At 37.8% G+C, this 115,719-nt stretch overlaps 19 protein-coding genes and 3 non-coding genes across 29 annotated transcripts; 11 read left to right on the forward strand and 11 right to left on the reverse strand.

Annotated features, from left to right (window-relative positions):
• Nucleotides 1-11,743: 11,743 nt before the first annotated feature.
• LOC6580485 lies at nt 11,744-12,448 on the reverse strand. The gene has a single exon (XM_002006287.4). The coding sequence runs from the start codon at nt 12,385-12,387 to the stop codon at nt 11,935-11,937; it is 453 nt and encodes a 150-aa protein (XP_002006323.1). The 5' UTR covers nt 12,388-12,448; the 3' UTR covers nt 11,744-11,934.
• A 3,400-nt stretch (nt 12,449-15,848) lies between these two features.
• Nucleotides 15,849-17,452, forward strand: LOC6580487 (saccharopine dehydrogenase-like oxidoreductase). The gene has a single exon (XM_002006289.4). It carries the CDS (start codon nt 15,990-15,992, stop codon nt 17,295-17,297), a length of 1,308 nt encoding a protein of 435 aa, XP_002006325.1. The 5' UTR covers nt 15,849-15,989; the 3' UTR covers nt 17,298-17,452.
• Nucleotides 17,453-21,985: 4,533 nt separating this feature from the next.
• On the forward strand, nt 21,986-23,853 carry LOC6580488. Its single transcript, XM_032730137.2, has 4 exons — nt 21,986-22,215; nt 22,274-22,402; nt 22,465-22,590; nt 23,481-23,853. The coding sequence occupies exons 1-4, from the start codon at nt 22,152-22,154 to the stop codon at nt 23,684-23,686; spliced, it is 525 nt and encodes a 174-aa protein (XP_032586028.2). The 5' UTR covers nt 21,986-22,151; the 3' UTR covers nt 23,687-23,853.
• An 8,263-nt stretch (nt 23,854-32,116) lies between these two features.
• On the reverse strand, nt 32,117-34,198 carry LOC6580489 (cytosol aminopeptidase). Its single transcript, XM_002006291.4, has one exon. It carries the CDS (start codon nt 34,028-34,030, stop codon nt 32,375-32,377), a length of 1,656 nt encoding a protein of 551 aa, XP_002006327.1. The 5' UTR covers nt 34,031-34,198; the 3' UTR covers nt 32,117-32,374.
• Nucleotides 34,199-34,962: 764 nt separating this feature from the next.
• LOC6580490 (pre-mRNA-splicing factor syf1 homolog) lies at nt 34,963-37,972 on the reverse strand. The gene is made up of 4 exons (XM_002006292.4): nt 37,847-37,972; nt 37,281-37,793; nt 35,701-37,218; nt 34,963-35,631 (listed from the first exon to the last, which is right to left on the reverse strand). The coding sequence occupies exons 1-4, from the start codon at nt 37,889-37,891 to the stop codon at nt 35,056-35,058; spliced, it is 2,652 nt and encodes an 883-aa protein (XP_002006328.2). The 5' UTR covers nt 37,892-37,972; the 3' UTR covers nt 34,963-35,055.
• Nucleotides 37,973-38,082: 110 nt separating this feature from the next.
• On the forward strand, nt 38,083-39,025 carry LOC6580491. The gene has a single exon (XM_002006293.4). It carries the CDS (start codon nt 38,219-38,221, stop codon nt 38,786-38,788), a length of 570 nt encoding a protein of 189 aa, XP_002006329.1. The 5' UTR covers nt 38,083-38,218; the 3' UTR covers nt 38,789-39,025.
• LOC6580492 (zinc finger protein 836) lies at nt 39,024-41,599 on the reverse strand. Of its 2 annotated transcripts, none has more exons than XM_002006294.3 (5): nt 41,489-41,599; nt 40,607-41,432; nt 40,145-40,543; nt 39,526-40,078; nt 39,024-39,137 (listed from the first exon to the last, which is right to left on the reverse strand). In XM_002006294.3, exons 1-5 carry the CDS (start codon nt 41,493-41,495, stop codon nt 39,084-39,086), a joined length of 1,839 nt encoding a protein of 612 aa, XP_002006330.1. In that variant the 5' UTR covers nt 41,496-41,599; the 3' UTR covers nt 39,024-39,083. The 2 variants fall into 2 exon arrangements, with proteins under 2 accessions (XP_002006330.1, XP_015019714.1); XM_015164228.2 differs by having other exon boundaries at nt 39,511-40,078.
• A 157-nt stretch (nt 41,600-41,756) lies between these two features.
• Nucleotides 41,757-48,454, reverse strand: LOC6580493 (bcl-2-related ovarian killer protein homolog B). The gene is made up of 3 exons (XM_002006295.4): nt 47,067-48,454; nt 42,492-42,632; nt 41,757-42,418 (listed from the first exon to the last, which is right to left on the reverse strand). Exons 1-3 carry the CDS (start codon nt 47,436-47,438, stop codon nt 41,960-41,962), a joined length of 972 nt encoding a protein of 323 aa, XP_002006331.2. The 5' UTR covers nt 47,439-48,454; the 3' UTR covers nt 41,757-41,959.
• Nucleotides 48,455-48,815: 361 nt separating this feature from the next.
• LOC6580494 (bcl-2-related ovarian killer protein) lies at nt 48,816-65,585 on the reverse strand. 5 transcript variants are annotated; one of them, XM_032730644.2, is made up of 6 exons: nt 65,479-65,577; nt 64,581-64,639; nt 50,719-51,011; nt 49,500-49,652; nt 49,083-49,391; nt 48,816-49,015 (listed from the first exon to the last, which is right to left on the reverse strand). In XM_032730644.2, exons 3-6 carry the CDS (start codon nt 50,986-50,988, stop codon nt 48,851-48,853), a joined length of 897 nt encoding a protein of 298 aa, XP_032586535.1. In that variant the 5' UTR covers nt 50,989-51,011; nt 64,581-64,639; nt 65,479-65,577; the 3' UTR covers nt 48,816-48,850. The 5 variants fall into 5 exon arrangements, with proteins under 5 accessions (XP_032586535.1, XP_015019718.1, XP_015019717.1 ...); XM_015164232.3 differs by having other exon boundaries at nt 50,719-51,037; XM_015164231.3 differs by lacking the exon at nt 64,581-64,639 and having other exon boundaries at nt 65,479-65,584.
• On the forward strand, nt 53,738-57,808 carry LOC6580495. The gene is made up of 4 exons (XM_002006297.4): nt 53,738-54,129; nt 55,107-55,709; nt 55,786-55,958; nt 57,222-57,808. Exons 1-4 carry the CDS (start codon nt 53,738-53,740, stop codon nt 57,764-57,766), a joined length of 1,713 nt encoding a protein of 570 aa, XP_002006333.1. The 3' UTR covers nt 57,767-57,808.
• Nucleotides 65,586-65,706: 121 nt separating the features above from the next.
• LOC6580496 lies at nt 65,707-67,758 on the forward strand. Its single transcript, XM_002006298.4, has 4 exons — nt 65,707-65,936; nt 66,095-66,191; nt 66,257-67,000; nt 67,059-67,758. The coding sequence occupies exons 1-4, from the start codon at nt 65,826-65,828 to the stop codon at nt 67,550-67,552; spliced, it is 1,446 nt and encodes a 481-aa protein (XP_002006334.1). The 5' UTR covers nt 65,707-65,825; the 3' UTR covers nt 67,553-67,758.
• A 1,158-nt stretch (nt 67,759-68,916) lies between these two features.
• On the reverse strand, nt 68,917-86,744 carry LOC6580497 (Na(+)/H(+) exchange regulatory cofactor NHE-RF1). The gene is made up of 2 exons (XM_002006299.4): nt 86,091-86,744; nt 68,917-70,585 (listed from the first exon to the last, which is right to left on the reverse strand). Exon 2 carries the CDS (start codon nt 70,581-70,583, stop codon nt 69,597-69,599), a length of 987 nt encoding a protein of 328 aa, XP_002006335.1. The 5' UTR covers nt 70,584-70,585; nt 86,091-86,744; the 3' UTR covers nt 68,917-69,596.
• Nucleotides 86,745-90,316: 3,572 nt separating this feature from the next.
• Trnaa-ugc lies at nt 90,317-90,388 on the reverse strand. Its single transcript has one exon. It is a non-coding gene; the product is annotated as a tRNA-Ala (tRNA).
• Nucleotides 90,389-90,753: 365 nt separating this feature from the next.
• Trnaa-ugc lies at nt 90,754-90,825 on the forward strand. Its single transcript has one exon. It is a non-coding gene; the product is annotated as a tRNA-Ala (tRNA).
• A 3,705-nt stretch (nt 90,826-94,530) lies between these two features.
• LOC26528621 lies at nt 94,531-95,052 on the reverse strand. The gene is made up of 2 exons (XM_015164233.3): nt 94,972-95,052; nt 94,531-94,904 (listed from the first exon to the last, which is right to left on the reverse strand). Exons 1-2 carry the CDS (start codon nt 95,011-95,013, stop codon nt 94,590-94,592), a joined length of 357 nt encoding a protein of 118 aa, XP_015019719.1. The 5' UTR covers nt 95,014-95,052; the 3' UTR covers nt 94,531-94,589.
• Nucleotides 95,053-95,135: 83 nt separating this feature from the next.
• LOC6580500 lies at nt 95,136-95,674 on the forward strand. The gene is made up of 2 exons (XM_002006300.3): nt 95,136-95,235; nt 95,307-95,674. Exons 1-2 carry the CDS (start codon nt 95,194-95,196, stop codon nt 95,619-95,621), a joined length of 357 nt encoding a protein of 118 aa, XP_002006336.1. The 5' UTR covers nt 95,136-95,193; the 3' UTR covers nt 95,622-95,674.
• A 426-nt stretch (nt 95,675-96,100) lies between these two features.
• On the reverse strand, nt 96,101-97,866 carry LOC26527400. Of its 3 annotated transcripts, none has more exons than XM_044011239.1 (2): nt 97,763-97,819; nt 96,101-96,468 (listed from the first exon to the last, which is right to left on the reverse strand). In XM_044011239.1, exons 1-2 carry the CDS (start codon nt 97,802-97,804, stop codon nt 96,154-96,156), a joined length of 357 nt encoding a protein of 118 aa, XP_043867174.1. In that variant the 5' UTR covers nt 97,805-97,819; the 3' UTR covers nt 96,101-96,153. The 3 variants fall into 3 exon arrangements, with proteins under 3 accessions (XP_043867174.1, XP_015019720.1, XP_032586003.1); XM_015164234.3 differs by lacking the exon at nt 97,763-97,819 and adding an exon at nt 96,538-96,592; XM_032730112.2 differs by lacking the exon at nt 96,101-96,468 and adding an exon at nt 97,345-97,702 and having other exon boundaries at nt 97,763-97,866.
• On the forward strand, nt 96,735-97,256 carry LOC6580501. Its single transcript, XM_015164235.3, has 2 exons — nt 96,735-96,793; nt 96,867-97,256. The coding sequence occupies exons 1-2, from the start codon at nt 96,752-96,754 to the stop codon at nt 97,233-97,235; spliced, it is 411 nt and encodes a 136-aa protein (XP_015019721.1). The 5' UTR covers nt 96,735-96,751; the 3' UTR covers nt 97,236-97,256.
• A 69-nt stretch (nt 97,867-97,935) lies between the features above and the next one.
• Nucleotides 97,936-98,482, forward strand: LOC26528663. The gene is made up of 2 exons (XM_015164236.3): nt 97,936-98,045; nt 98,128-98,482. The coding sequence occupies exons 1-2, from the start codon at nt 98,004-98,006 to the stop codon at nt 98,437-98,439; spliced, it is 354 nt and encodes a 117-aa protein (XP_015019722.1). The 5' UTR covers nt 97,936-98,003; the 3' UTR covers nt 98,440-98,482.
• A 218-nt stretch (nt 98,483-98,700) lies between these two features.
• Nucleotides 98,701-99,210, reverse strand: LOC6580502. The gene is made up of 2 exons (XM_002006302.3): nt 99,134-99,210; nt 98,701-99,068 (listed from the first exon to the last, which is right to left on the reverse strand). The coding sequence occupies exons 1-2, from the start codon at nt 99,173-99,175 to the stop codon at nt 98,754-98,756; spliced, it is 357 nt and encodes a 118-aa protein (XP_002006338.1). The 5' UTR covers nt 99,176-99,210; the 3' UTR covers nt 98,701-98,753.
• Nucleotides 99,211-99,335: 125 nt separating this feature from the next.
• On the forward strand, nt 99,336-99,839 carry LOC26527522. The gene is made up of 2 exons (XM_015164237.3): nt 99,336-99,408; nt 99,472-99,839. Exons 1-2 carry the CDS (start codon nt 99,367-99,369, stop codon nt 99,784-99,786), a joined length of 357 nt encoding a protein of 118 aa, XP_015019723.1. The 5' UTR covers nt 99,336-99,366; the 3' UTR covers nt 99,787-99,839.
• Nucleotides 99,840-113,350: 13,511 nt separating this feature from the next.
• Nucleotides 113,351-113,422, forward strand: Trnam-cau. Its single transcript has one exon. It is a non-coding gene; the product is annotated as a tRNA-Met (tRNA).
• The last annotated feature ends 2,297 nt before the right edge of the window (nt 113,423-115,719 follow it).

A 115,719-nucleotide genomic window follows, 5' to 3' on the forward strand; every position in this document is an offset into this window, starting at 1 on the left:
TGTCCGCCTATTGGGGGCGTGGCAAATCGGATAAAACTGTATCTCCTAAAGTTGTAAACCTAGAATGCTGAAATTTTGCACTGCAGCTAATGGTATGATTCTATAAAGTCTGAAGATAAATTATAAGTCTACGCGCATTGGGGGCGTGGCAAATCGGACCTGAAGATATAGTGATTTTTTAAATTCTCCTATATTTTGGACACTATTGATGGCAGAGACCTCAAATTTTGTATATATACTGGGACTGATCACCCAAGACCAAAAAGTTTTGTCGGATATATGTCCGCCCACAGGGGGCGTGGCAAACCGCAAAAGTTTATATCTCCTAAAGTATAATAGCTAGAAGCTTCAAATTTGGATAGTTGAGTTACTGGTAGCCTCCTCTATCGATTCCCCAAAAATAATTTGTACGCCTCTTAAGGGGCGTGGCATATCGAAAAATACCCTGTAATTTTCACATTTTTTGAGGGTAAGCATTCAAACTTTGCAGTTAGGGTACCGTTATCTCTTTCTAAAAACTGACCAAAAATGAGGTGTCTACGCCCAGTTGGGGCGTGGCAAATCGGAAAAACCTGTATATTCTACAGTATTAGAGCGAAACTTAACTACTAAATTGTTGATGGGATGTGAATGAGTATTCCGCAGTCGGTAACGCCCGACTGCAACGTTCTTTTTTTTTTTTTTTTTTTTTTTTTTTTTGTAACAGTTTTTCTTTTAAAGCTCTTTAAAGATAAATAGCATCATAATTAGCCAAAAACAAAAATGTCGCAATATTCTGCCGTGTCTTATTTAGCTAACCCACGTTACGTACATATATTATGAAAATTGTGACGTAATGAAACGTAAGAATATATAAATTTTAAATGTGACTTGCTTTTGTTATTAGAGCAATTGCTGAATTTAAATTTGATTTATTTTTCAGATATTTATTTGTTATATTTTGTTGAAAATTTAAAATGCAATAGACATGAGTAAATGTGTAATCTGGCAGCCAAATACAAAGAGTGTAACTGACATTTACTTAAACTATACTTTCATCCACTTTAAAGTTTGCATTCCCATTAAACTTTTATCAGAATCACATCGTTTTTACTTTCGCCAATTAAACATAGAATATTCAACACAATTTTTGTTTCTTCTTTTAATCAATTACTCTAAAATTCTCTAATTCAATTAAAGTCGTATGCAATTAAATTATGTATTCAAGATTTCTTACAATATTTAAAAAATGTACTATACCAAATTTAAAACTATTTTCAATTTGAATCATTTTTACTAAGTCTTAAGTTATAAGCATGACAATTAAATACATTAACTTGGCTGGCAGAAAACAGATTTGATTGACAGAATTCAATATTTAATCTGTCTCGGGTTAAGTATGCTTTGCAGTAGCAGAAATGTATACATCCTAAAGGGGTATAGATGATTAGCCGTAGTAGGCAAAAGTCCATTGTCTGCTGAAATGATATATATCTATATTATATATATTTAGACTCCTTTTGAGCTCAGAATTTAAAAAAAAAATCATATCATTAAATAAAAAATTGTTGTAAATTTTAAATCACAAAAATATTATTTTTTTTTTTTTTTAATGTCTAACTATTTATATCATACAATTACTGTATTCCCTTAAAAAAAAATTCTATGAATTATGAATGTAGAAGAAATGATAATATTATATTATTAAATATTTAACTATTTATTATATACAATACAGTTAATATCAAATACATATTACAAAATACTGTACACATTTTTTGAGTGAAGTGTTTTCAAGTAGTAAGAAAAATAAAAATGGGTACAAATCACAAATGAGTGCAATATTTCTCTTCTTTTTTTTAATGTATTTATGCAGATATACATATATTACAACTTAATTTGGAAACACACAGGGATTACCAAAGGCTAAATCCTATTTTACGCTTCAAAAATTAAAAATTAAATGATTACAAATTATGATTAGAGAACAAACACAAATCCTTATGTCAATAAAGGTAACTCGCAGTTAGGCCAAGAACTTACCACACTCATATGTGTATTACCAAATTTTTATTGCCCAACAAAATTGTTCCAAATAAATAAGACTTACTTACAAGTTAAATAACATGCCTAAGTCTCATTTGATTATGAAACTTAACATATTTCGCATCGTAATGGCACTTGAAAAGAGATTAGCTGTAGCGACACCTGTTTGTGATAGTCTCTCTCACTCTCTCCCTCACTCTCTCTCACTCTCTCCCTCACTCTCTCTCACACTCATCTTACTCATTAGAGGCTTAAATTTCTACAGTTATGCCAATAAACTTGAGTGCCTTGCGACTTTTCACAATCCAAAATTGGCCGAGTCACGCTCGCCGCCCAGAAATTATTAAAAATTGTGAAATAATTTCAGAGCACGCTTCACTGAAATGACGCAAAGTGTGCCTGCAATTACTTTGATGATGATACTCATGACGTGATGCCAGATGATGATGATGACGGCGATGATGATGATGATGCTGATGACGTGCATGCTACACACCCAATCGAGAGTTGAACTGAAATCCATGCAAATGCCACAATAGAAGCGAAAGTCAGCAGATCAACCACCGTCACCACGCGGTGGTTCAAGTATCAGGGCTTAGCATCTCACAGCGGGTGGGTGGCTCTGCTAGAGAGTGCCAACAGGCCTTTAATCAGGGCGCATTATCAATGAGCTATGATATATGGATATTTATGACACACGCATCTGGCGCTAAATTAGTTAGGAAACTAAGCCTGAGCTAAAGTTGGCCAAAAAATTTATCTATTGAAGACAGACTGAGTTTATGGAACAAGTAGTATTCTAAGGTGCTCATAAATGACTGAAATTATAATATTGTACCTTTATGAAGCTGCTATGGCTCCTTGAATAAGCAGATGAATAAAGAAACAAACTTGCTTAAGATATTCCAATCAGCAGTAAATGGATATTTGCTAAACATAATTCAAGATCCATAGACTATATATCGAGTAATTGAACATCAGATCCGGGATATACCATCAGCACTATAAAGAACTACTCGAAAATAACGAAATAATTCATATTCATATTATATATCATATAACACAGACTTAACATTAGATTAGTTTTTATTGAATTTGAAACATCCGGGAAATATCGCCAGCATTCTAAAGAACAATTTGAAAACATCGAACGAACAACTATGAAAATGGTCAAATTCAAAATGTTTGCGAGCATCAAACTCTCTCGTACTGGGCGGCACTAATGTCGTATTCTCCACCTTGGGCAATGCAGTGCCAGTGCCATGATCGAGATGGTAGGGTATAAAACGTATGGGTGCCTCCATAGGTATGGCCACATATCCCAACGGTGGCTTGCGATCACGCATAGTGCCAGCTTTTTTCTTGGTCGTCCATGGTTGGCCATGTTCGTGGGAGAAACAAATTTGCTTGTCGGCCAAGTTACTCGGAATGTAACCCTGGCAGGACCACATTTTTTTTTTTTTCAAATCAACTAAGTTTAACTTTACAATTTACATTTGCCCAGATGTCAAATACACATTTCATAAATTTTATCCCATGAACTACTAAGATTTATATGGGAAAAAAAACTATGAGGTGAGACTATATTGATTTGTGAGTTGGAGTGATGGACTTCATAAAGTTAATTCCTGAGAGTGAAAGACTTGATAAATAAATATAAATATATTTATATAATCCTTTATTATATACGAATTTTAAGAAGTATTAGTCGTGTCCCACGCAAATTTATTGAAATATTACATTAAAAAGACTTTCTCATGAATTATTTTTATTTTTGGTTTATTCGTTTTATTTTATATATAATTTAATAGCAATATTTTTTAGTTTATATGTAAAAGTATTTAATTGCAAATATTTATGTTTCTATTAGCTTTAGCGCTGGATTTAACAAAGTTTTATTGTAATAAATATTTTTTCTCATATTTTTAAGTTTCTTTTAATCCAAATTTTCAATTTAATAAACTCCTGATTTATTTCTCTTTTAGCTCTAGTGCTCAATTTAACACATTTTTAATTTATAAAACATTATAAAAATATTTCATTGGAAATTTTTAAGTTTCTTTTAGCTCTAGTGCTCAATTTATTAAGATTTTAATTTGTTCATATATTTATATTTCTACAAAAAAAAAAAAAAAAAAAAAAAAAAAAATTATTTATTTGTAAAAATTATAAAGTTTGTTATTATGAACTATAGAAGTTGATAAACAATTCTTGATAAAGTTAATTAAACGTTATATTAAAACAAAAAATATATAAAACGTGCGCATTTTATTTTATCAAAATAATTATGCCGACTAGTGTATAATCCCTAGCTAATTACTTGCTAATTTACGGGAAGATCCTATTAAGTGAAACGTTTCGTGGCTTACCCTCGCAGACATTCGGATGAGAATATCTCGGCATGGAATTCGTTTCGCTGCTGTTGCTGCCTAAACCTTTTCATCGGCGACAGAATATTACATAAGATTATGCTTGTGAGGCTAATAAAATGAGACAAAGGCATTTAAAATATTCGCTTGCCTTTTGTCGCTTGTGCCCGGAGCCCAAAAGTATGCTACAAATGGGCATTCGCTCATTTCACAGGAATCGGTGGGTTTTATGAGCATTTTTAGGCTGGGCGGCTTGCCAAATGCCCAAATGGGCTCCATGCATGCTGCTGTTGCTCCCCCCTCCCTTTTTATTGTTGTTGTTGTTGGTTTTCGAATTGTTCACAGGCAGCCAAAAATTGAGTTAATTATCTTGTCGCATAATTACAAAAGTTGGAACGACTCGGCAGGGCGTTCGGTCGTTCGGCGTTGGTCACTTTTCCACGAATCCGGGAATTTGATGCTGATGCTCGGAAGTCGAGGCAATTTCACGCTCTGTCACAAATGCGAACGCAACGAAACGCATTTCAATTTTCTTAATTTCAGTTAATAACTCAACAAATACGCCGCCAGGCAAAGAACTTATAAATGCAAATATTGATAGATACTTTGGGCGTGCCAAGGCAACAGCCATAGCTAATGACGTTTTGTTATCATAATGATGATGATGATGCTGCTGATGATGACGATGATGATGTTGGGAAACTGCACGCAGCGTTTGTGTGTGGAAACATGAAAAGCAGTTTGTTAGTCCAAAAGGGGACGGAGAATGGAATATCAGCGGATAGAGTGGGGAGTCAAGTCTTGCCGCTCGCTCAATGCGAAAGACAAACATACGAATGGGGCACCAGGGGCCACTGTGGGCGCTCGCTGGGTTGTTGCCACTGTGGGCGTGGCATTTGGCCCGGGGGCATAATGACAATTACAGCTACCGCGTGCATGCCGGCAAGCAAAAAGGAATAAGGAAACTTTTTACTGCTTCGCCTCGGCATCAACTTGGCAAATAAATCCGTTCGAAACGCTTGAGCGCCATATCAAAAGACCCGTTCGCTCAATGAGACACAAACAAACAGCAATAGCAACAGCTACAGCAACAGCAACAGCAACAGCAACAGCAACAACAACAGCAACAACAAGAGCAATACAAATGTGAAGCTGGTTTAGTGGTGCTACCCTCAAGGGTCGGCTGCCAGTGCGAGCAATTGAAAGGGGTGAAAAAGCTAAACATGACCTCGAGCAATGCACGCAACGAACTTCACTTAGAGCTCGCTGCCGTCCAGAGTGCGATTCCTGCCGTCCCCCGGCCGTCCTCCTGCCGTCTCCTGTGGCGTCCAAGGACCACGAAAATAAAAGCGTGGCAATACAAACACAAATAATACAAATATACATAGGAAAATGCGCTAGTCTAATCCAAGTTCAAGTATCCGAATGCACTATACTCTATTGCTAGCGTCAGATTTGTTTGCAAACTCACTTTGAGCTAAGACGCTCAATTACTGGCAAAAGTTTGGTAAATATTTATAATAAAATATATTGGCTGAGTGAAGACATTGAATAGGCGACTAGGGTATACCCTGTTGAAGAGTCTTATTATTATTTAATTTCATTTATGGTTATTTATTATTTATTTGCTTTTATTTTATTTTTATTTTATTTTTATTTTTTGTGTTTGTCTACTCATTTGTTTATTAATTAATTTATTTATTTATTTATTAATTTATGTATTTATTAATTAATTAATGTATTTATTTGTTTATTTTTATTTTTTTTATATTTATATATTAATTCATTAATTAATTTATTTATTTATTTATTTATTTATTCACTTATTTATTTATTACATTGTTTATTTATTTTTGTATCTCCTTATTTATTTAATTATTATATGGTAAAGTCTTGGTCTTACCATTGTAAATATTATAGTGCGTGTCTGCTCACACAAACTACCCATTCACTTCAATTCACAATCACAGGGTATAGGAAAAACAACTAATAGAAGAACAAGCAAGCATTTGGACTTAGCCTCGCAGCGGAAAAGGGAAACGCGTCATGTTTTTGAAACTGACAACGCGAAGGACTTCAGTTTGCACCACTCACCCACCCACATACACATACTCAATATATATTTTTGTATAATTTTTTTTTTTTTTTTTCAATTTTTTTTTTTTTTCCTTTTTTTTGTTGTTGGTTTATTTACAATGTTTTTGCAGCCATCAAACCACAAGTTGGCCAACACGCACAAGCAAACAATGCAAAACAATTAGAATAAAATGCGCTCTGGGGAATTGAACGATGGCCAAGGGAAGATTTTGGCCAAGGCAATGGCCAGTGGCCAGTGCGCTAGCTGCAGAAAGCAGTCAAATGCAAACAAAGCAAATGAAAGCCATTAAAATAGATAAACCTTTAAATGAATCATAATTCATGTGTCAAAAGAAACGAACATAAAGAGGGCACAAAATAATCTTGAGTGAAAGTAAATAGAAATCTAATATAACAAATAATAAATAATGTCTTATAAAAAAGATTTCTTTCGTTAAAAATGCATTAAGATAAATGAAGATTTGAATTGTTTGTTGTGTGCTTAAATTATTAATTTAAAGATTTAATTTGGGGTTTTCATAGATTTCTAAAAATATAAAATAAATAAAATGAATAAATTAAAAAAAAAAAAAAAATTCTTACGTTTAAAATGCATAAGGATAATTGAAAGATAAATATTGTATGCTCAAATTATTAATTTAAACATTTCATAGATTTCAATAAAATATAAAATAAATAATATAAATAAAATAGAAATTATTTATTAAGTTAAAAATGTATTGAAATAAATGAAAAATTAAATAAATGTTGTGTGCTTAAATTATTAATTTAAAGATTTAATTAGCTTTTTTATAGATTTCGAATAAATACATATGTAACAAATAACATATAATATTTAAAAGTTTTCTTACATTAAAAATGCATTTAGATTAATATAAAGAAGGTTTTTAAGTTTATTATTGTTTTTATTTATTTTTTTTTTCTCTGATTCTTATTTGAAATTTTGTGTTTTTTTTTTTTTTTTAAGTTTATAAAATATAATATACCTATTAAACAATTTTTAAATTTTAAGCTTCGTTAATCACTTAAAAAGAAAATCCTCCACTTGTCCAAACCAATATTAGCATAGCAGCTGTCCGAGGACAAATTCTATTTATATAACGAAATATCTTACAAAGAAACCTACACAAAAATCTGCGTAAGCTTCTGATGCGTGCAATTGATGGCAGACTAGAAAACAGTTCTGGACATAAAGAAAAAATATATATAAAAATGGAAAGGAAGAACAAAATTATGACAATTGCATTTGGAGCTGTTGCTGCTGTGGCCGCAGGCATAAATCGAATCTCTCGTTTCTCTCTGATTTCGATACCCGCGGATAATGAAATTAATCGTCTGTAATGGTTTATTGTGTGCGACGATTGCGGAATTTGTTTTCGGGCCAAACCAAATGGTGGGCGACCACAAAAAATAAAAATAAAAATAAAAATCACAATCAAGAAAATGCTGCCAGTTGAAAGTGATGAACTAGGACATGCCCTAGCAAAAATGTATGTGTAATAAAATTAAACAGTATTCCTTCCATTTCTGATATTATGAAAACTAAAAGTCTTTGTATTGATATCATTAATTATATTAATCTCCATACAAAATTTTTCTCGAAATTATCCTCCTGGCTGAATTGAAAGAATGAATAAATATATTATTAAACTGGAATTATCATATCGTACCAAATTTTTTTATTAATAATATAACAAGACATAGATACTTATAGGTACATCCATGAATGTAGATGACTGAGATTTGGGTACTCTATAAGTTAGATTGCAGGGTATATTACTTGACCGTTGGGCACTAGAAAGATAGATACCATTCAATATTCTGTTGCTGTCATTCTTTTTTTTTAACTTTCACAGAGAGCTGGGCATGTAAAATATATTGAATTGTCATTGAATGTCGCGTTTCCATAAATAAGCAAAGGCTAATGGTGCGCGGGTTGTGCAATTTTTGTGATTTAGTGCGGTTGAAAAATGAGAAACTGGCAAAGCTCTTGGGCGCAGCAGCAGCAGGAATAGCAGCCACGCAGACTGGTCATACATCAATGGATTACTTTAAAATGCCATCAAAATGGCCGCTACGAAAATTGACTGTCGACTTTCGGCTGTCACGCTCTTAACTAATAATAGAAATAATCATCATAAATCCATAAAAGAAAATCTCATTAATCCGCCATCACACGCACACACACACACAGACAGAGAGACTTACAGCTGTATGGGTGACAGTTTTTGATGTTTCCAAGACAAAAGCCAAAAAGAAGAGAAGCAAAAGGAATATCGAAAGGCAGCACATGACACACGTATAAGACTTATAAGCCGCGTACCCTGCCACACACTTCATATTCAAATTACTTCACATTATATAATATCCTTCAGGCTCTTAACACTCACACTCACACACATTCACCCGCTTCAGGCTGGCCTGGCACGTTCGACGTTCGGTGGGCGAACGTGGCATGCATGTTGGCACAATACACGACGCTCTCGGCGCCATAACGGTGGACGAAGGGGCGGAGCGGATGGAGGAACTGTGGAAAAACTCATCGACGCGTCGGCCGCATGCCTGGACTCTGACTTCATAGTTGATTAAGAAGACATCATTTTAAGTTTAAATACACATCAAATAGCATTACAAGGTGTGACAGCAGCCCATCTACAGTGGGCTACAAAAGCATGCCGCGAAATAAAATACGCCAATTCATAATAATGTCTTCATCTGAGATTTGAGTTTTTTTGTTTATTTATTTTTATTTTTATTTTTTTTTTTTTATATTAGTATTGTACTCATTAAATATAAGCTTTAACTATTCTATTGAATTGTTATTTAATATTAAGTATATGCAAATTTGGTGTCATTAAGAAATCATATTCGAACATATACGAGCCGTATATGACTTATATACAAATATACCTTTTTAGCTTTACCTATAACAAAATATAGATTGAATTGATTAAAACATAAATATGTGATTTTCTTACAATATTGAAAATAACTCTTATAAGAAGCGTATAACACTAATGAATAACTATACCCTTTCGCTTCACTTACTAAAACAGATTTTAGATTGATTTGGTTTTAAATTAAATATTCTTCGAATTCACATGCTCTTAAATTATATATATATGCTAAATCTTGCTTAGTTTTAGTGGCTAAATAGCTGATACTTATTAAAAGACTGCAAACTTTTTAAATTATAAGCTAATCAAATTTTTGTATACGTATATTATATATCATATATAATTTTTTCCTCTTCTTTTTCCAAAACTAATTTGCCAATCATTTACCTGCTATATATTTATATTTATATATTTTCTTTACTCCTAAGTAAGTTTTATACCCCTGATATATCTGATATAAAATATAAGATATTTATATATGACAAACACATTAGTTTTATTTATTTATTTAAAAAAAAAAATAATAATAATAATTGAAGTACCAAACGCATTATTCACATCCTTAAAAATTCGTTAGTATAATATATAAATCTGATCTCTGTATAACTGTCCATATAAAAATACTGCCAAAGTTATTTTTAATCTCAAGATATGCAAAAATACTTCACAATTAAAACAATTGCAAATAATTCTTCGAATTCTCTTATACAGTTTACCTAAGAGTTGTTGATTTTACATAAATTCTTACAATATTTTTTAACAAAGAAGACGAAGCTTAACTCTTATGCATTATGATAAGTCAAATTTCGTAAATATTTTGTTTTGTTTTCGTTTCGTTTCGTTTTGGTGCGTCAAAAGTTGAGAACGAACCAAACTTTCTTCTTTTTTTATGTAGTATGCCACGTAGCATAACTTGCGCACACAACTGTACTTTCACACACAATTTCAAGTTATAATCAGTGCTCATTACTATACAAGACACGTTTTCAGATTTCGCGTGATTATGCGCCGCGGCTCAGCGGCTCCGGATCCTGAAGACCCTGAAGTTCGGCTGCTGCGTTGCTGGGCTCTGTCTCAAGCAGCTGGGCGTTGGGGTGTCCGAGGCGAAAACAAAAACCCCAAACACAACAAAGTCAAAAAATTAAACTTGAAAATAACTTAAAATGTGCATGCTCTGTGTGTGTGTGTGTGTCAGTGAGTGTGTGTGTGTGTGTGTGCATCTGGGCAGATATAGTCGAAGAGCGCTAGGCTGGCTGGCTGGCTGGCTAGTCCTAGATCCTAGGTCCTAGGTCCTTGTAACTAGTCAGGCACATGCCATAATGCTTATTGTTGTCATTTACATGGCTCTGGCATGGGGGCGTGGCACGTGGTGAGTAGGCGAAAAGTTAACGCGCTGGCGAAAAATATGCAAATTATAATGAAAAACTTGACACTTTACATGCAAACGAATGGTGGGCGAGGCCTCTGGGTGGCACAGGCGGGCGGACGGGCGGACGGGCGGCTGGTTGGCTTGGACGACTGATGCGAATCTCTCTGTGGCTGGGCGATTAAGCGAGCCAAATGAAGCGCTCGCACCGACTGCGCATTTTAATTAAGCAACCAGCGAAATAAGTACGCGTCCTCGACTTTTCCATTGTTGTTGGTGCTTCTCTTATTGTTGTTGTTGTTGTTGTTGTGCCGTTTGTTGTTATTATTGTTGTTATCGCTGGCGTTGCCGCAATCGCACGGCAAAGCGCGAAATCTGGCACAAAACTTGCCGAAAACGACAATGGCAATGCAAAGTTCACGATGTTAAGCCAAAAACGCGTCTGCATTTGCATAAAACATCTGCAGCAACTGCAATGCCAGCCGAAGCTTTGCGGCTCAGCAAGAAAACAGTGAAAGTCATCGCAAATCCTAAGAAATTTCGAGCAAGACTTTCTAAACTTTCATTCATATCAACATTGGATTTGATATAACAACTTGATTGGATATTTATTTTGTTCTTCTTCTGCGAAGTGAAACTTGAACTAAGCAGAGAGTTTCTGGAGCTGCGGCAAGTTAATTAAATTAAGTATTATGCGCACAGAGGGAAAGAATGAGCATAAATAGATAAAGAGAATAGGAGTGAGAGAGACGGAGTAGCTGACTGCTGTTAGATATCAATCTAATTAGCAATTATATATAGAATTTTATGAGCTTAACATTTCTTTAAGCTAATCTATTTCATAATTAACAGATGTTGTACTTTTTTTTTAATAATCCTAAATTGACAATTTTTGCTTATTTATAATTATTTTTCTCACTTAGTTTTTCCCTTTTTCTTGTTCTTTGTAATAAATAAAAACTTTTGTTTTTGTTTTTTTGCAACAACAATAAATTTTTAATGTTTTATTGTCCATTAGTTTTTATAAAATTCTACCTAGTTAATAAATAATTCTTTCCGACTGTCACAATGTTATTTAGCTAGATTAAAATAATTGCTACACCGGAGTTTGCATATATGTACATGAGATATCATGCTCATCCGTCCGTCTGGAGTAAAACCTTAACTAGTATATAAAAGCCTAAGGTTTCTTTCCCTCGAACAAATCCGTTGCCTTTCCTGCGGCCATTTTTAGATCATAGTACGAAAAGTTATGATAGCTGAAAAACTCTGGATTCTTATACTCTTTCGACTTGCCCGCCCGCGGACCTAGCTGTTCGTCCGGCTTCATGGGCCGAAATGCTTTAGGACTTATAAATTCCGGTATTTCAAATGCTTTCGTTTCCAGGCATTTGGGCGCATAGCTTGGCGGCGGATCGCGACAACAAATTTTCTTTGGCCCCAACCGGCTGACCTTCTTCCTCCGTAGCCGGCACTCGCAGTCCGCGCTGCATTTGCAAATGCCCGTCTTCTCGCAGTCGCATTTACACTTGGCATAATGGCGCAGGATACATAATTGGATTCGATTTCGAATCTGAGCGTCCTTGCACAGTAATAGTTGACGAGAAATTGGCTTTAGTTCACATGTCGGCATTCTAAAAATTACAGGCAAATAAATTTTATTATTTTATTTTTGATTTAGTTGCAAAAAAAAAAAAAAAGGATTTTAAAAACAGGCATAGCATGCTTTGAATTTGAAAAATATGAATGAGAACAGCTTGCAATATTAAACTGGGCCTAGCTTTATTTTGCAGCTATATGCAAGATATTACATATGGTATATTCACATTCAAATAGTTATAGAGCTTCACGCGCAAGAATTTCGGTTCCATATATACCATATTATGCCAGCCATACGTGGGGAACTTGAGCTCTTCTCAGTTCCCTCTGGTTAAGCATGGGAAATCCAATAGGACTATAGCCGATTGATGTCTTTGTAGTGAGCAAAAAAAAGTTCTATATCATAACTTACTTTCCATACATGCTTGCTTTCATCTGATGTAAAACAATTTATAATCAAAATATCATATCATATAAATATTATTTCACTTTTCTTTCCGACAATTGAGCAATGCAAAGTCATTTAAATACTTTTTAACATGTTATCTTTGCCTTTCTTAACTTCAGCCATATCTTTAGTTCCACATAACTAAATGGGTATAAAACGTTGGTATGCCTATATAAGAAACGATATGCCACGAGTTAAGCCGGTTATAAAGTTAAGTTCGACCCAGTTTGAAGTCAGACATAAACAAGCTTAAGCCAAAACACTAACACACGTTGAATTATTTTGATCATTAAACTTATTTGCACTTAAAATCGTATTGTTGTTGTTATTGTTGTTGTTATTGTTGTCGTTATTGTCGGGAACCCAGTTGTACAACTTTGAGGGCGTTGAGATAAATGCTCAACACCCGAAACGTTAAACCTCGACAATCAGCCAGCTGCGCACCCGTTCCGCCCATTCTTGCCAAAATAAAGTTTTTAAAACTAACAACAACAAACATAGCAATAAAAATCCTCAGCAATAACAACAACAACAAAATAAACGTTGAAGCACCGGAAAATTGTCAGCTCACAGCTAGCCGAGACACGAGACACGAAACACGGCACAGGTTCACTTGAATGCTTTTTAATACACTCTCTCACACACACACACACACAGGCATACACACGCAGAGACAGAAATTCACACTCAAACCCAAAAAAGATGGCGCACATAACGGTACGTTGGCGGCGATGGCGGCGTCGCCATTGCGGCTTGTAAATTTATAGTTTCAGCAAGAAAATCGCGCTGGTAAACTTTTTAGTGTGTCTCTTCCTTGCTCCACTTGCTCACTCCCTCGCCCTCTCTCTTTCACTCACTCTATGTCTCTCTCACTCTTGCTCCCGCACTCTCTACGTGCTACACCCGCACAATCCGAATCAGAGCCAAACAAATGGCAACGTCGCCGATGTCATCTAATTGCTTTTGTTTTGGGTTATACTGCTGGCAGCGCAGCAAATACAAAATCCTGCCCCCTGCTCCCCGCCGCCATCCGCCCCCTCAGCAGCTCCACAATTTTCGCAGGCAAGTGTGTGCCCATGCCACATAACTGACCTGGTACAGTTGTGCCACAAAGGTTATACAGTTGCGGAAGCTCTTTCGTTAAGGTAATTTTCCGCCATAATTTGCAGAACTTTGTTGTGTGTATATGTGTATATATGTGTGTGTGTGTGTGTGTGATTTTGTAAAGAAATTGCTGAAAGTTTGCCGCAATCAGTTTGTGGGTTCCGTCGGGTTGAAGTTGCAAACGCTGCGACGAATCAAGCCTAAAGAGCTAACTAGATAGCGATTGGGATTAAATATTGGACAACTGCTTAATAGGAATAGCTTGAAATAGCAAACAGTAAATTGAAACGATCGTAAAGGCTTAAAGGTAGCAGCCTCAATTACGAATGGCGAAATCTATTACTCAACATCAAACGATCTCAGCTTAAGAACAAACTTAAGTCGATATACCAAAAACTCTATAAGAACTGCTCAATCAATTTATACTCTTACATAAATGTCAAATAAACTTGACTTCATCTGTTGTCAAATCAAATCATAGTACTCAGAATATTCAACATCGTGGTATATCAAAATTCGATTTTAAATTTGTGTAAATTTTTTTTCTTTTTAATATTTGAAATTTTAAAATTCCTAAAAACTAAGACAAAATGTTCACACACAGTGGATTAATGTCGAGCACGGTTCTACGGCAATGCACCGGCCAAACTCCGTGTCCATTATCACACGAGTCATCCAAGCCCAAGGATTCACCCACCAAGAGGACAGGCCGCAAAGGATCAAAGTCGAGAAACCAGCGCGATTCGCCCATTAGCTATGACCCCTCCTACCTTATAACGAATGCCGTCCAGGCCCTGCCGTATGTGACCAAAAGCTTTCAGGAATTACGAAAGAAAGATAAACACTGCGGCAACGATGGCAAAAGTGAGTGCTACAAGAATCCTGGCTACTACAGGTATCAGCGCTTCTCCTACTGCGAGCTAATGATGGCTATGAATGCAGCTAAGCCGTACATCAGGTGCTGCATTGAATAATCCATGTGATATTTTAAGTATGAGCCGCATATTAATTTAGTCTTTTAAATGAGTAAAAATGTTGTCCAAAAATCTAAATACGTTTAAATATAAAACAAATTTTCTTTATTTGCCGATGTTTTATTTATTCATGTTTTCTTGTTGTGAGCAATCAAGCTGAAACTGTATAAGTGTGGATTAACTAAGTTCAAGGGATGCAAAAAAAAAAAAAGTATAATTATCTACGAACTATTGCTACAAATGTGTATATATTATTTATTGTATATTCATAGATGTATGCCCACTATGTTTTATTATATTATAAATGTATTAAATGATTATTTATTATATGTATATAAATTAAGAATTCAATATAGTCGATATATGTAATTATTAGTAGAGATCTTTCTGTACTACTTTGATATCGTAATTAATATAAAAAAATCAAACAAATTCGAAATGTCTATATCCAAGATTCCTAAACTGAAAAATAATATCTTTAAATATATATTTTCCTATTCATTTGAAATGGCTATTGATAAGAGTTTTGTTATAGCAATATTTATTTTTATTTTATTGAGTTTTATTTCCTTTGAATCTTATTTTAATAATCATATAAAGATTTTGCGATAAATTAATTCTTTAACAGAGGTTAGCTATGGCTATTTTACTGAGATATTTACACTATTGGCAATAAAGGATCTTTTTTAATATGTAAAATTAAAATAACCTTAAATATATATTAGACCGGTACCCCATTGCTTTAGGCTTACCTAATCAATAAATGGAAATTGTTCTAAGATTTAATAATTTTTTTTTTTTAATTTTAGTTTTAATTTAATTATATTTTTAAATTGTTAAGCTAGTTGTACTTAGTACTAAAACCAAAGGAGATCTCGAACTTTTACGCCTATAATAAATTTATCCTTTGCGCTCTCAAAAATCTTTGAATGTAAACCGAATCAATATAGCTCTGAAATGTACTTCACTGTCAATTGTAAATTAGCCTCAAAAAAACATATAAAACAGGGTACACAACAATACAAGTCCAATCACATTTTCGTCTACAACATTGTTTAGAACACATACTACTCATATTACTCATTCACTCATAATACATTCCATTGCTCAATGGCTGAAGAAGTGCGCAGTGGACGGCTCGATGTCGTGATATTTGGTGCCAGCGGATTCACTGGCAAACACACCGTATACGAGGCGATCTCCGTGCTGGAAGGTCTGCGCTGGGGCATCGCCGGGCGCAATCGCGAGAAGCTGGAGGAGGTGCTTGACGAAATGGGCATCAAGGCCGGGCAGGACCTATCGCAGATACCCATCATCATTGCCGATGTTAGCGATGACAATTCAGTGCTGCGAATGGCCATGTCCGCTCGCATCGTTGTCAATACGGTGGGCCCGTTCCGGCTCTATGGCGAGGCGGTGATTCGTGGCTGCCTCGCGGGCGGTGCTCATCTGGTAGACGTCAGCGGGGAGCCGCAGTACATCGAGTCGATGCAGCTGAAGTACCACGACTTTGCCAAACTCTGCGATATATACGTGATAAGTGCTTGTGGCTGTAATTCCATTCCAGCGGACATGGGCGTCGTATTCGCCGAGCAGCATTTCGATGGCACGATCAATTCGGTGGAGACATTTTTCGTGCACGGCCTTAGGGGGTGCAAGGGCAACACGAATGCCGGTAGAGCTGGCCTCAACTATGGCACCTGGGTGAGCGCTGTGAACAGCTTGGCGCATTCCGATCAGCTGAAGGCTCTGCGGGAGCACAACTTCGTCGAGCCCCTGCCCCCGTTCTACCCAATTATGAGACCTCGTCCCTTAATCTTCCGCTCACCGGAGACTAATCAGGTGTGTCTACCATATATAGGCGCGGATCGTTCGGTGGTCAGGCGCTCGCAAGAATATTTCTACGACTATCAAAGGAAACGACCCGTTCAATTCTTCTCCTACATTGGTTTCCCCTCCTGGCTAATTGCCATTGCCGTTGCCCTCTTTGGCATTATTTTCATGATCCTTACCAAGTTCAAGTTGGGCAGGAAGCTGCTACTCAAGTATCCGGAATTCTTCTCGGCCGGCTACGTATCGCGCAATGGACCAACCGAAGCTTACATGGAGCGCAGCTATTTCAAGCTGATACTGAAAGCGACGGGCTGGCCCAGCGACTGCACCAATCCGGACAACGAGCTGCCCTGCAAGACCCAAATGTTTAGTGTCTCTGGCCCGAATCCTGCCTATGGCAGCACCTGTGTGGGCCTACTCGCTGCAGCGGTCACCCTACTCAGGCAAAGCCACAAAATGCCTGGCACTGGTGGCGTACTGACACCTGCCATGGCCTTCGCCAGGACAGACCTGATCAGTGAGCTCGAGAAGCACGAACATGGCATGAAATTTGAGATTCTTCATGACGAGATCAAGTTTGATTAAAATTATTGAATAATTCGGAATGTTTGCATTAGAAAAAACGGAAAAATATTTCCAGAATTCAGAATCAATTACTTAAAAAAAAAAAAAGAAAGAAAATATTTCCAGCATTGTAAGAATTGCATAGTCAATTAAAATTAAGCATTTACTAAAAAGTATTTATTATTTACTTATTTGGATTATTTAGAGATTAATATTAACTAAAACTGTTTATCAAACAAAATTTGTTTAACAAATACTCGGGCTGCCACAAAGAGCAGATTTGAGCAGCTGCCAGCCATTCGCCTTTTCTGGGTGGTTGAGTGGGGAGTCGTGCGCCAAGTGGTGCAAATAAAGTGCGACATTATTGACATACTTAAGTCCTAGGCATTATGACACTAATCGTATTAGTTGGTCGTTAGTTAGGCACTGCTGCTGCCGCTGCTGATACTGCTGCTGCTATCAGCGCCAAATGCGATTTCCGCACAATGAGCCGTTTGGCCCTTGTGCACAGCATAGCCCGGTCGACTTGGCTCGCCTCGTTTCCGGTTTACGTGCGCCATTTTTCGTACAGGTGACATAATGACCCGGCTCTGGACGTGCACCGACGACACGTAATTAGAGAGACGAGTGGCGGCGAGGCTCCACCCGCTTTACCACCCCCTCATCCCTCGCACCCGCCTCACACGACAACTTTGTCATTTAGCAAATCGGTTTAGCTGCCTCCATAGAATAGTTCCAACAGGTTCTGTCATCTATGTCGCTGGCTTTATTAAATTTGCGAACAACTAGCCGAGTACTTACTGCTCAATAAGAGACCAAAACTTACAGCAGTCAGAGTATATATCGTCAGCAGTGTTCAGGTCTTCTCTGAGCTCGTTCTAAGTAACGAAAGTCGACACAATCTAAAGCTGGCACATAATTGAAAGCCATTGACAACTGATGTGTAGGTCATGACAAGGTCTGCTCCCAGCCCAGCCCCTAGACATCAGTGTAGACCTATTACAGTGGCTGGGAGCACTATTCGTTCTCCTTCATTTATCAATCTTAATCGTATGCAAATTTTATGCAGGCTCGCCATTAGGCGGAAGACCGGCAAAAATTTGTTTCGAGCCTAGTTATGTTGCTCATATGCCAACTGGCTGTTAGTTTTGTTAACAACTTTTGCTTTGGGCCCGAACTTCTGCTAATCACATACCCAACTACCCCGCTCGCTCTGCGCCCCACCCTTTTTAGCTTGTCCCAAACTTGTGCCGCGACATTTGCATTTTGGTGACATAATTTTTGGTGTATTGTGAAGTCAAATGGGTCTCAGTAAAAGCACATGCCGAAAAAAAAGAAGAAGACGAAACATTTGCATAATTAATGAGCTGAATAGATTTTCCGTTGAAGGAATTCTGTTAGTACTATGAATCCTAAATGGAGCACTTAGAAAATATGGAGATTACGGCCGTTAAACAGAACAGATTTTATGGCCTATTGGATAAAATATCTGAAAATAGCAAAATGCGAAGAACCAATTTATGGGCAAAAGGAAGTTTCAAGACTTGATTTAATAATCGAAGGTTTTTAAAATAACTCTAGTTCTAGCTCCACCTCTACTTCTACCTCTACCTCTACCTCTACCTCTACCTCTACCTCTTCCTCTACCTCTACCTCTACCTCTACCTCCACCTCCACCTCTACCTCTACCTCTACCTCTACCTCTAGCTCTCCACCCCTACCTCTAACTCTATTTCTCCACCCCTACACCTAAATCTACCTCTATCTCTATCTCTAACTCTAAATCTACCTCTACCTCTACCTCTACCTCTCCACCCCTACACCTAAATCTACCTCTATCTCTATCTCCAACTCTAACTCTAACTCTAACTCTAACTCTAACTCTAACTCTAACTCTAACTCTAACTCTAGCTCTAGCTCTAACTCTAACTTATCTCTCCACCTCTACCTTACCTCTACCTCTAACTCTAAGACTGTGTGTGAGAGTAAATCTATATTCTATTTTGAATATTATTATATTATTATACTTTGTATATATCTTATATATTTCATATTTTAAATACATAAATTCTTCAAAATATATACACATCATGCAGGTTTTCTCAAAGTGAACTCCATTGTATAGACTTGTCACAGGTAATTTTGGCTTATTGTCGCCTTTCGCACGGTTCAATTACTTGGGATTTGGCGAGGATGACATTCCTTTGTGTTACCTTGAAATGCCTGACTAACGCTAATTTCCGTGGGTATTTCTTTGCGTATTTTCGCCTGAGGCTAATGACATTTGTGTCAATAAAAATAATCAATCATTGGACCTGAGAGAGTGGGTGGAGTAGCAGCAGATGGCTGAGCAATCTTTGAGGATGATGATGGCAACGGCTTTGAAGGTGCTTTTGATGTGATACTCCGTGATGTGTGTTGCGATTGGGGGAATGGTGAGTATAAAAAGCGATTCTGAGGCTAGCTATTTAAAAATAAAAAGTCCTTGTCAGATTCCTTGATGGATGTGTGTGTGTGTATGTGTATCTGTGTGCTGTGAAAACGTGGCTTAACGCAAATGGCATTTTAGCTAAATGCAACTAACATTGCCAGCATCAACTCGTACAAAGTTTCAAAACACGTAGCTGGTCAGCAGCTGTGGAAAAAGTTATACAGAGAGAGAACGAGAGAGAGAGAGACACAACAATTTCCAAATAAATTTTAATTGTTTTGAACAATTAAAAATTAAATTTAAAAAATAGTACGTGAAATATACGTGAAGAGCCATGGTGAAAAATTGTACTTTTATTCAATTTGCGCAACTGTTTTGAGTACGTGAGTATGCGTGAGTTTTCTCAGTAAGTTCATGTGTGTGTGTGAGTGTGTGTGTGTGTGCTGGCTGTTCAAATGCCGCTGTTGCTAAACAAATTAAATTAGACAACTTTTATTCATTCGTTTGACATTTTTATTTGTTTTCAAACTCATTTCGTGCAAGGCGAGAGAGGACTACTCTGACAACCGGACAATTAACAACAAATACAATTTGCAGACTTTAGTTTAACAATTTTTGCAACTGCTGTTATTTAATTGTTTGTCAGTCATCTCTCTCTCTCTCTCTACCCCACTCTCCCACTCTCTCACTCTCGCTCTGGTTTCGTTTGTGCAAATTTAATTAAATGCCATTTGGGCGGTGGTCTGATTTGAATGCTGCCGGGCCCCAAAAACCTCGGGGCCTCTGTGCCGCTGCTGTTGAATTGAGAGCTGTAGCAACATTTTAAAATTCATTTACAATTTTATGACACTTTCTTTTTCTATTTTCACATTGTCAGCAGCATTGATAAGCTCGCTTATCGCTCATTGATTGCCATCATCGAAAAAAAAAACGACTGAAACATGACCAAACGATACTAAAAACGTCGGCATTTTTCATTACAATAAAAGTTTTGTATCATTCGGCATGCTTCAATTGCAGATATCACGTGTAATGAAAAAAAAAGCGAGCACTCTCTGCAAAAATTGTTGAAATGTGGAATATTTACAATATATAACATAACATAACTGGAGATCGATGTAAGCATCGTCAACTATATATATTTCAAAAATAGTAACAAATTAAGTTTCAAGTTGTCAGGTACTGCCTGTATTGTATAATAAATGTGTACTTTGATTTTAAGTTATAGATTTGCTAGTTATCTTGATGAGTTTATTGCTGTATTCGCTATTTATTGTGTATACTCATTATCTAGCAACAAAGTAACTCCTCTGCTTACTCTTCCTGACTCTTAATCTAAATTTTATGTACTTAAATAGAAGTTGAGTCCTTCTAGCACTCGATAAAATTGAGCTTTGAATGAAATTTATTTGAAAATCTATTTCAATTAAATAAAAATGTACCTATAGATGAACAAGAATTTTTTTATAAAACTTTAGTTATTGTTTGGATATCTTTGACTTACTAAGTTAAAAAAAAAAAAATCATTTTAAATTCATAAAACATTATTTTAAACATTTTGTCTGATTAGAAATAATTATATGTACATATATTACATTTAATTTAATTTATGTAAATAAAAAAATCATTCTCAATTTTATTCCACAAGAGGTTTTAACGTTTCTTGTCCAAATGAAATCAAAAATATACAGTAAAAAGTTTTATAAAAAAAAAAGAAAATAATAGGTATATAAATAAATAAAAATTAAAAAAAAATATATATATATATATATATTTTTTTTTTTTCGAGGGTCTACATATAATATTGTAAATATTCGGAATTCTGAAATAAATATTTAAAAAATTTTTTTTTATTTAATTATTTAGTTTGTTTTATTTATTGCTCGGTATTTCTTAGTAGTCCTAGTCCTAATTTATTTTTGTGAATGTATAGTCTATTTATATGTATATATAAATCTGATCTATGAGGTGACTCTGAAGTCTTTATGAACACAAAATTGTCAAAATATACCAAAGAGCAGCTAATATTGTTCGTGGCGTCATAGGCAGGATTATTCTGTTTCAATATTTGAATTACATCACATCACCTATGAATCAAATCGAAAACCTAATATATTAATTTACAGCTAGCGTAATTAAACCAATTAATATATAGCTAATGGAATTATCGAAAAACCACCACTCATTAAGTAAGCTCCGCCTTTAAGGTGCAATAAAAAACTTAAAAGTACTCGACGGTAAATGATAAGATCGTCGATCGGTTGTCGATTGTGTTGAATAGCGCATTATCAGTTTGTCTGCGGCAGTGGCAACAGCAGCGCTTGTCCCAAAAATAAAATTTATATGCGAACAGACAAATTCATCTTATCTTGGAAAATCATCAAAAAAAAAAAAAAAAAAGTGTTGAAAAAAAAGAAAAGATCAAAGCAAAAACCTTATCGAAAATGCCACTGCAGCTGCTTAAATTGCTGCTACTGTTGCTGCTGTTGAGGCGCCTCAAAGCCGAGTGTTGGTGAATATGAATGTGAATTTAGATGAGTACGATTCATATATGCTCAATTCGCAGCACCACAATGTTTTCATTTCACCTGGATAGGACCCTACGACAACAAATCGAACATAGCCAAGGAAAGCTGCGACGCCAGAGTGGGTGACTTCAATGAGATACCCTGCGAAATGCCCCTCGTCGTCACTCGTATGTATCTATCAATCGAATTTCAAGTATATCAACCCATAGCCGTGCAAAACTCACTTCAGCCAACGACACTGTGCCGGATGTGAAGGCGCTGTGGAAGAACGAGACATTGAATCGCGAGCATTATCTGTGCCAGATGTCGCCCGGCTACTCCTGCGTCAAGTACTCCTATATATTCAAGGGTGGCAGTAAGTACTCTCTTATACTTGCACATACTTTTATATACGTCTCCACACCTCTGCAGCTAAATAAACAGTTCAGTGAGGGATATAATGGTGTTTTCTTAGTATGTATTGAGTGTGTTTATGCGGAATAATAAACTAATTTTATTGAGATATTTTCCTGCTGCAAGAGTAACACTTAAAGTAAAAAAAGTAAAGTAAAAAAAACGTTAGATAGATTTTTAGAATATATGAGCAGAAACTTTTTTTTAAATAATTAACAAGCACTCAATAAGTCATAAATTTTATTTCTATACTTACTTATTTATTTTTTTATTTTATTTATAGTATCTTTCAATTTGCTAGGCTTTTAGAAACGAATAGATTGGCCGAATTAATGACTAGCACTCGATAAGTTTTAACATTAGTAACATGAGTAACATTAATTTTCCGTATTTATTATTTTTCAACTTCAAATGAACATATAATATGAAATAACCAATTGAAACTAAAAAAGTGCAAATGCTCAATTATATATTGAAAAATTACTTTTCCGATATACATATACAGTAGAATCCGGTTATATCGACACTCAAGGGGCCGTCGTTATACCCGGAAGATGCTATAGCCGTTTAGGTTTGTCTGGGGACCAGAATTTTTGTCGCTATAACCGTTCAGACGCTATAAGCTGAGTCGTTATAACCGAATTTTATAATTTTTTTTTTTTTCAAATTTTTTACATTTTCTAAGAGTTTTATAAAGGAATGCATTGTCCGGAGTATTTTCTAATAAATTCCTCTTTTATTTTAAATATATATATATTTTTAATTATTTTATACATAAATTACACATTTATTTCGCTTGCGAATATTAAAAAAAAATATTCATAAATTTCTCCACTCACTTTCATTGAACAGTACAAAATATAACGTATATGTGTGCCAAGGTGAACAACAGCAATGGCTGCTACCGTGAAACCCAGGCGACGGGCATGCAGGTGGAGGCTTGTGTTTGCACCTCTAAACTGGGTCTGATACCCTGCAATTGCAGCCCTACTGCGCTCTCTCGACCAATTCTGGGCTTGGCCATAGCTCTGCTCAGCGTGTTTATTGCAGTTAAATAAACAAAACAAAAACTGAAAAGAATAAAAACAAATGTAAAAAAAAAAAAAAAAAACAAATAAACAAATAAAATATTGTCACTGATAACTCGTTGGGTACTTCAAGCGATCGGAAGTGCATTGGCAATTTGTTTAGTTAACATCACCGAGGGGTGGCTGAGGGGGGCGGACTGACATTGTGTATGTTTCGCATAGTTTGTCGTGAGACTTCGGCCTTTCCCACAATGTAATGTGACATTTCCGCGCTTTTGATTTTGACAAGTTTGCACAATTTATGGGCTCTTTTTATAGGCCATATATTATTTTTTATGGTCTGGCATTGGTAACGCGTTGGCTAAATAAACTGCCATAATTTATTTACTTGGCTATTAATCAAATGCAACGATCCCAGAGACTCCACATGCACGCCATTTATTTGACTGTATTGTCTAAAATATATTTTTTTCGAATATAAACTGTTTATTTTGAACAGAAAATCCTTTTAACAGCCTTTCAAAAACTGCTATGCACATAATTTACTTTTAAATTTTACTCAAATGGAATCAAATAATATAGAATAATTTCCGTTTTTCGTTTTTCTTTATTTTTGGGGAAATCTTTATTAAAACTGCAATTTTGTTGTGTGCATTTCGTGAAACGTGTTGCCAGCCCGGCACGGCCCGGCCAACAGAAAAATCTCAACTCAATAATAACAATAAATAAACAGTAAATCAAACAAACCGTAAAATATTGTCACAGACAGCAGCGGCATAATAATAGGCCCGGTCGGGCAGTGGCGAGGGTGGGGGAATGGGGCAGTCGCAATGGGTTGCTGAACTGGAGACCATGACCAAATGGCAAACAATGCAGGCGATAAACAGAGAGCGACTGATGCTCCAATTGCCGGCAGGGCTATGCGGCGTATGAGCAATGCACACAGTGCACAATTAAAGCACTGCACTTGCAGATGGGCATGGCCGTAGAGAGGGCGGCGAGTGGGACTAGAGCTGGCTATGCAGATTGGCAATGGCCAATATCCATTGGAAGAGTCGGGGAGGGTCATCCAATGCATTCAAATAAACTAATTTTAATTCCTCGCTCTTCGGCCGGGGCACGCAATGCAGCTCAATTGTGACGCAAATGGTTATTAAAGGTTGGCACTGGGTGTTAATGCAACTAACTGCAGGGGCAGGGGCAGGGGCAGTGTCAGGGGGGAAGCGGCGCTGACAGAGCAGTTATTCGTAGGCATGACAGACAGATTCATTTATTTAATTTATAAATTACTTTTAATGTTTTTATTTGAACAGAAGCGGCGAAAACAATGCGAAAAAAAGTTCCCGTTAAAATGACCAATTGCAAATTATGACGTTATGCGATATGAACTCTTGTTAACTTTGAAAATCTTTTATCATCGGTTTGATATTTGCATTTTCCAATGTTTCGTGTTGCATTCGCAACATGCGTGCGTGCCGAAGCGACAATATAATGCAATTAATATTTTTTTATATTTTTATAAAAAATAAACTCTTTTATTTTCTATAGTATTTACATATATTTTTTTTTTTTTTAGTATAGAATTAAGTTTTTTATGCAGTTTAATTTAGCCGTTGGCAAACTATATATTGATAATCAATGTGAAAAGAGAAAACTTATTCAGCGCGGCTTACGTATATCACTTATTTTTATGTGATATCGGATTGCAATGTAAACAAAGTTGTTCAAGAATTGCATAAGATATAAACACAAAGATCTCGGCAAATTTCAATCGAAATCAATATCTGTATCCTAAGTAAACAAATTTATTGATAGTTTGTATAAATAAACATTTTATTTCCAGTTAATTTTCAGAAGAAATGCAACACAACTCAGTAAAGTATTTGAGTTAAGTGTTATAAAAAAGTAAATAAATAAGATACAGAAATCGGATGAAGTATTGTAAATAAAAATTGTGTTGGTGAGATTGTCGTAAATTTTCACTGAGCAGTTAGATTGTGTATTATTATTTTTCATTTGAATATTTTTAAATATATATATTTTAATATATATTTTTTAATATATAATATTGCAATATTTTCATTTTATTTAATTATTGTTATATTGTGTTGTTTTAGTTAAGGTTTAGGCTTAGTTTAGGCCTATAAAAATAAATTTTATTAAATAATTTATTTTTTAAATGCTAAGAACTATTACTACTCCTGCTTGATCACCCACTTAGTTTAGTAATTAAATTCAGCTTACATCGCCTAGTGAATTCCTTTTTTAAATAAAAAAAAAAAGAAAAACCCACACACACATACGCTTTACATCAATTGTCATTTCTTTAGCGAATTCAGAGTGCTGTTATTTTCTGGAACACAATCACCTGTCGCAGCAGCCAAACTTGCAGAACAAGCGATTCTGCTGAAAGGAAAAAAAAAAAAAAAAAACAGCGACAAAAATGCAATTGAATCGTGGACGAGGCGTTGCAGACTGCTTTAATTTGCTGTTTTATTTATGCACAGCGAATACATGCATATATAAATATACAAATAAATTTGGGAATATATTCGATATGCATAGACTGAATATACTCCAATCGACTGGCCGCTGTGCTTATCTTAACGCCCGGCCATAAGCCAACATTTTCGTTGTGTGAAAAAATAAATGTAATTTGTTGTTATTGCTGTTACTTTGGTTGTTGTTGCTGCTGTTGTAGTTGTTGTGTTTGTGTGGATGGCACCTAATATTATGCCATGTTTATGCACTGAACATAACTAAGCTATTGTTGCTATTGTTATTGTTGTTGTTCCTGTTGCTGTCGATGTAGCTATTTGTTTAGCATTTGCCTAGACTGTTTTATGTATATTTAGATAGCTCGCATCGCCATGGCCCATGGCCGTCGTATGCGTTATATTATAGTCCGAATATGCATATAATTTATATGTCTGCGCCACGCTCACACACACACACACACACACATACATTTAGCCATAGCAATAATAATCGCCGATGATAAATAAATGTGATTAGTATTATCTGCAAATGCAGTGATAAAAACTGACATTAGCCACGATTAATGCGAATGCATTGCATTTACTCATTGGATTCGCTGAACTGGTGGAACGAGCAGCCGAAGGAAAGAAGTAAAAATCAAGTGAAAGCTGGAAAAACGAACGAATTTGGTGGGGGAGAGAATTATATCTATATATCTATATATCTATATATCTATATATCTATATATCTATATATCTATATATCTATGTATCTATGTATCTATGTATCTATGTATCTATGTATCTATGAATCTATATATCTATATATCTATATATCTATATATCTATATATATATATATCTATATATATATATATCTATATATCTATATATCTATATATCTATATATCTATGTATCTATGTATCTATGTATCTATGTATATATGTATATATGTATCTATGTATCTATGTATCTGTGTATCTATGAATCTGTGTATCTATGCATCTATGTATCGATAATACAATTGCTCTAATAACACCAATGATGTTTCAATTATTTAATGAACAAAAGTGAGCTATAAATTGACATTGGCGTAGCTTGAATGGCACATTCAATGAGTGCATTCATACATTCAAACACCACAAGCTCAATTATTCATTGACAGTGCTTTTTTTTTTGTGCAATTTTCAAATTGAACTAAATTTTGCACCGCTGCGCGCTCTCTATTTATTTTGGCCGAAACCCAATGGCAAGCACAACGAGGAAAACCACGAAAACCGCAACGAATTTAGCAGGACGCTTGACCGGATAAGGCGCATAGCGTGTTGTGGGGGCGTGGTTAGCTTGGGCGCCTTGACTGCATTTGAATGCAGCGCCGGACAATCCAAAACAAAATGGCGACTCGCTGGCTCAGTGAAGCGTGACAGGCAAAACAAAAACTGGCTAAGAGAATGCGCCAAAAATTAAGCATGCATCGCGTGGGCGAAAAGCCGATAGAACAAAAACAAAAAAATAGAAAATAAGAGCAAATTCAGAGAGTATTGGATCGCAATGGAAAATCGCATTATATATATAGATATAGATGTATAGATATTTGTATGTTTATGCATGTTTTTGAAGCAATGCGAAGCAAAATGCAAATGGAACCCACCGCAGTGCTGCTCTGTCATTAATTGGCAATTTATAGCAGAGCTAAACCACATCGGGCGGTCGCACCACCAACCTCCATTTTCACGTGCGCGCTCAAGTGAAAATTATCATTTCCAGCAACTGAATCTCTCATACAGCCGCAGAACAAGAGCCAATGCTATAAAAATGTACATAGAAAGCGACACTCGGCCAGCAGCAAACCAAAAACGAAAAAAGACAAAAAAAAAAATATATATATATATAAAAATTAAAATAAAAGAAGAAAAGTCGCCAAACTTTAGCCGCGAGCAAACCGTCCATGACGACCACAGAAGGCGACACCCCAAAACAGTTCCGACAAAAGCTGAAAAAATAAACATGAAAGGCCACGGTTTATGTTAATGCTTAAAACGAATAATTAATACTCTTTGATGAAAAGGACATTACATTTTGTGGCAAACAAAATATTTAAATTAATGAATAAATAATACAAAAATTTTTTTGTATTTAACTTTTTTTTTTGAAGAAAAACACTTTCCTTTTTTAAGATTTTCCAAAATTTATGAGCCAAAGGAAATAAATAAAATTAAATATTAATTGTGTCTAAAAATTCGATTAAATTTTTTAAGAAGAATATATGCAAATAAATATTTACACACTTACAAAAGTAAAAGTATATATTAAATTTTTAATTGTTTAACAATTTACTATCATTATCTTTATTATTTATATTTATTTACAAATATTATCTCTTACAAAATAAAATATTTTTCAAGAACCATTATAGTTTTTTTATTATTTAACAAATGTATACTTTTTTATTAATATTTTTATTTACTTTTATTTTTATGTTTTATTTTATCTTATTATTGTTTTTTTGTAAATTCATGAACAACTAATACTATCGCAATTCGTACTAACTAAGCGCATTCCAGTAGATATGTTAAGCAGATCGACTCGCGATAAAGAGTATAGAGACCGCCCAGTTGGCGATTTATCGCATTTTGCTGTGGTCGGCATTAGTTACGCTGAATTTTATCACAATTGCAATTCTTTCTGGACCCGGTCCCAGACCCGCCAGAAAGGGATTTTTTTTTTTTTTTTTTTTTTTTGGGCTGCAGCCAAGCCAAAGAGGTGGCTGGAAATGCGAATGATGATTAAGATGAAAATAGAAATGGAAAATGGAAATGGGAAATTCGCCGACCGCTGCCTTGGCAACTGACCGAACGTCGAGCGTCAAGCGTTGAACGTTGCTAATTTCCACGTTTCGCCTTTAAATATAATCATAATTTGGTCTGATTTTTGCTTTGTTTCCCCTGTAAATGATTAACGCCGTGGGGCTTTTGGCCATGCTGGCCGTGTGGGCGTGTGGCCCTGTGGCCGTGTGGGCGTGGAGCACGCCCGTATAACCGTTTAACTTTTGCCGCCAACGCAGCCATCAGTTTCAGCTTTTGGCTAGCTGATTCCTGCCATTCGAATGGGTTCTTTAAAGTGCTTCAAATTTCCTAAATTGAAAAAAAAGAAGAAGACGAATTTATATATATCTCTATGTATACTAAATGAATTTCATATTCTTGAAGCCTGATTGCTCATTAGCACATTCATTTGGCTGCACTCCAGCGGGAGCGCTTAGCTCTCTCATGGCAGCCTCCGCCCCATACGAACCCAGCTGATAACTCGAAAGCATTTGCAGCGCCGCGTTGAGTGCGCGTAGGGCAGGAAACGTAGCTAAACCCCAAAAAAAAGGGCAGCTAATAAATACTCTATTATGTGAAAATTATGTGAGTTGACATATATAAACTTAATGTAGAATAAAGATAGAAAATTAACTTTTGAAGGAAAGTTGGATTAAAGAAATTGAAATTAGATCAGTGTTTAAAAATTTATAAAAAAAAAAAAAAAAATTAATAAATAAATTGTATTATTATCACACCCAGAATCTGAAGCATGTTATAAATTTCTAATAGTTTTATTTCTAAAATTTAATCTTACAAAAACTCACCCATTGCTACTTGAAATTCTTCCATTCTATTAACGCCACCAAAACTTGCACCAACTTGATTAGTAATTGATAAAACTTTGTGACAATTTGAATAATTTCAGTGTATTTGCAAATTGGAAAATGCTAAAATGCTTCAAAATTATCATTTTGTTGGCCTAATGACTTGTGCAAAATGTCGCGGTGTTGAGAGATACTTGGCGAGCTGCTTAGCATGGCAGCTGCGAAATGCTGAATGTGGATGTGGATGTGGATGCGAGATGCTGGATTCTGGATGCTGTATGGTGTAAGCAGCATGCTGGATGCTCCACTGAAGAACCTCTACCAGTTGCCAAGTTGGCTGGGGCTAAGAGCGTTAAATGTTTGCTTAATTGTCAAAATTTGTGTTGCTGCTGCAGGGGAAACTATCCAAAGACCACAAAGTCGCTTAGGGAGACAGCTAGGATGGGGCATCATGGCTCATGATGAGGGATGAGCATTAACCCAGTTAACCCATTAAAGCCGTGTCATAAATTCAAAGCCCACAGCACAACAACAGAGTCAGCAGCAGCAACAACAACAACAACAACAACAACAACAACAACAACAACAACAGCAGCAGCAGCAGCTACGTTGGCGCTTGCTTTGTGGCTTTTTGTGGCCAGGCTTGGCACCGTTTTTCGACTCATTAAAGCCAACTTTACGCAATTAGCCTAATAAGCCGCCCCGAAGTAGGCTACAACAAAAACAAAAACAAAAAAAACAGCAACAACAACAAGCAGCAGCGAGACGCAAAAGTAAAAACAGAAACAGTAGCAGACACAGGCGCCACCTCGCCAATTTTACAACACTTTTGGGCGCATTTCGCATTTTCGCTCAATTAAATTAATTAAATGACAGCTCAAATATGCAGCGAGTCCGAAATGTGGAGATGACCCCACTGATGACTACACTAAATAAGGGACCCACGGTGCGGCTAAAGTAACTAAATTGGGATAAGGCTAATAGCTGCAAAATAATGATGAGAGCCAAGCAGCAAATAAATGATCAGCGCAGAGATACCCTACAGACATTTTTATATAATATATGTATATAATATACATATGTATATAATATATATATAATATATGTATATAATTATATAAGAAAAAAAAACATTAAAAAAAAAACCTGTGAACTTTGTCTTCAGTTCGTAATTATTAAAACAAAGATTTCAGAATTGGATAAGAAATTTTTGATATTGAGTTTATAGAAATTATGAATGTGAATGAACATTTGTTCTATTAAAACATTGCTATGAGATTTCAGGTATGTTAAATGCTGGTCTAAGGATGTATGCCTTATGTTGTTCTAATGTGCAGCCATGGCAAATTCAGTATGAAGGACTAATTTAATGGAGGCAAACTTGAATATTCTATGCCCTAAGCAGTAATTAGTCATATTAAAGTATAAGTTATATGAACTACCAGTCAATTACTTCTATTTGATCCGTAAGAGCAGCAGTTGAAATGCGTACCCACCGTACACCTTCAGCTGCATATGCCAGAGTCACATATATCACAACAGCTGCGTTCGGCCAGCTTCGGTTTCCTCAGCATCGTAAGGTCAGCGAGGGATTGCAGGGAGACGAGAGCAAATAAGAATGAGTACAGAGAGATGCGGGGTGAGCGAGCTCATTTGAATTTGATCAGTAAGAGCAGCATTTGAAGTGGATGTAAAGAGACTAATTGAAATGCTATTCTGATAGATCAAAAGGCAAATGCTGCTCTCTCTCTCTTTCTCTCATCGTGCTGAAACCCCGATCGTCGTATTTTCGCTCACTATGAGTCACTGTCAAATGGAAATTCAAGGTGGCTGAACGCTAATGGTATATTTGTTATTATTAATATTTTATTTTTATTTTTTCAATTTTTCTATATCAGAAAAAGGAAATTGCTTTTTCATTCTAGTTCTAAAATACTTTAATTTAAAAAAAAAAAAAGAAAAAAAAATTAATAATAATTTATATGTATATATATCCGTATCCTTCTGACAGATTTTTAAATATTATTTATTTTATTTTATTTTTTTTTTATTTTTTATTTTTTTTTTTTTTTTTAGCAAACAAAATTAATTCTAGCCAGAAGATAGCTGCTGCTTATTGTCCATGCGAACATATTGTGTAAATAAATAAATAAATATGTATTTAAGGTGTAAAGTAGATTAAACTATTTGTATTATTTTCTAATATAATGAATAATATTTCGACTAGAAAGTGTTCAGTACAGAAACAAATAACGACGCATCATTATGCTGATGGCTTTCAATTTAGGCTTGGCTTAGCCATTGCTCTGCAGATGATGAAAAGTCAGTCAATTGTTTAAACCAATCAATAGATACATGCAGCAGTAAATTTTATTTATATACACTCAGAATTCTGACGAAAACATTTACACATTTTCCCAACACTCTTGACATGTGGACAATACAATTTTGAGCTAAGTGCCCCTCTCTCTGAACCCGCCACTTTAACAGGTCAATTCATAACGAATAATTTGGAAATAAATAAATAAATAACGAGACAGGCAAAATAATAATAATTAAAAAAATGAAATTAAATGAAATCCATGTCTCCAAGTAGGCCCACCGGGCCAACTACTTGTTGTCTGGACAGGCCATCTGGTAGAGGAACTGGATGATGGTGCGAGTGGGACGACCCGTCATGCGGTCGCGCAGCAAATAGGGTAGCGGCGCATATTGAGTTATCATGCCCACGTTGCGGATGTCGAGGTGGGCCCAGTCGACGCACGGCACCAGCTCGTGGAGTATGGCGGCAGCAATGCAGCTGGAGGCGGGTCCACGGCCGCGATTATTGATGTCGTAGGTGAGATTGGGCGAGATGAGGCGCTTAAAGTAATTCCATAGAGGCAGACGCCAAAGACGATCGCCGGTGAGGCCGCCGGCCTTCTCGAATTGCTTGTAAACGAAATTTGAATTGCTGAAGATGCCCGCCGCGCTGCCGCCGAGACCACAGCAGACGCCATAGCTCATGGTCGCGATGTCTACGACGAGGCGCGGCTTGAAGTTCGCCTGGGCATAGAGCAGTGGATCAGCCATCACCACCACGCCCGCCTTGCTCACATCCTTGATGCCCATTGTCTTGCCATTCAGCAAGGTGACCACGTCGCCCGGCTTCACCGCCATGCCCGACGGCATATTCTCGCAGAGCGGCAGCACTGCACTGATGTTCAGGGGCAGCGACAGAGCAGCTGCCGCTCGAATGGTCGCCACGCAGACAGCGGCGCCAGCCATGCAGCCGCGATAGAGCTGCATGCACTTCTTGGGGCGCAGGCAGAGGCCGCCGCTGTTGTAGGTGATGCCCTTGCCCAGCAGCAGTATGGGCTTGTCCTCGGGCGCAGTGCCGCAGTAGTTCACCTCCAGCACGACTGGCGGCTCGCAGCTGCCCTTGGCGACCATCAGAAACGAGTTGAGGCGATTCTCCTCGATCCAGTCCATGGAGCGTATGTCGACGCTAACACCGCACGGGCACAGTGCATCCACCGTGGACTGGGCGAATATGGTCGGCGTCATCTGGTTGGCCGGCGAATCGCTCAAGCGTCGGGCCAGGTTCTGTGACTCGGCCTTGAAGAGACCGCGTGTCCAGGCATCCATTTCTGGTGAATCGTACAGCTCCAGTTTAGGTATTTGTGTGCGATCCTGCTTCCGGCGATTGCTATTGTAGCGCCAAATGGCCAGGGCGCTGCCCTCGGCTGCTTGCTCTGGATATTCCATGGAGTCCACATAGACCTCGTTCACGCCCTGCAACTGCAAAGCTCGAGCGCCCACGCCGGCGGCGACACGTGCATTCTCCATGCCCTCGTCAATCATCTCCAGGTCATTGTACCCGGCGCCCTCCTGGCCCAGTCCCACCACGGCAACGGCACTAAACTCTGGGTCCACATTCATGAAGACCATTCCCTTGCCCAGCTCACCCCTCATCTGTGTCTCACGCACCAAATCCGAGATCTTACCCTGTGCCCGATCATCGAACTTCTCCCCGCTGGACGTCAACTTCGGCTCCCGCTCGCCCTCCTTGCTGTACACGCCTATCACCACGCCCTTCACTGCGCAGTTCTCGTCGCACTTTATCGCGAAATGGCGAAACTGACCAACACTAGACATGCAACCGATTGGGCTCGGCATTCGCTTGTCCTCATAGCCGCCGGCATCCTTCCAGGACTTGGTCACGCGAATCCGCTTGTAGAAATGCACATTTTTATGGAACGCAATAGCCACACGATTAGCCAACATTATACTGTTTAGTCTTTACAAGTTTACGTTATCTAAGAACGTTATATAAGAACTGTATTAGAAGTGTTTTGTTTTATTAATAAACTCTTCCGAAAATTTTACTGATACGAATGCGAATATGTCACTTGTGTAAAGCCCTACGGAATACTATACAATACCAGTTGACTTGTGTAACTTAGCCTCCTCAATTTAAGCAATTAAACATGTGGCAGGATTAACATATGACAGCTAAAAATTTCTAAGGGATATCTAAATCTCAATAAGTAAGAAGACTCCAGTAGGGGTGCCTAATGATATGGTAGATATATACATAAATGTATATTGAAGTAAGGAATATATAAACTATATAAAAAAATATATAAAAAATAAAAATAGAATAAATTTAAAATGATTCTATATGAACAATTTTGGGACTCTAGCTCGAAGGATCTACTAAATATAATATTATATATGACTTTTGATATGGTTATTAATAATCAATAATCAATAACACTTAAATCCACAAAAAAAAAAAAAAAAAAAAAAAAAAACAGAATCTCTAGCTCTTAAAAATTCAGAGATCGGATCGATCAAACATACGAATAGACGAACGAGCTAAATCGACTCAGCACATCACCCCATAAATTATAAAAATATTCTTTACTAATATATCTGCTTTATGAGGTCTGCCACGCCTCCTTCTGCCTATTACATGGACTTGAAAAAAACAAATATACCCTTATCTCCCATTTTCGATGAGTCATAAAATATTAAATATATAAAAAATTTTTGTCCCACCAAATGTTCCTATAGACTCCGAGTTCGTATGATTTTAACATTCGTTGGAGGCTAATCAAATTTTTCTTTATAATTATATAGAATATAAAATTATATAAACACATTAATGTACTTCAGCAAAAGAAGTGTTTCAGGGAGAGAGAAAGAAATACATATTTACCCATTACTTAGATTGGATTATTTAATTGAACTTTCAACTAAAGATTACATAATTGAGAACACATTTCTCCAGCAATTCTGGTATATTCTTATTCCTCATCGGAGTCTTGCTGAGTGCTGGGTTTTAGGCCACCGAAGACCTTGGCGGGTATTGCCTTTTGTTCGAAGCGCAACTTCTTCATGATGAGACCCTCTGCATCAGTTTTCGTAGCTGCAGCTGAGTCGCCCTCTGGCGCGTGATCTGCAGCGTCTTCTGCCTCATCTTCATCGTCATCTTCCTCGTCGCTGTCGCCGATATCAATCTCATCAGGATTGACGACCGTATTGTCCTTGGTCTTGGAGCCGCCTTGCGTTTCGCCACGCACGAACATAATATTGGAAGAAGTCGTTTGGCTGGGCTTCTGCTTGGCCTCGGCGGCCGCTTGTCGCGCCTTCTCCTCCAGCATGCGCATGGCATCCGAGCCAGAGCCAGCGCCCGCATCGGCTGCAGCGCCACTATTCGTATTGAGGAACTGAGCTGCCATCATGTTGACCTGGGTGTTGTAGGTGGCCTGCACCGAGCGCTTGATGCGCAACATCTCACGCATTGTGTCCTCGTTGCCATGACGCACCTCGAACTCCTTCCAGGTCTGCCAGAAATCGGCTGTAATGCGAGGATCGCAGACCTAAAGACGATGTGCTTATTATAATTAGATTTGTTTTATTATAATGATGTTCATTTGCATATGACTTGCCTGTGAGCAATGCGAATAGATGGCTCTGGCGCGATCCACCTCGCCCAGCTTTGTCTCCAGCTCGGCGAACTTGACGCACATGTGCCGCATGTTCTGTTCCGGCAGCGCCTCAATGGCCTTCTCATAGATCTCGCGTGTGCGTGGCAGTCCGTAAATTTCGGCTGCCTTCTTAATAAATATGTTGTACATATCGAACATCTCGTCCTCTTTGACGGCGCTGGTCGCTCGGTCGTACACGGCCATGGCATGTCGGGCTAGGCCGTGCTCCTCCTCCAGCTTGGCATAGAGCAAGTAGAAGTACTTGGCATGCTCCGGCGGACAATTATCCAGGCATTGCTCGAAAAGATCGCGAGCACGCTCCAGTTTGGTGCCACCATAGCGCTTCAGGAACTTCGTCAAATACGAATTCCATATATCGTAGACATTCGGCCACTTGAATAGCGCAATGCCCTTCTCGTATGCGCGATAGGCTTCCTCATAGTAGTTGTGCTCTTCCAGAAACAGGCCGTAATTAATGATTATTTGTGGCGTGCAAATCTTCAGGTCAATGATGCGCTCGTACACAGCCTTGCAGGTTTTGAAAGTGCCAAAAGATTCCTCCAGATCGGCGTACATGGACCACACCTTCAGGGATTTATATAGACGCATTTGCACCGTCTCCGTCTCGTCATGGTAGGCAACCTTTCGCTTTGGCATTGCCGTGGCACGTTGCATTAGCTTGAGCGCAGCCTCGAATTGCTGCTGGCGCAGTTCCATTTCAGCCCACTCGCACCACACTGCCGCCAAATGCTCCACCTTAACGTACTCCACTTGCGTGCCGCGCTCAAATACCACGCGCGCATCGTCCACCTGCCCATTTTCCTCGTAGAACTTGGCGAACTCCACCCACAGCGTGTGCAGCTGCCCCACTGCCAGCTTCGGCTGCACCGTCTGCACGGCCTCCGTATAGGTGTTGATAATCTCCTCAGGCTTGTCCTCATACAGTTTCACCCGCTTGTGCCACTCATGCACATTGTGAGGATTCTGGCGTAGCAACACGCTGTTCAGCAGCAGCAGACGACGTTCCATCAAATACTCGAAGCGCGAGAGACGCAACTCGACGTCAATGTCGTCCTCCTCGCTGGCGTCTTCATCGTTTGCAACCTGCTCCATGCGCTTGTTCAACGACAACTCCTCAAACTGCGCATACTCGTCGAAGACTTGAGTGAAGTCCCGAACTGTGGTCACCGTCTGTATGGCCTCCTCGTAGATATCACGAGCACGATCAAACAGGCCTGAGCGTACATAATAGTCAGCCAGAGAGTTCCAGAGGTGCCCCAACTGATCCGTGTAGCGACGCAGACCACCACGAATAATTGCATCAACATTGAGTGAATGCACCTTGTGCGGATGCTTCGAGATCAAGTCGCAGAGCTCGTTCCATAGCTGGTGATTTGACTTGCCGTGCTTCGACACAAAATGCTCGTTGTCCACAATGTGCGCCAGTTGCTGTGCCGCCTCGTCCAGACGTTGTGCCTCCTACAGCAATTGAGTCAAGTTGTAAAAATTAATATTTTCTTTTAGATAATCTATTATCTCACCTGTAAGTAGGCTACATACTCCTCTGCATCCTCGGGAAACAATTTTAAATACCTCCTGTAGACACGCAGCGCCGTCTCGGGTATCTCGTAACGCTGCACAAACTTCAGATACAGCGGCCAGATGCGTCCATGCTGCGTGATGGGCAAGGCACGCAGCGCACGATCGAAAACGTGGCGGGTGCGTGTGATTTTACACTGCGAGCTCATGAACACGCCATAGTCCATCCAAATGCGCGGCATCTTGTGCATGAAGACCAGCGCACGCTCAAACGTGTTGTTCACCTGCTCGTACATGGGATCTGTGGGAATGCGGCCCCGCACCTGCTTCCTACGCGTACGCAAGTAGTTATACCAGATCTTGTAACTGCCCGGCAGCTCCTTCAAGGCGCGCTCGTACACTAAGTTAACGCCATTGTTGGGAGCCTTAGCCTTATGGTCGATGTAGCGGAGCCAGTGCTTCACGGAATACGCATTGCGTAGAATCTCTTCCTCGTACGGCACATCCTCCTCTTCCTAAAAATATGCAATTAGCTATGTGGGCAAACATACCATCACTATATACTTACAAAATTCAGCTCGACTTGCAGCGGCTGTGTTGATTTTTCGCTCATTTTGCTTTTATTTGCAAATAATACAACAAAAGCCGCAAAACGTTTGCATGCGCGTCTTCAATCATCTGTTGATGCACAGCGTTGCCACTTTTAGGAAAATATATAGTATTTAACGATAGTATTTAAATACCCACATAAGCAAATGCAGCGGCAACTAAAATAGTACTGTAAAACACATAAAAAACAGTGTTGGATAGCAGCACGCGGCATCTTTTTGGCGGCCATCACAACGAAGAACTGAAAGTCGCAAGCCAAAACGCATAATTTAATGTGTTGACAAAAAACGCGCATTTAGATTTAAATAAAACGAAACCAAACAATTTGAAAATGTCCGCAAGCGCTGCACGAGTTTACATTCAAGTAGAAAGCGAGGCCGAGCAGCAGGAGCATCTGAAACAACAACGCAAGACACTAAAGCCAATTCAGGCTAGCGCCAACGCCAACGACAAGGAGAATCTAACGGGACGTGTCTCCATCGTGGATCAGCTTAGTCGCTTAAAAGCCGGCGTCAATACAACGCCCAAATATGGCAAACGCAAATGTGTAGATACAGCGGCCACAACAACAATAACCACACAGGATGCCGATACACAGACCGAAGACTGTGCATCCACCAGCGATGCCGATAAGCCAATCACAGCGGCTGATCTGACCAGCGAGAGCGAACCGGGTGAGAACTACTACAAACTGCTATCGGAGCAGCGACGCGTTGCCCTCGAGGAGACACTCAACGAGAATCGCCATTTGCACGAACGCATCGAGGGACTCGAAGAGGAGATGAACACGATGCGGCAAGAGCTCGACGAGGCTAAGACTCTGGTGGAGGTGCTCAAAGAGATATGCGACGAGAATGATGGCGATGACGAACAGACGCAATCAGAGGATCAACACGAATAGTTACACGAACTGCTAAATAAATAAATAAATACATTTATTACATGTTAGAGTCATATTACTATTATATTTTGAAAGTAGATGTAGTTAATTCATTTCGATTTTTCTAACTTATACATTTATTATTATTATTATTATCATTATTAATATATATGCAACAACCAACCCAATGGACTGGTCTCAATGTACGCCAGCAATAAATATTTTTTAGTTAATTTTCCAATAAAAGTTGTTTCCGTATTTTGCAAGGCTTTTTCTTTATTATTTATATATATATATTTATAATCATTATTTTCATTCACTTTAGCCAGTCGGTGATGATCTCCTCGCTGTGAAATGTCTCCACGTCAAACTGCAATAGGAAATGTTGATAAGTATACAATATATATAAATGTTGGATAGCTACTAGAGATCTGCATGGATTCACTCACAACACAAGTCAAGGTGAATGACTTGAGTGAGTGAGTGAGCGGCACACAATGAATTGAGTAAGCATGAATATATGTATGCTCGTGTTTTAAATGAGTAAGAATACAAAGATCATAAAAAACAAAAGGCAAAACTAAAAGCACTTTGCATCTCGGTTAGACGCATTCCCACTCATTCAATTCATTACGAGTTCACTTATTTATCCACAGCGTTTCGTCACTCAATGCATTTTGCGCATTGCTCATTCGAATGTTTTCATCTTTTGTCAGTCATGCAGATCTCTAATAAGTACGCACCGCATCCGTGCATACCTCAATGCACTCTTCGTACTTGGGCACAGCGCCCATTACGTCCACATCATTGGCGGCTGCATCCAGATAGGCTGAATCGGCCTTGGCTGCTGCGATGAGGACGGCCGTCTCGGTGTCCGGCACAGCAATCTCCTCATCGTTGTCCTCGTCGTCGTCCTCATCTTCGGGAGCAGGCACTTTGGCCAATCGTGTGTCCGCATCATCCGGATGCCCATGGGCGGCTTTCATGTGAAGACGCAGGGCAAAGGGACGCGCATACTCGGCGCCGCAAGTAACGCACCAATATTTGTTCGACAGCTGCTGGCTCTTGATGGCTGCACTGCTGACGCTCTTGGCGTCGCTGGTCCTGTGGGTGGACATGTGCGCCTTGACGGCATACAGCGAGGCAAAGGGCCGATTGCAGACGGCGCACTGATACGGCTTCGTGTGCGTATTCTTATGGGCATAGAGCTGCACCGAGGTGCGAAAGGCCTTCGGGCAGCTATCACAGGTGTATAGGCGGTCCGAGCTGTGAATGCGCAAATGATGCGAATAGACCTGATACGATTTAAATCTGCAATGGAGAAACGAATATAATGAGATTTTGATTGATTCATTGAAATTTATAAGGAACCAATACCGCTTATTGCAAGTGGTGCACACATAGGGCCGTATGTTAGTGTGTGTGCGCAGATGCAGCGTGAGCGAGTAGGAGACGCGAAAGGTCTTGCCGCACACCTCGCAGCTGTAGGGCTTCTCGCCGGTATGGACACGCTCGTGCTTCACCTTTTCGTACGGCCGGGAGAAGACACGTTCACAGTATTGACAGGCAAATCCTGGTTTATCCTTCTTTCCATTGGCAGGCTTTTTATTGGCATTGGCATTGCTATTGCTATTGCTGTTCAGCGCACGTTCGTGAATCTTCAAATGCACCTCATAGTTGGTAGCATTTTCAAATTTGCGATTGCAAATGCCGCACAAGAACTGCTCCTGGCTCTGGTGCATTTGCTTGTGCACCGTCAACAGGTTCTGCTCGAAGCTGCAAAGGAGTTGGTAATATTTAATAACCAATAGAGTTACGAGAGTTTCAATAAATACTCACCTCTTGTTGCATATCTCACAGTAGAACTGATCTAGTTCGCTGTATTGCTGATGTGCGCCCACGGGCAGAGCGTCCTGTATGGACTTGGGAGCGCGTTTGTTGTGAATGCGCATATGGAACTTGAGACACTTTGCCGAGCTGAATTTCGTATTGCAAATGTCGCACACTGTGACGCTGCTGTTGTTGCTGCTGCTGGAAGCCGCGGCAGCTGCGACCTTTCGGCGCATTGGCGTCTGTGTCTTGGCTAGCTTGGCGTTGTTGCTCTTGCCGCGTGCTTCGCCGCTTGCTTCAGCCTGGGGACAACTATGGTCCTCCGCGCTCTGGCGAGTCTCAAATATGCTGTGACAGTCGAAGCAGAAGTAGCGCTCCGATTTGTTAGACACTTCCTCAGCTTCCGCCTCCGCCTCCTCTTCATCCTCTGGCTCAGCTTCGGATGCAATTTCAGCTTCATTGACGACTCTGGCTTCCACTTGCTCGTCATCCTCCAGCACCTCCCACAGCTGTGGTTCGCTCGCCTCATCAAGCTCTTCAACCAGATCATCCTCAACGACCATGGAATCAATATCTACCATGGTGTCTTCGAACTCCTCTTTGATCTCAACCGCATGTACCATGACTTTGGATCTGGCCTCGACCGTGGCCCCACAGCCATCAGGGCCACTGTGCGCCTGGTTGTACGACTCGATGCTGTCGAAGTCATTATTGCAGTCCTCACAATAATATATTTCATCCACACCCGTATCAATTACGAAGTGGTCAATATTGCTTTCTTTATTTTCGTCCACGTGCAAGTCCGAAGCTATTCCGTAATTTATCTCACTGGATCCTGTTAATTAGCACTGTGAGCATTGGCTAAAATTAATATACTCAATCATTACGCACCTGACATCGCATAGCTTCGCCTTGAATGCTACAATAATTATTTCTGGCTGTCGGTCGGCTACATATGTGTCAGTCCGTCCACTTTATTCTTGTCATAAAGGTGTCCCAACAATCGATAAGACTCGAGTACGATATTTGACAATGATTCTAATATCGATTGCTTCTGCCGATAGTTTCTCTGTTAACCGCAGGTAGTTATCTGCCCTCTGTATACGCTCTGTTAAGTGCCCGCAACATCTTCGCATTCAAATTGATTGAAATGAAACAGTTTTTACTTTTGTAATTTATTGTATTTGCTCTATGTGATTGGCACTAAGTTAGGCATATTTACAAAAACAATATAACAAGTATCAATATCAATATCAAACATTAAACAGATCTTTTTACAAACTATTAAACGACTTTAAGCAGGAATGATTACAAGTTTATCTCACTGACTGACTACAATTAAGACTAAAAAATGACCCGAAACTAAAATAACAACGAATACAGCTGACAGCCAATGCGTTTGCAGACATTCGAAACGACATAGGCGCCAGCCGAAACGGTCACGAACAACGTCAACCAGCCAAGAAACGTAAATTCCCCAACACGCGGCCTTATATGCTGCTGCAGACCCAGCCAGCCGCCATTGTCGATCAGCCAATAGACCAGGTCATCCTCAATAATCTCTGCCAAGCCGTCGACCAGGGTCTGCAAGTAATCATAGTGGCCCTGGCGCACACAGTCGATAGCAAAGCCACCACAGACCGAAAATATCGAGATGATTTTGCCCCACGTAATGCTCGAGCGAAAGAGATCCTTGGCCACCAGATTGAGCAGCATGGGCGCCATATCGCTGTCCTCCAGCTCGCCGAACGGGGCACGCGACAGCTGCCTGGAGATATTAGTGTAAACACGCGGATGCATGCGCTCCAGTTCCTCGCCCATCTGCATAAGAAATTACATAAATAATCATTAAAATATAAATTGAATATATGCATAGCAAGATTTATATACTTACGCTATTGAGCGCTGGAAACACCTCGTAGACTACATGTGACGATGGCTCCAGTATGTTGCGTAGTCTTTGTATCACCTTCCGATTGAGTACCCCGGCACGCCGCAGTCTCGCTCTGATGTACTGCCCGCACAGGCACTTGCCCTGGCAAATAGACAAACAACATAACGAAGTTCAATTAATAAATAACCAATTCGATCAAATCAATTTAGTTGTGATGGCCTGTGCGAGCTTTGATCTCTCGCACATGGAGGCATTAGGCAGGCATCAGAGTGCCAAGAGGGCCGCGATCTATGCAGGTGTATCCATCAATTGCTAGTCAAAATTTCCGCTTATCCGGAATCGCATAATTTATGATATCTGGAAACAATTCGAAAATACATTTCGATTTCGTCTATTTTCGTTTTGTTTTCGTGCTACTTTGTTTGGGATTGTCGGCGTCGGCATTGGAAAATTGTTTTTGCGGCACTTTTCAAGCAATTTCATTTCGGTTCAGCTTTTGGCCAAAACACACACACACAGACAAAGAATTTCTACCTGTCTGCGAATTTTGAGTTTTTGGCCGATTCACTGAACTGAAGTGACACCTGCTAAATTTCATTCACACTCTTAACACACCTCAAGATAGTTCAGAATTCGAAAGCCAACGCAGCACATTTAATGCAGCGCTCGCAAAAATAATATAAACACAACAAAAAATAAAGATTTTACAATCAACAATGCTCAGCTATGAGATATTGTGAATTAAGTTTAGTTAGTTGGTATATCTAAGGTCTAGAATTTGGATACAAACTGGAATTGATTATTTATCTTTGTTTTGGCATTCAAGCATTCGCGTTCGTTTACCTCGATTCACCCTCCCACTCCCTCTCTCTCTATCTCTCTCTATGAATGTGGTATATTGTTTATATTTTAGTTTTAGATTAATTAGTCTACGCTTAGCTATCATTAATTATTATAATAGAGTCAGATAACATTTTCTATACATACTCTTTTTGCATTTATAATAATGCAACTAAGTTTCAGATATGAATATAAATTTTAAAATGTATATATATTTTTTATTTATACTCTGAAACCAATGGGCAATAGAGGTATAATAGTTTCGTTCTTATTGAACTTGATTGCTTTTTTATGACTATACTAGGTAAGATCTCTTCTAAATAATCCCATTGAGATTTTCACACTATTCTCCAATATACTTATGATCGATTATATCTTGCGATAGATCTCTTCAGTTGCTAGAGGCGCACACACCTTACTAATAATTTATACATTGTAGCCTCACATCTGAGCAAAGCAGGGTATTTGGCACTAGAGCTAAATGAAATACGACTTTATTTAGTGGCCGATGCTAGCAGTGTGCGCCGTGCAGAAGGAAAGAAAGTGGAAATGTTTATAGAGATGAGTGTTAACCATTAGCCAATAAAATCCTAAACAGACCCAACCAGCTGAGTGTTGTACTGAGGCTCTGTCGGGGCAGACTATAGCGGATCTTATCAGTAAACACTATAGGAAATATAGTGAGCGACTAATGAACTGTAGAATGATGTGTAGAGACTGAATACGAGAAATGAATATTCCGTTTCATTTACTACTGAATCGTTGACTGGCAGAAGAGAAATAGTCAGCAAAATAAATTGTTTAGTACCATAAATAAATACAAACATATCATAAAGTCTTGCTATAAGTTAAGTTTAATGTATTGCCTTATATTAATTAAGTTTAATTTACTTTAATAATCTAGTGATATAAATTTACTTTATTGTCATTTATTGTTTCAAGTTTGTTCTGTGAATATAGAGCATCATTGAATAAATACAGATATAGATGAAATTACAAATACTGCTCAAATTGGATAGTATAGCAACTATCCAATTTCGTTATGCATAATAAATATTTGATAATTTATCTGCTCTTTCTAATAAAATTCCATATAAAAGAGGCTATCCGTTCACCTTGTCACTGTTTCTAATCTCAAGCAATGCAATTCACAATATTAGCTGCAAATGCTTAATAATTGTGACTGCCTCTCGTTGGAGTTCATAGCTGATGTTGGCAATCAGAGGTTATCGGAGAGAACCTGCTTAGTTTTTGTCTGCTTATACCTAGCCTTTGCTCTTACATAAACACCCAATAATAGTGGAGGGAAGTCTGCTGCATAAACGAGTCAGCTAACTAATAAAACTCATACCATATTATAATTATAATAAATATGATGAGCTACTTTTTAATTTAAATAGCGTAAACAACTGAATCGGCTCCCTCACTTGAAGACAGAGCCAATGCTTATAGAGCACGCCTTCTACATAGAGTCTACATGGGACAGACACAGAAATATCTATGAAAACACGTGTCTACAGTGTTTTCTACTATGTCTTTGTCCATGTGTTTGTGTGTGTGTCTCTCTGATAGATGTCTGTTTAATTGACAATGTCAGGCCGCTAGCAATTGTTATCGACACTCGTTAAATTATATTTATTTCGCACAATTATCATTTGTCATGCCAGCAGCCGCAAATTGGCGCCAACTTGACATATGACATTGCCGAAAAAGAGTCGGGACGACCTTGGGTCGGTTGGGGTATTGAAATGTTGAATATTGACAGGTCTATTGAATGCTGTTTGCACTCACTCGCTCTTGGGCTATTGCCCAACTCTTCCCACATGGGGCTTATCAACCTGCTCACGCTAAATGCTCTTCGTGCCATAAATCTATCCAATTTGTTTATGCCACGCACACTCTAAACGCCGACATAATTATTACTACCTGAAGAGCTAAATGTTTCCATGTTTTTCTTTCAATTGCTTGCTTCATGAATCCATCACCCCAAACTCAATTGGCGGCGAGTCTTACGATATCTATTTTTAGTATTTTCAGCAAAACTTTTTTCCACTCTCCTTTTTACTTTTCGGTAAATTTGTATAGTGATTGCAGCTGTTTGGATATCGTTTTTTGTTAGAGCGAACTTTTTGTTTACATTGCCCTTGAGGCTTGGGGTTTTTCTTAAACATATTTTTCTTTATAATAATTTCTGTGCGTTTTATATAGTTTAAGAGGAACAGAAAAATTATATTTCATGTTTATTTTTTCATTGGAAGCCTTTTAATAGTTTGTATAAACTTATAAACATTTTTTTTTTTCGACTTGTTTTTAGCGACAAAGCCTCATTTGTTTTACCTACATATGACAGTATAACTAATAATTTATGTCTATTGACTTTTGCTTCTGTTTTATCTCAGTCTAACGAGCCGAGCTGCGGCACCCGCATTCTGAACTTCGTGAGCTCAACCATTTTTATCAACAAATGATCAACAAATGGGGAAAAAAATATTCATAACTCTCGCCAAGGGGTAAATATATCTAAATTATTAAATGGCAAGCAAAACAAAAAATAAATAATAAAAAAAAGTGCAAACACTTTTCACGTTGCAATGCCAGCCATATTAAATTTTTAATTTTGTTATCAGCTGAGATAAACAAATTGTTTAAGGAGAACAAAAAAAAAACACTCACACAATATATATAAATAAACTGCTATGCAATGTAAGTACATAAGTATATATAGCTGCCTTTCGTTGCGAGCGTACCCTATCAATTAAATGTCTAGAGTGCTTATATAATGCATAGCCACGCCCACTAATTAGGCATTTTTTTGCGAAATTTCATTTCATTCTAAACAACATCGAGAATGGGACCGCCAACTGTTTGTTGTTATTTACCTAAATTTATACCAAAACATATTAATATTCAATTTGTTTGTACAGCTTTTCACATACCCTGTTGTCTTGATTTGCCGAAACAGAGAAGATATGTAAGACTTATCGATCGAAATGTGACAGGCTAAAGAGAATTATAAAATATAAATGAAATTAATATATAATTTCTTACTAATGTAAGAGCTACAGTGCATCTTTACTGAATTCAAATTTACATATATAGATACAGTCCAACCTCCATAAATAAAGAAGTTATGGTATACCTTTCCTAAATTGAACATCAAATATAGAAAACTTTCGGAAATTGAAAAAAACAGATTTACATTTGATATAGAATATAGAAACTGCGCTGAAATAGCATATAAAATCGTAAATGAAATACTTTACAATGCAGAAAAATAGGAAATATAATTATTATATTAAATAATATAATAATATCCGAATTTCTCATTTGAAAACTATATTAATCCGAAAAATTGTGGAAACACCTGACTTAACCACACATCTTTGAAATCTCGCCGTAAATTGTCCCCGACACATAATACGTTTTTATTTAGGCTCTATGGCATAACGCCTCACGTCATAAGCATTTCATAATGAACGAAAGAAAACGAAAAAAAAAAACGAACCATTGACTAACTGTTTATTTTCGCTTTAGTCAAGGTCGTGCTTACTTCTGACAGAGTCCAGGGAGGGCACACGCTCATCTAATCTGAGATTCGAGACTTTGCTTTCAGCATTTGTGTGCATTTATTAATATGTGGCATTCTTACTGCTCTGCTTGATTTTCCTATTTTCCTGTTACAGGGTATTTTGTCATTTCACTCAATTCGCTTATCACTTTTTATCGCTGGCTTACCTGATTAATAATTTCCATTTTGTACTCCTGGTAGTTCGTCATGGTGCGTGTGCTGCTGGCCAGCGACGAGGTGGAGGCGGCGCGCGTCATGTGGCCTAGCGTGGCGCCCGCCTGGCCCCCTTGGCCCGCTGCCGTGCTGCTGCCCACATGCGGAGATCTGCCATTGAGCGGTGCACGCAAAGCTTTCCAGTCGCTGGCTGCGGTGGCGATGGTGCTGCGTCTATTTGCCGTATAGATCTCGTTATCCAGCGAGGAGGACTTGAACTTGCTCAGCTTGGGTGTGGGGGCTTTGTTGCTGTTGCTGGTGCTGGCGGTTGCGGTTGTGGTGGTGGTGGCGCTTGCTGCTGTGGTGGGTGCCATGGCCATCGTCATTTACGCGCTGCAAGGCGGAGGCAATGCTTCGCTGCAGCTGGACAATGGACCAAGCTTTGCTCTCCCTCTCCCTCGCACTCTCTCGCTTTGCTATTGCAATTGCAGTTGCCCTTTCTATTGCTGTTGTTTTTGTTGTTGTCCGCTATAGCTTGCATGCAAGCTTGAGCTTTTATTATGACAATTTACTGGGGCTGATTGTCGCCTTGCAATGAGCGCAGCTAGTTTTGCGCTTTTTTGGAGGTGGTTTGGCTTGATGAAATGTGCAAAACAAAATACAAAACCGAGAACAAATGTTGCGCCCAAAGCGTAGAGCAGGCAAACACACACACACACAAACACACGAATGGCGCACACAAAAGAAAACAACTAAAAACTTGTTGTTGTTGCTGCTGCTACTGCTGGTGTTATTCGATTGATTTTCAAGCTGCTTCTGTTGCTTTCTTTTTGCTGTTGCTGCTGCTACTGCTGCTGTTACTTCTGATGTTATTGTTGTTGTTCTTGCTGCCGTCTCCGTTGTTGTTAGTGCTGTCTTTATTTTACCTTTTTTTATTTTACTGTGGCGCGTGTGTTTTTCGTTTTGGTTCACTTTGCTTTGAACTTTTAACCGAGAAATCTACGAAAAAAAAAACACACACACGCGACAAACACACACAATAAGAACTGTATTGTGCAAACGTCGGGGGATTGCCGCTCAGTCTCGGTCACAATTTTAGCGGCCCCGCTGTTCTAACGCGTGAGAGTGTGCGCCGTTAACTCAGCTGCTGTTTGCTGCTGCTGCCATTCGTTTGGCTGCGCTGCCCGCTTTGGGGCCGAGCTCCAAAAAAGCACGCAACGAAAAGCTCTCCAGAGCGAGACAGCCACAGCAGCCAATGTACAATGCGTCTGTAGTCTTTACATATTTACATGAAAGTGGCCGGGCGCCAAATTTATGTGGTTTGTGTATTTACTCTAGGTGAACATTTTATGTGCTTTTTTAATTCTCAGTGCGACAGATTCTCTTTTTAAGTGCAACTATCTATATTCAAAAATCTTACATCTTGCGATATTTTATAAAATCTAGTCGATAATATTTAGCGATATTTCTATTAATTTACAAAACTATCGATAATTACTGTAAGTCTCAAGCGCCAAGCAAACTGAAAGTAAGTTGTTAAATTAATTAAAATCGTAATTCATACTCAGCCAATAAATAATACAAAATGGAATTTAATTTAGTTTGGCTATTAACTTTGTAAGGAACATACAAAATATTGAAGACAAATACAATATTAAAAAAACATCGAAAAAATACTAAATACTGGTATTTGTTTGCGAACTGTTTGTAAGGTCACACTGGCATTAGCCAGTAACTTTGCCGGCAACTTTAAATATTCTAAATAAATTTTAGCACTTGAATTTATTGTATTTTTCGATCAGCTCGTAAATCGTTGGTATATTTTAGGTATAAGTGTGTTGACAATAAAGCGCAAAAACATAACTAATAAAATCAAACCAAATACAACTCCGATCACCAGCGTGGTCCATTCCAGAGGATTTAAGCTATTGGATGTTGGTAGAACGTGTGTATTGATGCCACTCTACAGCGATAAGAGATGATATTATTAGCTAGTATGCTATGTGCAGAACGTAGGCATTTCACTTTACCCAACCGCCGTTCTCGTTTATCCAAGGCACCAGTTCATCCTCGATTACTTCGGAAACGCTCTCCATAAGCTTTGGCAAATACTCGGGATGGCCCTGGCGCACACAGTCCACGGACAGACCACCGGCTATAGCAAACAATGAGATAACCTTGCTCCATGTGATCTCGACCCGAAACAGCTCCCGGCCCACGGCGCCCAGCAGCAGACTCACAGCATCCGGGGTATGGAACTCGCCGCCCGGATTGCGGCAAATCTGTCGGGCGACACCATTATAGATGCGCGGATGCATGCGCTCCAGCTCATCGCCCAACTAGGGATCAGTGCAGATATAAATGACTATATTAATATAACACTCCATAGCCATATCGAACCACATAGCAAATAGACCTTAAGCGGACAACTCTCCTGGGGCACTCACCACTTGCACCGCTGGGAAAACGTCTCTCACGATGCCCATAGTTGTGTTGCTGTTGCCCAATATGCTGCGAATGCGCTGCAGTCCCAGTTTCTTGTTGAACAGTCCCGAGCGACGCAGCCGCCGCTTGATGTAGTGTCCACATAAACAGCGTCCCTGGATGACGAAAAATCAAAGCTTTAATATATTGATTAGCTGTGATAAGCAAAAAAGGCTTCAATCGTTAGAAGGCAACATTTAAACGAGGTCTAAATAAAGTTAAAAATAAAGCTCAAATTAAATAATCGATAAAAGGTAAAGTCAAATATATTTTTAAAATGCTTAAATTATGCTGGGATGGGCAACTGAAAATATTATGAGTGTGAATATGGGTCTTAAATAATAAATTGTAATAAAGAATTTATCAAATGCTTTTCCTCTGCATTAGCTTCGACTTTATTTATTTAAAAAAAATTATGTTTCATACTTTTATCTTTGGTTAAAATTTGATGTAAAATTCTAAAGATTCTAAATTTTAAAGAAATTACTTTTGGGAGTTAGTTAGGTATTAATTGACTTTTAACCAAATCACCTATAAATAAATATTTATTTTTAAAAATGAAAAATTCTTCTTTAGATTATTTTAAAAATTAGAAATAAATGCTAATATCTAATAAAAACGAATAACTAGAAAAAAATATAGATATAGAGCAGCCAAGTTTTGTCAAACTTAGGGGAAATTTTGAAATTTTTACTCAAGGTTCAAAAACTAAATAAATAAAGCAAAGCAATAATATTTAGAAATTTTAGTTTTCTTTTTTGCGTATGACTATTTTGAGAAGAACTATAAAATTAACTTATAAAGCAAATAATCAGCCTCTTTATGTGACAATTTAATACATTTACATTAAACTATAATTAATATTCCTGTATTTCTTATATTTGAAGTATTCTAAAAGCAGCTTTCTCTTCAGGTTTGTATTGAATATCATATATTTATCTAATATATATTTATATAGATATATATAGGATCTTATAGGATATCTAAACAACACATGAATAATAATAAGGAGCCACCTAAGCCGAATGGAAACAATCCACAATATTATCTTAATGTTGTTTAAAAAGCTTTAATGATGAATTTTGCAATTCATTCTCTTCGGACCTAACCTCTAGGCAGTGTCCCGTACTATTGAACTCCCCCCTTTTCAATGATCTTTTCATTATCATATGCCTAGCCTACCTGTGTGATAATGTCTTGGGCAGGTATTTGAGCGGCCTTCCAGCCGATGGTGTAGGACAGTTTGCGGGTAACCACATCGCTGACGTTGCTGAGCCGGCGGCGCGTTGACTCCCGCTGGCCCACCTCAAGCAGGGCGGCGGAGTGGAGTGTGGCGGGGAAGCTGAACTTGCGGCGATTCTGCGCCTGCAGCAGTCGCTCGGCTTGGGTCGTGACCATGGGGAAGCCGTTGCTGAAGTTGTCGTTGTTCGTTGGGAATGAGGTGCCTGGCATGATGATGTGGTGCGTCTGAGATCCTGCAAGAGATTTGGCACGATTCGAGCTGAAATGACATAAATCAAAGCTGATTGCCCGGGCGCTAGCTAATTGCAGTCATCGATAGCCGATATACGATACCCGATACGCGCTTATTTTGGGCTTCATTAATTATTTTGATGTCGCAAACTCTGTGCGCTGCTCATGTTAAATCAATTAATTGCCATTCGATTCGATTTGGCTGATGTGGCAAATTTTTGCGCGCTGTTGTCAATCTTTTGGGTGCCGTTGCCCATGAGAGACTTTTATCTTGTATCTGTAGCTCTAGCTCTAGCTCTAGCTGTAGCTGTACTGCTCTGTCTGGCTGTCGTTGGCGAAAACCTGCTACAACAATAACAACAACATTTGAGGCAGCCCCACAGACAAACAATTATAATCAAAAATAATTGCCTCAAATCATAAATGTCATGTTGAAATTGCATTAAATTTATAAATGACATTATTTAATGACTTGAGCCGCCAGCCAGAAAATCTCACATTAGGCGCGCCATTCAAAGAGCTAATTGATTAGGCAAAATGAAAATGCTTCTACGAATTATTATTGAAATTGATATGAAAATTCATTGTTGGAGAGCTTAAATATTTAAAGTTCTGATAATTAGCTTTACTTGTTTTTTAGGCTTGTATTACTATTTAGAATAATAATATTAAGTGTAATAATAATAAATTAATCAAAAAATAATAATAAATTAATTTAATAAGCTTTTTATTTATTTCTTTATTATGCTTGTTATTATATATTGCGGAATAGTCTTAATTTGTCCCAAGATTACAAGGCTGAAACGTTGAGCAGACCGATATGGGCAGAGTATAGAAGTAATAAGTCGAGAGAGCGGTATAATATTACATACATATGTAAGACTTGCTTATGTATGAGTGTAATAAGATTTAATGAGCGCACCTCTGAAAAGAGAGCTTATTATTGGGAAGATTTGTAGCTGCTGCGAGTAACAATGGATATCTTATATTTTTAATGAAGCTTGTGATCATTCATACTGCTTCTTTCTGTTCCTTAAATATGTTTTCGTTCTCACAGTGCTTGGGCTGATCGTGATAAGCCCAAAGCTCTGAAAATTTGTATAGATTACGGCTATATTACGTATGACTATAAGACTGAGGAGAGAGTGAGAGGAAGAGAGAGACAGAGAGTTGTTTGCTCTCTCTTAGTAGAAATTGTGTAAGCTCAAATTCAGATGACTTCTTGAATTCAAACTATATGAAACATTTTAATAGCTCATCAATTTTATTCTTCCAACCATTTTAATTAAATTATATAGAATATTTTTAAATTATAAAATAATAAGAAATATATAATATGTAATAATTGTGGAAAAGTCAACCATATTGATTAGCTATCAATTCAAGCAGCACAACTTCAAATATGAAGAGAAATTAATTAGTAAACATAGTACTTGGCGCTCAATTTGTGTCAATTTATAATAATATGCAATTCATATACGATTTTTCTTGGTTATTAATTTATAATCAAATTTATACATATGTAAATGAGAGCCATTCGAATTTATGGCAGCAGATTATTTGCCTCATAGCTAAAGACTTTCATGTCAGAGCATAAATACACAAATATAAGTTTAAGCTAGAAGTAGAAGTAGAAGTCTAGAAATATCATTCTATTTTGTAAAAGATTTTAACTCTACAACTCTTATCTAGTTGTAGCTGCTAGCATACGAAAAAGTTTAAGAGAATAAGAATAAGAATAAGCTACTTAAATGCAAAAACTAATACATAAACAGAAGCTTAAACAAATTTAAATTTTAATTTGCTTTCGACTAATCTTTATATTCTTCTAAAAAAAAAAACCTAGTAAAAGAAAACTTCTTCACTTGCAAAAAGTATATAAGTATTATGTATTTCGAAGCTTCTCAACTCAAGTTTAAATCAAAATATATTCTTAAAATTACAGTCAATGCTTGCATACCCTGTAATTTAGCAAACTAGCATCAATATATTTTATTCTTACTTCTAATAAGCTTTGCCAAAAACCAAATTGGGTTAAAGATTTCATTGTGATTGCTTCGGCCCACACTAGAATCACAGATCTGGCCATCGATATAATCCACTAAATCGTAAAGCCTGCAGTGGGTATCTCAGGTGGTGTCAGCTCAGCCTTTGCTTTGCCATTGTCCGATTATTGTTGTTGAGTTTTTACTTTGCGCCACCATTTTTGGGCGCATTAACAACGGCGACGTCGGCGTTGGGGGCTCGTTAAGTTTGATTGGCGGTCGCGTCTTTTTGTCTTGACCATTTCAAACGGACTTTCAGCAATCTGGCCAAAATGCTGTGAATGCGTGTTGCCATTAGCCGACCACAGGCGGCATGTCAAATGGCAAATGATTTGTGGATTGCGGCGACAGCTGCGACGACTGCGTCAAGTGAATCGACTGCATCGAAGTTGCGATGCGAGTGTCGAAGTGCTATCGCCTAGGGAGTCGTACCACGGCAGCAATTAGCTGTACATAACCTGGCCCAATAGCCCCGCCGTCGCATCGTGATCAAGGAAAGTTGTCATCAATCGATACAGCGAAATCGTGTGCGTCCATCGCCATGGAAAGTAAATTTTGGAGCCCCTCAAACGCAGCGAGTTCTACATAGCGCCCACAATTGGGTCATTCCAAATCACGACTGTGCCAGCTTAGCTTATAAAAGCACGCCCACACATGGCTCGATCAGTCAGTGATTGTGAAGAATGTCGACCAATTGGACGTATTTACTAATTGTCAGCCCTGCCCTGCGGTTGCTACCCCTGCTGCTGCTGCTGCTGCTCCTGCTGGGCAATGCCTGCGCGGATGTGGCCCACTTCTTTGCGGCGCCCGCTGAATTTGGCAGCTATTTGCATGGACCGTCGCCCTTCCAGCTGGCGCTGCCCCAATACGGGCCGCCAGCCGCAAGTCCTGTGACCCCGGCCCCTGTGGCTCCTGTGGCACCGGCCACCACGGAGTTTAGCCTGCCGGAGATCATTGACAATCGCAGCCTTGTCAGGAGTTTCGGCCAGGCACACGGCAATTTCATACCCCTCAGCCAGCACTATCTGCCGCCCAGCAACGAGGAGCGTCCCAGCTATGAGAGCCCGAAGCCCAGGTAAGAGTCTGCCGTCGGGCACTACCAACTGCAGAATACCCATTCACAGTCAATAAGCTACTGGCTGCATTTTTCGATTTACCACGCCTCCAATTTATATTCATATATATCATTTTCTTTTCAAATCAATAGAGCAGCTTATAGTATAAAACTTTTTATAGGCCTGCCATATCTTGGTTTGTCAATCCGAGTATGTCTTCGAAATTCCCAGCGCTTTTCCTCAAATTATAATAAAATACGTGGAAATGAGGAATAAACTTAAATCCGACTTGTCCCGAAATTAGTAGACGTAATTCTAATAGGCGCAGGTATACATATATCCGCCATATCTATTTATATATATACCTCGAAATTTCAACGCTTTAACAATTCAAATTACTGAGATTCTGACATATCGGAAAATACATTTTTCAATTTACCACTTTTCTAATGGCTTATCCTTGAGATCTTTACACTTTGTACTGGGTATACACGAGTATACATACCAAGTTCCAAATGCCTAGCTTCAAGTGGCTTACGTGCAAGCACGCTTGCTAACGACGGACGGACGGACCGACAGATTGACCGACGGATAGACCGACGAATGGAGGATGAATGGATGGATGGACCGACGGATGACGGACGACAGATGAGTGGACGGGCAGATGGAGTGATGGATGAATGGACCGACGGATGAACGGAGGGACGCATGGATAAACCGGCGGATGGAGGCAGATGGACGGATGAACGTGCGGACCTACAGATGGACGGACAGACAGATGGACCGACGAACGGACGGACAGCAAGTCGAACTTTGCATTGCATTATCAAGCATTGGTTAATATAATCGTTTCACTACGTAAAAACGCAGTCAAGCAGAGAACTTATTATTATTAAAGACATGCAGCTTCAGCTTAAATAAAATTTAAGTAGCTTTAAGCTGATGATCTAGCCTCGACACTTTCATAATGCGTTTAACTACTCTTTCCATGCGCTAGCGATGAGTTCGCTGGCTACTATTATCCACAGCCCAGTGGGAGCAGCACCACGCGCATTCCCTCGACCACCTCAACAACGGCACGTCCCATCGTAGTGCAGGAGCTGGGCGAGGATGGCGATGAGGAGCAACTGGCCGCCCCTGGCTACGATTACCATGCACCGCCGAAGCGTCCCTCGACGCCCGCGCCCGTCTATCTGCCGCCAGGGGAGAGCAGTGCGCAGCAGCAGCAACAGAATCAGAATCAGCTGCGACTGCGAATCAAGGACATGCGCTGCCTGCAGGCTGGCTACTTTCGGGCAATCCTCAAGCTGGACAGCTTCGTGGGCGCTGCACCGGTGCTGGACAACGACTACGACGAATCGGCGGACAGGCACTGCGAGCTGAAGCTATCGCGTAGCTACCTGCTCCTGGACATAGCCGGCGCAGACTTCGAGCGCTGTGGCGTGCGCAATTGTGGCCAGGATTTGTGTTTGCGGCTGCGTTTCCCGGCTATACGGGGACTGCGCACAGGCGGAGACTCCATCCTGACGCTGCACTGCAAGACGCAGGAGCGTGTGGCTGTCAAGACGCATGCACTGAAAATGGGCGTGGCCAATGATGTGTGAGTAGTGGATATAGTTCTAGTCGTAGCTCCAATCTGAACTGGATCTGATTATATATTTCCCCCTGCCACACAGTCAGGCACGCAGCGCTGGCAGCTATGCCCATGGCGGCAATCAGAACGCCTTTCGCACCCACGTGGAGCTGCTGAGACGAGGCAGCAATGGCTATACCCAGCACCTGGAGAGCAATGGGGCCGTCCAGCTGGGCGAGGAGCTCTTGCTGCGTGCCCATGTATTGGCCGGCGATGGTGAGTCAATGGATATTATATATATAAATGGAGATAGAGCAGGCGAAATTACAAAGCTTATTAAAGCTTTGTATGGTTAAAGAAAAATATACTAAGAGAAGATTAATAAAATGATGAGCAAGTTAGAGTAGAAAATATAGAGGGACATAACTAGGGATAGGATAGAGTAGACAGCATCTGAGACGAAAGACATAGTTTGAAGAAAGAGAGAGACAAAGTGAGAGAGATAGGGAGAGAGAGGGAATAAAATAAGAAGACCTCTCTAAGAGAGTGGATTACAGAATATGAAAAGAAAGAGAAGTTAAAACTAAAATTGAATTTTAATTGAGATCGAAGCATACGAGAAGTAATAATGAATGAGAAGAAATGCTCAGTTCTAAGTGATTCGGAAGCGAGTTGAAAAGACAAATGAGAAGTAAGCTGGATAGATATTAAAAAATTAACTTAATTATGAATTTCCCAAATATTGCTAAATGCCTTAAATTAGTAGAGCAATCAATAGTCAAAGATAAGAAAAAATAAACAGAGAAGATTGTAACAAAATTAATACTTCGTGCATTTTGGAAATATTGTTGAATTTCTATATTAAATTGATTGAGCAATCAATTACCAAAGATAAGAATTTTAGTCAACATAAAAATATTTACACGCTCAATAGAATCAAAATAAATTCAAATTTAACTTCTATAAAACTTAAATTAAATTTCAGTATAATTTAAATTTAAATATTTAAATATATAGATATACAAATCTATAAGACTATATCTTCAACAAAATTGTAAATATAAATTTCATATTTGTGTATTTCGACTTTAGAGAATTTGAAACGCTATTCTCATTTGATGTCCAGACTCTTCGCGAACCATCAAATAATACAGTAAAATTAAAATTACATTGTTTATATTAAATTCATTTCAAATATTTTTATTTTATATTTATTTTATTTATATTAAATTCATTTTAATTCATTTCATATATGTAACCACGTTAAAACATTTTACTATATAATAAGAGGGATTCAGCTCTCTCTCTATCTCTCTATAATATATATTTAATTTACAATCTACTCATTCTTTGCTGCGACTATTATATTTAAGAAAATATGCTTATTATTTTCCTTTACTATATAAAAACGCATTAAATCTTGAGCTTTCCCCAATAACCTTCAAGCCTTTACAAATATCAATTGAATATTATACGATTCCCTATATATAATTTTCTAGTATCTCATCAAAATCGTCCTCTCCTTTCTCCCTTCAACAGGTTGGAACTACACCAAGCTGACTGACGTACAGCTGCAGCGCATTTCAGCCGGTGGGGAGGTCTTGAATAGTGCTCAGCTGATCACGCCGCGCGGTTGCCTCAATCCTGCCATGCAGAGCATATGCGCGCATGCGCCCAGTGCGGAGCCGCCGCTGGGCCAGCGACTGCAGTTCAGAGCCGTCATGTTTCCGGGCATGCACAGCGGCGACGTGCTGGTCATGTCCATGCGCATAACGGGCTGCCTGGAGCGCGAGGACTGCCAGCTGTCGGCGCAGGACTGCCAGCCCGGCGTAGCCCAGCGACGACGACGGGACGCGGTACTCCAGCCGCATGCCAACGGTACAGAGGCATCCGAGCTATCCCACATCACTTTCAGAGTGATTATGCCGCACATGGAGCTGCCGGAGCAGCCAGCGATTGTAACCGACCTGGACTCGTCGAACGTGACGAGCAGCGCCAAGTCATTCGCATTGCTTGGGAGGGTGGGATTTGTGGTGCTGCTGCTGGGTGTTGCTGTGGTGGCATTTTATAAGCTGGGCAAATAGATTGATGATGATTGATGAACCGCCTAGTTTTGGAATTACCTCTAGTTTCGTTGTTTCACTCTTTACTTTATTTTACTTTTTAATCATAAATAAATAAATTGTTCAATTTATTATAGCAAACAGACAGAGGTGGGTATGTAACGGTTGTTTGTGATATAGATATAAGTATATATATAAAAGAGGCATATCATAATTGAAATATCCCCGCTTCACTCGGATCGGAGTCTCTACTGCGTTATATGATCACTCTTACATTATTATGAACTATCTCGAAGCTCTATCCCTCTCATCCCCTCCGGCCATATAACTTTCATTTCAGGTCCCCCATATCTTCGTCCAGCTGTCTTCAGCTTATGCATCCTGATGGGCAACTGGCAGCTCCATTAACCACACCCGTTGCACATTCGCAAAAACCTCTTTAGTGGCCCCCCAATCTGTGGCGCCAATCACAGCCGAGAGCAGCTCGTAAAGCCCCAAAAAGCAGCAAAAGTGTGCAACAAATTTGAGCTTATCGGACGGACGAGATCAGTGGCCGGCAAATACTTGGCCATTTGGAGCTACCAAAACAGAAATTAGCACTTAATAAAATGTTATTTATGTTCATGTCGCTTGTAATTGGACGGCCTGAGAATGAAGCTGAAGCTGACGTTGAACCTGAAGTTGAAGCTGAAGCTGAAGCTGAAATATCGAAACATGGCTCGTCGACTGATTACCAAACTGCGCGCAATTCAAAAATTGCGATCTGTCATTTTTATGGACAGACGCGAAAACTGAAATTCTATCACGTTTTCACGCTTCGAGCACATTTTAATGAAACCAAATGCGCAAAGAACTCGCTTTTGCTGTTTTAGCTTTGTTATTTGGTGCAATTTGTAGTCATTTCTTATGTTAATTCTCCATTCGCAACGGCAACTGCAGCTGCGACTGAATGCGGACCGTGGGTGCCACGAAATGGCATCCAATTAGCTGCTTGATTGACGGCCTAATACATCATGGGGGGTCATAAACAGCAGCTTAAACAGTTGCTAAGTTTAGCAATCAGTGGCTGAGCTGCCTGCTGATTACGTGACCACATTAATTGAATTACATTAATTATTGTTTTTACTGCAAGTTGGCAAAATGGTCATCAGTCATTAGCATACGACTTTTTAACTCACTCTTATAGTGAGGGAATTAATTAATTATGAATAGGTAATGCAGCTAATGATTTGGCATTTAAATGTTGCCCTCTTCGTCTAATAAAGTATTGTGACTATTTGTATGTTCTTAAAAGTTATAGTTCTGTAAAAGTTATACTTTTCCACTTTGTCTTTTATCAAGTAAGTAAGGGAGTATTTCCTCTCCTCTAAGTATTTCATTTAAGTATTTCCTGCAAGTATTTCCTCTAAGAATCACCTCTTAGTATTTGCTCTTAGTGTTTCCTCAAAGTATTTCTTCTAAGTCTAAGTATTTCTTCTTAGTATTCCTCCAAGTATTTCCCCTAAGCAGCCTCCAAGTATTTGCTCTAAGTATTCCCTTAGTATTTCGTCTAGGTATTTCTTCAAATTTCCTATAAATATTTCCCCTGAGTGCTTCCTCAAAGTATTTGCTCTAAGGCTACGTATTTCCTCTTAATATTTCCACTAAGCACTCTCCAAGTATTTGCTCTAAATATTTCCCTTAAGTATTTGCTCTTAGTATTCCCTCTACGTATTTCCTCCAAGTCTTTAATACTCAGCTGAACGTTCAAACACTTCACTTCACTTCAATGCACTGCTCTATTGACCCCCGCCAGGCCTGGACGACTGAAGAAATGCTGCAGCTGCTGCCCTTTATATAGGGTCACTTTAACTCAATCACTCAGTCTCTCTCAAATGTTCAACCCGACACCAGGTAGACTTCGTTGTAGTCAAACTTCAACTGACCAATGGGAACACCCTCTGCTGCTGCAAGCATTTCATCTTAGTTTCTCTGAAATATAAATGCCAAGTAAATACTGCTGCATACATCTAAACATCTTTTGTAGTTCTTCTTCGTCTCTTGCTTTTTTTAAGCAAACACCCAGACTGTGAGAGAGGCTTTGGGATAGACAAGGATTCAGATATATAGACAGCCATACGAACAGATGTATTGGCAATCAAATAAGCATAGTTATATTGGATTAGCTCATTAGGCTGTTCAAGAATATTTATGCTTTAATATTTGTAATTATAACATTTCATAGAGTCACTAAATCAATAAACACCTCACTCTCAATAGTGGGTAGTACAGGACTGTTATCAAAATTCTGTTTTTATGCCCTGTAAATTGAAATACTCTTATCGATAACCATCAACCACTAGATATACAACGCAAATTTCAATTCAAATCTACAAGTGCTAGATGTGTTCGGTATTGTAAAGGAAACAAAAAGGAAAATACCATTGTTCAGTGTTGGAAAGCATTGCATAAATTAATGGCAAAACACCAGTACTGTAATGCTAGTTTTCTATTAAAGTCAAACACTAAATGAAATATTTGAGGCATAGAAGGAACTTTAATTTACTAATACTAATACTGATAGAGCGAGATAGGAATAACTGATTTTAATAGTCTAAATTTGGCATAGAACTTACATGCTCTATGCTATTTTGCACTTGTATATCATAAACTTTGTGAGAATGGGTGCGTTTAATCGTGAATGTGAAACTTATTCTGAAGCGAAAGATCTAAGAGCAGCATGAGGAGATCCTTTGGCCCGCTGTCAGCGTGGAAATGGCGCGATTAGCAGGTGAGTCGAATAGGCCAGCTCTTCGGCTTGCGTGTCAAGCTGTTGGCCTGACCTATGCCTAGTTCCCAGCGATGGCACATCTGTGGCACAGTCGGGCGACATGGCTGGTCACATATGTAACTGGCAACGGTGGCATGCACCTTATGGGTCGCTTGGCTCGGCGGCCTACTCAGAGCTAATTAATAAAAGCGACACGTTTGCAGCACAATCGCATGTGTTTTCCAGCCCGCAAAGACAACATGGCCAGCAACTACTACTTTGTCTTTGTCGCAAATGGCAGGCAAAATGTTTACCTAGTGCACATAAATTAAGTGTCGAGCAGTGCCTCGTCGCCTCGTCGCCTCGTCCAAGTCGTCTGGCCGTTCCGTCCCCACTGGCGCTTAACTTTGTAGTCAACGCAGCGCGCTGCGGCCTGAGCAACAATTTACACTCTTCATTCCGCAACCGAATCGGCCGAATAGCCACGCAAACCAGACCTAAAAGAAAAACACACGCACACAATTTTCATGTCTCTCCCTCTCTCTCTTCATCCCTCTCTTTCTTTCTCGCTCTTCTGTTCTGCTTAAATTAGCGACTGTGACTACAACTGCGACTACGGCTGCGACTACTTAGTGCCCAATTTAGCAACTCCCAATAAATATTTATGAATGCACTTCATTTTCATTTTCATGCGCATTTTTAGCCACTTTGCAGCTTTTAATGCTCAATGGAGCGCAACAGCTCTAATAGCTTATTCTGCTATGAATGACGAGGATTGCTGTGAATATTCATATACAAATATAAGCATATATATATATATATATATTTATGTCTGTATGTTGTACTTATTATTAAGCATTAAGCAATTTATCTGTTCAACGAAGCCTTTTCTTACGTTTCATATGTCTGTGATAAAAGATATTTATACATTTAAAGGATATGAATTGGCACATGTGTATTTATCTAAATATATTATGTAGAACTCTCATATATAATGCCTGAATAATGGCAACAATCAATGTCTTTGTCATTATCTTTTGAATGCCTTCAATAGATGAGTCTTTGCAATAGATGAGTAAGGTCTCGCTCTACCACTAAAACACAGTAAAACTTTTGTACCCTTACATATAATAATAAATTGATCTATTTTACCCGAACTGAATCGTAATCAATAAATATTTTCTATGTGTATTTTACACATTGCTAATCATCATCAATAATATTAATATTATTAATACAAATTCTAATACTATTTTATTTTATATTTATTTGTTATTATTATTATTATTATTATTATTTATTTTATTTTATTTTTTTGTTAATATGTATATTCATGTATCCCAAATATTCAAATTCATATATCGCATATATTGTTATTTCATATTCATCCATACCATATATTCATAAATATTTTTTTCATAAATAAAAAATAAAAGCTAGGAGTTAGAATAAGTATAAATTGCATAAAAATTGATCCGTATATATAAAAATAATTTATGTACTATATTTAGTCAGCAACTATTATTGTTAACCATCAACATCAATTACATTGCTAATATGCCCAAGCCTTTGTACTAAATAGAAATATATATTTATATATCAGTCAAATCGTATCAAATTTCCATTCAAGCTCTTACAATGCACCTAACACTAGTTGATTTAATGAAGTATTTATAGCTCATCTACTATATATTCTGCTTCGATTCCAATGTCAATCAAAATCAATCACTCCTCCCCTCGGCTGATTCGCTTGCCCGTTCCCATTGGCCGAGCGCTGCGATTAAATCACATCACATCACATCAAATAGTCAACGCCTCGACTCACTCATTAGCAACTTTTATTAACCAAATGTGTCGCTTGCTTGTTTTTTTTTTTCTACTCCACCAACTGCCATTGGCTCAAACGCTAGATCGCGGCGCTGCAGTGCTTTAAATTAACGTCAAGCATTTTGGCTAATACAATGCGAGTTTTTTTTTTCACTTTTATTTAGTTTTTTGTTGAATTTTTTATTGCCTGTTGTTTGGCAAAAACTTATGGCAGTCACAGATCGCGTCCAACTCTGATTCGAGTTGAGCTTGTCGCTGAGAATACCCTGTAATTGTCGAGTGTGGAATGGGATTGTCTGCTGCAAAGTGTGATCGATGAAAAATTGAAATTTGTAAAGATTCTTGGTTCATTCGTGATCATAAATTAAAGAATCTATATATATCAACTCTTTATATACATATATATAATCTTCTTCTCCACTTCCCATGCAGACTTTCTCGACCAAAGCTCACATATTTCTAGCCAATACCTGGCTACAGGGTATCTGGCAGTTGTGCACTCCCCAGCAGGCATACTCGTTTTGGTTTTTTCTTAAGCATTATAGCCATGTTAACATTTGTGTTATTGATTTTTTACAACAGTTGACAGTTACGCAGGCGCAGTAGACGCCAATTCCCCAACACTTTAAACCCCGCAAATCAAACTGTTTTTCCCCTCTCTCTCTCTTTCTCTCTCTCTGTGGAATTTCAATATATTTATGTACTACTTCATTAGGATTGAGCTGGGCATATTGAGTTTGTTTATTATTTGTGCACTTATTTGTTGTCTCAATGACTGCCACGCCCCATATTTGTAGCTTAGCGATTATTCATGAAGAGCTAAACAATGTCGACCGCATGAAAATACCTATTAAGAATTTAATATAGTTTTAGTTTTCTTTTATTTCATTTATTTATTTATTTTATTTTATTTTTTTTTCAATTGCTTGAAGCAGAGCATCTTACAGTCGTGACTACTTCGTCCGTTTGGCTGTCCGTTTTTTCATTGACTTTTGCATTTGGCGCTGGATTTGGCGCATGACAAACGATTCGAGCAATTTGACTTTCGATTTGTGATTGGTTTATCAAATCGCAGTTCATTAAAATGCCAAAATACATTTAATTGCATTTCTGATAGGCCCAGCTCAAACGGATAAAACCACAGAAGCCCACAGAAGTCTGGTCACGGCTTAGGTATAATAGTTTAATAACCAAATTTTTGTATTTAATTCTCTGTACTATATCATAGTATAGCTATACTGATAAATATATCTATAGGGAACAGAATCGAATATGTAGCTTAACAAATAGATACGCTGTAATCTAAGCAAATCAAGTATTTCACTTAGTTTCTGATATAGATATATCTAATGCAAATCCGATCATAGACTAAGAAATTAGAAAATGAGGTATGCATCAAGCAACCCATTTTGTTCTCATGGGAGTACAGGGTATATGCGAAAACAAATTACAGGTGGCAAACTAATTAGTTAGAGCCGTTAAGGCTGGCACCGCCAGCTCGCTGTGCCGCTGTGCTAATATTTTGCGGGGGATCGTTAGCTACCCGCATTGTCGCCGTCGCTTGATTTTGCACTTCTCATTTCCATTTACCAAGTCCGCCGATCCGCCGATTCGCCGATTCGATTTACGTCATTCAATTCGAGCGTGCAAAGTAGCTAACAATTTGCTCTGCACCTTTTTAATTGCAACAATGTAAATATTGTATCACAGTGCGCGGGGGTGCTGCGCGGGCGCCATCTATCGGCTAACTGTTGTTGACTCATGCTCGTAACACTCTCTTTTGTTTGATTTACTTAGTGTCTATGGAGTGGACTAAAATAGCTAATGCACTTGTGTTAACATATGCTTGGACTTGATAATACACTGAGAGAAATTGAGTATTTAATATAGGCTAAAGCTGCAGTAAATGTGTATATTATATAAATAAATGTGATATATACAGCTGCGGTCAAGAGAATAGTTGAGCGAATGAGCGCTAAATGTTGGGCGTAACAAATTAAAAGTGAACTCAATATTTTGCAAAGAATGTGAAACTAATATTAAGATTGAAATGTACTTATATATGTTATTATTTTATATGTTGATATTTAATTGATCACTACATTTATTGTATGACTGAATAAAATTTAAAATATATATATATATATTTTTTTTTTTCGTATAATAATTGAATACTATATTCTAATGTATAATAGTTTTATAATAATATTAGTAAATATTAAAATATACAGTTTATTTATATTCATTAGCTCGCCTTACTCAGAAATAAATTTCCAGTGCCAACCGTTTAAGTCTTCACCACGAAGTTATATATTAAGCTGTAATCACTGTAGATTTTTAATGGGAATTCTTTTTGCTTTTTTAACTACTAATCGTTGCTTTGTCAGTGCGCATTGTTTGTTAAATAAATTAAATGGCTTTGCTCATGGCATCACACAATAGAGCAGCATTTATAGCAAAGTCAATTACGAATTGGTTTGGGATGTGGGTGTGCGCGTGTGTATGCGCATTAAACCACAGCTCAGACACACACACACAAACACTAACGCACACACATGCATATAAATGGCACATAAAAAGGAAATTAAATTAATATTAAGTTGAACTCTTTCTGCCTTGAGTGCGTTCAACTTTATAATTCAACAAGTGGCCCTTGGCACTCTGCATATTTTTTACTTCATATATTTACTTCACGTTCATGCATTAATTGGCTAAATAAATGCTAAAGCCACACCAACTTTTCTTATCGGCATATTCAATTTCATTGATACCCGCGCACATTCTGTGTTGTTTATCTTTTTGGTGTCGGATGCGCAATTTGTGCTGATAATGATTTTCTGTTTAGCTAGTGATAAATGAATAAACAAAAAAAAACCGTTTTTATTTAGCTAGCGCCTATACAACACAGACATTTCGATACGCTTATTTTGCCTGTAGGTGTATGAGCCGCGCTCTCTGTTGCATGAAAATTGCTTAATTAACTATGCATTACGCGTTTATTTTATTTGGTTTCTTGAGCATTCACGGTCACAGCTTGAAGGTTTTTATTGTTATTGGCTCGAAACGTTTCAACGAAACCCCACAAATCTATATATGTATATAGCTTATAGGATATTAATATTAACCACTTGGACATTTATAAATGAAATACACTAACCGATTAATTGTTAACGGAAGCTAAAGAAGCCGCATCGAGCAACAGCCGCTTCGATCGTTGCCCGTTTCGCGTACGAAGTTGTCGAGCGTTGGATGTGAAATAAGAAACCGAAAAGGCGCGCGAGATTCAACTGGTCGCACAAGTGTTGGTGAACGCGACGCAAACTGCGGCTTGGCAGCACTCATCGATAGCTGCGCAACGCTGCGCATATCGAAAGCAGACTCATCGATAGTGTCTGCCATTGAGCAGTATCGCTACGATTGGCTCGCTCTGAAAATAAAGTGCAATATTTTTTCGCGAAAAGTGCAATACATATATAGACCGTTTGCGGATCTGTGCTACAAAAAATGTCGCTGACTATAGTGAAATATCGAAAAACAGCTGATGGCGTTCAGCCCATTACGCCCACCATGATATTTAGACCTAAAATTGAAGTGCAGCAACAGCAAGCTGTCAAGGTATAGCACACATATCTATATACTAACTTAATGCTACCACAAACAGCTGTTTCGAGGCGGTCCGGCAACGCACTGGGCGTTCTGATTACATTTAAGGAATATTAGAATACAATTTGTGTATTATTTTATTGAAACTGAAACTGAACAATGCATTACAGAAGATAGCAGGCGGCAGCATTGCGCTCGGCAAAATACCTGCCGGAGCTATCATCAGGACAAGCATGAAACGAGCCTCGACCAGCGCCACAACTCCAGGTTTATCTAATTTGCCTATTATTGTAAGCACGACTTACATTACCAAGTTCATATATCTTCCGTAGCATCTGCGTTGGTAAAGGCCCCCAAGTTTGTGAACCAATCGAGCGGCTATGGCAGCTCATCTTCTCCCACGCTCTCCTGGCAAACGTCCTCACCGTTGATCAACATTAGAAAGGAATCTTTAGGCGCTGCAATTAGTTCACTGCCGCCCAATACGATTATAAAAGCAACCACCAGACAGCCGTTAGCCACGTCCAATAGCCCAGCTACGGCTGCAGGCGCAATGGCATCAGCTCCAGCCGCTGCGCCCGCAGTCACGTCTGCCGTGCGTCAGGCGGTCTTCCTGAAACGCGATATGCCCCAGCGTACGATGCGCAGCATGACTCTGGGATCCATTGACATGGCACCCACATTGCACTTGGGCGTATCCAGCGCCCATTTGCCGCTGTTCAAGCGCCACATATGCAAATACGCAAATCTCTCACATCTCGACTGCTGCATAGCACTACGAAAGCTGCGCCTCAACGAGCCCTTTGCACTGCTCGCCGAATTCTTCGAGCTGAGCGAGCTGGAAGTGGAGCAAACCTTTAAGCATACGATTGTCAAGCTGGCACGCTGCCTGCGACCCCTGATTCGCTGGCCCGACGCCAAGCACTACTCTGAGCGCCTGAAGCATATGCCGCTGGCGTACAGAGCGAACATGTTGCATGTGCGATCGGTGATCGAGTGCGTGGAGACGGATTTGAGCGAGAAGCTGAACTTTGGCTGCGGCAGCTACAAGTTTATACTGTGTCTCAACACGAATGGTGAGTGGTTTAACGACATTTGAGCTATACAGCAATATAAGTGGACATTACTCTTTAGGTATTATAAGCTATGTCTCGGACACCTATCGCGGCGACTGCGATGATCTGCAATTGTTTGAGGCTAGCAACTTCAAGGATGTCATTCCCAAGTACCTAACACTGTGCGCAGAGCCAGGCCAAGCCGTCAAGCGCTTGCCCAAGGCTAATGCTGACGATATCCTAACAGATGAGGAGTACGAAGCACAGGACGAACAGGAGCCCAAGCCCATATTTAGCAAATATGATGAGCAACGCCTGGCAGGTCAACTAGCCAACATGCAGTCACTCTCCGTCTCGAATGGAGCGCTCACCTCCACGCGTGCACCACAGCTGCAGCTGCCCACGCTGCGCGTGAATGAGCCCGCCTGTCGCTCCCAGCTGCGCCAAGCGATCGACACACTGCGAGAGTTCAAGATGCTCGATCACTGCGCCGTGCAGCACGCCCCTCTGCTGGGCTATCTGAACGAGATGTTGATTGTGGCCGCTGCACTGTACAATCTGCAGCAGCAGTAGACGCAGCTGTAGTGCTGCAGACGCTCAAACACTGAGCGAGATGCTGATTCATTGCGGCTGCAGCATGGTTTTATCTGCAGCAGCGGTTGGAGTAGCTATAGCAAATATTTAGCTTAAATTTAAACCAACACCTGTTTTAAGGTTGTTACACGCCCAATTATGTACACAAATTGTTAACAATACAAAGTGAATTTTTTACACTGAAACATGTCTGAGAGTAACACTTGATGTTCTCACAGCGATTTGAAATCGCTGACCCTTAGCCGCTAGACAATCGCAGATATGTGTAACGAGTTTGTATTTTGTTTTCATAACATTTCATGTCTTTTGTATTTTAGATTTGCATGGCTTATTCTACAAGTTAACTGAAATGCCTGACGGCCTGCTTTTAACCACTTGCTTTAAATCTATTTGTGCAGCTGTTTGACGCTTCGTTTGCTCGCCACCTTTGCCAATCGCTCGTGTCAATAGCCTTACCAGTTGATAAACTTAAAATAATTAATATCGCATAGTAAAAATAGTAAAGAATTAATAAGTATAAATTTAAGTATAAATTTATTATTGAGACATTTAAAAGGTTCATCCTAAGAAAACTTAGCCCGAAAAAAAAAAATAACTGTGCTTTGAGTTTTCTCCAAGTGTATTATGTGTATATAATACAATATGTATATATGTATTTATATATTGAAGATTTCGCATGATTTTTAGTCTTAGTCTTAATGAAATATTTTTTCAGAATTTACTTTATGATATAATTCCCATATCTACTTAAGATTCCGCATGATTTTTAGTCTTAGTCCTCGATTCTAAACTAATGACAGCTGTTTATCTGGCGACTTAAAGGCATTTTCAGTTTGGCGACAGCAAAGCTGATGATTCATTTTAGCTAAAAATAGTTGTAAAGTTCGTATATCATAAATCAAACTCGTGTCAGAATAAGCTATCATTCTATTTGCATCATATATATTGCTAACTATGGGAATTTTTATATTTCTATATATAATTCAAATTATGGGAATTTTAAGATAAGCAGCGATAATGAAAAAAGAAGAGAATTGGGGAATTTCTAAATTAGCAAAATAATTGGAAATTTCCATATCATTGTTATTTGACCTTTTTCTGTTTGTTTCGATGTAAGGCAATATACATATATATATTGCTCTATAAATTTTAACATTTCTGAATCAAATATATATTTGTCATATTATATATTATTCAAAATGAATTCTTTATTAAATTAGAGAATGAATGAACATGAGAATGAAGTTCTAGACGTTGTCACACATTCAACACCGTTCCATAATGTGGGTTTATATGTTACTAACCAACTAAATCACTCTGTTACCAAAGAGAAGTAAGAAATATTTCTTTTTTGTATTATTTTCCTTTATTCACGGTATAAAGATTACATAAGTAAGCTAAATACATATATATAGTAAATATATGATAAAATAGATTTAACGAACGTTTCCAATGAACTAGCCGCAAATGCAAAGCAAAATCTTATTATATATATATGTAGTATAATTATCAAAAAAAAGAACAAAGTATGAGCAAAAATTATGCAATTTTTTAACATATTTGTTTCTTTGTCTTGGGAATGTATTCGGGGGGTTTGAAATCTTTACTTCATACCTAGGCGCAATGTCAAATAGCTTTTTATATTATTCTCGTATTTCGTTTTGGATCTCAATGGGTTTTGTCTACGGGCCTGGAGTGGTTTGAGCTATTTAGCTTAGGCTAAATTTAATAATTAAAAGCTTGCTTAATTCATAAGTGACTTTTGCATACTAAAATACACTGTAGTTAGGTTTATCATCATCAAGTATTACAAAGTATATTATGCCTGCCGCAGCTAAAGAAAGATATGCCACAGCATGTGGGCAATATATGTATATATATATATATGGTATATATATGATATGGATCTGCCAGCCATTTAATAATAGTCGAACCTTATCGTTTGTGCGCTTCGTGTAAAATAATAACAAGTACGGTGTTTCGAATGCTGGGTGCATGCTATATGGTCTGGATTCTGGGCATCTCAGAGCTTTTGTATAATTTCGAATTTCTTTTTCAGATCGACGCTCTCGTTCTTGGGATCGTACTTCTTCCTGGAGGCCAGCTTGGCGCGCATTTCGGCAACGGTCAGCGGCAAATTCAAACTGCCGGCACGATTCGTGCCTGTCGCTGGCGTTGTGGGCATGGCGCTGCCATTGCCATTGCCCATGACATTTGTGGTGCCATTGGTGGTGGTGCTGGTGGTGTTGTTGGTGGTGGTGGTGCTGCTGCTGTAGACGCTGCCATTGTTGTTCATGCTGGCCACCGTGGCTGATGGCGGTGGCGGAGTGCTCATCATTTTGCTGTTGTTGTTGTTGTTGTTGCTGCTGCTGATGCTGTTGTTGTTGTTGTTGCTTGGCGATTTGCTGCCATTCTGCGCTGAGACTGGGGCGACACCAACAACCGGCGCTGGCGCCATGGGCACACCCCTGTCAACCACATCCATGTCGCTGGCATTCATTGTGCTGCCGCTCTGAGTGCTGCTCGCATTGGAGACGCGCTTCATGCTGGTCACACTGATGCTGCTGATGTTGGCGCTGGCGCCGGGCAGCTCCTGCTTGGTACCCTCATAGCTGGGCGGACTGCAATTATTAGTAGCATTGCCATTGGTCGCCGGCGTCGGCGATGTTGATTTCGGTGGCATTTCGTTCGCCTTGCCATCCACATCGATCAGCAGCAGTCGCACCTCGTTGGCAATGGCCTTGATGCGCGCCACCACCTGCTTGTGTGTCTCGCTGCCAATGGAGACGCCGTTCACCTCCAGGATGCGATCGCCCTCCTTCAGGCCAGCTGCCTCGGCTGGCGAATTCTCGTCCACCTTGCCAATGAACTGGCCCGGCTTCACCTTCTCCGAGTGCAGATTGAAGCCATAGCCATCAAAATCCGGCCGCTTCACGATGTGACAGACTTTCGTCACGCCCGGCGGCAGTGTGGGCGGTGTGGGCGTTTTGGGCGTGGTTGGCGTGGACATGACTGCAAGTGGAATGGAATATATACCAAGAAATTAGATTAAATGTTTAATTGTATACAATAAATGAAAGACTAAATAAAGACTTGAATTACTACACAAACAACTATATTATATTTATAAATTATTTACTGTTGGTTCTGCCTAATCCACGTTCGCTTTAATCTCTCAAGTTGCTACAAATGAAGCAATTCAATAGCAATGACTCAATTTGATACTCCAAACACTTGACGACTCGTGGCTCTATATGAGCTCTATGATATAAGCTCGTTTCAATTGACTCGCCTCAGCTTGCTTTATTCTGCTTATTTTTTTCTGAACTAGAAGCATGTTTCTCTCTAATTAAAATTTTATTGTGATGAAAGGTAAAGAAATTCTATATTATTTATGGCTCCAATAAACAGCTGAGAGAATATTCTCAGAGTAATTTGTAAGGCTTTGTGGTATTAACCGCCTTTGACTTATCTTTCGCGCATGTACAGACTTGGAATTATGCACTGAACGTGTTTAGGCCAGTTTAATTCAATTGACCCATTGATGAATTCGTAACATGGCCAAAAGCCAACAGCTGCAGTTCTTGCTTATCTGCTCAAGAATTGCCTTTGTTACTCTTTTGCTAAATATATTGAAGACTTCTGCTATTTTTGTTTTCAAGTAAACCAAATAGGAATTCCACTGACATGTGCTCATGGGTCAGAATACCCATTGTATTGTTGGGGGCTCTTATCGTGGGCGTTACGTCAGGTAACGTGATTTGCGGCATATATTTGGCACTTCCATTCGTTGCCGTTAAGTACAGGTAATACCATGAGTTGCCACAATGCAACTAAATAGGCTGTGGAACAACTATTCAATTGATTATTGAGCTTACCTACGCGCATATTTCACCTGTCAAAAAAGGTTCTGTTATGTTTGGCCAACAATTGCTGTCAACTTGAAAGTCATGTAAATACATTTTTGTTTCAATATATTATATTTATAGAATTATTTATTCAATGAGACTTGAGAATTAGGAAGTTAAATAATAATTAAGAAATATATATAAATAATCTGTTTCCTTAAATAGAGAAAAATATTTTATTATATTTTATATGTTTTAATTTAATTAATTAATAATATTTATATATATTTTATATATTTATTTATTATTATTATTATTATTTTTATTTATTTATTTATTTCTTTTATTTATTTATTTTATTTTTAATTTTTTTTTTTTAATTTTATTTATTTATTTATTTATTTTTTTTTTATTTTTTTTTACGAATATAATATATCAAATTTGTTATACTTACATTTGATATATTATTCATTATTACATTTAATTTACCCAACACTAAAGTAAAGTGGATTTAGCTAGAAGAGCTTCATTATAAATATCTGATTAGATGATTCGATTTGCATCTTGTTAGCTAACACAAATTAAATTGAAGCGAATTCTTCCAGCGAACAGTCTAATAATAACTTTTAATGTTTTTCATTTATTCAAAAGTTTCAGAACTTTTTAACAGCATAATAAAGTTCTGAGAATCGTTAAGCTCGACTTAGCTAGACTTCAGAATAAAAGCAGCGTTTGGCTGAGAAGGAAATTCCTTTAATGGATGTATATACATACATATATATATATGATTAGTAAGGAGAGTAAAGAGTGTGGATTAAGGAGAGTTTTAAGAGCTGTCTATATATACATAAGTATATACATAGACAGCTCAAAAAGCTCTACATACTCTCTACCCTCTCTTCTGTATTTCATTTCGCTCTCTCTAAGCCTCAACTCATAATAGATCATATATATGCTGCCGTTGCTTTCCGCGTATCAATTATCTGATTGCAATTATATATATTTGTTTTTTATTAATATATGTTTCTATTTACTTTTTTGCTGCTGCTTGTGACGTTTTTGCGAGATGTCAGTTCCGCTTCCTAAAACAACGAACAGTACTAAAAACCCACATACGTACATAATAATATACTATGTACAATTGCTATTATTATTATTATTATTATTGGTATTATTTTTGGCTTGATTCTCCCGCTATTCGTTGCTCATTTCGCTTCATTGTTTACCTTTGCTGTAGTATTAAAAATCGCTTACTAGAGAGGGGCTGAGAGGGGGGCGCGTTGTATTTGATTGTCTGGCTGGCAAGTCAAGGTCGTCTATTGAGCGCATCTTAAAACTTGAACAACAGAATTTGTATATAATGAATTCAGCAAGCAGCATGAGAAGGCGTCGCAGGGGTGCAAGGGGGCGGGTCGCCATTCAACAGAACCGATCAGAAAAAGCAAATGTTAATTCACAGGGCTTCAATTACGAGTTTTTACCTGCCCGCCCGTTGCGTAGCCATAAATCTTACAGGCATTTGCTTCCCAAAGCTGATTCACAGACAACAAATAAATGATTATGTATAAAAATATGTTTATTCAGTTTCCCCTCATCTTCTTCTTCTTCTTAGTTGGTTGTTTTATAATTGAACTTCAAGCGTAAATAAATATAAAGGAAGTGCCGCAACGAAATACCAGCTGCGAGAGCTGTTCTCTTGACATTTTGGGCTTGTACCTGTTCAACCGTAAGTTCAGGGTCATTGGAGTTCTAAAAGGCTTTGAAGTTAATGCGCGATGCACGCAACAAAAAATTGTTGCCTTCATAATAAATATCTAAGAATATTCAAATGTATGTGAAAAGCCTGCGATGAAATGTTTTAAGCTGATTTAAGATAACTCAAGCAGATTTGTGCGAATGCTTTAGATGAATTAATTGGCTAGAATATTTTTCGAAGAAATTAAGATAAGATAATACTGCGAAATATATAATAATTCCTAATTATAAATAATATATAGAAATGAATTAATATACGATAATACGAAGTATATACTAAGGAATATTATAAAGAATATATAGTATAATATATAATATAGTATTAAAGAGTTTTAATAGGATAATACAATAACTTCAATAGAATTGAATTGGTTTGAAAATAAATATTTAGTATCACAAAAATACATTTTTAGTATTTAAAAAATACTTGATAGCTACAAAATATTCATAAATACATACATACATATATGCCAATATATATCATGAATATATGCTTATTAATTTAGCATTTAAATTATGCATAAATTTGAATATAATAGTAAATAAACATAGATTATCAGAGCTATAATGAAATATTTTAATTGTATATTATAAATGGCGAAAATAAAACTTCATTAAGTCTTATATTGCTAAGAAGCTTAAAAACATTTTAAATATTGCTAATAAATAATGATTTCTTTTATTAATTATTATATTTATATATAGATGTACATATATTTATATGCACATATTAACAATTTTCAACTAATTGACATGAAAAACAATTTAGTAAACAAATGCCAAATATGTTGTATAAAATGTGCATTTTAATAATAGTTTTTGTTGCTAATGTTGAATAGACAAGAGACTGTCAAAAGAGTTTACTTGATGGTTTTATATACAATATATATATTATTCATAATTTTGTGGGCAAAATTCAGAATTCTGCTGGACAGCGCTCAAGCTTTTAGGGCTTTTTCAATCAAGCCCCCCTCAGCCCCCCACCAGGGTTGAGGAAATGTGCGCAAAACTTTAATTGAATTTGCAATCAAGCATGAAGTACATACACACACATTCATAAATGCACACAATGGAGAAATATGCCCCACTTCCTCCGCCCCTTTGCCTGCCCACGTCTTTGGAGCACAGTGAATACCCGCATGAACGGCTACGGGCGACAACAGCCTCCCATTGTATTTGTTGTTTGTTTATTTAAGCGGTTTCTCATCATTAAAACAAATTAGCCGTTAGGCATCAGCACAGGTAGTAGCACAGGTAGTTTGTCAGTCTGTCTGTCCACCTGTCCGCCCCAATGTCCGATTCTATATCCGTCTACATCTACTCACCACTCTGAGCGCACATGACAAATGTGCTTAAAAAAAAACAGAGACATTTGATTGCCGTTAAAAACTATTGTTGGAAATATTTAAACACCGTTCGCAAAAGTTTCAAGTGGGGTATATACTACTGTAAGCACCGTGACTCGAAAGTTCTTGGTATGAAGAGGGAGAGGGGGAGAGAGAGAGAGTTCCCAGCGAAATATTTTGGAATTCAAAGTCTGACTCGAATCTAGCAGAGTTAATGAGAAATGTAGGGCTCTTTATCAATAGTGATGTAACTTTTTATTATGCTGGAAACTTTCGATTGTAATTTCGTTATCGGTTTTATTATATTTTCCTTTGCGTAATTTTCGTCATGCCCTGCGTCTGGCTGAATGTAATTCATTACGCCGTCATTACAGCCATAGAGTGGGTATTCGAAGTATAGACACATAAGCTGGAGTCTTGAAATTTTGAATACATATTTGCATATACTTTCTGCAGAAATGAATTTGAAGATTGTTAGCATATAACTATACTTTAACATATAATATATGTCATCTTTAAACGAGAATCTTTTAAGTAAAAATATTACATAAATAAACCATAATATAATTTCTATAAATTTTAATAATCTTCAAGTTATATTAGTAATAGATCATCAACAATTAACATAAGATAAATATTTATTTTAAAGTAAATTTAGTTTTTCTGGATCCTTAAACGAGTATCGTGCAGTCAGTAAGGTCTAGCCATAACGTTCTTACTTGTTTTCTTGGCGATTTTAGCGGACGTGTTGCACAATTAAACGGAAACTCGTAATGCGAGAATGGCTCGCAACATATTTGCAAATATATAGTTTATGCACACACAATATACATACATACAATATTTGTATAGCAGCGTCAAATCATAATTTGCATTTATTTGGTGTTTTTGAGAAATACTTTTTGTTAGCTCGCAAATTAATTAGCTCGCTCGTGTCGCGCGCTACTTTAAATCAAATATTAGCACGTTCTCAAAAGCCTCATGCAAATTGAAACTGATAAGCGAGCTATAATAAAGGAAGTGCCGCCCAAGCCCCGCAGGGCAGCACACTGGAATTTATTATTAGATAACTGAACCGAACCGAACCGAACGGGGCGCAATTTCGAGTAACTATTTTCGTACATTATGAGAAATAACTTAAGTACATATTGTTCTTGAATTCGTTTCGGGGAATTTCAGTTGACATACTTCGGCTGAGAGTTGACATTATGAAATGAATTGTTTGAATGAGTATTATGACATTCATGTGCTCACAACATAGCAGCGGAATGAGTCATTCCCCTGAGATTAATGAATAAGATCTAAATTTATTGTAGCCGGAGATAACAAAGTCATGAATGAATTCGCATGGCTAGATGAAAAGGCTTGCTTGGATAAATTTATTAATTTAATTATATTTAGATAAATAAAGAAAGTTGTCAAGTAAATAGTCCCACAAATTTTATTTTAATTTGTATTTTGTATAATTATAAATATTATCTCACATATATTATCAATTAAATATCGATTTTTATTTTTGCATTTTTAAGCATGTGGCATCTATATCAAACCATATTGAAATAAACATATTTTAATTAAAAGTGAAGTCTGATGACTGCGAGCATTGATAACCGCAGCAAAGAATTGCAGCAGATAAACAAGCTACGTACATACATACACACATACATTTTATATGTAACCATATAGATAATAATAAAATTATAAGTAGGTAAGACCTTAATCTATAAATAAAGTAAGATTTATATGAAGAGTGCGGGGAATGTATTGAAAAGAGGCTGACTATTAAATACCCTGAACATCCTGAATACGGAGATAAATTGAAAGATCAATATAATCGCATTATCAAAAGGTTTCTATATATTATTATCCATTTTATTATTATATAGCCAATATATCTGTATAGACTATCACAGTATATATATCTTTGTTTGCTTTTGCTCTTCTTTACGATAATCGGGCATTATTAGAGGTAGACTTCATATACGAAGTCTACGGCTCTAAACACTTACAGTATACAAGATATGCTCAAATAGCTGAAACCCTATATTCATATAATTATCTGCCACAACAAAATATACTAAACGCTATTTAGACATTTTCCACATGATTGGAGTATAACTAATAAAATAGGTAAGATAAGTAAGTGGTAGTTAAAAAAAAAAAAATAAATAAATAAATAAAATAAAATAAACTTTACTTTTCTTATATATCAACTATCAACTGTCAAATAAATATTTACAAATACATTATATTTATGTACACACATATATATATACAAATATCTATAAACGATGGGTAATCAATTGCATAAATGTGAGCTATTGGACAACAAATTCAACCTCAAATAAAATACATAAAATTTGACCTAGAGAAAACGTAAAGTCGATTATAAATGAGCTACATTAGTTTACGTTGTCTGCCACAATAAATCCTTAGCAAAGCCATCAACAGCTAAATTCAAAATATAAAAATAAATAAATTAGCAAACGAAAATCGAATAATAATTTTGAAAGCAAAATATAATTTTGTTGCCTTTCGAAATAGTAGTGCAATTAACTCAGCTGCAGAGCGCAAAAGCGCAAACGTCATTTATAAACAGTAAAATTATATAAGCCCTTCACATTTTTTCAAATGATGCATCACGAGCTATTTAAACTCTCATGACAATAATTATTTACAATACAACAACTGAAACAAAGAAAATACGAAAAAGAATTCCGATTATCAGAGTTCCAAACCAAAACAAAACAAAAGTAATAAAAAGTAAAAAAAAAAAAAAGTAAAAAGACCACGTAATAAATTAAACAAATGCTGACGACATTTCCTTGCTTTCAAGTGCTTTGCCGAGATCTTCTATATAAAATGCTCATATCTAGGTGAAGTGGCCAGAACTTTCACTTCATATATTATAGAAAAACACATGAATTCCAGTGTTAAACTGACTAATTAGCAATTGGAGTTGGGTGTGCGCATGTTACGTGATCACACTGATCGGGTAGATCAGCCATTATAGCATTTGCTTCATCTCTACAGGCGGTGCTCAATTTGGTCATATGCTGCCCATAAAAATGGCCATGTATACGTGTTTACGGATCAGGCTACTTATTATTCTCAAGTGGCAGTAAAATTGTTTTCTTTTTAAATGTTACTCAACAGCAAGAGCCAGCGCTATATGTGAGCCAGTATTGGGGAATGTGTGTGCAACACCTATAAATGGGAGTGCATGAGTCGTGATCAAACAGAAGCTGCATTACTGTTTTTTCTTCTTAACTCAACACAAACTGAGCACGAGCTAAATAATTATGGAATATGACAAGATTTTTGGGAAGTACTGAAAACTTACAATAGATAAAACTTACAATAGACATGATCGAGCACTCAGATATAGATATTATAGAACTCTTTATTAAATAATTCGATAATATCTATTTATCTATGAGTACTCATATCATATCTATTGTAAGTTTCTGATGATATACTCCTCACTTGAGACTATTGAAAATGGCTAATCACTCTATAAGGGTTTTGGTATAAAGCTTATAATGGGCAGAAAGAAGTAGGCGTGGCAGACCGTATGTTTATATTCTTGATCAGGGCGACGAGCTGAGCATTATTAAGCTCTGTCTTTTCCAATGTTCATATGCTTGAGCGCATCGATCTCTGAACTCATAAGAGCTAGAGGTTTGAATTTTTATTGGAATATTGGTTCTTAGAAGAGTCTTCACTAGACTTTTCTTATTTCTTCAATTAAACATTATTAGTTTAGCGTCCCACAAAGGACTCAACATTCCAATAGCTCCACATTCCAACGGCTATCGAATCACTTTGTTAACTTTTATTATGATTTATGTTTACTTCGCCTTTGTTTTTCTTATCGACAACAACTTAATGCAGATTTAATTTAGTTGGCATGCCTCAAAGAGCGCTCAAAATAAAAAATGTCTATATTTATTTATTAGGCAAAAATTTGAGCTCTTCATTTTCAGTGTCTAGGCTGTAAATTATCTTATCGCGCGCCATGCGGATTTTCATTGAAGCGCAAGTAGCTCGCTGAGATTTGAGCATTTTACACTGAAAACAATTATTAAGAGTTTTTAAAGATGACGTCAAGAAAAATTAATGGAGCTTTGTAAGTGAGCTGACAGTTTTGATTAGCACCTGGTTGGGTTACTTCTCATTTTTTGTATTATTTAGTATTTACTTATTTAATTATTTTTTTTTTTTCTTAGTTTATTTTTTTCTGCTTTTTTTCTTTTGGAAAGTGCAATTACTCGCACTCGTGCATGAATCACTTACAAAGATCTTCACACATTGCCCTCGGGCAGCGAGCGACAAAAACTCATTAGCAGCTCTCAAGATGCGCCCGACGAAGAGACCCAATCGCTGGGGCAGAGATTGTCGCCGTCCCCTGGTTTCTGGCTGAGTGACTGGCATTGAGAATGGTTAGCAAAGTTTTTCTTACAGCCATGGGAAACTATGTGTGAAACTGGTTATGAATATTGTAGATGCCCTGTAGCATAAGCCCAATGGGTCCATTTTTTATTTTTTATTTATTTTTTTTTTTTTTACATTTTAGAAAATATCTTTGTCAAAGTTGACAATTCATATTAAACATTTGGGTCAACTAAGAGTTTATTATATTAAAAGCTTCTTGTTTTGCTCTAATGGAGATTTCACTTAACATTTAAGATTATAATATGATTGCACAAGAATTTCATAATCTTCGTATGATCTCTCTCCTGTCTCTTAAGTACACTTGGTAGACTCAAATTCGCTCCATTGCTGTTGCTTTGCATAGGGCATTCCATTAGTCTATCTATGTTAGTTCTAAATACGTTATACGCCTCTCCTTCCCTCTCTCTCTCTCTGCCTCTCTAATTGCACGTTTGACATTCAATGACAAATGCAAACAATGTGACTGTGACCCGTCACAGCCCCACACTCTGGCAGCAGCCACCTGCCGCGCATAATTTGCAGGCAACTCGAGACTGAAGATCATCTCGAGATCCGATCCGAGCCGATCCGCGCCCCCATCGCCCAAGCAAGCCAAGCCAAGCACACACACACACACGCACACAGCTGTATATCGTCATTAGCATTTAGCACATTAATCCAACTGCGGCAATGATAAACAATGAACGTAAATAAATGTTTTTTTTTTTTTTTCTTCTTATTTTTTGAGATACCTATTAATTAATGGTAAACAAAAGTGTGCAAATAAAGTAAAAATAAAAAAAAAAAAAGAAGTTATATTTAATGCGTAATTGGTTTTAATAAAATTATTTTGAGCGTCAAGTCTGTAAACTGTGTGGGCTGCGCGGATGAGATCATCTCGAAAGCATCGAAATCTGATCGTAAGTTCAAGTTACAATCTTTCTACATGAAAACTATGTAAATGCTTTATTCATCACTTTGTCGGGCTTCTCATAAAAGATATAAATATATTTTATTTTACATATTTAAGGAATCGCATAAATTATTAACAAATACCAGACGTTAAATGCAAATGAACTCTAAATATCTTTTTATTTCATTGTGTAAAAATAAACACTCGATTGAATTAATGCGAATGTCAACGAATCTCGATCATTTAGGATTACAATCGATCGGATTAAAATTATTTATATTATTCATGATTAAAATTGTTTTTGAAATCAAATATTGAAAATGTTGTCAGCATGCTTTGTGAAATTATTAAAAGTCAAATATCGCACATGGTTAATATCGGATACCTCTCTTATTAAACGTTGCGGGGAACCATAGGGAATATCGTATGCTGCTCATATGATATCGAATATCGTATGTTTCTATATACGACTGGCCAATATCAGATGCAACTCATGCCGAATATCGTAAGCAGCTCAGCGAATATCGTATGCAAGTCGTATCGAACATTGTTTGCCGCTCAAATCGAATATCGTATGCAACTCATAGTGAATATCTAATGCAGCAAATATCGTATGCTATTTGTATCGAATATTGTATGCTACTCATATCGAATACCGAAAGCTGCTCGAAACGAATAGCGAGTACCGTATGCGACTCAAACGAATATCGTATGTAACTCATAGCGAATATCGTATGCAACTCATGGAACATGTAAAATACCCCATGTAAAATATCCTATGCCATAATCCATACGAATATCGTATGCAACTTGTATGCTGGAATATCGAATATGATGCGGAATTCATATTAAATATCGTATCGAATATCTGATGCTGTTTAATTTAAATATTAATTAATTTTATAATTAATATACTTAATTATCCTATATTAATCTTTATCTTGTTTCTTTTCACTTAAAGTAATTTGTGGGACTACTTCTGTTGAAATACTTTACGAAAACGCACGAAAAGCGTTGTGGAATCACTCAAGAGAAATCTATGAGAAGTTCATGCGATGCCATAAGATAAGTGCTCATAAAACCTACCCATCTAATTATGTTCTTAGAGTGAACTCAAGCTCTTGGCCTTGGTTTACCAACTGGGCGTATTCGATAGTTAATCAAATACAGCAAACAGTTCCAAAAGAGATAAAACCCAATCTATTTTGACTACACAAAAACCGCATTAAAAACTGAAAGCGGCGACAATGAAAATTTGTAAAAAGAAAGAAACGATACAAAATAGAAGACAATGGAAAGAACAAATGTACAATAACAATTTGTGTTTTGTTGTTGTTGTTGTTGTTGTTGTGGTCAAAAACTTAACACAAATAGTTAGTACCAGGCGCGTATCTCTGAGATACATACATATATACATATAGAATGCCAAACGGACGACATGGGCAGTGTGCGGATACTTTTAGCACATACTACAATAACAAACAGCAACAACAACAACAACAACAACAACCACAAGAGAAGTAATAATAAAATGTATAAAGATCTCGTCTGCCTGCGAGCCCAGAGCGACGTAAGTCTCGCCGCTTAGAAGCTGTGCAGAGACAGAGGGGCAGAGGGGCAGACGGACGGAGGGGCAGACGGGGAGATACTTTTCGTATACTTTTCGTATCTGCAGCTTGGATGCCACAAACTGGCTGCTGGCTGACTGGCTGACCGCCTGCCTGGTTGCCTGACAGCCTGCTGGTTGGGTTCAGTTTTGGTTTGGGCTTTGGTTTTGGTTTCGGTTTGGCCTGTTCTGAGAGGTTGGTTAACCAAATTCATTTTGAAGCTGCCTCAAAAATATTTCGTGCATTCGGTTTGCCGAGGGATTCTTATTTTTTGTACGCTAAGCTTGAGAAAATAAAAATTGATTCTAGAACCAGTTTGTGGCTCGTCTTGTGACGCTGTCTATATATATATATATATATATATATATATACATATATGTATGTGTGTGTGTTGGGTTTTGTACTTGTTTGGCTCTGCTCTTTTTAGGCGTTTCTCGTCTCCTCTTTGACTGTCTTTTAAAAAACAAAAAACAACTTGTTGGCATCTCTCTCTCGCCCTCTCTCTTTCTTTCTTTCTCTTTCTATGCTTTTTTTTTGTCGTTTATAAAAAGCATATTTATTTTTTGTATTTTTTGGTTGTTGCTCGCTTTCGTTTTCGTTTGTTTTGGGGCTGCAACAGCCGACGAAAGGGTCCATCCATTTAATTAAGCAGATATTTCTTTGGTATAAATTATGCATATTTCCAACATAAAGGAAAGAAATAAGTAACGAAATTCGAAAGTTCCCCGGATCGAAACGCATTTAACCAAAAACCGAAACGGACAAATTTCTAAGCGTCATCGATCAGCATGAGCTTAGCTTCAAATTTTGTTTATATAATTGCCGATGCAACAAAAGTTTCTATCTTTCTTAGAAATACAGCTCGGGTTCTCAAGACCTTGACTGCATATGAAAATTGATTGCTAATAACTGTAAACTCAGGAAAATACAACCTGTTAACAATGTAGAGAACTGAGAAATTTCTATAAGTCGATGTAAAGTTAAATTAACAAACTTTGGTGGAAATTGTGAGTGTGTGTCTGTAATATTTATCGAGCTGCTATCTATCTATTTTTATGTGAGAGTTATGCCTGGGGCCCATATTGTTTACAGCTTTCCAGCAATTGTTCACATATTCACATGCCACTCAAAATGAGTTACATGCAATGCAAAAATTTTTACTGAATAAATATGGGAATTTTATGACTAGCCGCAACTACATTTATAACAGTTAAGCATTAAGAAACTTATATACACTTTAAACTTTGCACCCAAAGATTATTGAGGTATTGAAGAAGAGTGCACATGCCATAAAGATTCGAGTAAAAAATATATAAAATAAATATATTAATGATTACTTAGTTTGTGAATCAAGCAAAAGTTATTTAACAAAGCTTAGTCAATAGATGAGTAAATATAAAGAAACTTATCTTTTATAACTTGTTTCATTCAAAGCTGACGGAATACTTGTATGCCTCTTTACGCATATGTTTGTATATGTATGTATATGAGAAAATAGAGGTTCATTTTAATATTTCTATTAAAGAATTTAGTTAAACTAAAATATATTTATATATTTTTAAACTTGTGGCTCATTTCAGAGTAGAGCAATAAAAATCTAGATAGAAGAGAATCATGATGTGTGAAGATATTATTAGACTTTCGGTAAGTGTCAGACCCAATAACCGGAAACTAACTAAGTAAGCAGCGATTTGAAGTTGTTGGCAATGCTGATTAAGGCAAGGTTAATGGCCAATGCGATTAGTCAGGCTATTTGGCAAAGGAAGCGAGAAGCGTGATAAGCAAACATTTGGTATTTCAAGAATGCTAGATATCATAAATGCCAAAGTGTAAATAGATCAATTATAGCTTCAATTTACAATGAACCAGGCAAGCTACTCTAAAAAGAGAATGGAATATATTTGTTTTTGTCGTTTGCAATAAACACATATATGTTATAACTTAAGTGTATTTCCTTAAATTCCATAATCGCGCATTATGATGTCATTTATGTTTGAGTGCAACTTTCTCACTTGTATTTCCATTATCATTTATTCAAAGATCATTTTATAATCTAATTCTAGATGTCAGAAATTTTCTGACTTCATTTTTGGAAATCTAGCTATCTTTATTAGCACATCTCGATGCGGATGCAGAGGAATGTGCCAAAATGCGATAGTCCATAACGGTAACGTGTTAAATACTAAACTTGATCGCTTAACCACAGCCAAGAGAATAAATTAAATTAGCATAGATCTAAAGCAAAGACCGAGTGCGACTGATAACAGTTGTAGAGCCAGCCCAAGTGGGGGAAAACACACTCAGAGCGAGAGAGAAAGAGAGAGAAAGAGAGACAGAGAGAAAGAAAGAGAGAGAGAGAGAGAGAAGAAGTGTTTGAAAACCAGAAATACACGCGACAAAAATGCACAACTCAAGAAATCAGGTGAACTAAACCGGTGAATTAATAAAATAAAAAAAAAAGTTTAAAAAAAATGAAAAAATAAAAAAAAAAAACGCGTTGACGAAACCTGCTGCGAGGCATAGCTGAAATTCCAACCAAGATCGTCGTGGAGGGTAGTGCGGCGTGGCACTGGCACGCCTGCGCCATGAAAAACCCCAAGACAAGTAAAAAGCGAATTGTAAATAGACCAAACTAAATATAGGAAAGTCGACAATTAAATACCCTAAGAAATAGGTGGGCAGGAATAGGTAAAAGAAGCCTATAGTATTTTTGTAATATTTCGATCAAATATGTAAGTAGAATACTTAAAATGATTATTTACCAAGTTTAATGTTCTTACAAATTTAGGAGAATTCAGTAAGCCCCACAAATGCCATTAAAGAATTAAAAATAAATAATAGATAAATATATATAAGTAAAACTAACTAAAGATCTAATATTTTAGTTAGGAATCTTTAAACAATTATATATCAATATATATTTTCATTGATATATAATGCATTATTTTTTTTTTTTTTTTTTTTTTTTTTTTTTTTATTTAGATATTTTTTTAGATTCTTATCAAATCTTATCTAATAAATATTCTATCAATAACGTAACAAAAGGTTGAAGGAAGTATTTGAAAATATCATAATAATATGATTATATAGAAAATGTAGTCATAAACAAATAATAAATTATTAATCAATTGAAAAATAATATAATTAAAAATAAATAATTCTGACCTTCAACAATAGCATTCCGATAATTTTTTTTGTATACAAAATAATATAATTATATATTATTATTGCATATAATGGATGATCAATCATAATTGACATTAAAAAGAAGTTTACCCATATTTATATATTATATAGATAAGAATATAAATACTTTATATGGTCAACATAGCTCGTGATAAAACTGTAATTCCCTCTTTATGTGTCCAGGTACAAAAATACCGAGAAATGTCTATATATATAAGTATCTGTATAAAATCGCATGCATGTCGCATTTGGCCTTATGCAATGTGCAACAGAGAGAAAGAGAGAGGTAGAGAGAAAGAGAGAGGGTGGGCTGCAAGGGGATAGTGTTGGACAGCGGCGTGTGCATGAACGTGGCAACAAGACTAATAACACTAACAACAACAACAACAACAACAACAGCACACGCAACAAGCGGGGCATAAGGAGCCGTAACAGAGAAATAAATCAAAACAATTACGGATTATGCAAGTTGTTGCTGCCGTTTGACTATGGCCATTAAAAGCAGTTAACAGTTAACAGGGCAACACATTTTGCTATGGCTAAAAAATGTTTAATGTTTATTGCACATTTAGTTTATTTAGCGTGCGGCTTTTAAGGTTGATTGCTCACAGAAACAAAAACAGACAACAAAAAACAAAAACAAACAATTTTGAGCCGCATTGCGTGTGCCAATAATACAGCTAACAGAAGAGATCATAATAATATATATATGTATGTATTTATATACATTTACTACAAACTGTTTTTACTATTGAAAAATGCATTTCGTTTTTGCTGCATTTAGTTATATATAATTAAGTGCGCGCACCCAAATTCACTAAAATATATAATTTGAGTCAGTGCGCCTTAAACTGTTTTTAAAGCTCTCTTAAAATGCTATTTTAGAAAATGTAATTATTTTTTAATATGCATCGAAATTAGATATAATGTGTCAACACTTAGAAGAAAACAAAAATGTTAATTTAAATGAACCCTTATTTTCTCAAAAATTTATTGCTTTCCTTTTCAAGTTTTTTTATTTGGCAACATTTCAAACTGTGCGGAACCTCAAAACATTAGCTGAACTGAAAAGCCTAAACAAACAATATACATATAATAATATATTATATTACATTCATTTTTATATAATTCCGAGCATATATCAAATTATCAAACAGAATTTAATTGAATTTATTTATATTAAAAAATAATTAATTTGTATTATCAAATCTAATTTAGTTCCATAAATTTCCATTTCAGTTTGTGGCACAATTCACATTAAATTTATTTGCTGGCCCCTCGAGCACTGAGCAGGACTTTAAAACTATGCCAAGGCCGTGCGACATCATTGCCGTACAGTTTGACATGCACAGGCAGGCATTGCATAAACTTTTTCGCTTCGATGCAGTTTTGCATGCAAATTGTGCGTTTGACAGCTCCTCAACTTACCGCTTAAATAAACAATCCGTTAAAGTGAGCGAGTATGGGTGAGCGCACGCGTGTGTGTGTGAGTCTGTGTTTAGTTTAGTTTTGTTGTTGGCAAAAGTTTTAATGCCCTTACTATTTATAGCTTTGTTATTATGGCTGTGCACTGTTTTTCTTCTTTTTTTTTATCTATTGCTCTTTAAATTGAATTAAATTTATTTTATTCAATTGTATTTGATTCAATTTCTGTTTTCTTTACGTATTTCGCATGCACACCTACACACATGCAAATTCACGTACGCACAGGCGAGCTGATGTTTGGAGTCGAAATCAATCAACAGCAAAGATAAGTGAGAAGTGCGCGAGTGACAGAGACAGCAACGGCGAAGGCAACGGTAACGGCGACGGTGACGGCGAAGGCGGCGACAACGGCGAAGGCGAATTGCGAAGATAAAGTGTGAGACGCATGCGCACGTAAAATAATTTGTAGCTGTTGTTGTTGCTGCTGCTCTTTTTGTTTTAGTTTTTTGTAGTTGTAGTTGTAATAGTAGACGCAGTAGTAGGTACTCTTGTTGTTATTTCTGCTTTGCTCTCGTTCGTCGAGTTCTTTCTACTCACGTAGCGCAATCGAATGTCTCGCGCTTCAACGATTTAACCGTTTTCGCGGGCGAATTGATACTGATTGTGACCGGGCCAACGGCGCTACTTCAAGAGGGCCAGTCACCAAAAGCCACAGGTGAGCTCAAAGCTTGCTAGAGATGGTCGCTTGCCAGTGAATATCGTATATATATCGTTTACTGTTAACGAAAGAGCCTAAGCGAATTAATAAGACAAGTCAATTAAGAAACTAGTTATAAAATATATGCATATTACTATTTCGTGTTAAAACATGGCTATTGAATTTAAATTAACTTTGTATTCAGGTACTTCTGCTATCATTAGATCTCTGTGACGCTCATCACTAACTTAAAACTTGAAATGAGAGTGAGTGGCGCTGAAACTGGAAAGCGAGTGACTGATGAAGGGAGAGAACTGGAAACAGCTGTTGCGAGCAATCACAATCACACACTCGCACACACACACACACACATGCAGCATACTTTTAGGTGAACCTATCAGCGCACTACAGACAAACAAATGTGTGTACATTGTATTTCCCATGCCATTCGCTCAACGCTCTCAATTAAATTGATAACTCATGCACTTGCTTTCACTCTCGCTCTCGAGCATTAATGCCCATTGTCTGCGCCGAGCTGAGACCCGCTTATCAGCAGTAGCCAACGCTGTTTCCAGCTGACTGCTTCATCTGTATGGCATATCAATTTGTTTGAAGGATTCACGAAGTATGAATGCATATGAGTTTTGCATGCAGTTGCGTTGAGTGGGGGGCGGGGGAGATGCAGGCAGAAGCGAAGGTGGCGCTGGAGGTGTCGGCACAGGGAACGTGCCGCTCCATATGCAGACGACATTTTTTGACCAGGCCAATGCGATTCCTGGAAAACAAAGACCATTCAAATGCAATTCGAAGACAATTGACAGGCGACAGATGTGAAGGAAACTATTTATAGAGGATTCAAGAATTTTTTAGGGAAGTGAAGATGAACAATATAAATAAATCTATAAAAATATAAACTTATTAATAATAACCAAAATTTAATAAATAATAAGGAAATCATTAACAAAAATTTCAATAATAAATATTAAAAATTTACATAAATAATAATAGTAAATGTAAATAGTAATCGTTTTTGCATTAATATAATAATATAAATTTAACAAGATTTTAAAATTCACTGTAATTAAATTAATTGTAAATGTGAAATGTAACATACTTTTAGGTACTTAAAAAAAATGTTTTCTTATTTTAATATAAATTGAACTTAATATAAGTTAAACTTAACTACAAATCAAATATTATTGAATATTAACAACTCTATTCAAATGAATAATTAAATTATAATACTGAATAAATAACGAAAACTATATTATCTACTGATCCAATACATTTCACATGTAGTATAGATTTAATTATATGTATTTCATTGCATTTCTTTGCAGCCTGTGGGTGCCACATTTTGAGCCGCAACGTAAAACTCCTTCGTGGTTCCACTCTTTGTCGCCAACTGTACTTTTTGCCGTGTTGACAGTTGACAGTTGGCATTTTGAGTGGTTGCTGACGTGTGCCATGGCCATGATTGATCGGGGTAGCTGGTCAGCTTATGGAATTTATTTAATTTCCGTATGACCACTGAAGCAGCAGCACAGCCCCAGGCCCAGTCCCAGTCCCGGGCTCGGGCCCAGCTTCCCCCGGGCACGGGCTCAATTTTCAGGGACAACACGCCCGCATACACACCTCCAACTGGCATTTGCCGTGTGTAGGCAACAACACAAAAGCCATCCAAAACGAATGTACGAAATGTAGTCATGCAGCAGAGAAGACAGATAATGATCAAATAATACTCAAAAGCACTAGAAGGCTGACTGCTGGACCCGCAATCGCGAGCTCCTTGGGGCGCAGCTCGATAGGCGGCGGCGCGTGGTTCGTTCATTCGTTCGCTCGCTCGCTCGGTCGTTCGTTCGCTTGGTGATTCGCTCTTATCGTTTTAATTAGTTTCGTAAAAGTTGGCAAACAAACAAACTAAGGCGGGAATGGCGGCAGAAGGGGGACTGCAGCTGGGCAGAATATTTGCTTATGGCGTAATGAAATTTAAGCAAAAATTTGTTGTGCACTCCACATATGACTGTCTCTTTTGCTCTCCCTCTCGCTCTCCCTGTGACTCTCTTTCCCATTTCGTCTGCTGCTCGCCTTCTCTGTGCACAAATTAACTTATGAAATTGCTTATAATTAACAAGCCGGCAAAGTGGAAGTCAGAGTTTCGTGCCCAAATTGCATTGCCAATTGCATTTAAAGTTTACACTTAACATTTAATTAAGGTCCTTTCAGGACTGCTGCGACTGGGCTGGACGCACCTGTATTTATCTCAGCTACTGGAACAGCTGGCGGCCATTTTGTTTGCATGCATATTTATAAGAAATTCGCGCGAAATGAATTTCAACTGGCAGGAAGGCAGCTCGCAGGCCGCACTGGCAAACGCTAGAGATTAAGCAAAATACCTGAGCATTTTCTTTTCAAATTAATATGCAAGCCAACCTAGAGATATACATATATATATGTCTGTATATATAAAAAGCGTTAATCTTAAAGAAAGAAACGAAACGAAGTTTCCTCTAAATCCGCTTTAGCTGTCAGCGAAATAAAAAAATAAAAATAAATAAATAAAAGTGCCTTACGTCAATCAAATGTGAATTCTCTTAACTCGTTCATATAAGATCAAGCAACAATTAGCTATAAACCCAAACGAACTGTTTGTAGAGCAACTGCGCCATCATTGCTCGAAGCGTCAGCGTCTTCTTTCGAATCGATCGACCAATGGCTGCCAGTCATAAGAGATCGGAAATTTGTGTCTGTTCCCTGGGCCTGGGCCGTTGGAAAAGGGAACGAGAATGGAACCGAAATGAACTTTAATTTCAAAAACCGTGCAAAAATCGTTCAATCATTTAAGTAAAGTGCCAGGCGCGCAGCGCTGACAGCGAGCGGAACTGACGCATTCAATTCAATGGGCAGCAACAAAAAGGTAGAAAAACATAAGAGAGCGGCGTCAACCCCACACACATACGCACACACACGCTCGACTACACACGTATGCACGCATACACTCACGCTCAGTTTATATTGCTTCGTTGGCTGCGGTTCTTTGCGTCGCTTCGTCTCGCTTTGACTACTTGCTACTGGCCAGCACAGTGCGACCGTCACTCTCTTTCCATCTCTCTTCGATACATGGCGCGGTGCATTTTACAGTTTTTGTATTTTGAAACGATCATGCGGGCGTATAGAAATAGCCTCACACTCTCAATGCAAGAAACGAGCGGTGCTACTGAATAATTTACTTGCTTAACATGCTGTGCACCTGATAGCCGCATGGATCACTTTATCGATTTTACGAATGAAGAAGCAAAATTGCGATCGATTGTGATCTCAAATCGGAATAATTTCGTACTCGAAATACTCGATCGTGCACAGTTTCTGCAGAGCAACACAAAAAGCGGGAAAGGGGGAAAATAACGGGGCTAACCACCTGAATTGATGCGATCGCGCAGCAACCAAAGCAAAAATATCGGCAGAAAAAAATTGTTCAAGAGCATTTTGTATAGAAATATTTAAAATAAAAATTAAAAACAAAAAACGTAATTGGAGATGCCGGGGATTGAACCCGGGGCCTCTCACATGCAAAGCGAGCGCTCTACCACTGAGCTACATCCCCGTTGAGTGAGCAGCAGCACAAACAGCAGCCTAAGCTAAGCGCATGTCAGTTGTCAATGGTCATGCGCATTAAAGTGAAACGTGATGAGAATAAAAAATGGCATTGGATTATATATGAATTATAAACTGTTATCATTTATAAATACAAATAGGAAATCACGTTAATCATTCAGTATTTAGCTGTGCAATGTTTATACTTGTTTATAATTTTTTCATTTAGCAAATTAATTAAATTAAATCAATATCAATATTAAAACAAAAATATGAAATTCGCAATACCTAACACTTAACAGCTACTTCATTGAATTGTACTAGTCTATTTGGGGTTGAGTGACTTATCAGCATTTGGCAGGCAGACATCAACATGGGGATGTAGCTCAGTGGTAGAGCGCTCGCTTTGCATGTGAGAGGCCCCGGGTTCAATCCCCGGCATCTCCAATTACCTTTTTTGGCAATATTATTTTTATATTTATTTAAATATTTCGAAGTTTAGTGTGTGTGTGTGTATTTGCTAACTTCAGTCAGACGAGACTTGTCAAGACAGTGTTTCTGGTTTTGGCTTTGGACCGGCTGACTTGATTTATGCGCAACGAGGCGGCAATAATGAATTATTTATGCCGATTTACGGCTGCCAGGCAGGTCTGCATGTCAATTGGCTAAAGGACTAGTACTGCCAGACGATGTGGGCGGCCGGCAAGTGGGGCGGATGTGGCACACAGCTGAGCGACGCTGACTTCGGGCGGTGACTTTGACTTCTTGCTGCCATTTTAGCCACAATGCAGTCAAGTGGTTAAAATGTATGCTCGCAGCTTCTTGTTCATCTTGTTGCTGTTTCTGTTTTCGTTGCTGTTGCTGTTGCTGTTGCACGGGATATATATACATAGTTAAACGACTTGGGCGGCTAGTGTGGGCGTGACTAGAGCTTTTTGTTTTGACTTTTGTTAAGGCAAGGAAATTGCCTGTTCTCACTTTCGCAACAATTGCTTAGCTGAAATTAAAATTAAATTTTGCATGAGCCAGCCCACATACACACACACACACACACACACACACACACACACACACACACACACACACACACACACACGCATACACACACACAGTGATGTGTGGCTAGCATAGAGAGGCAATTGATTTTGTTGCGGTTTCGACCGGGCTAAGAGCCTGACAATCTGTGTCCTCAAGCTCTTTAAATCGCATCACAACTTCATTTGATTTCACATATTGTCCATCAATTAGCCTCAACTTAAAATCCAGGCCAAAATTTAACAGCAGCTGCCACACATAAATATAATTATGGCAGCTTTCAAATAAATATGCAAATGCAAAATTTTGAGCATATTGAAATTAATTACCACAACACCGTCTGCCTGTGTCACTGAGTCTGTGTGTGTGTGTAATGATAAATATTATATTTCAATTGGCTGGCATACACACGTTTTCCAACCGTCTGTCTCTCCGTCCGTCCGACTGCCTTGCTGCCTGAGTCAAAGCACCCGAAGGCATAATTTAAGTAAAAGAAAATACAAATCGAAATTGTCTCACAAAATTTATGTAATTGCGCAGCCACCACAAGGACCCATACATGCATGCACTCTCTCTCTTTCTCACACACACACATGCAAATTGTTTATGATGCTGCCTTTTTGGCCACTGAATAATTGAGGCAGCAAACTAAACAAATGACATAATCTCAATTTTGTGACATTCGTGTCAAGTCGAAAGTGTCCGAGGCACTTGGTAAGCAAATGGATTTTAGCTTTTAGGCCTTATTGCCAGGATGAGCTTCTAGCATCACATTGTCCCTTGAATTGATTGATGTCCTTGATGTGCAGAAATAAAGTCATCTATCGATTAGCATTGCTATCTCAGATATACACACACATACACTATATCTAATATAATACATATCGTACATACTAACAACAATGTTTTTATAATTGGTAGAACTTATTCATCATTCACGCTATATATTTGACATGCTCCGGTTTGAAACTATTATAATATGCTTATATAATCGAAGAGCCATGGATAATACGTTAAGAATTATATTTATTTTTCGGATTGCATAACAAATATTACAAATTAAAATTTTTACAGAAATATTATTAATAAGCTTAAAATTTATAATGCAACTGAAGATTCGATCTGCTTGGCTTTTTAACAGCTGCAAATATCTACAAATGTTTTTTAAACTAAATAATACAAAACAATAATATTTATTTATTTTATTTGTTACTTTTCATACAAATTGATATTCACTGTATATTCATATGTTTAATTCGAAAAGGACTAGGGAGTCTTTGAATCTGAAATGGAAAAATATATAACACTTTTTATACCGAAATTTTATTAAAACTAAAAAATAAAAATAAGTAAATTAGCTAAAATAAAAATTCATAAACATATTCAAATATTCCTTTAACAACATTATTTTGCTACCTTATAATTACAAAATATAAAATTAAATCACCATCATTATTCTTCGAGTTAGTTTCTTATATCTTCAAATATTCCTTAAAGTAGTCTCGTAAATGATAATTAATATAACTTGTTCCATCATCAATTGCTAAGACCACCGGGTTTCTCCTCTTGGCTTACATTTATGGCCCATTACACTTAATACCTGACCGAAATTCGTATAATGTAAGGTACTGAAAAGAACTTAGAAACTCAAATCGTGTGTCAGGCTCAAAGTCCGACTTAAGACCTCAACTTAATCACATTAGGAGCGCATTTGAAATTCTCTTTTGCAAAGACCGGAATCATCATCAATATCAATATCAGCATCCATGTCGTTTATGCGAAAGTGAAGAACCACATATACGTTAGTGTGTGTGTGTGTGTCTGAAAGGATAAATGTACGAATGCAAAACGTAAAGGACAGCAAGGGACAACTAGCTGTGCGTGTGTGTGTGTGTGTGTGTGTGTAAATTAATAATGCATTCGATATCGAAGCCATTTCGCATTCAAATTCAATTGTGCGTGCGTGCAAATTGAATTCCCCAAAGCCCACGAGCATCAACTAAATTATATTACGCACAACATTTAAGGCCTGAGCTAGAGTTTTTCCCAATTTTAGTGCTGCTTTTAAGCTAGAAACCATTCATTTGCCCGTTGACAATTGCAAATTGCAAGTGTCAAAACGAGCCCGGTCTCCATTTCTCTAAGCAGAGAGAAAAAAAAAAGACGAGGAAAGATGAAAATGGGGTTGGCCCCATTTTGGACTCAGGGCAGTCAGTGTGCTCTGCCTTCGACACAATCACGTTTCAATTAACACACACGGTCCACTCTGCACACGTTTCCCACTGCCGGCCATATTCATATGTAAAACACGCACGCACAGCTGCCTCGCCGCTGCCTCCTCGCTGCCCAGCAGCTTCGCCTTCGCCTGCGCCTCATTCACTTGGCTTAATGGGCTGAACGTCGCGTCGGCTGGTCCTGGACATCATAATTCCGGCCACAATTCCCAAATACCGCAAAAACAACAGTAGCCGGCCGGGCACAAGCCAAAACTCAGTCAGTCAGTCTGTCAGTCTGGCTGGCTGGCTGGCTATACTACAAAACCCATAGAGCTGGAATGCCCCTCGGCCAGCAGTTCGAGTTTTCAGCTATAGACACCCCGTTAGCCGCACACACTCTCAGCCATCCCAAGGCCTCTACCAGCCACAGCCTCTACCAGCCACAGCCAGTTGCAGTCGGACAAGTTCTATGGGGCGCATGAACTAATTACGTTAATATGCGACAACGTTTTCATAGGCGAAAAATGCTGCCAGCCCGGCGGGCGAGAGGCAATTCGCATTCGAGTGGAGCAGCATAAAGTGAAGTTAGGGTCAACGCAATTGGAAAACCAACTGTGGTGCAAATGAGTTGTTCAACATGAAGTGGGTTTTTGGCGTTGGGGTCATGCAAGGCTTCACGTTGCACCGCTCAGCATTCAAACAGCAGCACTAATTGAGCACCAAACACAACTCGGAAATGATTTTACAAATAGTACCACAAATTCCTATATTGAAGTATTTTGCAATCCTCCACTTCAAATTAAGTTAAGATATTTGTCTAGGTGAAATTTTTATATTTTATAATATTCCCAGTTGAAACATTTGTTTTTTTTTTTTTTTTTTTTTTTAATAAAACAACTGATTCGTTGATGCGTCTCCAAGTATAATATTTTCAACCAAATGACGGGATTTGCTAGAAATTTAACGTTTTCCTGGTAAACAATTTTTGTCGAGCAAACCTTGCAAGGCTGGTAGCACAGCAGCATGAATCCTTCCGATCGAGGCCACCAGGCACTTCTGCTTTTCGAATAATCGTTGAACAAACTTGTAAATAACTTCAACCAATTTTTTTGGGTCTAAGTTGTTTGCCTCGTCTGGGACAAAGTTCATACACGCTGCAGTGTTCTTCAACTCCGGTATGGCAAGACCAGCAAGCGAAGAGCCCGACTCACTCGCAACCTGCACGCAATCTAGGATACCATCAATAGTAAGTCCGTTGGCATTGGACCCCAGGAGCTTGACGGTAAGATATAGTCGGAATAGAATCTCTCCTTATCAGATTTAGCTTATCATTCTTGCTTACCAGGAGACAGCTCAGCAAAAGAATGCTCTTAACGATCTGCATTTTGATTTAGACTATCTTATGGACTGACTTGATGCCGCTATTTATAAGGAAACTTAAATCAATTCGATAGGCTGGCGTATCTATATCCGATTCGAAATGGACTAGTGGATCAAATTAAATTAAGCAACCTGCTTATAAAAAGAGCAATACGAGCTTATCGTGAATCTAGTAACACTCGAAATGCAGTTCATGAAAGTTATCTTCTTGCTGAGCTGTCTCCTGGTAAGCCATCTCTCTCACTCTACTCAACAGCGGACTGACTCTCTCTCTCTCTTTCTCTCACTCTACCATAGATTGTGGGACATACTCATGTCAATGCAGCTGGACTCGATCTGTTCAAGATATTGGACTGCGGTGAAATTGCAATCGCGGCTGGCGGCTACGTAGCTGTGAGGGCCGTGCCCTTAGTAAAGGACTTGGCCAAATGCACAAACTTCAATACCGATGCAAATGCCAATCTCGATATCAAGGGTTTCATCGAGGTTGTGAACCAGTTCCTGAAACAAACAAGTGGCAGTCCGAAGTGTTTGAAGACAACGCTGGACACAATTAAGGGCTACGTCGAACCGTTTGTGAAACAAATCACCGAAGCGAAATGCTTCCCCTAGACACATTCACGTTGTAAACTGGTTCAATAAAGTGCTTCCAATTTTTCACATTATCCTGAAATATTACTTAAAAACTGAATGATATGGACTGCTTCATCGCTGCATCTCTTCTTTACCATATTTGATATATTGAACCAAATGAGGATACACACTCTATCATTTCATGTCCCAATGCATCTTCATAATTTGACAAACCTAAATTTTCATTTGAACTATCTTTTGGTTCCACACGGATGTAGGTCGAGCTCGGAATATGAAAGACTTAAATCTAGATCCAATTAAAATTCACAGTAAAGTTGTACAAAGATTCAATAAAGCACTTCTAAACTGAGACGAGAACATTGCTTAATTATTAAGAATTGCTGCTGCGTCTGAATGGAATCAACTAAGACGTTTTGTCAGTAGGACTTGTAGAGACTCCACTACATATTATATTATTCTCAACTTGAACATTTTTGTTGAAATAAAACAGAAATTCGTTTATGCGATTCCACGTATAATTTTCTACCAAACGAGGGGATTTGCTAGAACTTTAATGTTTTCCTGGTAAACAATTTTTGTCGATTAAACCTTGCAAAGCTGGTAGCACAGCAGCATGAATCCTTCCGATCGAGGCCACCAGACACTTCTGCTTTTCGAATAATCGTTGAACAAACTTGTAAATAACTTCAACCAATTTTTTTGGGTCTAAGTTGTTTGCCTCGTCTGGGACAAAGTTCAAACACGCTGCAGTATTCTTCAACTCCGGTATGGCAAGACCAGCAAGCGAAGAGCCCGACTCACTCGCAACCTGCACGCAATCTAGGATACCATCAATAGTAAGTCCATTGGCATTGGACCCCAGGAGCTAGTCGGAGAGATAAAATCGGCATATAGAATCTCTGCTCATTAGATTTAGCTAGTCATTCTTGCTTACCAGGAGACAGCTCAGCAAGAGAATGCTCTTAACGATCAGCATTTTGATTTAGACTATCTTATGGACTGACTTGATGACGCTATTTATAAGGAAACTTAAATCAATTCGATAGGCTGGCGTATCCACATTCAAAAGACCAGCGAGTCAAATTCATTTAAGCGTCCTGCGAATAAAAATTGCGGTGCGAACTAATCTAGAATCAGTAACACCGGAAATGCAGTTCGTGAAAGCGATCTTCTTGCTGAGCTGTCTCCTAGTAAGGCACCACTCTCACTTTACGCAAATGCTGACTGACTCTCATTCTTACTCTCTCTCTTTCTATGCCATAGATTGTGAGGGATAATCATGTGAAGGCAGGAGTTGATCTGTTTGTAGTACTTGACTGCGGTGAAATTATTATTGAAGGTGCCGGCTACGTTGCTGAGAGGGGCAGAGCCTTAATAGAGGAGTTGGCAAAATGCATAGAATTTGATCTCCATTCTAAAGAAAATCTGAATTTTTTGGGGCTAGTGCGCATCTTTAACCAGTTCCTCAGAAAAGTGAGCACCAACCCATTTTGCATACAGAAAACGATGAAAAGAGTTGGGAACTATATAAGACCGTACGTGAATCAATATAAAGAAGAGAAATGCATGTTCGGTAAGAATTCCACAACAAAATCTCATAAACCAAACAAAACTAACGGAGATGAAAATTAAAATAAACACATTTAATTTAAATTTTTAAAATGATTCCTACAAATTTCTATAATGCACAGGGGGGCAAAAATATTAATCGATTGCATAATAAATAAATAATAATTGTGAATAAATTTTAACAGTATGTTTATAGGCCTTCAGATATAATGTTCAAGAAGTTCCGTTGGTATGCATTGTATGTTGTACAATTTTTGCAACTCTGGTTGTACAGCTGCATAAACTCTCTCAAGCGTAGCGTCCACGCACTTTTCATTTGCCAAAAATTGTTTAAAAAAATCATAAATAAGCAAGACCAAACTTTGGGCGTCTAGCTCAGCTGCCAGACTCGGAACGAAGTTTATACACGCCGTTGTTCTCTTCACTTCTGGTATAACGCGAGCAGCAAGCGAAACGCCTGATTCAATTGCTGCCTGCGTACAATCTAGAATACCATCAAAATTGAGTGCGCTGACAGAGGATTCCAGGAGCTAGATGATCAGATGACAAATAGGTTCTCTACTCAGATTTAGTAAGTCATTCGTGCTTACCAGGAGACAGCTCAGCAATAGAATGGCCTTAGTGATATGCATTTTGATTTAGACTATGCGATCTTTTAGACTGCCTTATTTACGCCTTACACGCTATAAGGAGACTCTAATCAATGCGATATGCTAAATATTCGCTTATATAGTCACATTCGATTCGAGCTAGACCAGCGAATCAAATTCATTTCAACTTTGCTAATGAAAAGATCAATAGGAGCTGATTTGGAATCAAGTAACACTTCAAATGCAGTTCATAAAAGCGATCCTCTTGCTGAGCTGTCTCCTGGTAAGCAACCTCTCTCACTCTACCCAACTCTCACTCTACCCAACTCTCACTCTCACTCTCTCTCTCTCTTTGTAACCTATAGTTTGTGAGGGAGAATCATGTAAAGGCAGGAGTGGGTCTGTTTAAGCTATTGGACTGTACTGAAATCGTTATTGAGGGTGCCGGCAAAGTTTTAGTTAGGACCATACCTTTACTAACGGATTGGGCCAAATGCGTAAATTTCGCTCCCGATGCTAAGGGCGATCTAGGTATTCGGGACTTGTTTCCCATTCTGAACCAGTTCCTCAAAAAAATTATAATGAGTGCAAAGTGCATGAAGGTAGCGCTTAAGACAGTCAAGGGTTATGTCGAACCGCATGTGAAAGAATTCATGGATGAGAAGTGCTTGGAGTAGCCCCAAACCCCAATAAACCAATCGATATAAGAACATTGCTAAATAGTTAGGCATTATTAATATAATTATTATTCATTTTGTGTATTATTACAAAAAAAATATATTTCAAGTCTCTCTTATTACGAGCTCGACCTTCATCCGTGTGGAACCAAAATCTAGATCAAATGAAAATCTTAATTTGTCAATATATCAAATACGGTAAAGAAGAGATGCAGAGATGAAGCAGGCCAGATCATTCAGTTTTTAAGTAATATTCCAGTATAATGTGAAAAATTGGAAGCACTTTATTGAACCAGTTTACAACGTGAATGTGTCTAGGGGAAGCATTTCGCTTCGGTGATTTGTTTCACAAACGGTTCGACGTAGCCCTTAATTGTGTCCAGCGTTGTCTGCAAACACTTTGGACTGCCACTTGATTGTTTCAGGAACTGGTTCACAACCTCGATGAAACCCTTGATATCGAGATTGGCATTTGCATCGGTATTGAAGTTTGTGCATTTGGCCAAGTCCTTTACTAAGGGCACGGCCCTCACAGCTACGTAGCCGCCAGCCGCGATTGCAATTTCAGCGCAGTCCAATACCTTGAACAGATCTAGTCCAGCTGCATTGACATGAGTATGTCCCACAATCTATGGTAGAGAGAGGGAGAGAGAGAGTCAGTCCGCAGTTGAGTAGAGTGAGAGAGATGGCTTACCAGGAGACAGCTCAGCAAGAAGATAACTTTCATGAACTGCATTTCGAGTGTTACTAGATTCACGATAAGCTCGTATTGCTCTTTTTATAAGCAGGATGCTAAAATTAATTTGATCCGCTTGTGTAGCTCGAATTGAATATGAAATTCTATGCGAGTATTCAGCATATCGAATTGATTTGGCTTTCTTTATAAATAGCATCATCAATTCAATTCACAAAATAGTCTACATCAAAATGCAGACCGTTAAGAGCATTCTTTTGTTGAGCTGTCTCCTGGTAAGCATGAATGAATAAGTAAGTCTGAGAGAAAGGGATAATATTTGCCATCTCATCGTCTAGGTCTTGGGGACGAATGTCAAGGGGTTTACTGTTGAGGATGCACTAACTTGTGCGCAGGTATCGGCTGAAGGGCTTTCCGAAGTCGCCAGCGTGGCTATACCGGCACTGAAGGAATCGGCGGCGTGTATTAACTTTTTTCCGAAAAAGTTACGTGATCTGGACCTTGAATATGCGCTTCTGCTTGGCTACCAGTTTATTCAGAAATTCACTGGTAGTAAAAAGTGCGTGACTGCTCTGATCGCAAGGATAGAGGCTGTTACAAAGCCAGCTTTAAAGAAGTTGGAGGACGCAAAATGCTTTCCTTATAATAATTAGAGAAATTTAATAACGTTTAAATTTTATACAGAAAGCAATCCCAAAGCCTCTAACAATTACCGTTTTATTAGTTTGTTTGCTAATAGGGGTTTCATATTATAGTGGAAAGAGAAAGAGCAAATTGTGCTTAACGGACTAAAATTACGTCGGCTGCGATATTCTTGACGTTGCATTCCGAATTGTAATGTCCTATTTTTGTTGTTTTCATTTTATTTATTTATTTTTTAAAGATATTTGCAAATTATTTCAGGGTATTTAATTAAATAAGTGTGAAAGCTGATGATATGGTTATGAAAATGAAATAAAAAAGATTGACTTCTATTGCCTATGTAAATATATCAAATTTGCATGCATTACTGTATTACTGCATTACTGATTGATTCGTTATCATATAGCTAAGAATAAAGTTACAAAATGACCTTGAACATTGAATGTTTAAAACTATCTTGAGAACAGTGCCGTAGTTTTTGCTTTTTTCTTTTTCATGCATATTGAAATAACTGCGCAAGAAAATTAAAATGTAACTTGTGGTATTTTATATAATCCTGTCCTTTAATATTTACCATAAATTATCAACTTTAAACAATAATACTTGCTTTCAATATTTTTATACCCAGAAGCCATTCTGTCTCTCCGTCTGTCCATCCGTCTGTCCGTATGTTTGAACGCGTCGATTTTAGAAGACATCATATATATATATCGAGTTTTTCTCAAAAAATCGAAAACTAATCCCGTTATTTTGTTATTTATTAAAATAATTATCGAAATTCATTAATCAAATTATATCTGCTACATCTTTGGAGCTGATTTATATGTACTTAATAGAATTTACGTTTTAATTATAATTCACCTCCACCCCTAAATCAACTCCCTCACCCTTAAATTTGTAAAAGGCCTATTTCAAATACTAGACACTTGTGCTTTGTCAGATGCATGCATTTCAATGTTATAATATATATCACGATCTGAAACTTTCATGAAGCTAGTTCATAGAAAAAAAGTTATTAATGTATTAAAATACGCGATGAATTATCTATATATCAGTTCCTCGTAGGGTTCAGGGGATTTCGTATTCGAGCAGTCTCGACTAGAGCGTACTTATTTGTTGTTATTTGTATTTGTGTATACATACATTTTTCTGTCTCGCTTTTACTCGGATGTAACGGTGGATGTTCATAGATTTTAAGCTCAGCTTGTTCTCTGTCAAACAGTTCCAATGACGCTTCTCTTCGGTTGGGTATCTTGCAATGAATAAACTGTAGCATATATCCGTCTCGCTCTCTATTTCTTCTGTTCCATTCCACAAGGTGCTTCTCTCTCTTTTCTCTCTTCAAATTGATTTACAGTTATTTCACATGCAAATAAAAAGCAATGGTCGAATAGGCATTTACTGTTCATATGTCTGTCCCGCTCTGATAAATAAAAATATTAAGTCGATCGGCTGCTGTTGTTTTTTGTTGCTGTACTCTTTCTACTTATGGTCCTAAGTTCAACTCAAAATGGAGTAATGGAAGCATCGCTGCTGAGTAAATAGTGAACAGAAATTTCTTTTACTTGAAATATATGCGACTCGCTACATTAGCCAGGTGCTATAGCTGTAATTACATCATATTTTTCATCTAGAACAAACTTCGAAATTGAAGCTTTTGTAACTGTTTGGACATCCGTCTATTATGGCTGCCAACACAATCAAGTGTATGTGTTAGTGTGTGTACCCCAGCTCAATGCTAGGGTGGCACGTGTTGAACATCGGCCATCATATCTGCTGTACTACATGCCCAAATCCAGGTTCAGCAGCCAAACCCAACAGAACGGTTTTGCATTCATAAATAAGACATTCAACGAGGCTGCTGCTGTTCAGCGCAGCCGACAGCAGGGGCACCATCAACCTGGTACAAGCCGTACAAATCCCGACTTGACCAGCTGCCCGTCAAGCACACGTACATATATATACACACACACTCGATCATTCACTCACGTACAAGCGCAAAGCTGCCCCATGGGGAATAGCCAGGAGCTGGGGAGGCGCTTGGGTTGGACGTAACTCGTCAATGTCCTTATCGTGCCAGTGCTGCTGACAGCGCCTGCTGTCATTCATTCATTAATGCATTTTCCTGATTTTCACTCATTTAACTTCATAGATTTTTCATTTCGCCTATTACGTGGCCGTCCCAGCAACTGCTGTCCTGCCCAGCACTCTGTGTGTCGTCAGTCGAGTCGAGTCGAGCTTTTCATCCTGTTTGCTGCACTTTGACTGCCAACCCAACGGCTCTTGCCCCACACTGTGAGCCCCCTTGGCCTGCAGCTATGCTTCATTTACTTTGTTGTCAGTGGCCATTAGTTTTGACGCACTTTGGGCTGGACGAGCTATCTGGCAGCAGTTAGCAGGTAGCAGGTAGCAGGTAGCAAGCAGCAGCTACCTGGTAACAGCTCCCAGTTGTTACCCTTGATGAGCATGCCCCATTGCCGTTGGGGCTTTGGTATGCCAATGCGTATACGCAAAAGTGATCTATGTGTGTTGGTGTTGGAGTGTCTATATGTATGTGTGTGTGTGTGTGTGTGGTAAATGTAATGGAGTTGTATATGCCGAGTAGAGCTCTACCCATCAGTGGGAGGCAAGAGCAAACTAAAAACAGGCAATTGAAGTTGCTCCTGTGCAGTTTATTTTAAGTGTTTGAAATTTAAGCAAAAAATTAATGTGGCAAAAATAGAAACGGGCATTTTGTTGTAAATATCTAATAATAAAATAATAAAAAACGAGTATATGCATACACATTTATATTAAATAATCCAAAGAGAATCTAGAAGCGCAACGTAACGAATGTCATTAATTATATAAATGACGATTCGAATCAGCATGAAATTTGTCATGAGACTTTTAGATTATAGATATATAGAAATTCACCAATTCATTTAATTAAAAAAAAAAAAACAGGAAACAATTATCATTAGAGTTGAGCTTGAAGCTAAAACCAATTCTGAATTATTTAAAATATTTATTGATATTCAGATTCGAGTTTCTGCTTGCAATTTAAGAGTCACGAAAAGAAAATAAAAGAAAGGCAGAAAAGGTGAAGAAAATAAGCCAAACGTCTGTGACATGCAGCTGAATTAATTACAATTAAGGGCGTGGCACAGCTCTGCAGAAAGAATTGAGAAAACAGCTAAGAGAAGCTGCCAAAATGGCGACAAAAATTACACTGGGCGAAAATGAATTTGGTGCTGTGTGACGAAACGCCTTGAAGTATGCAACGAATTTTTGCTATTAACTATAAAGGACGAGTGGGTGATGAGAATGAGGAGGGCGAGGGGAGCGGGAGAGGGTTTAGTTGGATGGGCAGACAATTTGAGGCAATCATGCACTCGTTAATCTTGCTCAGGGGCCAGAATTAATAGTTAACCTGGCCAACAGTAGAGTGAGATAGATAGCTAAGGAGAAAGTGGGAGCGGTAGCATTTGGGATACTTTGGTCAGGTCACAAGAAAAATGTGTTGCCGAGCAAATTAAACTCGTTCTAAATACATTACGATAGCGTCCTACGCTTTTCAAGGAGCAGCCGAAAAGACAAACAAACTGAAGCATCGGGTGACAGACAACAAAAACAACAAGCAGAAGTAGAAGCAGCAACAGCAGCAGCAACAGCAACAGCAGCAGCAACAGCAACAGCAGCAGCGACAAGGACTAAACAAGATTAATTATACCTGAAAGCCAAAGTCAGTTAGCTGCTGCCAGGCGTAGCCTTTTGACTTTTGAGCATCGGCAACAATTCCTAGTCGTTGCCCTCGAGCATCATTTAGTGTAGACTGGACTGCATAGCAAGGACATAGCCGTGGACAGCGCCACCTCCGCCTCCGCCTCCAACTCTAACTCCACTTCCAACTCGAGCGCCAACTCTGTCTCTGACTTTTGTTTACTTGCTGTCTCTCATTTGCTGTTGTTGCTGTTGTTGTTGTTGTTGCTGCTGGTTAAACGCTCGGAAAATCGAGTCGTAGATAAAGCGCAGCTGAAGCTGAAGAAGTGTCCTCTGTGTTTGTGCAAAATGTCACTTCAGGTACTTGAGCTGGCTCAATATATATAAAAAAAGTACAGCAACAATCAAGGGCCATAACAACAACAACAACTGTCTAAGTGCAAATCGCAATGATTTCAGCCAAATTCAATTTACACAAACCAAAATTGTTGCTTTGATATTTGCTGAAATTTTGACTGAAATAAAAACAGCTTTCAAATGAATTGTAAAATAAAAGTGAATTAAATTCATGATAATTCTTAAAGCATCAACCATGAAGAGTAGGCAAGAGTGAGATGCACAGAGAGGGAGAAAGAGAGAGAGAGAGTGACAAGAGGAGAGGGACTGTAAGAGGCCAGAAGGGAGATTGAGAGATATTCTCATAGAGAAATAAGAAGAGAAAAAAGACTTTAGAATGAAAAGAAATTTAATTATGCAATGAATTTATTTTTCTTCTCTATAAACTGTAAAAATAACTCTATTATAATATTTAATTTACTTCTAAATATTGTTATATAAATGAAAAACTAATTCGTAAATTTTTCACATTTTCCATTTGCAAAGCTTTGACCATAAACTTTGCATCTTGTTTTGAGTTGAAACAAGTTTTCTACATTTTCAGTACATTGATTTCTTTAGCATCAGTTTTAGTTGTTGTTCGTAGCCCCACGCCTTTCCCTTCTCGTCCACCAGCCGGTTGGGCTGCCATTTTGTTTTGTGTCCAAAAATTCTCGAGCTGTACGAATTCGTTTGGCTGCTGCTGCTGCTGCTGCTGTTGCTGCAGCAAAGTGAAATGTTTTCATTGTATTGAAAATGCTGGCAGAGGATTTAGCTTCATTGTTTTTGTTGTTTTGTGTTGCTGTGTTATTGTTATTGTTATTGCAACAAAGCTGAATGTGTTTTTGCTGTTGACACCTGAAATGCAAACACATTTGCCACAGCCGCCGCACAGCAAACGGGATTCAGTTTCTGATTCAGTTTTCTAGCTGCAGCAGCAGCTGCTGCTGCTCATGTGTTATTCGAGTGCATTTGTCTATGTGTGCGTGTGTGTGTTTGTCTGTGTTTCGTCCATGTGCATGCAGTCGACAGCCTGCAGTTTTTGCATGTTTGAAGTTAAAGAGGGTTCAAAGTCTTGTTTTCATTTGCCAACAACATGCGAAAGTTGTATCGCTTGACCTGGCCGACTGCAGGTCATCGAGCTGACCCAGAGTCGCAGCTGCAGCGCATGCGGTGCTGCCATACACTGTGATAAATCTCATTCGGTGCATTCTATTTGATATTCAAGACATTCCACGTTTGATTCGGTTGGCTGTCTAGCCATGCCCACACTCTGCACCCACATTAGTGTTCAATGGAAATTTCCAAAACAAAAAGAGAATTGCTCGCTCTAAGCTCATCTTAACTTCGCTGTGGCTAACCTGTCGAGGCGCTCCCTGCTGCGACCTTTGATCGTATTTGCATTAAGTGCCACTTAACATGAAATCTCAATATTTTATGCAAAAGCGGCAAAGTTGCAACTTCATTGTAGTTGCTCTCGGTCTGTGTGACTGTGTGACTGGGAGGTTTCAATAACAGCGCCGTCTGCGCGAAGGCCGTGAATCAAAATCTCTGATGACGTCTCTCACTGCTGTCTGACGTCTGCTTGGATTGGCTGTCAACTAGACCTTCGTTTCGCCGTTCTTCTCACTGCCTCTCCCTCTCTCTCTCTGTTTATCTGCCACTGCCGCCAACTTTGCACATATCATTTACAAACCTTTTGCCCTTGCTGTGTTGCTGCGGGATTAGCTACAATGTTCGCTCAGTCCTTCACGCACAATTTGAATTGAAAATTCAAGTGTTTTTGTTTTTGTCTCGGCGAGAGCTTTGCAATGCATCAAATTGGCAGCAGCTGACAGTGCAGCAGGGTACAAGTGTCAGCCAGCCAAAGTTGTCAATCACATTCCAATTTAAGTAGCAGATGTTGTGTAATCAAATTCGAAAGTGAAGTACATTGGGTGGCTATTTGCTTAAATTTTAAAGACATCTTAATTGGACAGCCTTTCGAAGATGGTACTTCAAAAATGAAAAAGGATAAAAATAAGAAACATTCATACAAAAGGTAACAGCTTGTAAACCAATCACGACAGCTCGAGTTGTTAGAGCGAGACAACTGCTGGTATGTTATTTTAAGTTGCAGAGACAGCGATCAGTTCTTACCAGTGCTGCAAACTTTTTCCAGACAGTAGATAGTTTTAACGATGAGAAAGATAAAAAGCTGATAAAATATTCAACACATTCGGATTGAGTCTGTTTCCTTATTAAGTTTTACAGCATATTTGATTAATTATTTTTACTGCTTGAGACTAATTAATGAGCACATTAAGGTCGGTTATAAAAAGAGCCAGATTTGACGGGAAAAAATCGAGAGTGGCAACACTGGCTCTTAAGCATCTGTGCCAGCAAAAAAGTACCGTTATAATTAAAAGGCATGAAATATAGCATGCGTTAGAGCGGGATAGCTCGATTTGTTGGAGTAATATGCGAATGAGTGAGAGTGATGCAGAAGACATCGAATGGCAAATTAGTAGTCTGCGCGTTAGAGCGAGATAGCTGCTTTCACTATTCATTATTATTACCATACATGCTTGTGGTGTCAGCTTTGTCTCAATCTAACACATTTAACTTACTGTAAAGGTACTCTGATCTATATTTAGCTCTGTTGTGTGTGCGAATATGAGAAGACATCATAAACCAAGGAATTGTTGCGAACAAGCCAGCTGCTGAAAAGCCGATTACTATTTGCGTATGTATGTAAGAATAATTTAATAGTGTAGCTATAGCAACTGGCTAATTGGTGTAGAACAGCTGCTAATAATGTTTGCTCTATGTTGTAAAACTTGTGATCTGTATTTAAGTTGCTATGCGTGCGTAAGAGAAATAATAAATTCAACTTGCCTGCCAATTGGATGAGCTGAACCTTAACTCACCTGAGACTTGGCCTGGCGTTTGCCTAGTTGCAATTGGTGAAATTTGCTGTTGCAGCTACTCATTGGAAAGCAAACTTTAGCCGCGTTTATTCTGGCTCTCTGACCTCTGGCTGTGCAATCGCAAAGTCAGAACTAAAACGGTTTTGTGCATTTCGACGATTACCCAACGCAGCGTTGCATAATTTCAGCATCAAATATTTAACGTAAATCTTTTGTGCGCAATCAAACAGTTTTAGCAGCTTGCCGAGTCTCGTGCGCTCCACCATTCCCATTTGCCAAGTTTTTAGTTTCACTAGCTTTATTTTATTCCATTTCTCATTTTACATTTTATTTCATTTTTTAAAGTTTTTTTTCTCCTGTTTTATTCTTTTTTGCTCAGTCAAGCAAACGTCTAAAGGCAAACAAAGTTTTTCGCCAGCATCAGTTAATTTAGTCAATTCAGCTCTCACTGTATTCCCTCTTTCAGCTTACCTGCGCTTCCTAAATATAAAAGTTGGGGCTGAGGAATGGAAAAGCGGAAAATTCTATGCCGCAGTGCATTCCGGGAGCATTTCGTTTCATTTCATTGCGCGGTGCTAACACCACAAAGTATGCAACGGAAAAGCAGCGCTGCAATTTTTATGAGATTTTCGCGTTTGGCGTGCTAAAAACCCAACAAAATCAACAGAGAATTCACTTAACTTTCAACTATGCCAAGCTCTGATTAAAATATCATGAGCCGGCTGCAAATTTTGACAAGTTGGCAGCATCCACATCCCCGAATTATATTACGCTGAATGCATTATGTTAAAATATATCCTAATTAAGTTAAGCTGGAAAACCTCATATGTGACTCAGCGAAATCTTACAAGACTCGAAGTTAAATATAAACGAAAATAACAAAATGAATTAATGCATGTATTTTCTTCTCTTTTACACACATCCCGGTGGGGCTTTACAAATGACCCAAAATGGCAGCCGCAAATAGTGCGTATATATTTATCTCTTTCGCGCATATTGAGACGAGCGTTTGCTAATTTTAAAGATGCCAATCAGTGCAATTCAAAATATAGCAATATGGCAGCCACCTTAATGCATTATAAAATATGAATATTTATCTCTTTCATACACATGTCTAATAGGCCTCGATCTCGTGAACTCATCAGTTGTTCATAGATTCTGGAAAGATCAATATTATCGATTACGCATTGCTCAAATAGATATATTCAAAGTTCACCACTCAAATAATTTAGCAACCGTGAATTGTTGGCCTTCCCTTGGTTCGTTCAGGTTGTTTGTTTATCGCAATTTATGTGTCGGCACAAAGGTTAAGTTCGAAAAAGAGGAAGAAAATGCTGTCTGATTTTGTGCAATTTCCCAACGGAATTTAGCCACCCTCTGCTTAGGTTAGGTGGCAACGCAGAAAATAAATGGCACAGCGAATTTAAGCCACTAAATCAGTGCAATTTTCATATCGCAAAACATTATTCACAGATTTCCCGTTTTGTTTTTTTGCTATCCATTTTATTGGGGCACCGCCAGCTACTAAACAAACTTTATGTACCCCAAAAACTGCACCGACTACCCATATTTTAAGTTCTTTCGAGCACTGCACGAACAAAATATGCAAATTTATTGCTACACAAAGTTTCGTAGACATTGGAGCGAAAAATGTGACAGCAATTATATGGGGAGCAGCAGAGGCTAGATGCGACCTGAACAAAGTGTGGAACGATAGGAGACTCTCCCATGGGCTCCACAAAATAAGAGACAACAATTCCAGACGTTACTTCAGTATCAAATTTAATTACTTTTTGGTAACCCAATGAGTCAAGTACAGGTAGGCGAAAATAAAATGCATCGAATAGGAAAGCATTCATATATTAGATGTTTTCTTTTAGATACGAAATGAACAAATAAATAGGAATTTATTTCAATAGTCTTAAATTTGCGTTGATAATATTTGTAAAAATATGTAAAGATGAAATTTAATAAATATTCTATCATAAATAAATGCAAAACGGCATTTAATATTAGTTGGTATTCAATGCCTTCGGCAATATTTGCGTAACCTCTTAATCGAGCTTTTCTTTATAATTCGTTTTTATTTTATTTATTGTTTTTATTTCATTTTGCTTTTTTGCTGGACTAACTCTTTTCAAGTTATTAGTTTAAGTGGTCTTCCGTTGAGTTTCATTTCCAGCTGGTTGCCCAATCAAAAAGTTGTAAAGCCGCTTTGTGCCCAAGTTGATGCTTTGTATGGCCTACCTGGAGGCGCATTTACTTTGACCTAACATTTCAATTAGGTGGGCGCCACAATTTACCCAGCTTCAGTTTTTTCTTCATCTGCTGATCAATTGGAAAAAAGTTTTTGCGAAAACAATGAGACGTAAATACGGTGAGAGGCAGAGAGGCGCTGGCTAAACCGAACTTCAATTTATGCCTTAGCAAGTTGAGTTTATCTTGCCTAACCGAAAGCCTCAGACTCGGTGCCTAACCTCAAACTCAAACTCGAGCTATTGCACTAATTTGTCGTCGTTATGCAAGGTAAGCCATTCACCATTCACTGTGCACCGTTCACCCTCTCACCTTTTGGCATGGCGTGCAGGAGTGCTCGTCTGGATTTGTTGCTCTCGGACTCCTTCGAACTGCTCTGCTTAAGTTCCACATAATTTACGCACGCACATTTGTCGCCAGCTATCTCGCTCGCTCACACACCTCAGCTGCTGCTGCTCCCGCTTAAGACAATCGTGGGCGTTGGGGTCGGGGTCGGAGTTGGGGTTGGGGTTGGGGTTGGGGTTGGCTGTTTGCTTGTGTAACTTCCCCTGGCATAAGTTAATGCATCTTTATAGGCAATAAAATTTAAGTTTCTTGGCTGCCTTTGCCGCTTGTTAAATTTTTCATGAGCAGCTACCCAATAAGTTTGCCCGCCCCTTGTCCTCCGCCTCCTCCTCCTCCTCGGCGAAAAACTTTGGACAAAACTTAACAGAATTTAGTGGGCAACTGAACGGCGGCATTTGCTAAGCGGGCGGATGTATTCTAGTATGGGGCCTGCATTTCGCTTACACGGCTAGCCACTGCCTCGTCCATTGCCCCGAGAGCCGACTGCTCCTGCAGGTTTCACAACCGGGAGCCCTGAATTGTTGCTCTTGTTAATTCAAGCGTTTGGTTACTGCAAAATTAAGTTGGTGGTCTCTCTCCTTTCTCTTAGCCTAACTTCGGAAACATAATTACCAGTTAATTTTTATAGACTACCAAACAGTGATAGCTCTTGTTGTTTATATATATATATATATATTTATAGTAGAAAAATTATATATGTGTGTATATAAAGCAGCAAATTAAGGTCTTCGAATTTATTCATTAATCTTTAAAATCATTTCAGGTAACCTTCTAAACTCGATCATTAGAATCAGTAAGAGTCTGAAGTCTGACTCTTAGTCGTCATCAACTGTGTTGGGTGTGGAAACGAACTCAGCTCTTTACGTAATATTTGTATGCAGCGTGTCTGATCGCATTCGAGCTGCTTGTGTGAAAGCAAATATATGTCTAATTTTCTAATTTTTCAAGAAATAATTACATGACAATTTTAAATTGAAGTATGAAATCAATTCTATTTATTTTTTCTGAGCAATGACTCACATTTTATGTCTTCAAACTAAAACCAAGAGATGTTCGTTCAAACAGTCGGTTGCATAGAGCAGCTGCAGACATGACTCGATTGACTGAGCATACATGGATGACTATGTATTTGTTATGGGTTCCAGCACGCGTTCGTCTCGCTGTCACATACAGGTGCATCAAACCGTTATACCTTGAACTTGCCATTTTGAGTCCATTGAGAACACGGATAGCTGGCAAAATAGCCTAAGGGCCACGATTGCCATAGACCAACAACACAGAGAACAACTCCTTGGCTGGACCGAGACGAGGCAGGTGAGACGACATTAATGAGGATGCCTTCAGGTGGTCACTGCGACGTGTTGTGTAAATATTTTGTTTGTCACTATTAAAATTGACTAAAAACAAATGGCTTACGGTTGATATATATATGTGTGTGTGTATGTGTGTGTGCACACATGTGAGGCTGTACGTGTATATGTGTGTGTGCGTTGGTTACAGCAATTTTTAATTAACGTGATTAAATTAATTTAATGAGCTCGTCCTCTGTCTGCTTTCAGCTCAATTGCAGTCGTTCAAACTTACTTATACCCTGTATAGTTTAGTGGAACAGGTAGATTGAACGAATCAAAAGGTAGAAGGAAATTTGAGGCTTATACATATATTTCTTCTTTTTATAAAATAATAATACAACAGTAATATAAAATAAAATATTAAACAGTGAATTCTTAGAATTATTTTATTATTTTTAAGCAATTGCGTTGTTAAAATACTAAATAATTTTGAACATTAATTATTAAAAGTTATTAAAAAAAAAAAAAAATTAAAAATTTAAATAAATAAATATATGTAAATATATAATGTTACTATTATTAGTATAAATTTATTTAGCTCACTGTCAAAGTTTTTTTTTAAAAGACTGTCTTTTCATTTATTTTATTAAATAATATTAATTAAGACTTTAATATACATTAATTTTTGATGATGGATTATTTTGTATATATATTCACACTAAAAACGACGTAGTTAGTTACATTTTCTACAGGGCATCGCCTAGTCGTATATGCTTGTTCATCCACGGACCCAGTTTAAACTCACTTTAAGCGACAATTAAACTTTCATGCGTTTGTTGCTGTGCAAGGACAGCGGCGACAAGCGCAACAACAATTACAACAACAGCAGCAGTGACGTAAACATAAACGCCACGTTACGTGTAATGTATAACGTAAAATGATTTTTACGACGCCCGACGACCGCGCCACATGTCTGATCAACGTCAGGTCTGGATGGACTGGACGAAGGGCTTGTCAGAGTCGAGCGGCATTATCATTAACAACATCATGTGAAAGCGCCACGCCCCCCAGTTCGCATTCAGCTTAAACGCTCCCCGTACATGGTAACGTACTTACATTGTCAATTGCTGAACGAGGGCAAAAGAGACAGAGAGAAAGAGAGAGAGGGTAACAGAGATAGAGTAGAGGGTAAAAGGGCATAGAGAAAGTCCTGTTTGCGTGTTGAGCAACGGTAAATGGGTGTGCGTATGCATGTGTGCGTGTGGGTGGGCTAATAAACCAATTTCTGTGTTAATTTTTGTGCTATGACCATAACCTCACTTGTCTTAATTGATGTTGTCTATGTTTATAGTGCGGGCAATTTAGTGAGCAAGAGGTTCTGCATGTATAATAAGCCACAGAAGAGTAACGGAGTGAAATTAGACTATGTTTTAAGTGAACTGTGTTTTAGTTGCATATAGTTGTTAGCTATAGTAATTAAATACAACTAAGCAAAACCTGACAAGAGAGTCTTCATCTACAGACATAATCAAGACTACATACACACCTATGTACATATATAATCTTCTTTAAGGCATTTGAAACAAGTTTGAGCATTTTTTGCTTATATATTCAGAATTGGCTTAAAGTGATTTTCTTATCTTGGCTGTTAGCTTCTTAGGATAGTCCCACCTGGGCATTAGTCTTAGGGCCGTAATTTATACACATTAATTACAGTTCGGGGTTGGGCGGTCGCATGGACGTGGCCAACGCGGGATATAATATTTTGTGCACCATGCAACTAATTGCAACTGTTGCCAGCTTGGCGCCATATCGCAGCGACAATGACAGCGCTGCCGTTCCCATTCCCATTCCCATTGTCAACGGTAGAGCAGGAGCTGGTGCAGCTGCAGCAGGAGACGTCTGCAACTTTCTGGCTGCCCGTGCTGCCGCTTTAACCCTTGGGATGGCTGCTGTCGCTTTTGCAACGCGTTGGTGTGTGAAATAGACAACTTGCATTCCGACGCGTGTGTCTGCGTGAGGCTGCTCACCTTCAACTTCTTTAAAAAGCAAGGGAAAATTGCTAGCTAAAAAAACAATGAAAAGAAAGGAAAATCTGCAGGCAGTCGGCGAATTTCGTTTTTCGCCAGCACATTTTTCACTGCCATGTGCCAGCCTGATGTCGTTTTTTTTTTTTTTTTTTTTTATATTTTTTATTCATTTCTTTTCCAGCACTGGCACCTGGGGAATTTACGTGTGCATGCGTGCGCTTAGCATACCCCAAAAACTGTGCAACCTCTGGAGCCAACGCTTTGCGGCTGGCCTCCATTCAGCCCTTTACTGATTTTTTTTTTTTTTTTTTTGCTTTTCTTTATTGCGGTTAAGCAAAAATAATGTTTCTCACGCCACCTTCCAGTTAAACGATGCAATATACGAAAATTCTCTAGAGAACCTTGCGTGCTTCTATTTTCATTTCAAATAATTTATTTTTGGTGTAAATTCGATTTTCCTCAAGTCAGTTTAACTTAAATTTAATATGATGGTATTTTTCTCTATTACAAACGAAACTTCTGAATAGAATTTAAATATAATATGTTTCTCTACCCATCTCGCTCGCTCTTCTGTTCATTGCTTTTAATTGCGCTATTCTCGCACTCAACAACAAGGGTTGATAGCCACTTCACACATTTAAAGCTTTTGCCGCTGGGCACGCAACAAGCAGAGTGGCGCAGTGGAAGCGTGCTGGGCCCATAACCCAGAGGTCCGAGGATCGAAACCTTGCTCTGCTATAAATAAAGAAAATGTGTGATTTCTTTTTTTTTTTTTTTTTTTAATTTTTAATTAAATGCCTAGTGAAATAAAAAGACCATTGTTGATTTTTTGAATTTATTTTTCGTGTTTTTATTGTATTTCATTGTTTGTTTTTGTTGTTTGTTGTTGTTTGTTTTTTCATGTTTTACTTTACTGCTAAATAACTTTAAATGTGGTAATTTCTTGACCATATGCGTCATACATCTTCATCAGCTTTTCCCTTTTGACTGCTTTTCATTTCTTCCCCTTGCTTCTTCTTGTGGTTCTGGTTAGTTTCGCAACTGCAACAAAATTACGATGTTTGCTGTGCATCTCTTTATTTATCATCTTTACTCATCTTGTTCTTTACATGTATATAATAACTAAATTTGCTTTATAATAATAAATATAATAATAGTTAATAATGATTTGTTTATTAAATATTTTTAAAAAATGTTCGTTTTTAGGAGTATAATTATCATCATCATCATCATGATCATTATCATCATTATCTTTATCATACTTATTCTCGTTTTAATCGTTGCCAATCGTTCCGTGAGCGAGTTACATGTCTCTCTCTTTGTCTCGCTCGCACTTGCATTCCGAACGGTTCCTCTGTTCCGTCTCAATTTATTTGTTTATTTTTCTCGTTTACACAGAGTCAATACATGTTTTTCGCTTAAGCTTAAGAACTATTATTTCAATTCATCATTGTTGTTTTTTGTTGTGTTTTTTTTTTGTTTTTTTGTTGTTTTGTATATATGTATAGGTAATTGAATATACTAGTTCATTAATTAATGTATTTAATAATAAGTATATATATGTTAAATACAAAATAATACACACGTTTTAGTACGTTTGCATGTATATCAAATAAAACAAACTACAAAAATATACAATATTTATGAACACAAAAACAAAAAAATGACACAAGATCTAAAACCAACAACAAACAACTTTTAATGAATATCACAAAAAAAAAAAGAAAAGAAATTGAACATAAAATTTGTATAATAATAATAATAATTACAATAGTTAATTATAAGAAAACATAAAAAGTATATTCGAACACCTATTCAACTTAAGGGTCTATAAAAACAATAAATTTTGCGGCTACGTTTTGTGAGAAATACGTTTAGCCGCAGAAGAAAACATATAGAAAATTCGTTGATATCACCTGACAAAAATGAAAGACTACTTACAGTTAATATATATACACACACACAGACACATACAGACACGAGTATGGGTGTGTGTGTATGAATTACATTCAATTCAATTAAAATTAAAATTAAAACTTTTTAATATTTTTATACGCACGCTTAAGTTGTTCACACCTAGTTTACGTTTTCTTCTTCTTCTTAGTTTCATTTCTTATAATGTTTTCGATTTTCTTTGTTTTTGTTTTTGTAGTACAATAAATTGTTTGTTTGTTTCATTACGTTGCAATATTGATTCATTTTTTGTTCTTTACTTTTCAATAAACACATCACATCATATTCACAATTAATAATCATAATAATCTAATATATGTATGTATGTAAATATATATATATATGCATATATAAACACATATATATACACATGTGTGTGTAAATATATAAACTAAAATTAACAATAATAACTATGACTTATGCTGAAAAAAGACTATACCATATATTATTACATTTTATTATTATGGTTCCGCTATTATAATTATACTTTTATATAATTATGTATATATATAATTTATTAATTTATGTTCTTGTTTTGTTTTGTATTTGAATGCGCCATGTACAAGCGTCATGTATTACATAAGGGTTAAGTGTGTGTATGTATGTATAGTTGAACAAATTCAAAAACTAGATTGAATCAAAAACATTCAATCTAAATTATATATAAAGTATTAGTATGTAAGGCAAATAAAAGTTTCGTTTCTAGTTTACACGTTCCGCGCGTTGCACGTATTCTACACGCGCGTGTCACGACGCACGTGTCACGACTGGCGACTACAATCGCTTCAACACAAATTTGTATTGGGGGGAATTGCTTAAGTAAAGTTCTTATGATACACAGAATCCTATGTTCATCTATATTTTAGTAGTTTATTCCTTCAATTCATTTCAAATCTTATGAATTTATTTATAGAACATTTAAGTTTTTGTTTTTTTTTTTGGTTTTTAATATTTTTAAATATTTTTTTTTTACACAAAAGTCGAGTTGATTTTTTTGTTGCTGTTTTGCAGCTTATTGTTTTTCCTCCAATTGTTTATTACATTAATGTTTTAGTAACTGTTTAAAATGTTGTCGTGTTTGG

The sequence above is a fragment of the Drosophila mojavensis genome, unplaced genomic scaffold, assembly GCF_018153725.1.
Source record: "Drosophila mojavensis isolate 15081-1352.22 unplaced genomic scaffold, ASM1815372v1 contig_81, whole genome shotgun sequence".
Taxonomy (NCBI): domain Eukaryota; kingdom Metazoa; phylum Arthropoda; class Insecta; order Diptera; family Drosophilidae; genus Drosophila; species Drosophila mojavensis.

Excerpts from the sequence above, each read along its gene's own strand:
- LOC6580485 (XM_002006287.4), bottom strand. The coding sequence starts at position 12,387 with ATGCCGACATGTGAACTAAAGCCAATTTCTCGTCAACTATTACTGTGC.
- LOC6580487 (XM_002006289.4), top strand. The coding sequence starts at position 15,990 with ATGGCTGAAGAAGTGCGCAGTGGACGGCTCGATGTCGTGATATTTGGT.
- LOC6580488 (XM_032730137.2), top strand. The coding sequence starts at position 22,152 with ATGCCACTGCAGCTGCTTAAATTGCTGCTACTGTTGCTGCTGTTGAGG. Across the intron at positions 22,216-22,273 it reads GAGGCGCCTCAAAGCCGAGT|CACCACAATGTTTTCATTTC; the intron begins GTTGGTGAATAT and ends CTCAATTCGCAG. Across the intron at positions 22,403-22,464 it reads AATGCCCCTCGTCGTCACTC|CCAACGACACTGTGCCGGAT; the intron begins GTATGTATCTAT and ends AACTCACTTCAG.
- LOC6580489 (XM_002006291.4), bottom strand. The coding sequence starts at position 34,030 with ATGTTGGCTAATCGTGTGGCTATTGCGTTCCATAAAAATGTGCATTTC.
- LOC6580490 (XM_002006292.4), bottom strand. The coding sequence starts at position 37,891 with ATGAGCGAAAAATCAACACAGCCGCTGCAAGTCGAGCTGAATTTT. Across the intron at positions 37,794-37,846 it reads TGCAAGTCGAGCTGAATTTT|GAAGAGGAGGATGTGCCGTA; the intron begins GTAAGTATATAG and ends GCATATTTTTAG. Across the intron at positions 37,219-37,280 it reads AGTATGTAGCCTACTTACAG|GAGGCACAACGTCTGGACGA; the intron begins GTGAGATAATAG and ends CAATTGCTGTAG.
- LOC6580491 (XM_002006293.4), top strand. The coding sequence starts at position 38,219 with ATGTCCGCAAGCGCTGCACGAGTTTACATTCAAGTAGAAAGCGAGGCC.
- LOC6580492 (XM_015164228.2), bottom strand. Across the intron at positions 40,079-40,144 it reads TGCACCACTTGCAATAAGCG|ATTTAAATCGTATCAGGTCT; the intron begins GTATTGGTTCCT and ends TCTCCATTGCAG. Across the intron at positions 39,138-39,510 it reads TTGAGGTATGCACGGATGCG|TTTGACGTGGAGACATTTCA; the intron begins GTGCGTACTTAT and ends TTCCTATTGCAG.
- LOC6580493 (XM_002006295.4), bottom strand. The coding sequence starts at position 47,438 with ATGACGATGGCCATGGCACCCACCACAGCAGCAAGCGCCACCACCACC. Across the intron at positions 42,633-47,066 it reads AAATGGAAATTATTAATCAG|GGCAAGTGCCTGTGCGGGCA; the intron begins GTAAGCCAGCGA and ends TCTATTTGCCAG. Across the intron at positions 42,419-42,491 it reads TGTTTCCAGCGCTCAATAGC|ATGGGCGAGGAACTGGAGCG; the intron begins GTAAGTATATAA and ends TTTCTTATGCAG.
- LOC6580494 (XM_015164231.3), bottom strand. The coding sequence starts at position 50,988 with ATGCCAGGCACCTCATTCCCAACGAACAACGACAACTTCAGCAACGGC. Across the intron at positions 49,653-50,718 it reads CCCAAGACATTATCACACAG|GGACGCTGTTTATGTGGACA; the intron begins GTAGGCTAGGCA and ends TTCGTCATCCAG. Across the intron at positions 49,392-49,499 it reads TTTTCCCAGCGGTGCAAGTG|TTGGGCGATGAGCTGGAGCG; the intron begins GTGAGTGCCCCA and ends ACTGATCCCTAG.
- LOC6580495 (XM_002006297.4), top strand. The coding sequence starts at position 53,738 with ATGTCGACCAATTGGACGTATTTACTAATTGTCAGCCCTGCCCTGCGG. Across the intron at positions 54,130-55,106 it reads TATGAGAGCCCGAAGCCCAG|CGATGAGTTCGCTGGCTACT; the intron begins GTAAGAGTCTGC and ends TCCATGCGCTAG. Across the intron at positions 55,959-57,221 it reads CCATGTATTGGCCGGCGATG|GTTGGAACTACACCAAGCTG; the intron begins GTGAGTCAATGG and ends TCCCTTCAACAG.
- LOC6580496 (XM_002006298.4), top strand. The coding sequence starts at position 65,826 with ATGTCGCTGACTATAGTGAAATATCGAAAAACAGCTGATGGCGTTCAG. Across the intron at positions 66,192-66,256 it reads GACCAGCGCCACAACTCCAG|CATCTGCGTTGGTAAAGGCC; the intron begins GTTTATCTAATT and ends TATCTTCCGTAG. Across the intron at positions 67,001-67,058 it reads ACTGTGTCTCAACACGAATG|GTATTATAAGCTATGTCTCG; the intron begins GTGAGTGGTTTA and ends ATTACTCTTTAG.
- LOC6580497 (XM_002006299.4), bottom strand. The coding sequence starts at position 70,583 with ATGTCCACGCCAACCACGCCCAAAACGCCCACACCGCCCACACTGCCG.
- LOC26528621 (XM_015164233.3), bottom strand. The coding sequence starts at position 95,013 with ATGCAGATCGTTAAGAGCATTCTTTTGCTGAGCTGTCTCCTG. Across the intron at positions 94,905-94,971 it reads TTTTGCTGAGCTGTCTCCTG|CTCCTGGGGTCCAATGCCAA; the intron begins GTAAGCAAGAAT and ends CTTACCGTCAAG.
- LOC6580500 (XM_002006300.3), top strand. The coding sequence starts at position 95,194 with ATGCAGTTCATGAAAGTTATCTTCTTGCTGAGCTGTCTCCTG. Across the intron at positions 95,236-95,306 it reads TCTTGCTGAGCTGTCTCCTG|ATTGTGGGACATACTCATGT; the intron begins GTAAGCCATCTC and ends ACTCTACCATAG.
- LOC6580501 (XM_015164235.3), top strand. The coding sequence starts at position 96,752 with ATGCAGTTCGTGAAAGCGATCTTCTTGCTGAGCTGTCTCCTA. Across the intron at positions 96,794-96,866 it reads TCTTGCTGAGCTGTCTCCTA|ATTGTGAGGGATAATCATGT; the intron begins GTAAGGCACCAC and ends TCTATGCCATAG.
- LOC26527400 (XM_032730112.2), bottom strand. The coding sequence starts at position 97,804 with ATGCATATCACTAAGGCCATTCTATTGCTGAGCTGTCTCCTG. Across the intron at positions 97,703-97,762 it reads TATTGCTGAGCTGTCTCCTG|CTCCTGGAATCCTCTGTCAG; the intron begins GTAAGCACGAAT and ends CTGATCATCTAG.
- LOC26528663 (XM_015164236.3), top strand. The coding sequence starts at position 98,004 with ATGCAGTTCATAAAAGCGATCCTCTTGCTGAGCTGTCTCCTG. Across the intron at positions 98,046-98,127 it reads TCTTGCTGAGCTGTCTCCTG|TTTGTGAGGGAGAATCATGT; the intron begins GTAAGCAACCTC and ends TGTAACCTATAG.
- LOC6580502 (XM_002006302.3), bottom strand. The coding sequence starts at position 99,175 with ATGCAGTTCATGAAAGTTATCTTCTTGCTGAGCTGTCTCCTG. Across the intron at positions 99,069-99,133 it reads TCTTGCTGAGCTGTCTCCTG|ATTGTGGGACATACTCATGT; the intron begins GTAAGCCATCTC and ends TCTCTACCATAG.
- LOC26527522 (XM_015164237.3), top strand. The coding sequence starts at position 99,367 with ATGCAGACCGTTAAGAGCATTCTTTTGTTGAGCTGTCTCCTG. Across the intron at positions 99,409-99,471 it reads TTTTGTTGAGCTGTCTCCTG|GTCTTGGGGACGAATGTCAA; the intron begins GTAAGCATGAAT and ends CTCATCGTCTAG.